Source organism: Xenopus laevis, chromosome 6S (genome assembly GCF_017654675.1).
Source record: "Xenopus laevis strain J_2021 chromosome 6S, Xenopus_laevis_v10.1, whole genome shotgun sequence".
NCBI lineage: Eukaryota > Metazoa > Chordata > Amphibia > Anura > Pipidae > Xenopus > Xenopus laevis.
Window position 1 is genome coordinate 129,799,073 of NC_054382.1, and position 144,179 is coordinate 129,943,251.

General features: G+C 41.3%; 1 protein-coding gene across 3 annotated transcripts; it reads right to left on the reverse strand.

Moving 5' to 3' along the window:
* Positions 1-18,447: 18,447 nt before the first annotated feature.
* st3gal1.S (ST3 beta-galactoside alpha-2,3-sialyltransferase 1 S homeolog) lies at positions 18,448-92,929 on the reverse strand. Of its 3 annotated transcripts, none has more exons than XM_018223980.2 (8): positions 92,786-92,929; positions 61,394-61,498; positions 38,720-39,299; positions 34,440-34,633; positions 31,886-32,065; positions 26,882-26,927; positions 23,076-23,195; positions 18,448-21,896 (listed from the first exon to the last, which is right to left on the reverse strand). In XM_018223980.2, exons 3-8 carry the CDS (start codon positions 39,008-39,010, stop codon positions 21,723-21,725), a joined length of 1,005 nt encoding a protein of 334 aa, XP_018079469.1. In that variant the 5' UTR covers positions 39,011-39,299; positions 61,394-61,498; positions 92,786-92,929; the 3' UTR covers positions 18,448-21,722. The 3 variants fall into 3 exon arrangements, with proteins under 3 accessions (XP_018079469.1, XP_018079470.1, XP_041423964.1); XM_018223981.2 differs by lacking the exon at positions 92,786-92,929 and adding an exon at positions 73,833-73,875; XM_041568030.1 differs by lacking the exon at positions 61,394-61,498 and having other exon boundaries at positions 92,786-92,885.
* Between the last annotated feature and the right edge of the window lie 51,250 nt (positions 92,930-144,179).

Consider the following 144,179-nt stretch of genomic DNA (forward strand, 5'->3'; position numbering starts at 1 on the left):
TGCTGAATAAAGAAATCTAAATATTCTGGGCCCCATGAGGCCCTAATATTGAGCAATTTCAACATATATGGACAAACAGGACAATCTCCGGATATGTTGGGGGCCCTAAAATGAATTTGCTGTGGGTCCCAGTAATATCTAGTTATAAATGACACATATACACTGTGATGAGTTGTGTTAGATGAGTTGATGATGTTTGGGAGCCAAAATAGAAGAAAATTTGCATAAATTCTGGCTGTCGTGCCCCATCTCACACACTCTCACCTATTAATCACGGCTTCTCCTGTTCCACTCTCTTGCACTCCCCTGTACTCTCATTCACTCTCATGCACTCTCCTACACTCTCATGCACTCTCCTGTACTCTCCTGCACTCTCCTACACTCTCCTGCACTCTCCTACACTCTCCTACACTCTCATGCACACTCCTGTACTCTCCTACACTCTCCTGCACTCTCATGCACTCTCCTGCACTCTCCTGCACTCTCCTGCACTCTCCTACACTCTCATGCAATCTCCAGCACTCTCCTACACTCTCATGCACTCTCCTGCACTCTCATGCACTCTCCTGCACAACATGAATGAATGACCCTCCCCCTGTATCTTGTGATTTATCGGCACGTTTCCATCGTACACACGACACTTGCATCAGAGACCTTGGGCCCTACCTTGTAATAAGGACTTACTGGATCTCTCCGGCTCACTCTGTTGTCCCTCCTCACTATAAAATATAATTATTGCCTTCTTTGGAGAGGAGACAGATGTTAAATGTGCCTTTAGGGTTGTGATACAGGAGGAGGTCTGTGCCGGGGGATTAATGACCATTTCTAGGAGCATAATGTTCCTTTCCATATGTGGATGTGGCCGGCACTTGGATCTTGTCTACTGGAGCCATAGCTGAGTATTTGGGCAATATTTTAGGCCAGTGTCCCCTGTAGAGAAGTCTTCTACTGCCCAGGAACCTGTGCCTGCCCATCGTTAGTGAGCACTCATACCTTCTTAAGTCTATAGCAGGACTGGCAATATGTTGATTCTGTAAGATGCCATAGACAGTCAATATCAGTGCCGGACTGGCCCACTGGGATACCAGGAAAACTCCCGGTGGGCCCAGGTGTCAGTGGGCCCTCATGTTTCTTACCATTTGGCCTATTTCACGGTCATTCCCTATTTCAGTGATCCCCAACCAGTAGCTCGTGAGCAACATGTTGCTCCCCAACCCCTTGGATGTTGCTCTCAGTGGCCTCAGAACAATGCTTATTTTTGAATTCCAGGCTTGGAGGAAAGTTTTAGTTGTATAAAATCCATGTGTATTGCCAAACAGAGCCTCTTGTAGGCTTCCAGACCACATAGGGGCTACCACTAGTCAATCACAGTCCTAATTTTACAACAGCCAGGAACAATTGTCATGCTTGTGTTGTGTTGCTCCCCAACTCTTTTTACATCTGAATGTTGCTCACAGGTTAAAAAGGTTGGGGACCCCTGCCCTATTTATTTAAGGGGCTTAATAATGGAAGAATAGAGTATAGCAAGTAGAGATAAAAGACTAGGAGAATAAAGAGGTTGAGTGAAAAGAGTAGGAATAATAGTTTTGAAAGTGGGCCCACGGTCTAAGGTTTTCTGGTGGGCCCTTGACATCCCAGTCAGACACTGGTCACTATTTAAAGGAGAAGGAAAGTCGTTTAGCACTTAGGGGTGCCAAATGTTAGGCACCCCAAGTGAATGTATTTACTTACCTGAAACCCTGGGCGGGTGCTCCTATCAGCCGAAAATTGCACCGGCCTGGGGTTATACCAGTGAGCACCACAGAGAGATCCTCTTCCGTCTTCTTCTTTCTTCTAATTTTCCGGGGCAAACGCATGTGCAGTAGAATGAAAAAGCTGACTTTTTAGTTAAAGTTCAGCATTTTTACTCTAATGCGCAGAAAAAGCTGGAAGAGGGTGTTTTCAGGTGAAAATTCCGAAAAAAATTGCGAAAATCGGATGAAAAAATTCGAAAAAATTATGAAAATCTGATTTTTTTTCCGCAAAGCAAATTTTCAGGAAAATGTAATAATAAATAAGCGTAAAAAACCCAAGTGGATTTGATCGGAGTTTGTAGCAGAAAATATTGAGATAAATTCGGGCTTTGAAAAATAACCCCCATAATATCCTTATATTTTACAATAGGGGGTACTTTATTCACTATGGTATTTATCAAAGTCCGAATTTATCTCAAAATTTTATGCTACAAACTCCAATCAAATCTGCTGGGTTTTTTACGCTTATTTAGTATTACATTTTCCCGAAAATTTGCTTTGTGGGTAAAAATCCGATTTTCACAATTTTTCTGATTTTTTTCACTCGAAAACTTCAGGGGATTGCACGAAACCCAGCGCACATAAAAAATTATTGGGACTTCTCCCATTGACTTATGTGCAACCTCGACAGGTCTGAGATGCCGGATTTTCAGATTCAGACTTTTCCATCCTCAGGTTTAAAAACATTGCGAAAAATTCTTGATTTTTTAAAAGTCTGATTTTATAACAAAAAAATCAGGAATTTTTCGTGATTTTTGCATTCGGCGTGAGGAATGAGGAGTATATGTTATATATATGTTATTATTAAAGCCTTTGCCAGGACAATGCAACTTGCACAACATTAAACATTGTTCCCAGGAACAAATACAGTGGAACTTCCAACCAGATGAAACACTTGGTGCTCACGTCTCTCCCTGTGAATATCGCCCTGAGACAACTGGAAATGTTCCCCTTTACAAAAAGTCCTTAATTCGCAAGAAAGGAAAATGTTTCCATTTGTTTTAATCAACGGGATGGACAACTTCCACTTGTTATTTCCCAACACAGCCCCATTCACATACTGGGCCCCTGCTCACATGAGTCAGCTCTGAGTGGGCCGTGAGTCCCGTCACAAGGTTTTATTTACTGGGTCTTTTGTCTGAGGTTTTTATTTGAATTTTTCAGATTTAACTATGAATTCTAAGGCAGCCGTCAGTTTATACAGGAGACGTGAGGCTTCAGTCAGTGCATGTAGCACGTGAGTATGTCGTATAACCAGTAATTTCTCATGGAAAATAACCTCGTATAATAAATTATGAGCATCTTATTCAGTCTTTGCAACTTCCCTAGCTGCTTCTTCTTCTCCTCCTCCTTCTTCTTCTTCTCCTTTTCCTTCTCTTTCTATTATTTTCTAACAAAAGGGGAGGGGTGTCAATAGTTACTGGATCCTAAATATCTTTTAGACCTTTTTATAAATATCTTATACCCAGGCATCTCTTTCATGAACATTATTAAACATTGCAAACTGACCAGGACTTCCTCGAGCAGGGCAGTCTATTACAGGGAGCCTTTATGGATATAAAGTAGAACTATAAAATTGATGGTCCTTCGGGTGTTTTGCAACTCTTACCACCTACTGACTGCCTTCTGCTACTGGTGGGTGTTTGTACTTTAACAACAACTGAAGGGCTGCTGTTTGGGCAACAATGATATAAACGAATACTATTGCCATCTTGCCCTGCTGTCACATTGTCACCATCTTGCCATACATTCAAGAGACTGCTCTGCTGCCTCCATCATGGCCTCCTGTCACCATCTTTTCCTACTGTCTCCATCTTACTCTTCCGTACCATCTTGACCTGATGTCACCTTCTTGTCCCGCTATCACCATCTTGACCTACTGCTACCATCTTTCATCTTTCTGCCACAACCTTGTCCTACTGTCACCATCTTGTCTGTCCCACTCCCACTATTACCACCTTACCCTACTGTCCTGCTGTCACCATTTTGTCCAACTGTCACAATCTTGTTCTGCTCTCACCATCTTGTCCAACTGTCACCATCTCACCTTATTGTCACAGTCTTGCTCTTCTGGCACTATCTTTTCCAACTGTCACATCTTGCACCACTGTCCTGCAGTCACCATCTTGCCCTGCTGTCACCAGCAAGCCCTATGAGACCCTCAATACCCCTTACTACCCCCACCTTGGTAATTGCTGAGCCTGTTAACTAAAGCTCAAATTTTTAAGGCCTACCTGATTTCCCTCGTCATGCGAATGAAAAATATCCAGTCACGTTTCCCTCTATTATCTTCATTTATCTGCTGAGCACTCACATTTATGCACTGAAATCTCTCTCAGGTACGAGGATATTAACCTTTAATCTCAGTATTGACATTATCAAGTGATACAACTTTGTGTACAGAAACGGTCAACTGTTTGTATTGCGCTGCTTTCTCCATCTCCACATTGATACCCGAAAGACTAATATTTACTTTAGAAATAAAAGCGCAATAACCAGGATAGAGAATAAAGTGCCAGTAACCAGTGCCATGCAGAAATGATACTGTATTGGATCTAGTGGTCTATATCAATGCTAAATGCATTGCGAATAGAAGACCTGGGTAACAGTGCCCATAACATTGTCTCATCATTGCATAACATATGCTTTTAATTAGTTTTGGAAAAAAAACGGTGAAATTCCTCTTTAAGGACTGAATTATTTGGTAGAGTATGTGCAGAAGTTAATAGGATGAGGGAAGACAGCATTTAGAAGGGACAGACATATGATTTAGGACAACCACAACAAATGGCCAAATAGAAAAAGAGGAATCGATTGCTTCAAGTGCAAAGATGAATCTCAAAATGAAAAAAATCGCAGTTGGGTTTATACAGTATAGATTCTGCTATACTGTTTAACTAGTGTTTGTATAGCTTTAATGATTTCTTTTACTCAGTTTATGCAACAGAGGGGACAATGTTGAAGGAGTTTATCCAATTTATTCACCTTTTTCACAACTTAATGAGTTTATGTCACAAGGGGGCTATATTTTCCCCTTAAAAGGTTTTAGGGGATGGGAGGTGCACCCTGTCAGGCAATAACAATATCTTTTAATCATGAAATAAATCCACTCAGATCTGTACAAACAAATATGTTACTGTAAGACATACTGTACTTTTCCTGCAGTGGAAAACTACTGCTTGCCCCAGGGGACCGTCAGGTTTGTCACTTGTATTTTTTACGGCACAGTTAATAATCTGCTTTTGTTTTATTCAAACTGCAGGTGGAGCCAGGTCTGGATTAAGAGGGCAAATTACTTAAAAATAAGGTCACATGCTGAATAAATACCCCAAAATATCTGTTCACTGAAAGACAGAAGCCCAGGTGGATCATTTTCCCGCCTTTTTATTTTTTCAACCTCAGTCTGATGGGCAGGGCCACCATCAGGGGGCACAGGGGGTACAGTTGTACCAGGGCCAGGCCTAAAGGTGGGCCCAACTGTGCTTCACTTTTCAAATTAGCCATGCCCCCCTTAGTGTCGAAGTGATGCTCCACCAAAGTCCCAAAAAACCAAAGTCTCGAAAGAGCCGAAGTCCCGAAAGAGTTGAAGTTCTGAAAGAGGCGAAGTCCCAAAAGAGCCGAAGTTTTGAAAGAGCGAAGTTCCGAAAGAGCTGAAGTCCCAAAAAGAGCTGAAGTTCGGAAAGATCTGAAGTCCTGAAAGAGTTGAAGTTCTGAAAGAGGCGAAGTCCCGAAAGAGCCGAATTCCCAAAAGAGCTGAAGTCCCGAAGCTGCGAATGGAGCTGAAACATCGAAAAGACCCAAAGACCCAAAGTTGAAGTCGCGAAGCTGTAAAAAAACCCAAAGCTGAAGTCCCGAAAGAGCTGAAGTCCCGAAGGAGCTGAAGTCCCAAAAGAGCTGAAGTCCCAAAAGAGCTGAAGTCCCAAAAGAGCTGAAGTCCCTAAAGAGCGAAGTCCCAAAACAGCTGAAGTCCCGAAAGAGCTGAAGTCCCAAAAGAGCTGAATTCCCAAAAGAGCTGAAGTCCCGAAGCTGCGAACGGAGCTGAAGCTTCGAAAAGACCCAAAGTTGAAGTGGTGAAGCTGCAAAAAAAACCCGAAGCTGAAGTCCCGAAAGAGCTGACGTCCCAAAAGACCCAAAGCTGTGAACGGAGCTGAATCTGCGAAAAGACCCGAAGTTGAAGTAGTGACGCTGCAAAAAATCTCGAAGTCACGAAAGGAGCAGAAAATGAAGACCCGAAGCTGCAAAAAGACCCAAAGTCCCGAAAGAAGAAGAAGAACCTAAATTAAGTTCCACTGAACACCAATGTTTTTTTTTTTTTCATTTTATTAAACCCCGGCCACCAATGTTTTTTTAAAATATTCTATGGGGCCCCTGACCATGTTTTTCTTTAAATTATGAGGCCCTGACCACCAAGGTTTTTTATAAAACTTTTATGTGGGGCCTTGGTGACAATGTTTTTCTCACGAGGAGCAAACATCGAGCAACTTTGGAAAACAAAGTGTTCCAAGTGCCATCCCACCGGCAATTTAGATTCTTGCTGCCGGGAAGACTAAATCTCCCCGAATCTCCACGTGTGTCTCTGCCCATCCCAGCATGGATCTGGGGGGAGGAGATGTGTGCCCATTAGGCACCTTTGCCCCCCTGAAACCGGCCCCACTGTGGGTACAAAAGTTGTCAAGTCCCAGGAGGTCTGTTATTGTCTCTCTTATCCTTGGAGACCTTTTGGCTGGAGGGTGTGGGATAAAACGACCTCCCAAGCCTCTGCAAGTTTTTTGTTGGGGGGGGGGGGTTGGTTTCGGCAAATGAGAGACAGAAGACTCTATTTCAATGCAGGCTTTTTGGCTGGGTGATGTGGAGGTTTCCTGCACCTTTGATGCATTTGGTTTGTTTTACTGCACTTTTTGCACTTGGGTGGTTTGGCCTTCTATTAAAAAAACAAATATGCTGAAGGACCCTGTTATATTCCATATTCCAATTGTGTATCCTTCAAGTATCCGGCAGAAGTTGAGGAGGAATTTTTTTTCTGCACCCAAGAGCCACCCCCTAAAGTTTTCCCTAATGGCAGACACACAACTTCTGGAAGCAGGGAGGGGGAAATAATGTCCTGTTTCCAATGTGCATGTTGCAGCACCCCAACACCAAATTCAGGGAATTAAACTGCAATGCAACTAGGCCTACCTTTACCAACGTGGGCAATTATTAGTGTCTGGTGTATTGGTGCAGAGGGAGCAAGTTGCTTTTCTTTATCCGGCACTTTATCATTCAGTCATTTGTTTGTTTACTTAAAAAACTTCAATAACATTATTCAAAAACTAAGAACATGGAGATTTGTTTCCAAATTGTGCACTTTGTGTTGAATTGGGCAGTGAAGCTTTAGGGCAGAGACACACGGGCAGATTCGGGGTGATTTACTCGCCTGGCGACTAATCGCCTCTTCTGCGGGGCGACAATCTCCCCGAACTGCCTTCCCCCTGCTATAATGAGAACGCCAGTGCACTCGTGGCGCTTTGATTTCCGAAGTCACCCGAAGTTGCCTCACGAGGAAACTTTGGAAATCGGCAGTTCGAGGAGATTGTCGCCCCGCAGAAGAGGTGATTAGTCGCCAGACGACTAAATCTCCCCGAATCTGCCAGGGTGCCCCTGCCTTTATGGCAGAGACCCAAGGTCAGATTCGGGGAGATTAGTCACCCGGTGATAAATCTCCTCTTCCTCGGGGCGACTAATCTCCCCAAACTGCCTTCTCCTGCCTTCATGCCAGCTAGAATGTAAATCGCAGACGGGATGGCACTCAGAGCGTTTCGTTTTCTGAAGTCGCCCGAAGTTTCCGCATGAGGCAACTTCAGGCGACTTCGAAAAAAGAAACGCTCCGAGTGCCTTCCCGCCAGTGATTTACATTCTAGCCGGCGGGAAGGCAGTTCGGGGAGATTAGTCGCCCTGAAGAAGAGGAGATTTGTCGCCGGGTGTCTCTGCCCTTGTGTAAGAGGCAATTTATTGGCACGAGGGGGGGCTTTTCTTCAGATGCCATTTCAGGAGGGAGAGAAGTTGCAACAAAATATTCTCAAAAAAAGCTGCCATCCATTTAGTGTCTGACAGGTGTATTTTTCCCTATCGGGCTCTGGTTACTTATTAAGGGCTGATAACGGCGGGGCTATTGGAGGCATGTGAGAATGAATGGACACATTGAGGTTAATGGTTAAACCCGACAACAATGGGGCAGATAAACCTGCGGCTTCCACAGGAGCAAACAAACCTGCTTATAAAATACTCCCGGTGCAACATAAAGACATTTTCCCAGAGCTGATAAGATGCCGTTTTATTGTTTATTTCATGAACAGCGTCTGGAACGTGACCTTGAGGGAGAATTCACAAAGTTACAGTGTGCACGGGGCAGAAGAGCTTACAATCTAGAACAGTGATCCCCAACCAGTAGCTCATGAGAAACATGTTGCTCTCCAACCTCTTGGATGTTGCTCCCAGTGGCCTCAAAGCAGGTGCTTATTTTTGAATTCCAGACTTGGAGGCAAGTTTTAATTGCATAAAAACCAAGTGCACTGCCAAACAGAGTATCAATGTAGGCTGACAATCCACATAGGGGCTAATAAATGGCCAATCACAGCCCTTATTTGGCACCTCAAGAACAGTTTACATGCTAGTGTTGCTCCCCAACTCATTTTACTTCTGAATGTTGCTCCTGGTCTAGAAGGATAAAAAAAGTGGATACAAGAGGGGAAAATGGCACACGAATTTGCGGTGAATTTCTGCGCTTCACCACCGGCTCCCGTGAAAATTCTCTGGTGAAGATTCGCCGGCGTCAATTTCCCATTCTCAAGATTTTTCAGTGAAGATGTTCGAATTGTTTGCTTTTTCATGAAAAGGTTCGAATCACTCGATTTTTTAGTGTAAACATTGGAATTGCTCGATTTTATCGTGAAAACGTTCGAATTGCTCAAATTTTTAGTGAAAACGCTTGAATTGCTCAATTTTTTAGTGAAACGTTCGAATAGCACTATTTTTTCATGAAAACGTTTGAATTTCATGATTTTTTTCGTGAAAATGTTCGAATTTCACAATTTTTTCGTGAAGTTTCCGATTTCACAATTTTTTGCTAATTTTCCGCCGCTTCGTAATTCTTCAGCGAAACGGGAGAAATTCGCCCATCACTAGTTTTAATATAGGAGGGCATCCTCGAGGAGAAGTGGGTACAGGTGTGATACTGTTCTGAGCAACAATAGGAATGGGTGATAACGGGTCCTCGATTGTGGGGAAAATCAAACATGGCTGATCAATATTTGGATGATTTTAGGACAGATATCGATTAGGGAGGCCCATGGGAAGGTCCCATACACAGGCAGATAAACTGCAAATCAGTCTGAAGGACCTAAAGCCATAGACGCAAAGATCCTGACATAACTTTCTGATCGTATGTTGATTCGTACAATCGGATCTTTGCGTCTGTGGCCATCTTAAATTGTCAGCTTAAATCTGCCGGCGTATGGCCACCTTTAGGGCAGACACACACTCAAATTCGGGAAGATTAGTTGCCCGGCGACAAATCTCCTCTTCTTTGGGGCGACTAATCTCCCCGAACTGCCTTCCTGCTGGCTAGAATGTAAATCTCTGGCGGGATGGCACTCGTAGTGATTCGTTATACTTCGGGCGACTTCGGAAAACGAAGCTCTCCAAGTGCCATCTTGCTGGCGATTTTCATTCTAGCCGACAGGAAGGCAGTTCGGGGATATTAGTCGCCCCCCGAAGAAGAGATTTGCCGCTGGCTGACTAATCTCCCCGAAACCGAGCGTGTGTCTCTGCCCTTACTGTTGACTTTAATTCAACTTTGCTCAGCAGGGACAAAGATAAGAAATTGATCAAATAATGGATCAATTTAGTTACAGTTCGGTTACAGACTTGCAAAAAAAAAAAATGATTGTGAGACAATTTGCAGTTGTCTTTCATTTTTCATTATTTGTGGCTTTTGACCTATTTAGCTTTTTATTCAGCAGCTCTCCAGTTTGCTATTTCAGCAACTTGGTTACTAGGGTCCAAATTCCCCTAGCAACCATGCACTGATTTGAATAAGAGATTTGAATATGAATAGGAGAGGCCTGAATAGAAAGACAAACTCTCCCCTACTACATGATCTGTTCCAATTTGGGTCAGAATCTGAGCTGTTTAACCAAAGTTATATGTTTTCACAAACTGTTATCCCTGATTTAACCTCTGAAGTGCACTGGCCCAGCCTGCCAACCCCCCCCCCCCCACAGCAAGCCCCTGGGTCCCACACATAAGACTCACTGGCTCCTGTCGCCTGTAAATCCCAAGCGATTTCTGAGTCACCATGTAATGTGAATTAATTACTAAATGTACTGTGACATTTCTATTCTATGTGTACTGTATATTGTGAGTGGCTCCCTAAGCTCAGTAAGTGACAGCAGCACAGAGCATGTGCAGTGAATCAGCAGAAAAGAAGATGGGGAGCTACTGGGGCATCTTTGGAGACACAGATCTTTACTGCTAAAGGGCTGTGGTTGCCTTGGGCTGGTACAGAAGCACAAAACATCATGTACAACATTTCTACCTACTTCTTTAGTTCGACTTTGGTTCTCCTTTAACTCCTCCATCAGGGCCACATATTCTACATCAGCAATGCCCCCCTGTACCTTTATTTATCTGGTGTCTATGAAAATCCAAATCAGAGTATTAATCTCCCCGACCCACGGACTTCATCGCACAATGGTGCAGGCGTTATGGTTGAATGAATAACATCTCCATTTCTGATGCAGGTCAGACCCAAAATTACACGATGGTCTTTAGATAAAAATAACATCTGTAACTTATTAATGAACTGGCAAGAATAATGCGGCTCATACTGCCTCTCCTCCCCCTGATGGGCTCTGTGTGCGACCAGATGAAGACTTGATCTACTCCAAATATAATAATGATGTTAGTACCAGTCTAGTGCTACCAATCCCTATTTGTGTAGGGAAATGGTAACGTGGCTCCATCTAGTGGCAAAATGACTTTATATAAAGCTCTACAAATGTTTGTGAGTTGCAATGATCCATGTTCCAGGACACACAGTGGATGTTCCCCTCTTACAAGTGATGCAACAGATCCAAACAGACACTAGAACCAGACTCATAAACAGCAGAGGAACCCATAGATCCTGTAATATTCCTATGTCCTATATCTCCAATATACTTTAATTAAAAAATGTGTACTGTTTTTATAAGAAACCTGACTGTATGCAGTGAAATTGTCCCTTCATTTACTGCTGTGGATAGGAATTGTCAGACGGTCCCTAACTGCTGAGCAGGGAAACAATCATACTTATGAACAGCAGGGGGAGCCCACGCCTTACTTCCCAGCCATGCAGAACTCAAATATCTTTGTTTATGACGATCCCTAAGCAGCCCAGACCACACTGAGCATGTGCACAGTCTTAGTCTTGCAAAGATGTATAACAAAGTTACAAGATGGTGACCCCCTGTAGCCAACTTTGAAAGCATAAATTATGTGTTTGATTAGGCTTGTGGTGCAGTAAGTTCAGGTTTATATTTAGTATACAAAATACAGCATTTCTAGCCTTATTCTATTTTAGACTTTACATGCCCTTTATGTCCCTTATGGCTGTGAAGATTTTCATTCATCCAGGTCATGGTATATCTAGTATAGGTCAATCACCTCTCTGAAGAGTTACAATGAGCCATTGTAAATGGATTAGTGGAAGAGTTTATATGCCGAGAACTTCCCACACCAGTCAGTTGTACTGAAGAAGCTGCTCGGATGAGTAGTGAAACGTCTTCATTGATTACTCAGCAAGTCCAGTTGTTTTTAGATTTACCTATACTAGATATAACTCCCCTATGTATGTCCTCTCCTGCCGTTATTAATACACTCAAACCCCAATTTTAAGTCCCCTGATTTTACATTCTCCTGGATTTTACTTTTTTTTTTTTTACAGTGCCTTGAAGTTCATTTCAAGTGGAGCACTTCCGTTATTTTAAGTTGGTTTCCGCACATTTTGTGTGTATTTTCCCCGTATATCAAAGTTTGACTGTATTCCCTTAGATGTTTCCCTGTTGAGCACTAGATGGCGCAGTAATTAAAATATCAGCAAGGAGCAAAGGGCATTCGTTTGTGCTAGAATTTCCAGAGTCTGCGACAAGTGATTTCTCTCTCTGTTCTGATGCACCAGTGAAGGAAGATCCAGGAATAGACATCAAAGTGAAAATGTTGCCTCTGTTGGTGAATGCAGCACCAGTGTCCCATAATGAAAAAACTCTATAGCAGGTGGCATTGATATTCCCCTGTACTAAGCACAATGCAGCAGGAACAGTCCCTAAGTTTGCTCATAGTCTGTACAGAGAGATCCCATAAAACTATGGCAGCATAGGTATTCCCTGTACTAAGCACAATTCAGCAGGAACAGTCCCCTAAGTTTGCTCATAGTCTGTACAGAGAGATCCCATAAAACTATGGCAGCATAGGTATTCCCTGTACTAAGCACAATTCAGCAGGAACAGTCCCTAAGTTTGCTCATAGTCTGTACAAAGAGATCCCATAAAACTATGGAAGCATAGGTATTCCCCTGTACTAAGCACAATTCAGCAGGAACAGTCCCTAAGTTTGCTCATAGTCTGTTCAGAGAGATCTCATAAAACTATGGCAGCATAGGTATTCCCCTGTACTAAGCACAATTCAGCAGGAACAGTTTGCTCATAGTCTGTTCAGAGAGATCTCATAAAACTATGGCAGCATAGGTATTCCCCTGTACTAAGCACAATTCAGCAGGAACAGTCCCTAAGTTTGCTCATAGTCTGTTCAGAGAGATCTCATAAAACTATGGCAGCATAGGTATTCCCCTGTACTAAGCACAATTCAGCAGGAACAGTTTGCTCATAGTCTGTTCAGAGAGATCTCATAAAACTATGGCAGCATAGGTATTCCTCTGTACTAAGCACAATTCAGCAGGAACAGTCCCTAAGTTTGCTCATAGTCTGTTCAGAGAGATCTCATAAAACTATGGCAGCATAGGTATTCCCCTGTACTAAGCACAATTCAGCAGGAACAGTCCCTAAGTTTGCTCATAGTCTGTACAGAGAGATCCCATAAAACTATGGCAGCATAGGTATTCCCCTGTACTAAGCACAATTCAGCAGGAACAGCCCCTAAGTTTGCTCATAGTCTGTACAAAGAGATCCCATAAAACTATGGCAGCATAGGTATTCCCCTGTACTAAGCACAATTCAGCAGGAACAGTCCCTAAATTTGCTCATAGTCTGTACAGAGAGATCTCATAAAACTATGGCAGCATAGGTATTCCCTGTACTAAGCACAATTCAGCAGGAACAGTCCCTAAGTTTGCTCATAGTCTGTACAGAGAGATCCCATAAAACTATGGCAGCATAGGTATTCCCTGTACTAAGCACAATTCAGCAGGAACAGTCCCCTAAGTTTGCTCATAGTCTGTACAGAGAGATCTCATAAAACTATGGCAGCATACAGGGCCGGACTGGGAGTAAAAAGCAGCCCGGGCAAAATAATCAAAGCAGCCCACATGTAAAAACACTATGTTTTGTACTCATCCACACATACAGTATATTGGGGTAAAACTGCAAAAATGGTTATAGGTGATGTGCATAAAGGGCTGCCTTTCTCGCTTAACTGTAATTAATGTCAAATATTACCATAATTAATTATTATTATTACATTATAGTACAGTAAAACATTATTTAACGGCACCACATAAATCTAGTGTGTCTATATTAACCACTTTGTTGATTTGCCATTTATTATAAGCCTTAAACATTTTATTTAAAAATTACAAGGATTCAATAGTTCACCATTATAGTATGGGGTATATTACTTCTTATAATATGCAAGTGATACGTGATATGCAAGTGATACAATCTGGACTGTTGAGGGGGGGGGGTTTGGGGAGTTCTAGTTCAACAAGTGCTTTGTTTTTCAGTTTAACTGTTTATTGCTAATAATGTTTCGTGCAGCGCAGGTACCAGCCACAATCTGGACTGTTGAGGGGGGGGGGTTCGGGAGTTCTAGTTCAACGAGTGCTTTGTTTTTTGGTTTAATGATTATTAAACCAAAAAAGAAAGCACTCGCTGAACTAGAACTCACCAAGTTCCCCCCCCCAACAGTCCAGATTGTGGCTGGTACCTGCGCTGCACGAAACATTATTAGCAATAAACAGTTAAACTGAAAAACAAAGCACTTGTTGAACTAGAGCTCCTCAAACCCCCCCCCCTCAACAGTCAAGATTGTATCAGATTGTGGCTAGTACCTGCGCAGCACAAAATATTTTTAGCAATAAAGTCAGTGATCCCTCTCCCAGGCTCCCTTCCCATGTCTATAGCTTTAACCTCCCCTACTGAACAGTACCTCTTCCCAGGAGCTCACTTGCCGACGGATTACAATGCAGAGAGGCGACGAGTCACATGATGAGCTGTGACGTCTCCTATTCAAGCACACAGTCCAGCCAAGCACACAGTCCAGGGGGAGGGGGGCGTGCTGTCGCAGAGCAGCAGAGTCTCTCTCTCTCCTAATTATACAGGCAACCGAGCGGTTCAAGCTGGGCCGCATTTAACTCTGTCCTGCCCTATTGGTCTGCCGTTTTTTTTACTCTTGACTTCATTCAAGGCAACGGAGGGGGAAAAACACAACTTATCTCTCTGTTCAAGAGCGGCCCACTTGAACAGGAAATAGAGCGGCCCCACGGGCAATTGCCCGAGTTCACAGGTTGCCAGTCCGGGCCTGGCAGCATAGGTATTCCCCTGTACTAAGCACAATTCAGCAGGAACAGTCCCTAAGTTTGCTCATAGTCTGTACAGAGAGATCCCATAAAACTATGACAGCATAGGTATTCCTCTGTACTAAGCACAATTCAGCAGGAACAGACCCCTAAGTTTGCTCATAGTCTGTACAGAGAGATCCCATAAAACTATGGCAGCATAGGTATTCCCTGTACTAAGCACAATTCAGCAGGAACAGTCCCCTAAGTTTGCTCATAGTCTGTACAGAGAGATCCCATAAAACTATGGCAGCATAGGTATTCCCTGTACTAAGCACAATTCAGCAGGAACAGTCCCTAAGTTTGCTCATAGTCTGTACAAAGAGATCCCATAAAACTATGGAAGCATAGGTATTCCCCTGTACTAAGCACAATTCAGCAGGAACAGTCCCTAAGTTTGCTCATAGTCTGTTCAGAGAGATCTCATAAAACTATGGCAGCATAGGTATTCCCCTGTACTAAGCACAATTCAGCAGGAACAGTTTGCTCATAGTCTGTTCAGAGAGATCTCATAAAACTATGGCAGCATAGGTATTCCCCTGTACTAAGCACAATTCAGCAGGAACAGTCCCTAAGTTTGCTCATAGTCTGTACAAAGAGATCCCATAAAACTATGGCAGCATAGGTATTCCCCTGTACTAAGCACAATTCAGCAGGAACAGTCCCTAAATTTGCTCATAGTCTGTACAGAGAGATCTCATAAAACTATGGCAGCATAGGTATTCCCTGTACTAAGCACAATTCAGCAGGAACAGTTCCCTAAGTTTGCTCATAGTCTGTACAAAGAGATCCCATAAAACTATGGAAGCATAGGTATTCCCTGTACTAAGCACAATTCAGCAGGAACAGTCCCTAAGTTTGCTCATAGTCTGTACAGAGAGATCCCATAAAACTATGGCAGCATAGGTATTCCCTGTACTAAGCACAATTCAGCAGGAACAGTCCCCTAAGTTTGCTCATAGTCTGTACAGAGAGATCTCATAAAACTATGGCAGCATAGGTATTCCCCTGTACTAAGCACAATTCAGCAGGAACAGTCCCTAAGTTTGCTCATAGTCTGTACAGAGAGATCCCATAAAACTATGGCAGCATAGGTATTCCCCTGTACTAAGCACAATTCAGCAGGAACAGTCCCTAAGTTTGCTCATAGTCTGTACAAAGAGATCTCATAAAACTATGGCAGCATAGGTATTCCCCTGTACTAAGCACAATTCAGCAGGAACAGTCCCTAAGTTTGCTCATAGTCTGTACAAAGAGATCCCATAAAACTATGGAAGCATAGGTATTCCCCTGTACTAAGCACAATTCAGCAGGAACAGTCCCCTAAGTTTGCTCATAGTCTGTACAAAGAGATCCCATAAAACTATGGAAGCATAGGTATTCCCCTGTACTAAGCACAATTCAGCAGGAACAGTCCCCTAAGTTTGCTCATAGTCTGTACAGAGAGATCCCATAAAACTATGGCAGCATAGGTATTCCCCTGTACTAAGCACAATTCAGCAGGAACAGTCCCTAAGTTTGTTCATAGTCTGTACAGAGAGATCCCATAAAACTATGGCAGCATAGGTATTCCCTGTATTAAGCACAATTCAGCAGGAACAGTCCCTAAGTTTGCTCATAGTCTATACAGAGAGATCCCATAAAACTATGGCAGCATAGGTATTCCCTGTACTAAGCACAATTCAGCAGGAACAGTCCCTAAGTTTGCTCATAGTCTGTACAGAGAGATCCCATAAAACTATGGCAGCATAGGTATTCCCCTGTACTTAGCACAATTGAGCAGGAACAGTCCCCTAAGTTTGCTCATAGTCTGTACAGAGAGATCCCATAAAACTATGGCAGCATAGGTATTCCTCTGTACTAAGCACAATTCAGCAGGAACAGTCCCTAAGTTTGCTCATAGTCTGTACAGAGAGATCCCATAAAACTATGGCAGCATAGGTATTCCCTGTACTAAGCACAATTCAGCAGGAACAGTCCCTAAGTTTGCTCATAGTCTGTACAGAGAGATCCCATAAAACTATGGCAGCATAGGTATTCCCTGTACTAAGCACAATTCAGCAGGAACAGTCCCTAAGTTTGCTCATAGTCTGTACAGAGAGATCCCATAAAACTATGACAGCATAGGTAATTAAGCACAATTTTGCAAGCAATTCTGATGCTTCTTTGCCCTTTAACTGTGATATCTGATGGTATGCCTTTAGTAAAATCCTTCTTTCTTCTTCCAGGATAGAATGATGTAAAATGTGGCTCAGAGGCAGCGCTTCCTAATTACCAGGAATCTGGAGTCTGGACATATCACATTCTCACCAAGGGAAAAAACCCATAAACAAAACAGAGAGGTTGATATTTAATAAGAATGGATTTATTTCAAGTAAAATAAGTTTTTGTACCAATCTGCAATACAAAACAATAGTAAGAAATCTCACCCAGAAATCTCACCCAGAGAAACTTTGGCTTTTTGTACTATATACACAAATTTCAACATTTTCTTTTTGTACAAAATGTATAATATCTGTCACAAATACATAGGCACATGTCAACATCATGCGTCAAAGGAGGAAATAATGAAATAAAAGTAGAATTCTGCTCTATGACAAAGCCAGAGCATTAAAAGTATGATTTTACAATTTTTGGAGGAATATTTTGATGCAGAAAATAATCTGTACAGTTTTTGCAGAATAATTTGCAACAAAATTCTACATTAAAATTCACTTTAAATTAGGGGGATTGGAAAATGTCATCCACAGATACCAACGCACAGAAATGAATGCAAAATTGCTCATCTAAGCACTTTTGTCATTTATATTCATGTCATTTTTTTTCATTTCCGTGATATTAGCACTTTTACACTTCTAATATTATGACTGTGTAGCAGGATCGCCTCCTTGCAATTTTATTTGGGCAACAGCTGGACAGATGAAGTTACTCATGATACTCTAAAAATTTGAGATCTATGAAGTGTAGAAAACAGAAAACGCAAAACAAAATTTCAACTTCAAACAAAACTTCTGCAAGTAAAAGTCGAGGTTCTACAGTAAGTAAAAGGGAGCTGCGCTGTTCCTATTGGACTTTTTAGCTATTCAAAGTTTTAGGGGGGTTATTTATTAAAACTCTTTTATTTTTCATTTTTATTAAAAAAAAAAAAATACCAAATTTACAAGCACAAATTACCTTAATTTGCAAAACAATCTACAGTTGTACCTGCGGGAAAAAGTCTTAACAAAATCAGGCAACAATGCGACTTGTGAACTTTTCCGAATTATTGTCCAAAAAAACTGATTTTCAAACAAAAACTAGCGCCGAACAGCCCAAAACCCTTGAAAAATCATGAAGGCAAAAAATATCGTAGTGTAAAAGGGACCATCTGCCATTGACTTTTACATGACTTTGACAAGTTTTTATACTTGGATTCAGATTTTTTAGCAGCTTTGGAGCATAATAAATCTTTTTTTAACCTCTAAAAATTCAGAATTTTCCCTTAAAAATAAAAATTCAAGGCTTAATAAACAGGACCCTGATTTTTTTCCAGATAGTAATTCCAAGATATTAAGGGATACATGTACTGTTAATATGAATGAATTTTGTTACAACAGTGCCATCTGCTGGTCAGTTTCCCACCAGTCTGACCACCAAGTAGTCAAGGAAGTTGTCAGGAGAAAGAAAGAGGCTGCTCTGATGTTCTTCTGCTTAGGAATACGATTAGAAACCTTTCTCACATCTTTCCTAAGCAGAAGAACATCAGCCTCTTTCTTTCTCCTGACAACTTCCTTGACTACTTGGTGGTCAGACTGGTGGGAAACTGACCAGCAGGTGGCGCAGTTGTAAAAAAATGTATTCATTTTAACAGCACATGTATCCCTTAATATCTTGGAATTAAAGACAAATAAATAATGAAGGTACATTGCAAAAGTGCTAAGTGTAGCATCCTCATCAATTTTACATTCACTACTTTTAAAGGTTTACTTATCCTTAAAGAATAGTTGTCTTTAATTACTTGGCGTTGCCAATATGTTCAGTATTAAATAAAGGCAACGGAAATGCACTTTAGCATCTTCATCCTCTCTAAGCAGGACTCAGTGTTGCATTTTTACAATAGGTTAGAGCGACATCATGCGTTTCACGCACAAGTTTGGCACAAGCACTGGTTCCCTTTGTTTATGTGGTTTTGGGGGGGAAAAAATATCATATGATTTCCTAAATACAAAAGAGGTAGACGTCATATCGTCTTTATGAGATGATGAGTAGATGAGTAAGGTGCATAAATCAACCTGTTCCTCCAGTACTAAGAGCACCAAACCATCATAACCGTTTCATTCTGCCACCAAACTCCATTACTTGATTCAAAAACAGTCGATTTCAGTTCTTCTTTAAATACAAAGTACATTGCTTATAAACTCAAACTCAGGAACCTATAACTTAATGGTATCCACACATCTCAATGGAATGGGATTCAATCACATTGCGTCAGTAACACTTTAACCGTACCAATGTATACAATATAGGACGGTGCTCCACAAAAACCAGCTGGTCATACTTTGGATGATCCTTCTCACTAATTGAGGATAAACAGAAAAGTTAACCAGTGTTATCTAGAACTTTAGGAATTTTTCCCCATCATACAGTACCTCTTCTGATCGAACCCTGATATCTGTCAAAAGGAAGCAAGTAGATACAAGCCAGACATTTTGTAGCCAGAGATAAGGAGCACCTTACATATTGGTATTTTTTGGAAATTGCTATGGTGGAAAGTAGATCCAAAACCTCCCAAACAACCTTGACTTCTAAGAGTTACAAAGCAGATATAGGTACCCCAAAGTGCAGTAGATTGAACTCTAGGGTAGTAACCATTAGTCATAATGAGGTTGACCAGTTACAGCGAATGGGTTGATATGGTTGGATGGTATGGGTTATAACAATGGAGATAATTTACTTGTGAAATGATCTCCAGGGATGGTGATCCCACTATGCTTTCAGGTGACATTCTCAAATAGGCAAGCAATTGTTTTAGTCTCAGATTTAGATGCCACAACCCAAATATGATAAACAATTTTGAAAATTGTAGTCAGTGTAGTGGAACATATGGGATTGTATATGTAGATATGAACCTCCGGAGGTTGATGAAGACCTGCCACCTCTTCTAGAATAATAAACCATTGCTCATACTACTGTTCTGTTTCTTCCCATAAAGCAGCATTTTTATTGGCCAGGTGGCCACCCTATGTCTAGGACATGGTAGACTCTATGAATATGATTGTCAACTTCAACACACAAGCTCTTTGGTGCATCAAACACTTGATATAGCAGAGAAAACAACATTCCACACCCTAGCTCCAACTCCTAGAATGCTCCTACCGGCAATGTTAGAGGGGACATCCTAGGAGTTGTAGTTGGAGAACAATAGATTGCCTATTCCATCTGCACTTATGTGCAATTTTAAAGTGGTAATGGTGGGATTGTCACCAACCCATTTTAGCCCAAGACGTAAAACATACAGTTCTCACAATTAATGGAGACTGTGATTTGACCAGAAAAAGGTCCTTCATAATTCTGCCATATATTGTCATATGACAGGTGTACAGAAATATGTTATTTTCAGTGCACTAACTAAATGGTCATGTTGACTGGCAATTCCTGATTACTTGTTTCTTGGACCAAAATAATTGATCTCATTCATCAGTCCTTTGGAGTTAGTGATAAAATGTGTTGACCTCAATGTGCTACTATAGATATATAAATAAATAACAGCATATTAGCCATGCCAAAATTAGTTTTCACAGCCTGATTTCTGTTAACAGTAACTTCAGCCAAGTTCTACCTTGTCTTGAATAGAAGATACACCAGATGCACCTCCAATGGCCAAATGAGTGGATGGCAGAAAGTAATTGACTACCAACATTAGTGGAACCATGCGGTGCTTTGATGTTTGCAAAGAAATATTCCATGACCTCAAACCTACACTTGAAATATTTAAGCAGCCTTAAAATTCAGGCAAAAAAAGTATAATTAAAATTTTCAGCCCCTTTAGGCTTCGGCCCCTACAATAAATACACAAGGATACAACTTGTAAGAATCTGAAAGGTTTCTTAAAAATAAATAATTACTTGGATAAAAAAATACGGTTCGTAATTAGTTTTTGAGATTGAAACCACCGGGAAACCGTTGGAAAGTATTCAATAATAAAAATGTTTATGACCAGGAAATGTGTATATTGGTTCTGTTGAGAAGGTTCCAACGTTCATTGCAACTAAATGAAGAAATCCATTATGTTGAAAGGGCTTTACACCCCCTAAAATGAAAAAAGGTCTACCATATAAACACCAAGCTCCTCGTCTAAGGCTCTGGCAAAACTTGAAATGGCTGAAGAATGGATGATGATGAAATGTTACCACTGTTTTTCCATTTAGAACATTTTTTTGTAAAAAAAAATACTTTTTTCTATCCATGTTAAAAAAAGAAACTCAACTTAGTGCCACATAGTTAAGAAAGTAGTGGTTCAAGGGTGGTCCACAGTCACTAGAAGACCTCCATTGGACATGACATTATAGGGAGCAGCAAACCCTCTTTTGTCTTTCTCCACATTAACCAGAAGCAGCAAAGTTGGTTGGGTGAATTATTTGGAGAGGGTGCCAATTGAAGACTCCTTATAAATATATGTAGGAGATGATCTCTCTCTTTGTGGAGGCTGAGCCTCCCTAAAACTTCATTATTCTGCACCCATGACTAGAGGAACAGAAAGAACATGACCAGCACTCAACTGCAACCTTGGAAATAAGTACAAAGTTAATGTATAATCCAGTTCTGCATGTCTTCAGCATAGAGTTGAACAATTCCCAACAGGAGGAGGTCCAGTTTCTAGTTGAGGCTGCATTTGAATTGACTGTACGTAATGGTGTGTTGAACATTATTGCTGGTTTCCACATGTCTGTAAGCAGATACTCTGAACCGATACCAGTTGCAGATTTGCTCAGGTCAGAAGCATCTTCCATTGAGAACTTTTTGGGCAGGTATTCCTTTTCATTGACTTTTAGAATGCAGCCAATCACATTCCAACTTTAGCTTTCCATACAGAGGTCCATGGCTGCCTTGTTCATAGATAGCTTCTATAAAACAATATTTATGTAGGGTCATCTGCCTCTGAACATAAGAACTTTGTTGATGGAGGTAAGATTTGCTAAAATGCTCGCTTCAAAATCCCCATCGTGGACTCCGGTCACACGGAAAGCTCCGCCTGATGCATTGTTTTCCCAGTAGTGGTGCCAGTTACCCTTGCTGTCTGCCCCAAATCCGTATAAGTCCACCTAGATAGGGAATAAAAATTAAAATACAGTAAATCTTATGGGGTTCCTCTGAAAGTCTAGAAGACCAATTGTAAAGCTGCTTAGACAAGTCCATCTATAACATCTGTCTTACTGTACCAGTCGAGAGCAGCCCTATTACAGTAATGACATTGTTGTACCCAGCAGCTCCCCATCTTGGGTCTTGTTAGGTAGTATTGTGTTTGTCTGTGGCTCTGCACATGCTCAGTGGGCTCTGTTGGGAAGGTAAGCTTAGGGGTGGTGGGAAATCATGTACAGAGGTGTAACTAAAGAGGAAGCAGACCCTGTGGCTGCAGGGGAGCCCAGGAGGTATAGGGGCCCCCACTGTTGGACTGGGCCAGTCGAGACACTGGGAAAAAACCCGGTGGGTCCGGGTCTGGACTGGGAGTCAAAATACCAGTCCATACCAAGTACTCAGAGGCCCAAATAGTACTCAACCAGCCCACTAATTAGTGATTGTCTATGGGACCTTACAGCAACCCCTCTGGCATTTGCCAGAATCCACAGATTGTCAGTCTGGGCCTAGGTGGGCCCCACTGGCCCAGACCCGGTCCTTGAGCGGAAGTTGGAATCGGCTTCCTACCTACCTCCCTGGCCCCTGCATGGCTGAAAGAAAAAGTAAGTAGGCGCAGGGTGCCATGGGGGGGGGGGGTTGTAGCTTGGGGAGGGGGGCCAGAGGGCACTTTGCCTCTGGGGTGGGGGTTGGCAGTGGGCCCCAAGGCAGCAGCGCCGGTGGGCCCTGGGCCACCAAGTCTGACTCTGGGGGGCCCTATGAGGCCCTAATTATTGAGAAATTTCAACATAAACTAAGAAATGAGATGTTGGGGGCCCTAAAATTTATTGAGCTTGATAAAAGACCAGTTGGTCTGAAACGTTGCTGTAATGCCCTTGGTCCAATAAAGGCCGTTTTATTCATGAAACAGTGGGTGCTGGACTAACTTTCTTCGCCCTAAAATTTATTTGCAGGGGGCCCAGTAACATCTATTTACACCACTAATCATGTTATTAACAACTACTTACAAAAAGCACAGCTTTCACTGAAAACACTAATGTACATGAATATATACAGTGGTATCACTTTAAATTCTTTGTTGTTTCAGTTTTGCTTTAAAGGTGAACTTCCCCTATACTATTGATGAAGAAGAAAAGGTTAGTTTGTACCTTATCACAGACGTGGAGGGCGAATATGACAGCCAGAAGCCCCGTGGAGGGGTATCGGCCGTGATTTAACAGCCACTTGTCGTACACGTACTTCATCAGCTCCGGACTGTAAACCAGAACCTAAACATGGAAACCTCCAGTTAGGGGCACATTGCAAACTGAATACGAGAACTGGGTCACGCACAGAACAGTAGAACATACAAATGGCATGAACATAGAGTTTGCTAGTTACAGAAATTCTCTGTGCTGCAGAGCTTACAATCTAATCTTCAACTGAGAGGAACAGAGATAAAGGGGAGATTTATGAGCTGGCGCAAAGTTTATGGGTGCTCACACCTGGCAAGTGTCAGCTTTATAGAAACTGTTGGCTTCGGGCTTTGACTTTTGGATTTAAAGGGATTCTGTCATGATTTTTGTGATGTAGTTTTTATTTCTAAATGACACTGTTTGCACTGCAAATAATTCACTGTACAATATAAAATGTCATTCCTGAACCAGCAAGTGTATTTAGTTGTAATATTGGTGTGTAGGTGCATCTCAGGTCATTTTGCCTGGTCATGTGATTTCAGAAAGAGCCAGCACTTTAGGATGGAACTGCTTTCTGGCAGGCTGTTGTTTCTCCTACTCAATGTAACTGAATGTGTCTCAGTGGGACCTGGATTTTACTATTGAGTGTTGTTCTTAGATCTACCAGGCAACTGTTATCTTGTGTTAGGGAGCTGCTATCTGGTTACCTTCCCATTGTTCTTTTGTTTGGTTGCTGGGGGGGGGGGGAAGGGAGGGGCTGATATCACTCCAACTTGCAGTACAGCAGTAAAGAGTGATTGAAGTTTGTCAGAGCACAAGTCACATGACCAGGGGCAGCTGGGAAATTGACAATATGTCTAGCCCCATGTCAGATTTCAAAATTGAATATAAAAAAATCTGTTTGCTCTTTTGAGAAATGGATTTCAGTGCAGAATTCTGCTGGAGCAGCACTATTAACTGATGTGTTGTGAATTTTTTTTCCCCATGACAGTATCCCTTTACGGTGTTTGGGAAGCCAGAATTCTAGCAAAATTGGCTTCTAATTGCAAAGCACTAGTGATGGGCGAATAAATTCTCCAGGTGGGAATTTGCGGCAAATCTCCACGTTTCACCGCCGGCGAATACATTTACAAAACTGCGGCAAAATTTTTTTTGACGTGCGTTGGAAAAGCATCAAAAAATTAGCATGTCAACACTATTCGGACGCCCATTGACTTTAACGCCGTTTCACGAATTTCAAGTCGAAACGCAAAGGGACAAATTCACTACAAAGCACCACCAGCTGCCATTGACATACAGTTAAGTGTAATTTCTAGTTGGCCCAGTAGGTGGCAGCAATCCCTAAAATTGGGCCTTTTTTAGGACTCCTAAGAAGTGATGAACGTGATGGACGAATATTGAGAAAACTGAGAAAATTAGCTGAATTTCATTGAAATCTTTGGATGACAATTTTTTTTGACTTGCGAGGAGGTACAACAATTTTTTTTAACCTATTGGAGTCTATGGGCCTCATTTCCTTGGGGAAAAATTTCGTTCATCACTACTCCCCAGAGTTTTTAGAATAGGGGGTGCTCCAAAGGCCATACATGGGTCCAGCTTGCACAGAATACACAGGCTAATCAGGGGGATAATGTGTGTGCGCTAGTGATGGGTGAATCTGACCCTGTTTCACCTCTCCAAAAAATCCACGAAACGGCAAAAAAATCGCCAAAATGCTTGGACCTCTATGGGTGGCAGTGTAACAATATTTTTTGATGTGCGACATTTTTTTTCACCCATTGGAGTCTATGGCTGTCATTTTTGCTGAAACTTGGCAAAAAATTTTGCTCGTCACTAATGTGCACCATTTGTAGCCCTGCATTTACAAAGGAGCCCTTATATCTGCCATTCCCAATTTTATACCTAAGAGCAATACTGGTTATCAGAGAAACAGCAGAACCACGCTAATCATTTGTTAGTTTGATTTATAATTAATACAGCATCTGTTGCTCTTGATACGAGGGAAGTTGTATGGCAGCTCCCACACCTATTTATAAATATATAAAATAAACTATACCCTTGTACTGTTTAAGGGAAGCACTATGGCCACTCCTATAAATAAAGTATATAAGCTACATATTAACCATGACATTATCCTTTATCTTCAGTGAGATGATGCAAAGAATAAAGGACCTCTGTACCCAAGAGCTTACAACCCCCTACATTAAACAGCAGGAGGGCAGTAAATGTTTGTGTATTCAGGGATCTATGGGCAGGTTTATGGCCCCAGTCTAATGGTTGGGCTTTATTTTCTGCTGAGAAAGTTCCGGCTGTTTATGGAGGAGCCCAGAGCCATCTGGTTAGTTTTATAATGGAACACGGATCCACTGGGATATTTGCACAGACAGACTAAGCTGGACGTCCCTGGATGAGGCAGGATTTTGGCAGCTGACTGAGAAGTGCGATGGGTGTATGATCCCTGGTCATTATGCTCAAGGCTCTGCTGTAACGCAGCAACAGTCATTTACAGCCACGGGCCTCACCAGAATCCTTTTGCTTTTCCCGGTGCATTTAAAGGATAAGTCAGCCTTCAACCAAATAAATGAATGTAAAATGGACGAGGGGGCTATTCTAAGCACTTATGCAATGTACATTCATTATTTTTTTTTCTTTAATTCCAAGATATTAAGGGATACATGTGCTGTTAATATGAATGAATTGTGTTACAACAGCGCCACCTGCTGGTCATTTTCCCACCAGTCTGACCACCAAGTAGTCAAGGAAGTTGTCAGGAGAAAGAAAGAGGCTGATGTTCTTCTGCTTAGGGAATGTCAGGGGGTGTATAGACTCCCAGCGGGAGTTGTCCGGACCAAGGAGGAAGCCCAGGGGTCAAAGTCCAAGTTCATGGTACAAATAGGGGTCAAGCAGAATCGTAATCCAAATCCAGGCAAAAGTCCAAATGCAGGCAGAATAGAAGCAAAGTCAAGGTTCAAGCAGGGTCAAAAGTCCAATAAACAATGTGGCATGAAATAATAAGCACCAAGGAACTCACAAATAGAGATGGGCAAATTTTTACACCTTGTTTCGATGCAGAAATGACGCCCATAGACTTTAATGGGCGTCGGCAACATTTCGCCTGCCGCAAATTTTTGGTGAAACGAAACGGGTCAAATTCACCCATCCCTACTCACAAAACGATTCTTACGATTGGGCATTGAACCAGCGTCCTGTGCGTCCTTTTATTTTGAATTTGGCGCCAGTCCGCGTGACGTCATTGCGCTGGCATCCTTATGTGGGGATCATGGGCAATGCCATCTTGGATTTGGCGTCGAAGAGAGGGGACGCGCCATCGGGCGCTCGCAACAGGGAAGATGCGAGAAAGTTTTCGAATTTTATTCCTAAGCAGAAGAACATCAGCCTCTTTCTTTCTCCTGACAACTTCCTTGACTACTTGCTGGTCAGACTGGTGGGAAACTGACCAACAGGTGGCGATGTTGTAACAAAATTCATTCATATTAACAGCACATGTATCCCTTAATATCTTGGAATTAAAGAAAAATAAATAATGAAGGTACATTGCAAAAGTGCTAAGTGTAGCATCCTCATCAATTTTACATTCACTTATTTTAAAGATTTACTTATCCTTTAAGTTCCAGGCAGCAGTGCACAGGGAAACAATAACAGCGGCCTGCTCTCTTCAGCATGGGTTTCCTACAACTTCTCTTCTTCACCCCACAAATATTTACTATAATAACAAGGAAACACCCAGAGAAGAAGGTACTGGAACATTATCTCCTTACCTTGTCCTTGGAGACTCGGACTTTACGCGGGACAGGAACATAAGTTCTGCGGAGACGAAATACAGAAGCTGAGCACAATGACCTGCATTGGCTGATACTCCCACATATTACATCATTCTAACACAAGTGCAAACTGGTCCTGGTCTAGTAACCCACGGCAACTAATCAGCAATGAGTTTATGCTCCGTGTAAAGCAGTTAGACCTGGAGAAATGTTGCTGTGGCTAATTTGCGCTTCTACATGTACAGAGATTATACATCATTTTCGTCAGTCCCTTTGCTAGAGGAGCTTACAATCTAAGGTCTCTACGACATTCACACACTGTGGTCAACATTATCATGGGGCCTTTATGTTTTTGGAATGTAGGAGGAAACCACAGTATAGGATTTGTACCAGTCCAGTTTAAACCCAGACAGTCCAGTTTTCGTACGTGCTGCCTGCCCTGTTATCCAAGTTAGGAATGATTCTCCTAGACCTAGACTGATGCAGCGATCGGCCAATCGGCCAGCACCATAACATAGCCCTGCCCCATGACATCACTGGTCCAGGAAGGGGGGCAGCAGTGAAAAGTTGCAAACCCTACCACAGTACCCCGAGGAAATCCATGGAGCAGCGTCGGACTGGAGGAGTCTGTGCCCACCTGGGCTGCCACATCATGGGTCACACACCCCCTGTCTCCCCTCCTCCACCCCCCATGGGCCCTCAGCCTATTCCCCCAGGGCCTCCTGCCTTGAATACCCTTCTGTCTTCAGGAGGTCAGGAAGAAGCGACGACTCTACCAGCTGCTGGGGGTGGATCTGGGCCGGCAGAGCCCACAAAGGCTGAGGGCCCACCGGGTTTTTCCCGGTGTCCCGCCAGCCCAGTCCAACCCTGTCATGAGAAGAACGTACAAAATCCTTACAAATAGCACCATGGCTGGAAGAGAACCCAGAATCCAAGCGAGATTTCATTCTTTCCAGTAGAAGGTGATTACTGTACTTTACAATCTTCACCTTTCACTGTAAGCCCCTCCACACCCCCAAACTGCTTTCTCTTCACATTGTCTCTACCTCATTCTGATAGGATTTCGTCAGCTTGTTGCAATGACCCTTATTGTCCCCTAGGGGGCGACAGAGAACTACTTGATACTAATTCCATTCATTATGACAAACAATAATATTCAGTCTAGTGCTACAATAGCCATGAAACATTTCCACTACTCTGGGGAGTCGTATCATATGCAATAAAACCCTCTGTTCTAGAAAATGCTGAGGGAATGGTTTAAAAGGAAAGTGCCCCTAAAAAGGCAAACTAACCCCAAATATACAGGATTCTAATTTCATCTAGTGTCGTGTAGTGTAATTTTAACCAAATCCACTCCAATAACAGCCTTTGTAATGCAGCGACACCCAGAGAAAAGCTGAAGATGTCTGGTGTAGTGTGCAAGGCAAGTGATATCACAATATCCAACCACACAAACCATTGTGATATCAACAAGCTATATATATAGCTTCCTGAAGAAGCCTCAGTTGGAGCCCGAAACGTTGAGCAAGAATAAACTTTCACTTGGCTTTTGAGACACAAAGTCCTTGGAGTGCGGTTTGTTTGTTTTCTGCTATACTAATGTGTTGACCGGCACCAAGGCATTTGAGGACAGTTTAGAGTGCACCAGTTGTATGGGATATATATATATATATATATTAGTCGTTTTTGATCCAAATAAACACCTTTTTTGATTTTGATAAGTCCTGTGAGTGCAAGCTTCTTTATTTCACTATATATATATATATATATATATATATATATATATATATATATATATATATATATATATATATATAAGCAATGCAGAAGAACCGCACTCACAGGACTTGCTGAATCAATCTTCCAAAGATTTATTATGCTTAACGCTCCGGTCCACCACAGGGACCTTTGTCAGGAATGAAAGAGTGTATATAAATATACTGAAGGGCACGAGAAGAGGGATCAGAAAGGTTGGGGTGCATAAACGGGGTTGAACAGTATTGGTCATTTGGTTACACAAGACTGCTAGCAAAAAGTAGAGCAGCAGTAATGTACCTTTATAATATTTAAATGATCCATTGGTCATGGTTAAACTTACTTTCCCTTTAAATACCTACAGAATGTAAAACAAGTATAATGCGTGTTCTGCTTCTCAGACGATATATTCCTGCACACGTCACTGCCAAATGAACTAATAGCCTTGGGCGTACCCTGAGAGCCAGAGATGGTATCTCCTAATATGTGCCATCTGTTTATCACCCATTGTGACATCACTCTGATGTTTAATAAGGGCCCAGCCAAACATTCTCTACCTGAAATTACCTCTATCTTATCTCTGTTGTGTGGATTGCTGGAAATGCCTGGTTTTAGCTAAAGCAATAAATGAAAATGATAGTTGGTAGGGAACTGTGAAGACTTATTTATCCTTCTCCCTAGGAACACATGGGCTTATGATTATTAACTGGTAACAAAGTCCAACCCACCTCTCCCCAACAACTCTTTTACTAAGATACTTTCAGCCAAACGACCAGAGTGATTGGGATTCTACTGAGATTTTTCAAACAACACCACACCACAGATTGAGTGGGTATAAGGGCATGCTTTGCACCTCCTCAGATTTTAATGAACTCCAAAATTATTCTATGCACACGGTGAGCTTTGCTTTGCATTCCTTCAGTTAAAAGGTGTGTGTGTACCTTGTTTGGGTACAAGAATACAGAAAATAAATAAATCTCTGCATCTGGAAGGGAGTAAAATGTAACTAATATTTGTTATTTTCATAAGCCAAACACAATGGGGTTTGATGATTCGCCATTGTTACCGCTTTCAGGCACTTCGTAGTTTTATGGGTGCAGGCGTAACTTCGCTAGCGAAAGAGACAGACGATTGCGATCATTCGCACTCTATTGACAAATTTTCGCTCTGGCGAATGGACGTTACTCCGCAAATTCAAGATGCGGATTTTACTGAACGTTGCCTCTTTCGCCAGACTTGCCTTCTCCAGCTCAGACCAGACGAAGTGCACAGATCTTCCTCATTCTTCTGTTACTTACATATTATTTAGTGGAAAAAGTTTCTAAGTTCCAAAAAACGCTGGCGTCTTTTCCTTTTTTCAGAATAATAGGCTGCAAAAGTCCTTTTTTTGGGTAACCCGGTTCCCCCCTACATTTTCTATCATATGAAACATTAACTATACACGGGGCTCATGTGTAGGGCATTATAACAGCTCTTTTTTATTTATTAAGGTTCCCTGGACTTGTGTATTGTAATATATTTGCTGCAACATATACGTCCATTCAACTTTAAATTTCCCGCCATAAGCAAATTAGCATGATCGAAGACCTCTAACGAACTTGTGCTAGGCATAATTGAACGCTTGCGCATCTTCGCTTTAAAGTAACGATAGCGAAAATTAGCCAGTGTTCAGCGCCCTGGACGCAACTTCACATTTTAGTAAATTAGCTTTGTCTGAGCGAATTTTCGCCTGTTGAAGTGTTGCGATGACTGTGAAGCCGTCCCTGGTGAATTTTCGCCGCTTAGTAGATTTACCCCATAGTGCCTCTGTTGGATATCAGCAGGGAAAGTGGTGACTGGGGGAAAGATGATTCAAGAATTGGAATTATAAGTTTCTAATTGGTTTATAAGATCTAAATAAAGTCTATTGTCCTTAGGCTGTGCCCCTGTCTAGTGGAATTTTGAAGAGAAGGATTTTGGGATTACCAGCAAGAAAAGGGAGCACTTATTGTCTGTCCAAAGGGCAGGGTACTGGTACGGTTGCCATACTGAGACCATTTCCGCAGAAAATGACAACCCCTTCACCCCCAATCGGATGCAAAGATTGTGGTTGATTCACAATTGCACGAACCACCGGCAGACCCTGGTGCAGTCGCACCACCTACACCCCTGGTAGTTCTGACACTGATTTCTCACAAAACTTACATTAACAGATCTGCTTTTTCAACTGGATGTCACAACCGAGTAGAAGGGGACACTTCTTGGAGGACATGAGTGAATGACGTATATAAATTGAACCAGCAGCACTTAGAGTCACAATTAGCCATTATTTACTCATAGTTACTCATAAGACACTAATGTGATTCCATAAGGTAAATGTTTGCAATGAACACATCCTTGTTGGCTCCAATCATCTTAAGGGTTTAACCTCATATGATCTTCATACACTTTCTAAAGATCTTAGCATGGTTCTCAGGCCCTGTTTTAAGACACAAAACTTAATCCCACCTAATCAAACAGGGAACTGCCATCAAAAGTGATGTGCCTAGACTTGTTTCTGGTGTCTGGTTCCTTGTCTCTATATCTGTTTCTACCCTGTTGTCTATGGTTCTAGTTCTGTTATGCCCTGGGGTCTACTGCTTCTGGTGACTCAGAGTTGGTTGCTCTCTTTCGTTCCATGCCTGGGACCCAGTTTGATTTACTGGTTACTGACTGTGGCTGATTCTTCTAGTTATCATCTGTCTGTTCATAACACCAGGCTATCTAGGTTGAAAGACAGACGTCCAACAAGTTCAACATTTTTAATGTACATTAAATTTGTCTAGATACTCTAGATGCAGTATCCTACTTTTTTTTGATTTGAGGTAAGAGGGGTTGATTATAGGTGGACAGTCGCTCTGTAGCCAGGTTCTGTACATATCCTCTGGGTTTGGGTCACCTCTTTCTTAATAGTCCAAGTAACCTTGTAGTGGTATAATTAACCTACACAATTGTGCTCATGGCGTACAATAAGAACTATAAGGCTACTTGTGTCACCAGTGAGACCTCAATAAAATGCTAGTCCAAGCTTTCTTCTAGCTTCCTGTAAAGCACACAAGAAATACGTTTGAAATGAGGTTTTGACAAGTCAGTCCGAAAGACGATGGTTCCTTCACAGGTTTCTCCATGGACCCCTGTCTGCCTAAGAACTCTTAGGCAGATTTTATAACTAAATCTCAAAAGAATCCAGCCTGTTAAAACTCAGAGCACAACAGAAATCAGACTTACCGGTTGATGGTCCCATTAGTGAGCGCACTGACGATCCACTGCAGGTCTAGAGTCTTGAAAGGGATAAGGATCATGCTGACATTGACATGCAAGTCCCTGACGCTCTCAGGATAGACAAAGTGATGTGTGGTTTTACTCCCAACGTCTTTTTCAAAACGAGCTGTTGGGGCGTGGTTCATCCTGAAAGCCAGACAGATCATACACATGTTATTTAATTTTCTTCAGTTGCAAGATTGTAATTAAAGTTATTTATACAGACCAACGTGGGGAAATAATGCTTGGACGAAACTTTTATTTTGATTCTGACTAACTGGAATGTCATCACTTCCTATTGGAAAACAAATAACTTCCTTTGGGCAAAAAGAGAGAAAGCACCATTCATAGTCATGATTATTTTTCAAAGCCTGAAATAATGTTTAAATAAGGGGATTTCCGTAACAAATTTCTGTTTCTATATCAACCATAACTAGACATCCCCAGCACTCTGGAAACTTTTTGAAGCTTTGTAAACCATTTCCAACACTTATGAAACTTCATGGAAACAGTAAACTTTAGTCCCGTGTTACATATATATATATATATATTTTTTTTTTTAAAGAGGTGCATATAATCACCCACACAACATTTTGTAAAATTGCTGAGTGTAGTCTTCTGAGCACTTTTGTCAGTTTGTAATAAGGAATGTGGGAATGCTGCTTAGAATTAGGCAACATTTTAGCCTAATTCTAATTCTGGGGTTTTCAATATTAAATAATATTTAATATTATTAGAAGTGGAACCTGCATAATTCATCATGGTTTGAGTTCTGCTGTGAAGGAATTTCACTGGTGGTAAGGTGTTGGCATCTCTACTGCACATCTGGGGGTGAAGGAATTACTCTAAGGAGTTAGGGGTGGTGTTTATTGCGTTTCACATATCAAATATCAACCATGCATTCATGGATACTGGATTTACATTTCAGACATCTGGTGACGCATGTATCAAACCTGAGTTTATTAATTTTTACAAAAGAAACGTCTCTATGTACTGTATGGGGCCTTCTAAGGGGCAGATTTATTAAGGTTCAAATGGTAAATTAGAATTTTCAATTTTTTTTTTTCAAAACTCACAAATTTAAATACTAAATCACCAATTCGAATTTGATTGTGAGATTTATCACACCTCAACCCTGGAAACAGTTCTAATTCGAATATTCACCACCTATGGCAGAGGTCCGTTGAACCATTTGAAGATGTTAAAGGACTAGTAACGTTAAATTTTTGTTTTAAAAACCAAGACATATTTAACTTTAAAATTGCAAAGTCTTTATTAAAAAATAACTTACCGAAACTCGATTGCTCCTCCCTGGCTATCTCCTATAAGGAAGGCAGGGAGGAGAAATCAAGCATCGCACAATGGGTGGTCGCCCTGTCGCCTTTTCTGAAGAGGAGCGCAAGCGGTGTTTCAGTAAGTTATTTTTTAATAAAGACTTTGCAATTTTAAAGTTAAATATGTCTTGGTGTATTTTTTCGTCATATACAAATTAATTTTTTTTTAAATTTTTTGACGTTACTGGTCCTTTAATTGCCTTCCTGATATTCAAGTTTTTTTTCAGAGGAAACTCTAATCGAATTTGATTTGAATTTTTACATTGTTCATATTCGATCGAATATTAAACCAAGTTTTTTCATAAATAACCTCCCAATTGAATTGTGGATACATTCGAATTTATTAAAAAAAATTCACATAACTTTGAAATTTGACCTTTGATAAATCTGGAATTCATCTCAAATGAGACTGAAAACAATATTATAGGCTTTACTGTATATGTACAGCAAATATTGTAGGTGCTTGACGGTGTGCAACGAAAACATGCCTGAGACACTAATTTGCCAACCATTGGAAAGTGCCCTTTAGTCAAATTTAAAGGCTACTAAGCTGCCCAGCAAACTGAGACTGAGAATATTTTTTATTTCAAACCACTGTCAGCTAGTAATTCACCATGTCTAATTAAAATCTAGCTGCCAAACAGCAGGACGTAGCTATTTCCACCAGAAAAAACTGTCTGGCCGAAATAGCACATTAATAGACCAATAACTACATTTTTTATTCTTTGAGTTCTTCCTCTACTTAAAAAAAAAGTTAAACTGATTTATTACATTTTAAAAAATCTTTTAAAAAAAAAAAGATGTGAAAAAACAATGTTACAAAATATTCCAGATTGTTCTTCTTTTTGAAAAATAAAAACGTGAAACTGATTTATTATGTTTTCATTATTACATTGCAAAAAGTCTTCTTTTAAAAGTGAAACATTATAGTCTAATTTTTTTTTCTTCTTACATATGAAAAAGATGTGAAACTGATTAAATGCATTTTGTAGATCATTTTTCCTTTTTTTAAAAAACATTTTCAAAAAAGTACAACGTCACTATTACATTTTCCAGATTGATTTTTCATTTTAAAATAAAAATGATGGATTTCTTTGTTTTTAAAGTTATTAGATTTCTTAGCGCTATGCCAGTTCTCTTTTAAGGAAATACCAGACCTTAAAATGGATTTTATTGACCTTTCTCACCTTAAGACAAAGTCATGTTCATCAATCTCTGGCCCATAATTGGAGCTCTTCAGGTTGCCGGAGTTTCCCACCACGGCGCAGGTTCTACAGCGGTATGGGCTCTGATCCATCAAATCAAAATCTCCAGGAATGACTTCAAATAATTCCTCCATAACTTCATAAATGTCCTTGGGTTTTGTCTCACCCTGCAGAGTCTGTTGGGGAAACAAAATGATGTTGTAGTTCTTTATTCACTATATAATTATTTCTTAATGGTCTATTTAAAGGTAATGACACACGAGTAAACGTTATTCTCTTTCAAACTTTAATGAGCAAAAGTATCAGGACGCTCAATCTAAAATGTGATGCCCTCACTTGGGACACTATCTGCTGAGTTCCAAATTGTCTGTAGAAGCAAAGTCACTAGTGAGGGGAGAATCTGTCGCATTTTGATTTGCCGAATAATTTGCGAATTTATAGAAAAATTTGTGAAACCCGAAAAATTTGGGCATCAAAATAATTTTTGACACGAGGGACAATTTTTATGCACGCAACTATTTTGTCCAAATGCATTAAAGTCAACGGGCATTGGAATCATTTTGATGCGCGTCAATTTTTATGCACGCGACTAATCTGACGCGTGACAATTTTTTTTGTAGAGATGGATTTCGCAGGCAATATTTGCTGCAGTTTCGCGCAAATCCATGTCTGGCGAATTTATTCGCTCATCACTAAGGGCAAATTTATCAAGAGTCGAAGTGAAAATTCCAATTTAAAAATTCAATTTTCGAGCTATTTTTAGTGTACTATTATAATATCAAAATTTTATCATGTACGGTCTCTTTAAAACTTCGACAATTTGCCATCTATGGGGGACCTCCTAGAACCTTTTTGGAGTAATTTGGTGGACTGTGAAAAATCAAAGTTTTTTGGGGCAAATGCTTCGATTTGAATTCGATCGAATGCGGTAAAACTTCGATTCGAAAGAATTTTAATACAGCCTAATCACCTGAAGTTAAAAACTTAAATTTTTTAAAATAAATTTTGATTGTTCTTTTTTATTAGAATTTTGAGTTGATGGATATTTAAAACAACTCCCATGACCTTGAAAATCGACCCTTGATAAATCTGCCCATAAAAGTCACTGCAAAAATTATTTGTAGGGCATTTCAAGGTTTTCATGGGTGATCAGAGACAAACAAACGTAACATCACCCCATGCAATGCCAAGCGTTGGCTGGAGTGGTCTAAAGAACACCGCTATTGGAATTTGGATCAATGGCAATCCAAAAAAAATGTCTATGTAAATGTCAGGTGCCAGGAGAACACTACCTGCCTGAATGCATAATACGAATGGGAAATTTTGGTGGAGGAGGAATAACGGTCTGGGGCAGTTTCTATGGTTAGGGTTAAGGCCCCGTGTTCCACTGAAAGCAAACCTAAAGGCTACAGGATACAATGACCACTGTGATTATTTTGTGTTTCTGACTTAGGCTCAGCACAAACAGGTTTGATGGCCCCAGAGTAGAAGAACATGAAGGATCTGAATTGATTCTGGCCTCAACAAAGCTGAACATTTGTGGGATAAATTAGAACCTTGACTGTGAGACAGGCCTGATCTCCATCATCAGTGCCCAACCTCACTAATTGTGGCTGAAATCCCACCAACAATGTTCCAATATCCAGTGGGAACCTTTCCAAAAGAATAGAGGCTGTTTTAGCAGCAAAGGGAGGAACGACTTTATGATAGTCGCCTTGGTTTGGGAAGGAGATGCTGGACGGGCAGATATTGAGATACTTTTGGCCATACAGTCTATATGTATGTAATACACTTGACAAAGCCTTATAATACAGCTCTATATAAAAATAATAATAGCTGATATTTATATTCACGTTTTCAATTAAATAACTTTGAAATAAAACATCTCATAGAATGGCATCATTATAATTTAGGTCTAAAAGCACTATTCTATAAATTCTATGAACCGAAAAAAGGTCAAGGTGACTTTTCCAATGAAAAAAATTAGAATCTAGAGGTATTTTTTGTGTACTTCGACTAGGGAATAGTCCAAATTCGATTTGAGTTTGAAAAAAATTAGAAAATTCAAATATCGAAATTTATTATGTACTGCTGAATAGCTATTTTAGCTTATGGGGGACCTCCTATTTGGAGTCAATTGGTGGACTTTGAAAAATAGAAGTTTTTGAATCGAATTCGATATTCCTTAGATTCGTACCATTCGAATTCAGCCGAATACGGACCTATTCGATCAAAAACGAACCTATTCCTCCAAAAAAAACTTCGACTTAATTTCGGTTGGTCTTTTTGAATTTGAATTTTGAAGTTTTTTCAATACAACCCTTGATAAATATGCCCCTAAGTATCAATTTGAGTATATATAATTACAAAGGGGGTACATTTTCCCTTTAAATAATTTTATATCCATGGACATTTATAGCCGCTCATAACAGGCAATCTGAAGTACAGTAAACTATGGAATGTTCATGCAATGGTGAAAGGAGAAATCAATTTATATGAGGCCAACAAATTCCATTTTTCAACAATAAATAATTGTTTTCAGACAGTCTAATACGCAGCCCGGGCAATTCATGTGTTTTATGGCAAGGTGCCGGCATTTCATTTGAACTACTCATCCCATTAAATCTTTTTTTTTTTTGCAGGGAATATATTAAATCTCAGCTGTAAATAAATTTCATAGTGAAACTGTTTGCAGTAGGGATGTACAGAATTTCAAGATTGGGGTTAGGATATGGAGACGCTTCCAAGTAATTTAGCTTTGGCCAAATTATAAGTGTTCACCTATACTGAATCTGAACCCTTGGGGACCTATTAAATAACTTTGAATTTTTTTTTTTTTTCACAATTCAACATTTTTTTCTAAGGGGCAGATTTACATAGGGTCGAATATCGAGGGTTAATTAAACCTCGATATTTGACTGCCGAATTGAAATCCTTCGACTTCGAATATCGACACGAACGATTCGAAGGATTTTAATCCATCGATCTAAGGATTTTCCTTCGATCAGAAAATTGTTAGGAAGCCTATGGGGACCTTCCCCATAGGCTAACATTGGCCTCGGTAGGTTTTAGGTGGCGAACTAGGGGGTCGAAGTATTTTTTAAAGAGACAGTACTTCGACTATCGAATGGTCGAATAGTCGAACGATTTTTACTTCGAAACGTTCGATTTGAAGTCATAGTCGAAGTAGCCTATTTGATGGTTGAAGTAGCCATATTCGACCATTTGAAATTCAAAGTATTTTTTCTTCTAATCCTTCACTCGAGCTAAGTAAATGGGCCCCTAAATATTTGTTTTACAAATTTTCTCTAAAACTCTAAAAATGTGAGATTTCGTAAATGTAAAAACCATAGGAAATTTTTAGGGATGCACCGAATCCAGGATTCGGTTCGGGATTTGGCTTTTTTCAGCAGGATTCGGCCGAATCCTTCAGCCAGGCTGAACCGAATACGAATTTGCATATGCCACAAATAAGGAAGTAAAACATGTTTTCCCCTTCCCACCCCTAATTTGCATATGCAAATTGGGATTTGGTTCGGGAATTCGCTCAAATATTTTGCAAAGGATTCGGGGGGTTCAGCCGAATCCAAAATAGTGGATTCGGTGCATCCCTAGAAATTTTAACAGTCAGTGGGAACTGCCCTGACCCTACTGAATTTTTTTTAGCCATTGGGACTCTCAGAGGTTTTCTGATTTCTTTTTTCGTAAGTAATTGTCCTCAAAACTTGAATTTAAAGAGGTTGTTGAGGCTTTTTTTTATTTGTGCTTTTTAAATTTGGATCATTTAATAAATGACATGGCATTTGTGATTTTAGAGAAAATTTGTTTGTGTGTTTCAAAAACCTCAAAAAACACTAAAATGAAAAATGTTGATTAACGGCTTCCCCCATGTCACAGGACAAAAACTCTAGAGAAAGCAGTAAGACAATTCGTTTTATGTCTGGTGCAATTAAAAAAAAATTATTTGAAATCACTTTGGCATTTGTGATTTTTAGACAAAATGAGCTTATCCGCAGGTTTCAAAAAAACTCTCAAACCATTAAAATGAAAATGTTGATAAACGGGCCTCCTCCCATGTCACAAGACGAAAACTCAACAGAAAGCATTAAGACAATTATTTTTTATATGCGGTCCAATTTTAAAAAAAAAAAGTGATTTTGAATCTGAATCTGAAAATTATGGTTTGGATTTGGCTAAATCTAAAAATATGTTGGATTTGATGCAACCCTAGTTTGCAGGTTGAGCCCATGAGGCAAACATACCAACCACCACTTGTACACACTCTCCGATAACACATTATTCTGTTTATTCAGCAACGGCAAGATGGACTGATTGAACCTCTCGTCGAACCAAGTAGAAACTTCGGGCTCTGCAACGCAGGTATCACAGCCGCATTGTCTTCTGGAGCTCATCATAAACCTCCATAGCTGCTCCGGTAACTTGTTGAGTGACTTGGAATTGTCATTATAACTGATGTAAGTCATGATGAAGAACACAACAAAACCTACAAATAAAAATATCTTAACATTCTTCAGGCGCCTTAAAGCCATCATTTAATTGAAATCCTCCACTGGAGACGTAATTCCAAGTCCAATAACCAGTAGGCCAGACTTTTGTCCGTGCTCAACTGAGTTGATGGTTATTTTGCTAAAATTGTGCTTTTCTTAGTCCGATTTCTGCCAGTTGACTTCCGCATATCTGCAGAATCGACAACATTTTTTGGTTTAAATTTGTTTTCCCGATCAGAGCTGGAAATCCGAGATGGAATTCTTGACCTGGTTTGGATATTTTAGCTGGAAAGTTTTCTCTTATAAAGTTTTCTTGAGTAAAATTTCTTGACACCTGGAAAGAAAAAGAGAAAATCGTTAAAAATTCGTATTCTCGCGTAACCAAAGGAAGTTTATCATGGGGGTTACATCTTGAAGGCCATAAAACTTCCAATAAATTTTAGGTTTGCCATTATTATGGTCTTCCTGACCTTGCACAAATAAAGATGTTTCTAAGGGTTCCCAAGCTGCCTTCCATTCTCTGTAGGCTTGCGGTGTGATTCTAAATGAATTTCTAATTAGCGGATCATATATAATGAGTTCATAAGTTCATATCAGGACCCATAGGATTTATTCGTCACCAGTTATTTTTATCTTCCGGAGAAGTGCTTGAATCTGGCCCTGTTGTCGTTTGTATTAATGGAAGCCACCACTGAAATGCTCATTTTCATGGCTGCAATCATGTCATTAGCCTAAAAGCAACAGATATCAGCCCTAAATATAACCTTTATAAATAGGGTTTTGTGTTTACCGTGTATCCAGAATAAAAAGAAGAGAAATATTTCAAAAAGAAAAAGCTGATTAAAAATAAAAAGTTTTTTTTTACTTTTATTGGAACAGAAACATGTTTCAGACGACAGGACATGGACGTTTCTTTTAAAACAGTCCAATGCATTTAGGGGCATATTTATTATGCTGGGCAAAAAACAGCAGGATTATATATATCACACATCGCCAAGCTTCACTGTAAAAAAGATTTTTTGTATTCTCTTTTTCTTAGAGTGACTTCCACCGTAAGCAATGTAAAATAACAGCATCACATCTGGTATTCCCATGGCGCAAAATTACACTCACCTTAATAAAAGCTTTTTCCAGTTTTTTCAGCGAATTTCGTTTTACAAAGCATAATAAATATGCCTCTTATAGTACAGTCTTCCAAGACAAACTGGAAGGATGTCGGAGGTCCCTGCCTTGACATTCCAGTGTTAGTGAATAAGCTCCATAGTGATTTTTTAACCATTCTTAATGAAGAGGTCCCCCCTAGCATAACTTATCTTCTGATGAAATGTCAACTAGTGATGTGAAGGTCAGCCCAAAACCTTTAGGTCCCACGGGTTGGGGCAGGTTCGGGTCAACATTTTTACAGGCTGTGATAGGGTTGGGGCTGAGCTATTCCTTACGCTTGCCTAAAACCTTCCTTTGACCCACTTCTGCTGCCTCCAGCACCCTCTATTTATAGCTGTAAGCTTTCCCCCTTTTTAACATCAGAGATGGAGCTAAGCTGTTGTGGATCTACCGGTAAATTACTGGGCTGTTTGGTGGTGGGCTGGTGAAGATGGCTTAGGGTGAGTTGAATTTTTGTGGTCCGCACATTACTAATAGCATCAATAGGAGAAGATGGTGACAGTAGACCATTGTGGAGACTGTAGGCAAGTGTTTGACAGTAAAATGAGATGACAGCAGTAGGGCTAGATGGTAACAGTAGGACAAGAAGGTGACAGTAGACCACTGTGGAGACTGTAGACAAGATGCTGACAGTAAAATGAGATGACAGCAGTAGGGCTAGATGGTAACAGTAGGACAAGATGGTGACAGTAGACCACTGTGGAGACTGTAGACAAGATGCTGACAGTAAAATGAGATGACAGCAGTAGGGCTAGATGGTAACAGTAGGACAAGAAGGTGACAGTAGACCATTGTGGAGACTGTAGACAAGATGCTGACAGTAAAATGAGATGACAACAGTAGGGCTAGATGGTAACAGTAGGACAAGACTGTGACAGTTGGGCAAGATGGTGACAGGAGAACAAGGTAACAACACTATGATAAAAGGATGGCAGTAGGACAAGGCAGAGACATTAGGACAATAGTATTGCAAGATAAAACCAGCAGGATAAGATGGAAACAAAGAGCAATATGGTGACAGTGACACCCAACTACAACCCTCCAGGATTTTCTGGGCGCTGATGGTTGTAGTTAAGCACAATATGAAGGTAAACAGGCTGGACATTCTTATCATATGTAAATAATGAAGTCCTATGTTGTTTGTTTTGCGTGAGGCCCGGCCCCTAATAAAGACAGCCTTGAATGGAACTGCTAAAAATATTTAAACTGTCACATGAGGCTCAGCCACTGTAAATACTCTCCATTCATCCCCACTTTTGCAAAAGTCTGAAATGTCTAACAATACACATGTCGATAAATGTAAGTTCTATGGGGAGGATTGGTCTTTGCAAGTGTATTTGTTGCCTACTCGATTGCTGCTTTCTGCTACTTAATGGTTGTCAACGTTATAGGTTTTCAGGGGAGTATCGCTACCATTTTATTCATCTTTTTTTGTTAATGCTGCAATAAGGGACTGAATCAGCAAGCAAATAGCAACAGGCACTTGAGATATTTCTTTGGATGCCCGAGAGACCCGCAGCCACAAGGGTTACCTATAACTTCTCCCTGCTATGGACCATAATATTAGTCTTTGATGTGCTGGTGACGAACATTCCCTGGAGCGTTGATAACGTACGGAAAAAAGAATAACAAGCCGACCTTTCACGGTGACATCCAATTTAACTAATTAAACCTCAAGGGGGAAGAATAATGTTCCCGCACTGACTAGTGATTCCAAATGCTGAACGATCGGTGCCAGGGGAACTTGAGTTTCACAGTAGACAAAACCCGTTACACAACAGCAGAGAAGGACGGGCACAACAGCTGGCACATAGAGAAACCAAATATGCCCAAGGACGTGGAATTTTAAGGGTTGTGGTTTGTTTTTTTGTGAGTACCATTTAACCATTTTAGGGAGAGATAAAAAAAAAATAAGGATGGTCACTTTTAAAGGGGAACTTAATCTTTGAATAATTTGAGCTTCATTTCCTCGGGAACAAGTTTTGCTTTAGAAAGTGCCAATGGGTTGCCCTTTAAGGCAGAATATGTTTTATTCTTAAGAGTCTCTGAGAGTGTTACAGATATATGTATATATGAGCAATCCTGAAACAAAATATCTAGAAAAGCATGGAATTCTTCACCTAATTGGCTGGGATTCCAGGAATATCTAAGAGCATTGACCTTAAATAGCAGCCACAAGACTCTCCCGGAATAACTTTGGAAATGTTTATAGATGTAGTTTGGCAACACCTGCAGTGCTGTTATTACAAATAAATCAAATAATAAAAAATTGCATGTTTGTTCAACCCTATTAAATAAAACCATGGTTACTGCAAATGAACAGAGCGCCTAATAGGCAAATGGCACTAGAACAAAAATACAATTAAAAGCACAAATTTTATCTTCTGATCTGCAAACCAGCAATAGTCATATATCAGACCCTCGACACAGCGTGTCAGCCTATCAAAATGCTAATGAGACCTTTACTGAGGAATCGGCACAATAGGGAGAGTTGGCCAAGTGCTAAGGGTAGAGCAGCCAACATACTGGATTTATCAGGTCCCCCCTCCCCCATTATGGTAGGAACTTGGAAGAATGAAGAAGACAGGAATTCCTGCAGATGGGGACAAGCATGTCCTAAATGTTTTTAAAGAAACATCTGCAAAACAGTTTCATACCATGAAAGGGAGAGTTCAACAAAGAGACAATTAGTAACATATGTATCTGCTACTTATGCCTTCCCTGAAGGGTCTCAATTGGTCTGTGTTGCTGTGGGATAGCAGGTATAGTAGGGAGAGATGGTGCCTATAGTAACAGTGGATAATAGTCTCTGGAAAGGGAGTGTGACTGTGGGATAGCAGGTATAGTAGGGATAGATGGTGCCTATAGTAACAGTGGATAATAGTCTCTGGGAAGGGAGTGTGACTGTGGGATAGCAGGTATAGTAGGGAGAGATGGTGTCTATAGTAACAGTGGATAATAGTCTCTGGGAAGGGAGTGTGACTGTGGGATAGCAGGTATAGTAGGGAGAGATGGTGCCTATAGTAACAGTGGATAATAGTCTCTGGGAAGGGAGTGTGACTGTGGGATAGCAGGTATAGTAGGGAGAGATGGTGTCTATAGTAACAGTGGATAATAGTCTCTGGGAAGGGAGTGTGACTGTGGGATAGCAGGTATAGTAGGGAGAGATGGTGTCTATAGTAACAGTGGATAATAGTCTCTGGGAAGGGAGTGTGACTGTGGGATAGCAGGTATAGTAGGGAGAGATGGTGCCTATAGTAACAGTGGATAATAGTCTCTGGGAAGGGAGTGTGACTGTGAGACAGCAGGTATAGTAGGGAGAGATGGTGCCTATAGTAACAGTGGATAATAGTCTCTGGGAAGGGAGTGTGACTGTGGGATAGCAGGTATAGTAGGGAGAGATGGTGTCTATAGTAACAGTGGGATAATAGTCTCTGGGAAGGGAGTGTGACTGTGGGATAGCAGGTATAGTAGGGAGAGATGGTGCCTATAGTAACAGTGGATAATAGTCTCTGGGAAGGGAGTGTGACTGTGGGATAGCAGGTATAGTAGGGAGAGATGGTGCCTATAGTAACAGTGGATAATAGTCTCTGGGAAGGGAGTGTGACTGTGGGATAGCAGATATAGTAGGGAGAGAAGAAGCAGAGATAATGTTTGAATGTTCTACTTTATATAAAGTCTATTCGCTGTGGGAAGCACTACCACAAATGAAAGCACTGCTACTGGCTCCTGAGTATTCCCTGGGCTTCAGAAGGGGTTAAGAGACAAACTGTTTTTATTTCAAGAGGGGATAAAATCACGGCTGCTTGATATCACACCTGACTGGGTTTATGGCAGTTGCTATTGCTACGTTTCTAAACGTTATGCATCAGTAAATATAAGCGGCTAAGAACTCATTAAGGACACAGAACTAAGTGACTTGCTTTAAGGCGGAGAAGCCAGACTCGTGGTCCTACGTCTATTGTGATATACAGTTTCCAGCATGGTCAGAATGATGTGGGAAAAAAATTAAACTCTTACTTATCACATGGTTCTTCCTTGTGACTGTAAACAATGACCTTCTGATCAGAAAACAAGAAACCTTCTGTATGACCATGGCACAAAAACTACAAAATTACAGGTTAATTTGGCAAATAGAATTGTGTTTACTATATAAGTTAATGTAATGTCAAGCTTGCTACTTCCATTTCTGTCAGGTAGGAGACCATGCCTTAACCTGAGAAGAACAATGGAAGAAACAGATACATCAAAAGTAAAATAGAAAGAGAGAATATAATACTAGTAAGTCAAACAACCAACGAGAAGGCGATATTTTCACCAGAATACCAAAGTGGATTCATGAGGAAGCTCCATAAACAAGTTTGGGAAACCTTTCTGGCATCTGAAGTCCCCCATACTTGAAATATACTTCTGTTACCAATTGTACTATATAATCCAATCTGAAATTTACCCCAAAAATGTTTCTACAATTCCTGAAAGCAACCCTAGTTACTTTTCAGGAGCTGAGACTTACATTGGTGTCTGAATGGTAAAGTGACACCATGTGATCACAAATATGTGTAACGATCGCCGCCCGGAGCAGGCCCAGGAGCTCCGGGCGGCGCGTCCATCTTCGCCGGCGTCGCTCCCAAAATGGCGGCGCCCATGGCCGCCACGTGGGTAGCGGCGCCGGGCGATGACGTCAGTGCGCCGACGTCGGCGCAAGAGCGTCAATGACGTCAGAATGGCGCCAAATTTGAAAATAAAAACGCCAACTAGACGCCAGAATGGCGCCCAAGAATAGGATTACTTTCCTGAAGCATATCCTGGGTTCCCTGTGTGCCTTATTGCCTAATATTGTTCCTGCCTTGTATCCTGACCCTTTGCCTGGACTTTGGACTTTGATTGTATTCTGCCTGCCTGTGAACTCTTGCCTGATCCTGACTATTCTCCGTTTAACCCTTTGGATACCGCGACCTTGTTCCCTCAAGAGGGCTTCCTCCTTGATCCAGACAACCTCCCTGGAGGGAGCTCCCGGCTCCCTGATTTTATTCTTGGGCCATGGATCCTTCTGAGGAAGCCACACCTCATGTCGGACGAGCGCTCCGCGGACTGGCATCCCGCATGGAGGACTACGAAAACCAGCAGGTTCGCATTGGGCAAGCACTCGATGTCCTGCTGGCTCAAGTGCCTTCTGCGTCCTCCACTGCTCCACCTACTGGGGATCCCCCCATGGCGGCAGCCCCCACGAACACAAGCTACCCGACAGGTGAGCCTCGCATTCCACCTCCCCCTCGTTTCAGTGGGGACCCACAAGCTTGCAGGGGATTTGCCACGCAATGCCAAATTCAATTTGAGTTCCAACCCACACAGTTTCCAAGCGAGCGTTCCAAGGTGGGGTATGTGATGTCTCGATTGGAAGGCAAACCACTGGAGTGGGCAACGTCTCTTTGGGAGAAGAATTCCCCGCTGACTTTTGATGTTAAAGACTTTCTCCAAGCTTTTCGTATAGTCTTTGATGCTCCAGGTCGGGTTACGAACGCCCCTGCCCGTCTCTTGCAGCTCCGGCAAGGAAGCCGCAGTGTCAATGAGTATGCTATAGACTTCCGAACACTGATGGCGGAGACTTCCTGGTGTGATGACGCTTACAAGGCTGTATACTACCAAGGCCTATCTATCCGCATCAAAGATGATCTCGTCTCCAGAGAGACTCCTGACACCCTGGAAGGGTTGATCGCTCTATCCATTAAGGTGGACACTCGTCTCAGAGAGCACCAGGTGGAGAGAGAGCCCAGTAGACGATTTTCTCCCATGTTGGCCCCTCGCTTTCAAAGGCCGATTCTGCAAACACCCGCTGTTCCTGTGACCCATGTGTCGACGTCTCCCTTGGAGGAACCCATGCAAGTAGGAAAGACTCGCCTCTCCGAGCAGGAAAGACTCCGAAGACGTATGGCAGGTCTCTGTTTATACTGTGGTGGGCATTCCCATTTTGCCAACGCCTGTCCTGCCAAAGCCAAGAGTTTTGTACCCCGAGGTATGTCTCAGGTTTCTCATGTAGGGGGCATCACTCGAGGTTCTCTGGAGAAGTATCAAGAAAATTCACGCAGGCTTCTCCTTCCTTTGCAGATTCACCTGGCAAGTAAGTCTATCTTCGAAAGGGCCTTCCTCGACTCCGGAGCGGATGGCAATTTCATGGATGCCTTTTTTGCCGAACGCATGAAGATTCCTCTGCTTCCATTGTCTTCTCCCCTGCGAATTACTGCCATAGATGACAAACCCCTGGAGTTTGAATTCGTCACAAAGTTCACGGCGGAACTATCTGTACAAGTTGGGGCGCTGCATCAAGAAAAGCTTTCTTTCTTCATCATCCCCTGTCCTTCTACTCCAGTGATATTGGGTCTTCCATGGTTACGTCTGCATAACCCCACCATAGACTGGTCCACTGGGCAGATCTCTCGTTGGAGTTTATTTTGCCTGCAACATTGCCTTCCGCCAAAACCCCTCGAGAAGGTGAATGTCTCCTCTGCGGAATTAAAGACTTTGCCCTCCACTTACAAGGGATTTTCCGATGTGTTTTGTAAAAAGTCTGCAGAGTTCCTTCCCCCACATCGCTCCTACGACTGTCCGGTTGAACTCCTGCCTGGAGCTATGCCCCCCAGAGGGCGCACCTACCCTCTCTCTCCTGCAGAGACTACCGCTATGAAGGAGTACATCCAAGAAAATCTCCAGCGGGGGTTTATCCGCCCTTCTACCTCTCCTGCAGGGGCTGGGTTCTTCTTCGTGGAGAAGAAGGACGGAGGCCTTCGGCCTTGTATAGACTATCGGGGTCTGAATAAGATCACCGTGAAAAACAGATACCCTCTGCCCCTGATTGCCGAGCTCTTTGACCAGCTGAAAGGGGCAAAGATTTTCTCCAAGTTGGATCTCCGGGGGGCCTACAACCTCATTCGCATCCGGGAGGGTGACGAATGGAAGACGGCATTCAACACTCGGGATGGGCACGATGAATATCTCGTTATGCCCTTCGGCCTATGCAATGCCCCTGCCGTCTTCCAGGAGTTTGTGAATGATGTGTTCCGAGATCTCCTAGGAAGGTTCGTAGTCGTATACTTGGACGACATCCTGATCTTTTCCAAGGACCTTGAAAGTCATCGCTCCCAGGTGAAGGAGGTACTCTCTCGTCTGAGGAAGAACTCTCTCTTCGCCAAGTTGGAGAAGTGTGTTTTCGAGGTATCCAAGATCCCCTTCCTAGGATACATTATCTCTCCAGAGGGATTTGAGATGGACCCCGTGAAAGTGTCGGCCATCCAGGAGTGGCCTCTCCCACTGAGTACCAAAGCAATCCAGAGATTCATCGGATTTGCTAATTATTATCGACAGTTCATCCGGGGGTTCTCTTCCCGCATTGCACCTATCCTGGCCCTCATCCGAAAAGGGGGTAAACCCAGCCTGTGGCCTCCATCTGCTATAGAAGCCTTTCAGTCCTTGAAAGAGGCCTTCACGTCCGCTCCTGTTCTTCGACATCCCAATCCTGCACTACCCTTCTGCATCGAAGTTGATGCTTCTGAAGTCGGAGCCGGAGCTATCCTGTCTCAGAGACATTCCTCTGATGGAAAATTGCACCCCTGTGCGTTTTTCTCCAAGAAGTTCTCATCCGCAGAGCAGAACTATGACGTCGGGAATCGAGAACTCTTGGCAGTCAAGCTTGCCCTTGAAGAATGGCGTCACCTCCTGGAGGGTTCTGAAATTCCTGTCCAGATTTTCACTGATCACAAGAATCTGGAGTTCATACAGTCCCTCAAGAGGCTAAATCCCAGACAAGCCAGGTGGGCCCTTTTCTTTTCCCGATTTAACTTTGTTTTGACTTATCGCCCAGGTTCCAAAAATCTGAAGGCCGACGCCTTGTCTCGTAGCTTCACTCCGGTGGACCGTGACCCTGAGAGACAGGAACCAATCATTCCACCAGTCAAGATCATTGCCTCTCTGTATCCCCAATTTGCCGACCAGATTCTGGCTGGGCAGTCCTCGGCTCCTCAAGATACTCCGATTGGCATGGCCTTCGTCCCTCCAGAACTTCGCCTGGCCATCCTGCAACAAACCCACTGCTCCAGGCAAGCTGGACATCCTGGTTCGGCTAAGACCCTTGAACTCTTGAGGCGCCTAGTCTGGTGGCCTGATATCCGCAAGGATGTAAAGGACTTTGTGGCTGCTTGTAATGTCTGCGCCACTTCTAAGCCTAGCCATTCCCGCCCCAGTGGGTTGTTACAGCCTTTGCCGGTACCCTCTCGTCCATGGACGCACCTCTCTATGGACTTTATTGTCGAACTTCCTCCCTCCGGTGGGAATACTGTGATCTGGGTTGTTATTGACCGCTTCTCCAAAATGGCCCATTTCATCCCTCTGAAGAAGTTGCCCTCTGCGGTGGAGTTGTCCCAGCTATTTATCCAGTACATCTTCCGCCTGCATGGTTTCCCGGTGGAGATCGTCTCCGATAGAGGCACCCAGTTTACTGCCAAGTTCTGGCGTTCCTTATGCAAAGACCTGGGAATTGTTCTTCAGTTTTCATCTGCATACCACCCGCAAACGAATGGGGCAGCTGAACGTGTCAACCAAGCCCTGGAGCAGTTCCTGAGGAACCACGTATCCCTCTGCCAGGATGACTGGTCTGATCTCCTCCCATGGGCGGAATTCGCTCATAATAATGCTCGTCATTCCTCTACAGGAAGGTCTCCGTTCATGTCGGTGTATGGTCAGCATCCTCAAGCTTTTCCCCAAGACTTTATGCTATCTGACGTCCCGGCTGCTGACGACTCCGCAGCCCATATGTCTGCTATTTGGGCTGCGACCAAGTTGAACCTAGAGAAGAGTGCTCTTGTTCATAAGACTTTCGCGGATCGTCGTCGAAGATCCTCTCCTCTCTACAAGGTGGGTGATAATGTCTGGCTCTCTTCCAGGAATATCCGGTTGAAGATACCATCTCCCAAGTTGGGTCCAAAATTCGTGGGACCATTTCCCATCTTGGAGATAATCAACCCTGTGGCTGTCAGACTCCAGCTTCCACCAGAGATGAGAATCCCCAACGTGTTCCACGTGTCTCTGGTGAAACCCACCATCACCAACCGGTTCTCTGGCCGTCAGTCTCCTCCTCCTGCCATCTCAGTGGAGGGTCAACTCGAGTACGAGGTGGAGAAAATCCTAGACTCCAGAATCTCCAGAGGGTCCCTTCAGTACCTCATTCAGTGGAAGGGCTTTGGCCCTGAAGAATGCTCCTGGGAAGGACACCGTGATGTTCACGCTCCTCGTCTGGTGAGGGAGTTCCATTCCAAGTTTCCCCAGAAGCCAAGTCCTGGTGGTCCAGAGGCCCCCCGTGAGGGGGGGGGTACTGTAACGATCGCCGCCCGGAGCAGGCCCAGGAGCTCCGGGCGGCGCGTCCATCTTCGCCGGCGTCGCTCCCAAAATGGCGGCGCCCATGGCCGCCACGTGGGTAGCGGCGCCGGGCGATGACGTCAGTGCGCCGACGTCGGCGCAAGAGCGTCAATGACGTCAGAATGGCGCCAAATTTGAAAATAAAAACGCCAATGGCGCCAACCAGAATGGCGCCCAAGAATAGGATTACTTTCCTGAAGCATATCCTGGGTTCCCTGTGTGCCTTATTGCCTAATATTGTTCCTGCCTTGTATCCTGACCCTTTGCCTGGACTTTGGACTTTGATTGTATTCTGCCTGCCTGTGAACTCTTGCCTGATCCTGACTATTCTCCGTTTAACCCTTTGGATACCGCGACCTTGTTCCCTCAAGAGGGCTTCCTCCTTGATCCAGACAACCTCCCTGGAGGGAGCTCCCGGCTCCCTGACAATATGTGATCCAAGATTTCTGAACTAAGACCTTCAGCCTTGGTCCTCACCGAGTAGACTATGTGTAACCATTTAGAAGAACTCATCGGAGGTAGTTGGTTGTTGTTGGACTTCTTGAAATAAGCAGAGGGCTTTTTGTAACAGACTGTTCATAGGTTGAAACCTTATCTCAACACACTATGGAGCGTGTGATCCAAGATAAGTAGGGTATGACCACTCCTTACTGAGTAGAACACATTGGAGATAACTGGTTGGTGCTGGGCATTTAAGCTGTTTTTTAACTTCATGACCATGGGCAGAGGACTGTTCATCTACACAGCGCCGTTCCTGTGTATATTGCCGCCTGAGGCGGCTCCAGTAATGCCGCCTTCCCCCGGCCCGAATCCATTTCCTGGGGGGAGGCAGCAATGTTCTCTCGCCCGAGTAAAGCCGAATTTCCGGTTTAAAAAACCTCTGCTCTGATCAGATCAGCCCGATATCACCCGCTTCAATGTGGGAAAATCGGGGAGAGATCCACTCGTTTGGCGCCAAATGAGTGGATCTCCTTGTGTATGGCCACCTTTACAGGTCATCCAGGTCAATGGATTAAGTCATTCACATGAGCTAGAAACAGAATAAAGTAATTATCCCATAACTGGCCTTCTGAAATGAGGGTGTCAGGATCAGCCTGGGACTTGAACTCTGGTTGTGCTGTTCTGGTCATTTGCAGCATTTACCTCATGAGCCACTGGGGGCTCTCGGGACTGGTTCTGTGTTTAGTGTTTCTGTTATCTGCCTGTTCACAGTATGTTTTCCACCCACCTCGTTTACCCTCATGTGTCTCCCATTCCTAATCACCTTCCCTTTATAAACAAAAATGTATTTTGTTTGTTCCTGACCTGCCGACCTGAACCTTGAAAACCTTGAATGCCTTGTTACCTTATTTCCTGAGTGAGTACCTTTTGTTCCTGTGTTCCCCATTTTTTCCCTCACCATGTGGTTACCTTGATTGGCCCTTTTGCCTGTTCCTGCCTTTTTGTTTTCTATGTTCTGGCTGCCAATAAATCTATTACTTTCATCATCATGTCTTTGCCTCCAATCACCTATGGCTACACCCCTGGGCTCCCACCATATCCACTCCCCATGGAGTGGCTATCCTCGGTTACAGCGGTTCCCCGTTGTAAACCTTACAGAAGGCTGAGAGATGCCGTGATCATATGATAGACTTAGGTTGTCAAGTTCTCTGGTCGGTCCTAGAAGACCAACACTAGATAGATGTTTTTGAGCACCAGTTTCCATAACTTTGACATAAGGAAATGCAATTAACTGTTGTTAATTAGAATGTCAACTTGCCACATTGGTAGACCTGAGCTTTATCTCTAGACAGCTCCAGATAAAAGGAACCTCTATGATAAAAAGTATGATACTATTAAAAATAACCTTTGATGTTGAAGTTCTCCCTGGAGAAAAGGAATAGAAAGTGAATGACCCCAAATGCCCCTGGCTGAAGTCCATCTCAACAGAAAACCCTGTAGTGGCTTTCTCTGTTCTGGCAGGTGACGTTTCTTGAGAACAACAGCCTTGACCTTATGTAGGACCTGTAGATTTCTCAGAAGTATATTTCTCTGCTGTGTGTGTTATGATTCCTGACAGTTTGGACAGCTTTTACAGCGCAGGTGTTTTTTTTTACAGTACAGTATGAATTCAATGTCTGTCATCTGCTAATATAGTAGAGCAGTGATTTCCAGGGTTCAAGAACATGGTCAGGTCATGTCTCATTTATGATGAGGTTATATCAAGGGATAACTTCTCCCCAATTGTAAAAGTCAAGGATATAAGAAATCACAGAGGAGATTCTATTACCCTCAGATAAAGTAGGGGGCATATCAGTTCAAGTTTCAGTGGGTTATACTGTGCATGAGATGACTTTAAGAGCTAACAATCTATCAGTACATGATTATTTTACATATGGTGGCTACAACTCCCATTCATTTTGTATGGGAAATTCAACATTTTGATTTTTAAGATATTTGTTCTTTAGTCATCAGTCAGAACAAGTGAAAAATGAAATCTTGGTTAAAACACCAGAAATAGCGTGGCAGAATGGTAGAAAGATCACGTAACTTTTAGCTTTGGTTATTATGCATTTTATTCCTTAAAAATTGCACTGACACAAAAATTTTTCTTCTAGGACACCTCAATGTTTGATCTATCTCTCATGAATCCCTAGGGAGGCACATGCACAATATATAGCAAACTTGCCAAACCATTCCTGCCCTGGGCTGTGCATGGGACACTTGGAAAATGGATCAAACATGGGTTGCTGCACCGTAAAGAAAGCTCACTGGACATTACTGAAAATGCACCAGCCTGGGCCACAAAGGTCATCAGTTTGTGCCCAACATATTGACACCCCTAGTGTTGTAACTGTAGGTCTACTTTTGGTTTCTGAGGCAACTCTGATGGAAAGTACATCAGTGGTTTCCCAATTATTGGTTTAATTCCCGTGGGGAATGCTTGGAGCAGTAGGGCAAAAGTTGGGAAGAAGCTGTTCTAGATCACCTGTACACCTGGAAGCCCAACAGGAAATTTAATGAGGATGGGATTTTGTGTGTACATGCATTTGCTATCTAAGATATTTTTGGAATTATTTCAGATAAACTTTACTTGACATCAGCTAAGGGGAGCCCTGCCCAAAGGTTGGACCTCCAAGGGGAACTTGAACTGAAAAAGTCCAACAACCACTGCATTCTTCTGCATTTCTTCATTCAAGAAAGGGTTGGGTGCCTTTATAGCAAGAAAACAACTTCCTAATTAATCTGTAAGACACACCGGGAGATTGCTCTCGTAGGCTCTCAGTGCGGAGGCGTGCACTTCCGGGTTGACGCTGGCGTCGTGACGCTGAGCGTCATGACGTCATGATGAGGCGCCAGATTCAAACTTGGCGCCAAATATTCTTTAAAGGGACAGGTCTCCATTTTGAAAATACGCAAGCTAGGTTCCAGTTTACTGTTCCAGCGAAACGTTTACTCTAAGATTGTTTTCCTGGTTTTGACTTTTTGCCTGATTCTCGACCACGTCTCTTCTAATTCCTTGCAGGTACCTTGTTTACGGACTTGTTGTTTTGTTACGCACTTTCCCTTGTGTTTTCCGCAGCAGAAAGCCCGGAGCCTCAAAGGGCGTTGGTGAACACTGGAATCCGCAGGGATCCCCTGTGCATTTGTGGGGTGTACCCATCCCTAAGCAAGGTTCCCGATAATGAGATAGTTACATAATCTTCCAGTTCAGCCGCCTCTCTCGCTCTATGGAGATCATTTTTACATAACATTTTGAAACATTAATTAGCCCTGGTCATTGCCATCAGGAAGTGAAAGGTCAGGTACTTTCTATTCTAATTTGAAAGCAATTCCAGGTGGATCTGATCATTTCTATGCACTAGAGTGACCTGACATTTTAGCGAGGGCATCCCAATAGGGAATTATTTGCAAAAAGAGGAGGATAAATATAGAACGTAACCTTACATTAAAAAATAATGAGGAAACAATGTTTTGCCTAAATGCGAGTACAAGGAGGTGAAATGTGCTGGGATTTAAGAGGCTTCTCGGGCATGTCTCGCAGCGGCTCCGCAGTAAAGCAAATTGTTTATTCTTGTCGTGACCTTTTCATTGAAAATGGCAAGAAAAAAACCCACACTTGTAAACAGAGCAGATGTTATCCATCATTTCCATCCCACGTTGCAGCTAATTAGTAGCTTCTAATTAGTTGTCAGCTGCTAGAATACTTACTCAGAATTTTACAGTACAAAAAAAAGGTCCAAGTTGAATAATCAGGCAATGAAGAGGGTTTTGTTTCATAAAAGGAAACAGCAAGACGTAGAGCCACAAGCCGCGGCTTGATATAGATGAGACGTGTAACTGGCTAAATATAAATTTATTTGCAAACTGGGCCCAATCTTAACTCCATTTGTGTTGAATAGTAACAGCAGCCTGACTGTCACCCCAGGATATAACTGGCAGCTAACTGTAGCTGGCTAAAAATGGCCATACAACAAATGCCACTAAAAAGGGGAATAATGTGCTACATCAGCAGTTTATGTCATGCCAATGCTCATGGGTACATGTACTGAAAAGGCAGCACTATGCAGCATGGTTGGCAGCCGCAGTGTCTGGTCAGTTGGTGGAGATGACCAATGCACTTGAAGCAAAGACCATGTTGGCTTCTACAGTGTATGCTCCTGTCACCAATGTGTCTCGTCTAGTCAAGGCCATTACTACAAATTTACCAGTAATGTATTTGCCATTAAATTTGCAATAACTAGTCCTCTATCCCTGGAACAACTCCAATCCAATCACCTCTGATCTGCCTCAAATCCCCTCTCCAATCTCCCCCCCACTCAACCTTCATTTCCCCCTCTGTTAGAGATCCTGATATGGCCCCACCCATTTTCATCATTGCCTCTAGACCAGCCTCCTCCGCAGCCGGTAATATATTTGCCAAAATGTAGCAACCCTAACTACAGGTATGGTGGCAGTTTTGTTATTTGATCAAATCCAAAAATTATGAATTCAATCCTTTTAGATCTCTCTGCAGCCTTTGACACAGTTGACCACACACTCCTCCTTGACATTCTACACTCCTCCTACATTCGTGACACTGCTCTTTCATGGTTTACATCTTATCTGTCTGACTGTTCCTTTGAAGTTTCCTTCTCTAACTCTACTTCTACTACGTTCCCTCTCTCTATTGGAGTTCCTCAAGGCTCTGTTCTAGGCCCCCTGCTGTTCTCGCTCTATACAACGTCGCTATGAAAACGTATTCAGTTGTTTGGACTTCAGTATCACCTTTATGCTGATGACACCCAACTCTACTTGTCTACTCCTGATCTTTCTAATTCTGTCCTTTCCCAAGTCACAGACTGTCTCTCTGCTGTCTCCTCCTGGATGTCACAGCGCCACCTGAAACTGAACCTTTGTAAAACAGAACTCATTATATTTCCTCCAAGATCTTCCCCTGTCCCTCAGATATCACTCACCGTAAACAACACCACCTTTCATTCCACCACACAGGCACGCTGTCTAGGAGTCATCTTAGACTCTCATCTGTCTTTTTCACCACAAAGTCAAACACTTGCAAAATCTTTTCATATTCACCTGCACAACATATCTCAGTTCAGAATCAACTAAAACACTGATTCAGTCTCTCATCATTTCCCGCTTTGATTACTGCAACTTACTCCTCAAAGGTATTCCAACAAGTCACCTTTCACAACTCCAATCTGTTCTAAACGCGGCCGCTAGACTCATTCATCTATCTCGCCGCTCAACATCAGCTGCTCCCATATGTATGTCCCTTCACTGGCTCCCAATCTCTTCTAGAATCAAATTCAAATTACTTACACTCACATTCAAGGTCCTTAATAATGAAACCCCTCCCTATATTTCATCTCTAATCTCCAAATACTCTCCTTCACGAAACCTACGCTCTGCTTCTGATCTTCCCTCACTTCTCCTCTGGTCACTTCTGCCCATTCTCACCTACAAGACTTCTCTCGGGCTTCTGCTTTTCTCTGGAACTCTCTGCCACAAGCTGTCAGACTTTCTCCTTCTTTCCAAACTTTCAAGCTCTCCTTAAAGACCCATCTGTTTAAAGAAGCTTATTCAATGTACCTTAATTAATCAATCATTGCTGTATCATAAATCACAAAATTGTTTCTAAAATCCTAATGTCTCAATTGTACCCTAACCTTGTAATCTCTAATTTGTAGGGCACTATAATCCTATTGTATCTGTAACCCTTTTTTTTTATCCTCCATTTATTCCCTGTTTGTTATAACTAAGGTAAAGCACTGTGTATCTTGTCTGCGCTATATCAATAAAAGATGATGATGAATTAAATGATGAATATTGCTTTCTTTAAGCCCAATAAACAGTAAACTCCCTCTTGTTTTTTCCCTATGCTTCCATGATACTGATACGGACATTACTTGCAGTTTCAGTCTTGCTTAAGGTACCATTGTATCTTGCTGGCCATAACCATTCCTCTCTACGAGAGGTCACATGGTCTCACTGGGGAGACCATGTGTGACCTCACACAGGTCATTAATGAGCAAAATGCATCCGTTATTATTGTTGTTCCCGCAGACTTCTGTGCTGAAATCGCTTTTTCAGAAGAGCAAATTGATATTTTTATATTTAATTTTGAAATCTGACATGGGGCAAGAAATATTGCCGGTTTTCAGGTGCCCCCAGTCATGTGACTTGTGATCTAATAAACTTCAGTCACTCTTTACTGCTGCACTGCAAGTTGGAGTGATGTCCCCCCCCCCCCAGCAGCCAATCAGCAGAACAATGGGAAGGTAACCAGATAGCAGCTCCCTAACACAAGATAACAGCTGCCTGGTAGATCTAAGAACAGCACTCAGTAGTAAAATCCAGGTCCCACTGAGACACATTCAGTTACATTGAGTAGGAGAAACAACAGCCTGCCAGAAAGCAGTTCCATCCTAAAGTGCTGGCTCTTTCTGAAAGCACATGACCAGGCAAAATGACCTGAGATGCACCTACACACCAATATTACAACGATATTTTAGAGTGAATTATTTGCAGTGCAAACAGTGTCATTTCGAAATAAAAACGACATCATAAAAATCAGGACAGAATCCCTTTCAATCAGCAGCAACCCCAGATGGGGGCCCAGCAATATAAAGTTTATGGTTGGGATCCTGGACAAATGGGCCCAGTACTTTTTGCATCTGGCTTGGCCACGGTCCACTGACACTTTACTCTGCACCTCACATTCATTAGTCTTTGCAAATAATCCCCCATGTTTCACACAGCAAATTCGATATTTCCACACCCTTCTTTATACCTCTATAAATATACCGCAAACTATATAATAACTAACTTAAACTCTTTCTCCTTAAACTATTCTGGCAGCCGGAGAGTTAAGCCCATGGATTCCTCCCTGTTACTGGAGCGTATGGAAGCCAACTCCCATATGTTTCACTCGCTGGGAATTACACTTTTTTGGATGCCTCGAATCCTCGCAACGGAAATGACTGGAATATTCTGGAAAACGTGACCTCATCTGGGAAGCCTAAACCACTCCGCAGCTACGGATCTGCCCAACAGCAACAGAAGGCCCCAATTGTTTGCAGTTAAATCCCCACCAATAAACAGAAATGATTATAGTTATTTACTGGGCAGAGTTCCCCGTTTACAACTAGCCTGGAAAATCAGCAATGCATTTAGATGCACACTGCAAATATGTATGTGTGTGTGTGTGTGGGCTGCTACTGGATCTATTATCCAGAAAGCTCCAAAACACGGAGTGCCACTTAACAGAAGAGGGCGCCCCTAGCTTAGAGAATTTACTACCCAACCCTTGCTTTAACCAGCTCCCCAGATGTTTCCCATTACAACCCTACCCTGAGCCCTGCAACATAAACATTACTAGAGAGTGTTAAATACAACTGGTCTCAGGTCGATACTGGGCCACATGTCTCCCAGGCAGCTGCTGGAAAGAACATTCAATCCTTGCCTGACATTGCTGGGCTACAACTCCCAGCATGCTTTAACCCTTAAAGGATATGTCAACCTTTAAAATAAATGAATGTACAATTGATGAGGGGACTATTCTAAGGAATTTTGCAATGTACATTCATTATTTATTTTTCTTTAATTCCAAGATATTAAGGGATACATGTACTGTTAATATAGATGAATTTTGTTACAACAGCGCCACCTGCTGGTTAGTTTCTGACCAGTCTGACCACCAAGTAGTCAAGGAAGTTGTCAGGAGAAAGAAAGAGGCTGATCTGATGTTCTTCTGCTTAGGAAAGATGTGAGAAAGGTTTGTAATTTTATTCCTAAGCAGAAGAACATCAGCCTCTTTCTTTCTCCTGACAACTTCCTTGACTACTTGGTGGTCAGACTGGTGGGAAGCAAGTAATGCTTCTTCTTATGATGTTCTTCTGCTTAGGAATACAATTAGAAACCTTTCTCACATCTTTCCTAAGCAGAAGAACATCAGCCTCTTTCTTTCTCCTGACAACTTCCTTGACTACTTGGTGGTCAGACTGGTGGGAAACTGACCAGCAGGTGGCGCTGTTGTAACAAAATTCATTCATATTAACAGCACATGTATCCCTTAATATCTTGGAATTAAAGAAAAGTAAATAATGAATGTACATTACAAAAGTGCTTAGAATAGCCCCCTCATCCATTTTACATTCACTCATTTTAAAGGTTTACTTATCCTTTAATAATATGCTGGAGCATGCTGGGAGATGTAACGTGTAGGCAAACACTGTTATTAAAGTAGAGCCCTATCTCAAATTAGAGAATGCCTCATTCCAAGAAATGGGGTCCTGTAGAGGACTTACCCCTTTAAATGGACCCCACGTTGTTTACCATGAAACATCTGACTTGCCCTTAGGTCTGGCACTTTGTTTTTCAGCAACATGTTCATTTGAATTCCTAACAGCAACATGTTTACGGCATGTGCCAGTGATGTCAGACAGGCTGCGTGTGCGTGTGGAATGTGTTGGATTTGGACGTCCAGTTCCTTCTTGGAACGAAGCAAGTTTTGAAAAGTCTCCACCTGATTCCGACCCAAATAAATCCTGTGCCAGAGAAGTCAGCAAATGAAAACTGCGCTGATTGTTACCATAAGGCTCCACTACAGGTTACAGGGATATAAAAGAAACAGACGCTCAGAATGGAGGCGGCAAAGGAGCCACTTAGAGCCCTGGCAGTTTTATACCTCATTAATGTGAAATGTAATGATGGCGGGATAAATCTCACCAATAAACAGGAATTATTTTCATTCAGATAAATACGGCGCATATTATAAGGGTGAGCAGAGCTTGAATTGGCAAAAAAACCAAAACAGGGTCGCTAATTATATAGAATTACTGGAGAGATATAGGGGGTAATATGGCAGTTGAGTTTTAAACAAGGCTGACGACACCAGTTAACATCTTCATTCTATCTTTAGAATAGACAAAAAGAGAATGAAACATAATGTAGTGGCCATTTAAGGTTACTAATAGGGCATCTGCACTGGAGCAGATATTAAAGGGGAAGTTAACCTCTCCTATTACATTAGGTACCCTCTATCCACAAGAAATCCAAGTCACTCTGCAAACTGTCCTTCATTTATACCATGGCCTTTGAATCGTCTTCTCATCCCAGGCCGCCATTCGTAATAATTGCAACCCAGTGTCGAACTGGCCCACCGGGAAACCGGGAAAACTCAGACGGGCCTAGGTGTCTGTTGACCCTCTTGCTTCTAACCGTTTGGCCTATTTCATAGCCTATTTGTTTATGGGAAAAAAGAGGCGTAATAATGGAAGAATAGAGTAAAGTAAGTAGATATAAAAGACTAGGAAAATAAAGAGTTTGAGTGAGGAGAGTAGGGATAACGGTTTGGAAAGTGGGCTCACAGTTTTCTGGTGGGTCCCTGGCATCCCAGTTCGACACTGTTGCACCCTACCAAAGTCTGTGACTCCAGGAGCCAAATACTTGCTTAAATTCCAAGCTACAGAGTTGTAGGATAAAGAGAATTATAAAAAAACGAATGTTTTAAGAAAAAACTGTCATTTTCAAACTGCCGTCTGCATTAAAGGAGAAGGAAAGGTTAAAACTAAGTAAGCCTTATCAGAAAGGTCCACCTAAATATACCAGTAAACCCTCAAAGTAATGCTGCTCTGTCCCCTGTCAAAAGAAACACCACATTTCTTTCCTTCTATTGTGTACTCATGGGCATCTGTTTTAGACTTTCTGCTTTTAACTTAAAGGATAAGTAAACCTGAGGGGGCTCTGATGTTCTTCTGCTTAGGAATAATATTAGAAACCTTTCTCACATCTTTCTTAAGCAGAAGAACATCAGAGCAGCCTCTTTCTTTCTCCTGACAACTTCCTTGACTACTTGGTGGTCAGACTAGTGGGAAACTGACCAGCAGGTGGCGCTGTTGTAACACAATTCATTCATATTAACAGTACATGTATCCCTTAATATTGTGGAATAAAAACAAAATAAATAATGAATGTACATTACAAAAGTGCTTAGAATAGCTCCCTCCTCAATTTTACATTCACTTATTTTAAAGGTTTACTTATCCTTTAAACCTCCTTGACCCAGGCATGAGCATGCTCAGTTTGCTCTTCTCCCTCGCCCCTCCCTTCTCTGCTGTAATCTGAGCCCAGAGCTATGAGTGAGCAGGGAGAGACTCAGGCAGGAAGTGACGTCACACCAAGCTAATATGGCAGCTGCTATCCTAAACAAACAGAGAGCTTCTAGAGCTTTCTACTCAGGTATGGTAAAACATTATACAGAATAAATATAGTCTTATAGCCTGCACTATTGCAGCTAATCAATTGGCAATAAAATGCCTCCGTAGCTTTCCTTCTCCTTTAAAGTCAGTGCTCATTATGCGATCAACTTCCCCGCAGTCGATGAGCTCAACTGAGCAACAATCTGTTCAATTGAGGGCGAGAGTTGTAACCCGACTCCTAAATCAACATTTGTTTAAAAAAAAAAAAGCAAAGCTGTTTTATTCCCCAAAAACATGTGGTTACATGGGTAACATTCTTCCATTCTTACTGGAATACTGACACAGAGCCATCATCTTCCCCATGTCAAGTCAACCATCAAGTTATGGAGACATTTGCCACTGATTGTCTCCGCTTTGGTACCGGTGAGCAGCGAGCTTATTCTTACCCAGAAACCCAGTAAGATGTGGGACTTTTATGCTTTAAGTGAAAAACTGGTCCAGTTCATTGTTGCACTTGGGTCCATATTTGGAACGTTGGGGTTCAAACAATGTTCTTTGACCGGGTTACAGATCACATCCATGGATAGTCAGTCACATGGCTACTTACCTGGACCATACCATCTTATTATAGGTGAGTCTCATTAAACCCTACAGCTTTACTATAATAATGGGCCATGCATTGGGGGTTTTATTTACATGATAACCATTTATTTCATGATCAGCAGCAGAAATAAGACATTCTGCCCTGGTTACAGAGATTTAAAGAGACAAGACAAAGATTTAATTCTCATGTCTGAGCCTCTGTGAATCAGAAATTCAGAAATAACGAGCTCAGTAATCAACCACCACCAATCAGTCAATTGTATACACAGTCCTACAGTAGTACATGGGACAATCTTGATGGCGTTGCCAAAAAGTCAAGTAACTTGTATACAATGCATGGGACAATGTGCAAAATACATTGATTTCTGCTGTTTGCACCTGCATAGAATCCTATGGCCCCAAGTCATGTTCAGCACAAAACCACACTAAGCACTCACCCCAGCACCCCCAAATTCCTTCCATTTACTTGCCAACAATCATTCAGTAACTGCATGACCCTCTATCTGCCCAAAACCTCACCCACTGCCCAGTAAGCCTGACCCTGCTTGTACCTGGGGAATAATTATATTGTTACCTTAACATGCGATGGCTTCCATTAAACTTCTGCCTGAAATTCCAGGGGATCAACAGACTGAGCTGAGGGCTGCTGGGTTTTTCCTATATCTGGTGCCACGTGACTCTAAGAGAAAACACAAGAGGGGCAAGATCAGCATTTCCTTGGGAATCTACTCTTTGCAGCCATATTGTGGGAAAAGGCAAGAATGAGGGTTTCCCATTTAAACTCCAATAAAATGTGACCACACAAAGTAAAAATGCATTAAATAACATAAAGAACCCCCTGCCATCAATAAAGGAACAACAAAGAGCTTGGATAGAACCATTTGAGGAAGACAGAAAAGGACAGGAGGGGTGGGGGTGTATGAGGATATGAGAAAATGAGGACATCTGAGAACATATTTGGGGTAATGGGCATGGAAGCCATGAATTCCAAGGAAAGTATAGGCTAGAGAGAGCAATACATTCTACACGCACCAAGCATGTCTGAGATCACTGGTACATGCCATGAACATGTTGCTGAAAAACAAAGACCTTAGGGGCATAGTAATGGGCATAGGAAGTAAAGGTTATGAGCATGGAAAGCATAAACATACAAACAAGAAAAAATACAAAGAAGAAAATTGAGCATGGAAAGTATAGGCTGGACTCTGAGCAGTTAAAACTAGGGAGGGAATAGGCTGGACTCTGAGAGTTAAAGTCAGGGACGGGATAGGCTGGACAGAGCAGTTAAAACCAGAAAAGGAATAGGCTGGACTGAGTAGTTAAAACCAGAAAAGGAATAGGCTGGACTGAGTAGTTAAAACCAGAGAACGGATAGGCTGGACTGGGCAGTTAAAACCAGGGAAGAGATAGGCTGGACTGGGCAGTTAAAACCAGGGAAGGGATATGCTGGACTGGGCAGTTAAAACCAGGGAAGGGATATGCTGGATTGGGCAGTTAAAACCAGGGAAGGGATATGCTGGATTGGGCAGTTAAAACCAGGGAAGGGATATGCTGGATTGGGCAGTTAAAACCAGGGAAGGGATATGCTGGAGTCTGAGAGTGAAAGTCAGGGGTGGGCAGTGGCGGAACTACCGGGGGAGCAGGGGGTGCGAGCGGGCCAGGGCCCCCCGGCAGCCCGTGCGCCACTGAAAATGCCGGCCGTATGGAGGGGGGGGGGCCCGGCTGCGCCAGCGAACGTGTTGCAGGTTTTGTCCTTTGCCTACAAGTGCCGGGAATGATTGCCGAGCGTCGCAGCCAATGTCAAACGCGGAATTCTTATCTCTAGAAAAACATGTCTGCGGTTGTTAGTGCGGCATTCAAACAGCTCTGGAAGGCGCTTGTATTCCCATTCTGCACATCTCCGACACAAGGCAGCAAACAAGCCACTTGAAATTAAATAAGTACACCCTTTAACCCCTTCAACGCCAAAGTAACGGTTCAAAGCAGGCAAATCTACTTGCGGCAATCTCAAACAATCCGACATATTGTGATAAAAGCCCAGTGATACCAAGAAAGCCAATAATACCCTAAAAACAAACACAGAAACACCGACCAACACAAAAAGTTGACCATGACAACACATATTGACCACGACCATTTTATGGCCACACCCCCTAATTACCCATGTTCATTTTACAAAATTTGGTAGGTTATCGAAAGTTTGATCACATTTCTGGGGGTTTTAGGGTCAGGTTTTATGTGTTATTACAGTTTTGCTAATGAAGGTGAATTGCCCTTTAAGCTGCAAGTCACCGATTCCCCCAAGAGACCTGCTTATCTTATTAGTTACGATTGTATCTCTGCTTATCTTAAATTGTTACAAAAGTATCTAAGTGCACCTGCCAAGTATTCTGGGCTCTCTGCCAAAAGCCAATTAAGTTAGAAACGTTGTTTCTTTTTCTGGCTGTTCAGTGCAGGAGATCAAAGAGAGAGACGGGACATTGCAAACATGTAAAATTGATGAGGGGGCTATTCTAAGGACTTTTGAAATGTACATTCATTATTTATTTTTCTTTAATTCCAAGATATTAAGGGATACATGTGCTGTTAATATGAATGAATTTTGTTACAACAGCGCCACCTGCTGGTCAGTTTCCCACCAGTCTGACCACCAAGTAGTCAAGTAAGTTGTCAGGAGAAAGAAAGAGACTGCTCTGATGTTCTTTTGCTTAGGAATAAAATTAGAAACCTTTCTCACATCTTTCCTAAGCAGAAGAACATAAGCCTCTTTCTTTCTCCTGACAACTTCCTTGACTACTTGGTGGTCAGACTGGTGGGAAACTGACCAGCAGGTGGCGCTGTTGTAACACAATTCATTCATATTAACAGCACATGTATCCCTTAATATCTTGGAGTTAAAGACAAATAAATAATGAAGGTACATTACAAAAGTCTTTAGAATAACACCCTCGTCAATGTAACATTCACTTATTTTAAAGGCTTGCTTATCCTTTAAGGAAGAAATAGACCTTGGGGACTAATGGGTATCCCGCCGGCCCAGTCCAACTCTGTATATAACATTCCATAAAAGTTTAGGGAATGGGTGGGGCTTTGTTTGGGCAACAAAGAGAGAAGAGCCACAGGCAAGTGCACTGCAACAAAAAGCAGGCTTCAGATTCAAATAAAACATATTTACTTATCCTTTAATTAACATGGAAGTGTAATGAGACTGCAACTCCCAGCATTCCCTCTTCAGCACAGCAAGACTTTGAATCAATCGACATTGATACTTACAGCAGGAATAAATGTATCAGTTAGAGAACAGAGGGCTCTTCATATTGCAGTACAACCGGGGCCCTAACCTGATCTACAAGGGTACAATGCTATAAATACTTCCATCTACACTACAACGTCTGGGAGCTGCAGTTTAACAGCAAATTCAGAAACGCTCTACTCACTCTCTGACTTCAGTAACATGACGATTTTTTTTACCCCTGGGACAGATTTGTTTCTTCTGTAGAATGACAACACAGTTAGAGGCTGATCAAGGCTTGGCTGATGATGATGACGGCGATGATGATGATGATGGTGGTTTCTTGTCAGGATCAAATATTGTGGAAGAAACAGTAAATCAAACTTCCCATCATTGTTCTGCCGGGGATGTGAGAGCTGGAAGGGTAAGGAATGTGATCATTTATCCCCAGCGTCTGCCCTCAATGAAAGGCAGAGATGTGAGCTGTCCGCTACAAGGCATGGGAATGAATGAAAACAGACAAAGACACAAAGGAAAAAGTTGGATTTTTGACAGGAGGGAAATGAATGGCCGAGGGACAGGTTGGTTTTCATCATGGCACAACCGATCGCCGCGCAAGTTGAAGCCTAACAAAATAGAAGAGTAAATTCCCTTGTAGTGTCAGACTTGCAGGAGATAAAGATCGGGGGGGCCCTGGCTATGGAAGTGACGTGGGCCCCTCAGTTTTATAAACATGTTAATCTCTCCTATTCATTTTCCAGTTTGTCATTCAGACTACTGTCTTGTTATTGAGGTTACCGACTATCGCAGCTGTGTTTGCAGTTTAAGACCCCCTCCAGTTCCAGTCTGTCATTCAGACTGCTAGATTGTTGCCAGGGTTACTGAACCTGTCAGACAGTTAGCTGCTTCACACCCTCTCCTATGCATCAGTCAGTTTGTCAGTTATCAGTTTCTCATCCTCTTATTCATCTTCCAACCTGTCATTCAGACTGCTACCTTCTTGCTAGGGTCACTGACCCTTACAGCCTGTTATAAATTACTGATTCTCTTATTCATCTTGCATTCTGGTACTCAGACGGGTGCCTTGTAGCTATGGTTTCTAACCCTTACAATCAATAAGCAGTTTCAGTTCCTCCTATTCATCTTCCATTCTGGTATTAAGACTGCTGCCTTGTTGCTAGGGTTTCTGACACTTAGATCCACTAAGCAATTACTGATTCTCTTATACACCTTTCAGTCTGTCATTCAGTTTGCTGCCTTGTTGCTAAGGTCACTGACCCTTACAGTCAGTACACAGTTACTGATTCTCTTATTCATTTTCCATTCTGTCATTCAGACTGCTGCCGTGTTGCTAGGGTCACTGACCCTTATATCCAGTAAACAATTACTGTTTCTCTTATTCATCTTCCATTCTGGTATTAAGACTGCTGCCTTGTTGCTAGGGTCACTGACCTTTACATCCACTAAGCAATTACTGATTCTCTTATACACCTTTCAGTCTGTCATTCAGACTGCTGCCTTGTTGCTAGGGTCACTAACCCTTACAGCCTGTTATAAATTACTGATTTTCTTCCATTCTGGTACTCAGACGGGTGCCTTGTAGCTAGGGTTTCTGACCCTTACAATCAGTAAGCAGTTTCAGTACCTCCTATTCATCTTCCATTCTGGTATTAAGACTGCTGCCTTGTTGCTAGGGTCACTGACCCTTATAGCCAGTAAACTATTACGGATTCTCTTATTCGTCTTCCATTCTGGTATTCAGACTACTGCCTTGTTGCTAGGGTTTCTGATCTTTACAATCAGATAATGTTTTTCGATCCTCTTATTCATCTTCCTGTCTGTCGTTCAGACTGCTGCCTTGTTGCTAGGGTCACTGAATTCATGGCCAGAAATCAGTTTCCGATTCTCTTATTTATTCTCCATTCTGTCATTCAGACGGCTGCCTTGTTGCTAGGGTTACATAAACTTTCATCCAGTAAGTTTAAATGTCTAAGCCTCCACATTGCTGTGTGTGAGGTTAATGTCCCTAAATAAAGTTGGACAGAAATGAGTGGCTTTGTACTAAAATACAGTAGTACATTAGATTGGGGTGACAGCACACAAGCCGCACATACACTGCACACTTTCATAGAAGGACAGTTTTTCATGAGTACATATGAGCATGCGGCTGTACTAAATGAGGGCACTAGGGGATGTGAATATCCAGAAAAAGGGAGATAAAATGAGCAATAGGGTCAGTAATGATGAGAATTCATAGGAAGCAGGTTTCATAGCATTTCCCATGCAAAGAAAGGACCAGTCATTCACATAAGGAGTTGCCTTTAAACTGGGCAGAAGCAGTGACACAACTGGGGAATAAAGGGAACATAGTGTTACACTGAGACATAGAGAATTAGGCCAAAAAGTCACATTTAGTCAGAGCTGGGAGATAAGAGAAGTTTATTTTGACTCCAGTTCAACATCAGAATAAACAAGAGAGAAGCCGGGATCTTAGAAACGTGTGATCAGCAGAATGATTTCCTATGAAATTGCAAACTGGAGAGCTGCCGAATAAAAAGCAAAATATCTCAAGAATAAAAACTGAAGACCAACTGCAAATTGTCTTAGAATATCCCTCTCTTTATCATACTAACAGTTCATTATAGGGGAACAACCCCTTTAAGTCCTTAAAAGAGTGGTTCACCTTTAAGTTAATTTGTACATATAGAATGGCCAATTCTTAGCTACTTTTCAGCTGGTCTTCTTTATTTATTCGGTATAGTTTTTGAATTATTTGCTTTCTTATTCTGACGCTTTCCAGCTTTCAAATGGGGACAGACAAAAAAAACAAGTGTTATTGTTGCTTTGCATTACATTTCCTTCTATTCAGGCCTCTCCCAGTCTCTTATTGAAATCAATACATGGTTGCTAGGGTAATTTGGGCCCTAGCAATCAGATTGTTAAAATTGCAAACTGGAGAGCTTCTGAATAAAAAGATAAATAACGACAAAACCACAAATGATAAAAAATGAAGACCAACTGCAAATTGTCTCAGAATATCCCTCTCTACATCCTACTAACAGTTAATTCAAAAGTTAATAACCCCTTGGTACGACAGCTGGAAGGCAAAACTGACGGCTCACTGAGAATTCTGGGAGTTGCAGTTCACGAGCAATGAAATGCTGCCCGCCATAGACTAAATTAACACTCAGTTCCATGTCCTTTATAAAGAATTGAGTTTGATTGAATTATAAGCCCCTGGGAAGGATTATTATAGACAAAGCACAACTTCCGTCTTAAAGAACATACTTGGGGGCAGAGATTATAGCAGAGAGACAAACGCACACTATTACTAATGTATGACACACACACACACCTACTGATAACTACACACATACACACATACCTCTCCGGCTCATAAACACATTGACTACTAATTCCCTAGAGCCAATACACATTCCATTACACTGGCACATCCCTCACCTCTCACTGGCACTTACACATATACACACCATGTACTACTCATGTATTATAAGGGATAATGTACCCCCTACTGTAAATGTTAAGGATATTAGAAGTCACTGATGGGGTTGTTCTGTGACCATATAAAGGCACAAGGCTGCAGGTTGAGATATACAGGGAACTCTGAGTATCACTCATGTATTATAAGGGATAATGTACCCCCTACTGTAAATGATAAGGATATTAGAAGTCACTGAGGGGTTGTTCTGTGACCATATAAAGGCACAAAGCTGCAGGCTGAGTTATACAGGGAACTCTGAGTATCACTCATGTATTATAAGGGATAACGTACCCCCTACTGTAAATGATAAGGATATTAGAAGTCACTGAGGGGTTGTTCTGTGACCATATAATGGCACAAGGCTGCAGGCTGAGTTATACAGGGAACTCTGAGTATCACTCATGTATTATAAGGGATAATGTACCCCCTACTGTAAATGATAAGGATATTAGAAGTCACTGAGGGGTTCTGTGACCATATAAAGGCACAAGGCTGCAGGCTGAGTTATACAGGGAACTCTGAGTATCACTCATGTATTATAAGGGATAATGTACCCCCTACTGTAAATGATAAGGATATTAGAAGTCACTGAGGGGTTGTTCTGTGACCATATAAAGGCACAAGGCTGCAGGCTGAGTTATACAGGGAACTCTGAGTATCACTCATGTATTATAAGGGATAATGTACCCCCTACTGTAAATGATAAGGATATTAGAAGTCACTGAGGGGTTGTTCTGTGACCATATAAAGACACAAGGCTGCAGGCTGAGTTATACAGGGAACTCTGAGAATCACTCATGTATTATAAGGGATAATGTACCCCCTACTGTAAATGATAAGGATATTAGAAGTGATTGAGGGGTTGTTCTGTGACCATATAAAGGCACAAGGCTGCAGGCTGAGTTATACAGGGAACTCTGAGTATCACTCATGTATTATAAGGGATAATGTACCCCCTACTGTAAATGATAAGGATATTAGAAGTCACTGAGGGGTTGTTCTGTGACCATATAAAGGCACAAGGCTGCAGGCTGAGTTATACAGGGAACTCTGAGTATCACTCATGTATTATAAGGGATAATGTACCCCCTACTGTAAATGATAAGGATATTAGAAGTCACTGAGGGGTTGTTCTGTGACCATATAAAGACACAAGGCTGCAGGCTGAGTTATACAGGGAACTCTGAGAATCACTCATGTATTATAAGGGATAATGTACCCCTACTGTAAATGATAAGGATATTAGAAGTCACTGAGGGGGTTGTTCTGTGACCATATAAAGGCACAAGGCACAAGGCTGAGTTAAACAGGGAACTCTGAGAATCACTCATTTATTATAAGGGATAATGTACCCCCTACTGTAAATGATAAGGATATTAGAAGTCACTGAGGGGTTGTTCTGTGACCATATAAAGGCACAAGACTGCAAACTGAGTTATACAGGGAACTCTGAGTATCACTCATGTATTATAAGGAATAATGTACCCCCTACTGTAAATGATAAGGATATTAGAAGTGATTGAGGGGTTGTTCTGTGACCATATAAAGGCACAAGGCTGCAGGCTGAGTTATACAGGGAACTCTGAGTATCACTCATGTATTATAAGGATAATGTACCCCCTACTGTAAATGATAAGGATATTAGAAGTCACTGAGGGGTTGTTCTGTGACCATATAAAGGCACAAGGCTGCAGGCTGAGTTATACAGGGAACTCTGAGTATCACTCATGTATTATAAGGGATAATGTTCCCCCTACTGTAAATGATAAGGATATTAGTAGTCACTGAGGGGTTGTTCTGTGACCATATAAAGACACAAGGCTGCAGGCTGAGTTATACAGGGAACTCTGAGTATCACTCATGTATTATAAGGGATAATGTACCCCCTACTGTAAATGATAAGGATATTAGAAGTCACTGAGGGGTTGTTCTGTGACCATATAAAGGCACAAGGCTGCAGGCTGAGTTATACAGGGAACTCTGAGTATCACTCATGTATTATAAGGGATAATGTTCCCCCTACTGTAAATGATAAGGATATTAGTAGTCACTGAGGGGTTGTTCTGTGACCATATAAAGACACAAGGCTGCAGGCTGAGTTATACAGGGAACTCTGAGTATCACTCATGTATTATAAGGGATAATGTACCCCCTACTGTAAATGATAAGGATATTAGAAGTCACTGAGGGGTTGTTCTGTGACCATATAAAGGCACAAGGCACAAGGCTGAGTTATACAGGGAACTCTGAGTATCACTCATTTATTATAAGGGATAATGTACCCCCTACTGTAAATGATAAGGATATTAGAAGTCACTGAGGGGTTGTTCTGTGACCATATAAAGGCACAAGACTGCAAACTGAGTTATACAGGGAACTCTGAGTATCACTCATGTATTATAAGGAATAATGTACCCCCTACTGTAAATGATAAGGATATTAGAAGTCACTGAGGGGTTGTTCTGTGACCATATAAAGGCACAAGGCTGCAGGCTGAGTTATACAGGGAACTCTGAGTATCACTCATGTATTATAAGGGATAATGTACCCCCTACTGTAAATGATAAGGATATTAGAAGTCACTGAGGGGTTGTTCTGTGACCATATAAAGACACAAGGCTGCAGGCTGAGTTATACAGGGAACTCTGAGTATCACTCATTTATTATAAGGGATAATGTACCCCCTACTGTAAATGATAAGGATATAAGAAGTCACTGAGGGGTTGTTCCTTATTGGAAGCAAAACCAGCCTATTGGGTTTATTTAATGTTTACATGATTTTCTAGTAGACTTGAGGTATGAAGATCCAAATTACAGAAAGATCCGTTGCCCAGAAAGTCCCAGGCCCCAAGCATTCTGGATAACAGGTCCCATACCTGTACTTGAAATGCTTTTATTCTCTTAATAGCAACAGGATGATAACAGCAATGTTTCGGTGGGATCCTTCATTCTTTGTCACCTTTTGTCAATATTTGGCTTAGGGATTCACGCGAAAACCTTGTTTTTTTTTTTATCCTTTTGCCATTTAAAGAGTATTCTAAGCAAATTGTCATCTGGGGAAGATTCTGAAATGCAATGTAACCTTTGCACAATGACAATATCTCTCTCACGCATTCAAAGCTCTTTTGCAGAATTTTTTTTTCAGAATTCGATGACAAATAAATCCAAGCTGTGGGTTTGTCTGTAATGTCAGTGTGAGTTTGTTTGCTCTGTCACTTCACATACTTTGTGATAATGTCACAATCAGATAAAACACAAACAAATACCCTGGAAAACACAGACTCGTTGACATTGCGGTTGGACCAAATACAACGTAACCGAGAGGAAATGACACGTCCTTTGTATTCCCATAAGAAAGGGCAATTGCGATATTTGCTTTACAATTTATTCAGAAATATACCTGCCCCAGGTACACACCTTATTATAGTCGGTAGTGATGAGCGAATTTTTCAACAGCCATGGATTTGCAGCATAGTTCAATATTTTTTTGCAAAACTGCGGCGAAAGCTCATCGCAGGAAAATTTGCAGAGAAAAATTACGATAATAAAAAACTTCCATTGACTTTAATGCATTGGATCAAAAAGTCGCCATAAGAAAAAAAACGCCCATTGATTTTAATGCCTTAGGACAAAAAAAGTCGCCATAGGAGATAGGAGAAAAAAAAAACATTGACTTTAAAGCATTAGGACCAAAAAAGTCGCCATAAGAAAAAAACTCCCATTGACTTTAATGCATTAGGACAAAAAAAGTCTCCATAAGAAAAAACGCCCATTGACTTTAATGCATTAGAACAAAAAAAGTCTCCATAAGAAAAAACACCCATTGACTTTAATGCATTAGGACAAAAAAGTCACCATAAGAAAAACGCCCATAATGCATTAGGACAAAAAAAGTCTCCATAAGAAAAACGCCCATAATGCATTAGGACAAAAAAAGTCTCCATAAGAAAAAAACACCCATTGACTTTAATGCATTAGGACAAAAAAGTCACCATAAGAAAAACGCCCATAATGCATTAGGACAAAAAAAGTCGCCATAAGAAAAAACGCCTATTGACTTTAATGCATTAGGAAAAAAAAGTCGCCATAAGAAAAACGCCCATAATGCATTAGAACAAAAAAAGTCGCCATAAGAAAAAAACGCCCATTGACTTAAGTGCATTAAAACAAAAAAGTCGCCATAAGAAAAACGCCCATAATGCATTAGGACAAAAAAAGTCGCCATAAGAAAAAAACGCCCATTGACTTAAGTGCATTAAAACAAAAAAGTCGCCATAAGAAAAACGCCCATAATGCATTAGAACAAAAAAAGTCGCCATAAGAAAAAAACGCCCATTGACTTAAGTGCATTAAAACAAAAAAGTCGCCATATGAAAAACGCCCATAATGCATTAGGACAAAAAAAGTCCATATTGAGTTTAATGCAGTAGGACAAAAAGCTATTCGCACATCACTAATAGATGACCTGCTTGATGGCCGAGATTATAGCTCTCTATTGCTATTCATGCATTATAGGGGTTCTTACTGCACCCCAGTTCCTATTTCGTACAGTTCCCTGCAGTCAGTTAATATCCCATTCATTAAAGGGGTGGTTCACCTTCACGTTACCTTTTCGTATGTTATAGAATGGCCAATTCTAAGCAACTTTTCAATTGGTCTTCATTATTTTTTTTTATATATATATATATATATAGTTTTGAGTTAATTTCCTTCTTCTTCTGATTCTTTCCAGATTTCTAATGGGGGTCACTGACCCCATCTATAAAAACAAATACTCTGTAAGGCTACAAGCATATTGTTATTGTTACTTTTTATTCCTCATCTTTCTATTCAGGCCTCTCCTATTCATGTTCCAGTCTCTTAATCAAATCAGTGAAGGGTTGCTAGGGGAATCTGGAACCTAGCAACAAAAAATAGCAAACTGGAAAGCTGGTTAATAAAAAGCTAAATAACTCAAAAAACACAAATAATAAAAAATGAAAACCAACTGCAAATTGTCTCAGAATGTCCCTCTCTACATCATATTAACAGTTAATTTAAAGGTGAACAACCCCATTACGCCGAAAGCTGAAAATAACGACAGCCAGACCTCTGAATCAGTTGCTTCAGTAAATGACCCTCTAATTAGCTTTTAATTACAGCTTGTGTTGCTGCTGACCTGCTGTATTTCTCTAAAGGTTTCACATTTTCCCCTAGGGGTTTTAAATTTACTGATCTGCAAATATGAAGCACAGTTTCCCTTTAAGGGCTAGTCCACACGAGGAGATTCGGGGAGATTTTGTCGCCTGGCGACTAATCACCTCGTCTTTTGAGCGACTATTTCCCCGAACTGCCTCAGCGTTTTTCCCCATAGGCTAGAATGAAAAGTTGCCTGCGCTAATCAATGCACACGCGGCGATGCGTTTTCAATAGTCGCCCAAAGTTGCCTCACCTGTCATATCCTAAACCCAAGCATATTTGGCACGGGCGGGCGAATAATCACAAAGGGGCGTTAGATTCGTCTCCTGACCCCAAACTATGTAACAGACTAACGCTAATTAGTTTTCAGCTGAAGTCACTTCTTCCTCGTAACGTTTTTCTTTCCCCCCGTTGCACAGGCCGCCCTGTATATCGGCACCAAAAATCGGCACCAAAAACGAATTCATTTTGGCCTCACTGATGTCTTTTATCTAAGTGATTTTTTTTCTATTTTTAACAGAAACTGCTATTTAATGGTTCTCTTTACAGATAGTGATGAGCGAATTTGTCCCGTTTCACCTCGTCACCAATTTTACGAAATTCGTTGGCGAAAAATTAGCAAAACATCGATTAACCAAGTTAACGCCAGCGCCCATCAATGAGTGTCCGTTTATTGTCGTTGGCGTCTAAATGGGAGCCGGCGTCGGAACCGTCGAAAACCATTGACGTCAGTGTCTAAACCTGCGTCTGAACCGTCGCCGGCATAGACAAACTTTGACGCCGGCAACGGTTTAGACACCAGCGTCAAAATTTTTCCAAAGCCGGCGAATTTTCAGAAGTGAATTTCCGTGGCAAATTCACAATTTATTAATTCACGCCTGGTGAATAAATTCGCCCATCACTATTTACTGATTATATTAAATGGATACAGACACCTGCACTTAATATCCTGGGAAGGGACTTTATGTTATTAGGCAGTTAAAAGGCCAGTAATATCATTTTTTATTTCTTTCTTTTTAAATCATTTTTACTTAATGAAAAAAAAACCACAAAGTCAGTTTTAACTTTACATTAATTAATCTTTAATAATAAATTACTTACCGATTCTCTGCTTGTGCTCCTCTTCAGAAACGGCGAAGGGAGACGATCCATTGCACGGCACTCGATTTCTCCTCCCTGCCTTCCTTATAAGGAGATAGTCAGGGAGGAGAAATCAAGCGCCGCACGATGGATCTGCGCCCTGTCGCCGTTTCTGAAGAGGAGCGCAAGCAGAGAATCGGTAAGTAATTTGCGAATTTAAGGTTAAAACTGCCTTGGTGTTTTTTTTTTTCATTAAGTAGAATTTTTTTTTTATGTTACTGGTCCGTTACGTATTTTTGGGGCAGTAGTGATTCCTGCGCTGGCTGGAAACCTGCGGGACCCCTGGGTCAGGTTGGATTTGGCTGAACCCTGTTGCTAATAGGGATGCACTGAATCCACTATTTTGGATTCGGCCAAACACCCGTATCCTTCGCGAAAGATTCGGCCGAATACCGAACCGAATCCGGAGTGGGAAGGGGAAAACATGTAACTTCCTTGTTTTGTGACAAAAAGTTACACGCTTTCCCTCTCCACCCCTAATTTGCATATGTAAATTAGGATTCGGATTTGGTTCGGCCAGGCAGAAGGATTCGGCCGAATCCTGCTGAAAAAGGCCGAATCCTGCTGAATCCCAAACTGAATCCTGGATTCGGTGCATCACTAGTTCTTAAGTTCATATTGGGCGATGGCTGACTGGAACAGGTCAGTGCCATATTTCCCAACTGTCCTGTTTTTCGCAGGACAGTCCCGATTTTGACAGCTCAACCCGCAGTTCCGGGTTTGTTACTAAAAAATGTCCCGACTTTCTCTTTGATCTCCTGCACTGAACAGCCAGAAAAAGATACAAAGTTTCTAACTTAATTGGCTTTTGGCAGAGAGCCCAGAATACGTGGCAGGTGCACTTAAGATACATTTGTAACAATTTAAGATAAGCAAAGAAACAATTGTAACAATTTAAGATAAGCAGATCTCTTGGGGAAACTGAGACTTGCAGCTTAAAGGGCAATTCCCCTTTATTGGCAAAACTGTAATAACCTGCAAAATTTTGTATAATGAACATGGTAATTAGGGGGTATGGCCACAAAAATGGGCCTGGTCAAAAAAATTGACCGTGTCCCACACAGCAATTTTTTTTGTCCCTCTTTCTATTTCCAAAATGTTGGCAGGTACGCAGTACATTGTACTAATGTCTTAAATTTGTGGCACCACAGCTTGTGATTCTGACTAACTGCCGATTACTTGCTGGTGCGCTCACGTCGTTTACAGTCTTCAGAGAGGCCACACCTTATTAAAAACATACTGTCCTGGAAAAACGTTTTTTTTTCCAAATCGCAAACAGATTTTTTAATAATCAATTTTGAAATCTGACATGGGACTAGACATATTGTTAGTTTCCCAGGTGCCCCCAATCATGTGACTTGTTATCTGATAAACTTCAGTCACTCTTTACTGCTTTACTGCAAGTTGGGAGTGATATCACCCAATCAGCAGAACAATGGGAAGGTAAATAGATAAGAGCTGCCTGGTAGATCTAAGAACAGCATTCAATAGTAAAATCCAGGTCCCACTGAGACACATTCAGTTACTCTGGGGTAGCCTGGGTTGGGTCTGGGGTTGAGAAGGGGTGGGTGTGGGTCCGGCAATTCCAAATGATTTGCCCCCATGTATAAAAGAGACTATAGGACTGAACCATTAGGGATGCACCGAATCCACTATTTGGGATTCAGCTGCACCCCCGAATCCTTTGCGAAAGATTTGGCCGAATATCGAACCGAATCTGAACCCTAATTTGCATATGCAAATTAGGGGTGGAAAATACAAAAAAATTTACTTCCTTGTTTTGTGACAAAAAAAGTTACGCAATTTCCCTACCCGTCCCTAATTAGCATATGCAAATTAGGATTTGGTTCGGAAAGTAAATTTTTTGTATTTTCCACCCCTAATTTGCATTTGCATATGCAAATTAGGGTTCGGCCGAATCTTTCGCAAAGGCTTCAAGGGTTCGGCCGAATCCAAAATAGTGGATTCGGTGCATCCCTAGTTTTTAAGAATATCTCTACTCTGTGCTTTCGTATACTTTCAGAACGTAACCTTTACTTATCGGTGTTAATAAAGCCTAACGTGCAAAGCAACAGACCCACCAATCCATCTGCTATAGGTCAACAGACCCACAGATAAAGCCTTGGCCAATCAGCAGGCTTCTTCACTTCCTCTTCTGCATCGCTGTAATGATAGTAATTACGCTGTACTAAGGTATTAAAGGTCACTGCATTATCGTGACTCTTTACACATCTCAGTGCTTTGTCCAATCTACTCAACATATCAGACATATGAACCCCCATCAGCACCTGCAGCCAGGGGCGTAACTATAGAGGAAGCAGACCCTGCGGTTGCAGGGGGGCCCAGGAGTGTAGGGGGCCCAGTGAGACCCTAATTAATTAGCAATTTTAATATATCTTGGTAAAATAGGCCAATTTATAAATATTTTGGGGCCCTAAATTGAATTTGCTATGGGGCCCAGTAACAACTAGTTACGCCACTGCCTGCAGCTTCTGGGGAGCAGAAGAAAATGATGATGATGATGATGATTTATATTAACGGAAAAAACATGGAAGACAAATGTCTCCGCGCTGGTTCCCTCGTCTGCATTCCTTTAACTTGAAAGTGAATTCAGACGCACGGCTTTTCTCCAAATACACTGAGAATACGGCACTGGCATCCGTTCTGCTACAACGTTCCTACAGGTTGTCCGGCGAATGAACAGGAGAAACCATTTGTCTGACTCTAAGGGGCAGATTCCATAACTGGCGAAAAGTCGCCAGCGACCGCTTCACACCCATTGCTACACTTCGCCAGGTGAAAATTCGCTCAGAAAACGCAAATTCACTAAAATGCAGTGTTTCGTGGGCGCTGGATGTTGGCGACTATTCGCTAGCGTTACTTCGGCAATGCGAGCAATTCAAAGCGAAGAAGCGCTAGCGTTCATTTCTGCCTATCGCAAATTCGCCGAAAAATCGTGAAAATCAGACATTTTCACGAAAAATTGGAAATTGACGCCCAGGTCCAAGTCAATGGGCGTCCAGAAAAAAAAATTTACGCCACCGAAATTTCGGCTGTGAATTTTCACAGGAGATTCACGAATTTATTCGCCGGTGGCGAAACGCGGAAATTCACCGCAAATTCGTGCCAGGCAAATTAATTTGCCCATCGCTTCAGACTATCACTCTCTAAAAAAGCGTTTTTTGGACTTAGAAGCTTTTTCCACGCACTGTAAGTAACAGAAGATCTATTCACTCCATTGCACTTTGCCTGCGCTGAGCTGAGCTGGCGAAGGCAAGTCTGGCGAAAGAGGTAACGTTCAGTAAAATCCGCATCTTAGTGATTTTGCAGAATAACGTCCATTCGCCAGAGTAAATTGTTGATTGACGATAGAGAGCGAATCACTGCTAGCACCTGTCTCTTTCGCTAGCGAATTGGCGCCTGCGCCCGTTAGTAAATTGGCGATGTCCCTGCGGGCGGTAACGCTGGCAAAAAGTAACTAGCAATAGCCACTTTGCCCTTTAGTAAATCTGCCCCTATATATACAGACTGTAAGCTCTGCACCCCAGAGCCTTCCTTTCTCAAGAACCCAGTCCTGAATTCCCATTGGTCACATTAGGGAACAGCACTAATCTCTGCATTCTCCAGGCACCAATTTGTATAGAAAGGAACATACCTCCCCCAATATTTCAGAAATAGAAAGCGGGACAAAAAGATGTTATTTGGCCATGCCCATTTTTGTGGCCACACCCCCTAATTACCAAGTTAATTTTACCAAATTTAGCAGGTTATGAAAGTTTGAACACATTTCTGTGGTTTTTATGTGTTATTACAGTTTTGCTAATGAAGGTAAATTGCCCTTTAAGCTGCAAGTCACAGTATCCCCAAGAGACCTGCTTATCTTCAATTGTTACAATAGTCTCTTTTCTTATCTTAAATTGCAACAAATGTATCTAAGTGCACCTGCCACGTATTCTAGACAATGTCAAAAGCTAAAGTTAGAAACTTTGTATCTTTTTCTGGTTGTTCAGTGCAGGAGATCAAAGAGAAAAGTCAGGACATTTCAGGAACAATCTGGGACTGCGGGCTGAGCTGTCAAAATCCGGACTGTTGGGAGGTATGAAGAAGTCTCTAAAGCATCAAATGAGTTGATAGAGGGCAATGTTATTGTTATCTGGGACTCTGGAGAGGCAAATACGGAGAGTCACGTAGAAGAACCAAAGGACAGGTCCTCCCAGCTGCTGAATTGGTCACGGCGACTAGCGATGCACAAATTTGTCCCGTGAAATGCGTGAAACGGCTAAAAACCTGAATTTTAACGCCCGCGTCAATTATGACGCCCAAATCAATTCTTAAGTTAAAGTCAATTGGCGTCTGAAAAATGTTGACGTGTGATGGTTTTGACGCGAGCGACTTTTCTGATGCGTGTCCAAAAATTTTTGACGTCGCCAGTTTTGCGAATTTATTCGCCGGCAGCAAAACGTGGAAATTTGCCGCGTATTTGCGCCTGGCGAATGTATTCGCCCATCACTAGTCGTGACATGTTAAAGGTTTAGCGGTTATTGGCGCGTTTATCCGACCGAAGTGTTCCGTGTAGTTCAACACCAGAACAACAGACAGAACAGACAGACGCCCCACCATTAAACCTTCACTGAAAATGGAATCGTTGCCACTTTTTTTTTTTATAAATAACGAGGTGACGAGTGACGCTGCCGGGGATTATGGGAGGCAGATTTGTTTTCTCGTGTCTAACAGACGTCCCTGGATCTTGCAAAGCTTAAGAGATAGAGCGGCCAATTATAGAAAGATTTCTGCTTTCCTAATCCCCCCAGAAATGAACTTAATCCTAAATCCCCAGCGGCTGATTTGCACCGCTTTTAACTGTCCTATTTACATGGAGGGGCAAATTTATTCAGCGGGTGCAAATAAATTTGCGAACTTGGCGTGACAATTCCGATGCCAGCGACAATTCCGCACGCCCATTGACTTTAATGCGCATCAAATTGTCGCCGGCGTCAGAATTGTCGTCTCCGTAGATTTTGATGCCGCGAAATTACACCAGCGTAGAAATTCACGTTCAAATTCTTCAAATTGCAAATAGGACCTCTGCTGTTGACTTCTACAGGACCTCGATAGGTTGAAGATGGAGTATTTTTGAATTTGGACTTTTTCGCAGTTTCGAAATTTTCCGGTTTCTAATTTTTCGGTGCAGCGAAACGGGATAAATTCGCCCATCACTACCTATTTATACTTTTGTACTACAACGGTACCCCCAACACAGATATATATACAGGTATAGGACCTATTGTCCAGAATGTCATCTGGGGTTTTCCTAAAAATCATTTAAACATTAAAAAAAAAACCAAGAGGATTGTTTCGCCACCAAAAAGGGGTTGGTCAACTTTAGTACGATATAGGGGGTTATTTCCTAAAATCTGAATTTTTCTGATTAATTTATTAATGAAAAAAATCAGACCGAACTAGAATCCACGATTTACCATTAATTATCATTATAAAACCACGGAAAAAATAAGATCAACAAAAAACGGATTTTCGCACAAAAAACTCAACTTTTTCGGATTGTCGCACGAAATATCTGAATTTTTCGGATTTGACAACCAAAATTTCTTCTACAGGACCTCAAGAGGTTGAAGATGGAGTATTTTTGGATTTGGGCAGCAAATGACCCACCCATCTGCTATGTATGAAAATTCTGTGTAGAGTGTAAGCTCCACGGTACAAGTACTATTTATAGCTGAATATGCGGAATATAAAGTGGCAATGGAATATGTGTATAGTGTGGTAAAGATTGTAAGCTTTATTGGTACAGGGACAATTTTTTACCAGAATATGCCGAGTATAAAGTGTCAATGGAAAATGTTACGTATTGTGTGGTATAGACTGTAAGCTCCATGGTACAGGGACTATTTATAGCAGAACATGCTGAGCATAAAGTGGCAATGGAACGTGTGTATAGATTGCAAGCTCTGTGGCATTCAGATGTTTTGTCTTTGAAATTTTAAATACACTGAGATATAAAGTGTGAGCTCTGTGGCATTTAGATTTTTGTCAGCGGAATTCTATGTACACTGATATATACATTAGATTGCAAGCTCTATGGACATTTTGCCTTATATATATCTTCTATATTTCTCTTATATTCTATAGATTTAGATTGTGAGCTCTGTAGTGCAAGGTGTTGCACAGATTACAGGGACTTCTTGTGTCTGGAAGATTTAGGATTTTGCACCTGTAAATCACAGGTACCCGGGTGCTTCTGATTAACAGCAGGTAATGATCCCGGATTCCCGGTGGCAACTCTACGAACAGATGTTTGAGTGAGATATTTAAGAGAAAATATTAAAAATAGAGCCGAGTTTTGCTGAGTGGAGGTCAGTGAGTGAGGTTAAATGAAAGAAAGAAGCTCTTGTAAATGAAGACCATCAGGAAGGCTGCAGCCTGGGGGGGTGGGAGTGGTGGAAGATTTCTAAAAAAAAAACAAAAAAAAAACAGCCCTGTGTAACTGGAGTCTGGAAATCCACCGGGAAATTGTTCAACAATTCAACAAACTCTTCTTTGATCTGAGATAAATACGCCGCCAAATTTTTATTTTAGTTTAAATCTGTTTTTGGTTTCAATTGTGTTGGACGAGGAAAACAATAACGTGTAGAGTCCGACCACAGAAAAGAAAACATTCCCGAGTGAAGATTTGTGGAGCAAGGCAAAAAACAAGTGGAGTCCAGAGGATAATAGGACTGGGTTTTTTGGGGTCAACATGTGCTTTTTTGTCTGCCAAGTCATTTCCTGCAGGAAACACACGGGAAACACTTTCATATGCTGAATACACTATTACTGCCCATACACATGTCTGGTCACATTGTATTGTTCTCTTACCTTAAATACAACAGGAACAGGAACTGCTTATTGTTGCCACTGTACCCCCTACTGTAAATGATAAGGATATTAGAAGTCACTGAGGGGTTGTTCTTTGACCATATAAAGGCACAAGGCTGCAGGCTGAGTTATACAGGGAACTCTGAGTATCACTCATGTATTATAAGGGATAATGTACCCCCTACTGTAAATGATAAGGATATTAGAAGTCACTGAGGGGTTGTTCTGTGACCATATAAAGACACAAGGCTGCAGGCGGAGTTATACAGGGAACTCTGAGTATCACTCATGTATTATAAGGGATAATGAACCCCCTACTGTAAATGATAAGGATATTAGAAGTCAGCAGCAGATAAGATACTTTTGTAACAATTTCAAGATAAGCAAATAAGTAATTGTCCCTTGGGAAAAGTTAGACTCTTAAAGGGCAATTCACCTTCAAAACTGTAATAATTGAAAAAAAAAAAAAAAATCTTCAAACTTGAAATCTGACATGGGGCAAGAAATATTGCCGGTTTTCAGGTGCCCCCAGTCATGTGACTTGTGATCTAATAAACTTCAGTCACTCTTTACTGCTGCACTGCAAGTTGGAGTGATGTCCCCCCCCCCCAGCAGCCAAACAACAGAACAATGGGAAGGTAACCAGATAGCAGCTCCCTAACACAAGATAACAGCTGCCTGGTAGCTCTAAGAACAACACTCAATAGTATAATCCATGTCCCACTGAGACACATTCAGTTACATTGAGAAGGAAAAACAGCAGCCTGCCAGAAAGCATTTCTCTCCTAGTGCAGGCACAAGTCACATGACTTATGCAGCTGGGAAATTGACGATATGTCTAGCCCCATGTCAGATTTCAAAATTGAATATAAAAAAATCTGTTTGCTGTTTTGAGAAATGGATTTCAGTGCAGAATTCTGCTGGAGCAGCACTATTAACTGATGTGTTTTGAAAAAAAACAAAACATGTTTTCCGATGACAGGATCCCTTTAATCACCGGCCCCAGGCAGAGTCTTTGCTCAGTATTCTCAGCGGCTGCTCCATACACACAGATATACAATCTAACGTCACTACTCATTCTATTTCTGGGAAGTCCTTATGATCATGTTGAATTTCATCAATAGCCGACAGGCTTCCCTTCCCTGCATAAACAATCACGAGAAGGGTCTCAGACACATCAACAACAGATGTGTTCTGCAAAAAGGTTTCATAAAAGGCAATGTGTCCCTTTAATATCCACCCACTGCAAAGCCAGATCATCTCATACACTGTCCAACGGATATACGGCTCTTTCTCTGGTTTTATGGCTGTATCAACCTTTATGATATAGTAACACAGTAACATAGTAACATAGTAAGTTAGGTAGAAAAAAGACACTAGATCATCAAGTTCAACCTTTTAAGTCTGTATATAACCTGCCTAACTGCCAGTTGAGGCGAAAAACCCAATTTGAAGCCTCTCCAATTTGCCTCAGAGGGGGAAAACATTTTTTCTTAATTCCAAGATGCAATGGGACTAGTGATGGGCAGGTGTGAATTCGCAGCGAAAGTCCACGTTTCGCCGCTGGCGAATATATTCGCGAAAACTGTGACAAAAATTTGTCATCGGAAAAATTGTGGCACGTATAAAAATTGTCGCAGGCGTTGAAATTGTTGCTCAGCAAAATAATTTTAACGCCCATTGACCAATGCATTTCGAAAAATTTTCAGCAATTCAGGGAAATTTTAAAATTTTTCAGCAATTCAGGAAATTCATGAGTTTTTCGGTGACGCAAAACAAGTATTCCATAACCCTGTATTCCCTCACTTGCTAAACACCATCCAACCCCTTCTTATACCTATCTAATGTATCAGCCTGTACCACTGATTCACTTCCCAGCTCTCTCTGTAACACCCCTTTCCCTCCTCTAATCTCATTGGCTCCCTCCTGTCTGCTGGGAGGAGCTACTGGTGAATAAAGCATCCGACCCTTCCTTGTACCTATCTAATGTATCAGCCTGTACCACTGATTCAGGGAGACAATTCCACATCTTCACAGCTCTCACTGTAACAAACCCCTTCCCAATATTTAGCTGGAACCTCTTTTCTAATCGGAATGGGTGACCTTGTGTCAGCTGGAAAGACCTACTTTACTATTCAGTAAATTCACCCATTGTGTTATCACTTATTGTAGCTCCTCCCATTGTGAAATCACCAACTGTATGTTCACCTTCATCATATCACATATTTTAATTTCACCCATTGTCATATCACCTACTGTAACTTCACCATTATCATATCACATATTTAACTTCACCCAACAAAGATATCACTTATTGTAGCCTCGCTGTTATGATATTAAAGTGGTGATTTTGAGGTCACTTTTAGTATGATGTAGAAAGTGATGTTCTGAGACAATTTGCAATTGGTTTTCATTTTTTATTATTTGTGGTATTTAAGTTATTTAGCGTTTTTATTCAGAGGCTCTCCTGTTTGCAGTTTCAGCAATCTGGTTGGTAGGGTCCAAATGACCCTAGCCACCATTGATTTGAATAAGAGACTGGAATATGAATAGGAGAGGCCTGAATAGAATGATGAGTAATAAAGTAAATAAAGTAGCAATAACAACAAATGTGTAGCCTTACAGAGCATGTGTTTTTAGATGGGGTCAGTGACCCCCATTTGAAATCTGGAAAGATTCAGAAGAAAAAGGCACTTAATTAAAAAACTGTAAAAAAATAAATAATGACCAATTTAAAAGTTGCTTTAATTGGCCATCTTTAACATACTAAAAACTAACTTAAAGGTGAACCACCCCTTTAATTATTGTAGCTTCACCCACAGTGATATCACATATTGTAGCTTCAACATTTTCAAGTCTATGGCTTCACCATTATCATTTCACATATTGTATCTTCACCACTGTAATATCACCGGCTGCAGTTTCCCCTACTGTGATAAAATACCTACTGTAACTTCACTAGTGTGAAAATACCAACTGTAGATTCACCATTGTGATGTCACATGTTCTAGCCTCACCACTGTGATATCACATATTGTAGCTTCACCCATTGTGTTATTACCTATTGTAGCCTCAACATTTTTTAAGTCTGATAAAATACCTACTGTAACTTCACTAGAGTGAAAATACCAGCTGTAGCTTCACCATTGTGATATCACATGTTCTAGCTTCCCCACTGTGATATCACCTACGGTAACTTTACCATTATCATATTACATATTGTATCTTCACCGTTGTGATGTCACAGACTAAGAGACATCAAATAAATAGTCAGTAACCCTGTTATCAGATATACATTCATTAGTAGGTGTTGCCAATATAACTAGCTCCACCCTTCATCTGTCAAACCCATAGCATGTTACAGGGGCATTATACCCTGCTATACCACAGACCTGCTTCATAGCAACCGTTTCCCTATTCCTTTGTAGTATTTCACTGGTATGTGAGCTGTCAAGCACTTATTCTTTTATAGTAGTGAAAGTTACAGCATGCTTACTGCTTCTGTATAAGGGCCACTCCTGCTTGAATCCTCTTCATACAGTTCTCTAACACAGAGAAATGTATCCTTACCCCTGGGCAGGCAGAAGAATGAACCAATCAGTTATGTTGTTTTGCCTGTGACCGGCTGTGTGTCCAGACAGTGATTCATTGCTGCTCAGATGTTGTAATATTTCCAGTAACCGACAGTTTATTGACTTCATATTTGCCCATGTCCCTCTCTTCAGTCACCACTGTGCCCAAGGTTGAACATTCTGAGGATAAACACCACTAATTCCCACTTTCCCACCCAATGCCATCCAGTTTTAAACAGGCTGAGCCCTGGAATAAGTGCTGACTACTATGTCCCTCCTGATCCCTTTAAAGGAGAACTAAAGCCCAACTAAAGAAGTAGGTAGAAATGTTGAACAATATGGTTTGTGCTTCTGTACCAGCCCAAGGCAACCACAGCCCTTTAGCAGTAAAGATCTGTGTCTCCAAAGATGCCCCAGTAGCTCCCCATCTTCTTTTCTGCTGATTCACTGCACATGCTCTGTGCTGCTGTCACTTACTGAGCTTAGGGACCCACTCACAATATACAGTACACATAGAATAGAAATGTCACAATATAAGGCTGATTAGTAATTAATACACATAATTACTACATGGCAGCACAGAAACCAGTGCAATTAGCATCAGAATTTAATAATCAGCAAACCTGTAGCATCAGCTTATATTACAGCCAGGGAAGCTCATTTTCTGCTGGATAATTAGTGACGAGCCCTAAGCTTAGCTTCTCAACAGCCAATCAGAGCCCACTGAGCATGTGAGTGTCACAGACACTTTCCAAGATGGTGACCCCCTGTGACAAGTTTGAAGTCCTGGATCATTGCTGCTATTGACAAGCTGAATCTTTAGCCTTGTGCAATAAGTTCACTATATAAAATATGGCATTTTAGTCATATTCATGTTTTGGGTTTAGTTCTCCTTTAATAATATTTTTTTATTGTTGATTGTGCCTCCCCCCTCATCTGCAGTAACAACCCAGTCTCTCACTTCCTATACTTGCACATATGGAACACAGAAAAGGGGTCTCCCGTGTGAAAATCTTTGAAAGTTGATATTTTTTTTGTGCGTGTTTAAATATTTAAAGGGCATATAAAGCCTTTGAATAGAGACAATGGGCACAAAGAAAATTTTTCATCACATTTGTAACATACCTTTATTTTTAATCAGTTGAGAGAGGCTTTAAAGGCTTCTCCTCCAATAAATCCTGCAGAGACTGAAGATTACTGCAGGGCCACAAGTACACAAGAGACTGCCCTAGGTGCTAATATATGTATATATATGTATATTCAGAATTATGTTGTACCAGCATCTCGCTAGAGTTGCCATACTGCTCCAGTAAAGTCAGAAACAAATAGGTATGGGCTGAATTTAACTCCCACGTCAAACTGAGCACTGTACAGCCTGCAGGGGTTATTTTAGCTCTAAATGTTATACCTAGTACATTATCACATGACCCTTTTCATTTCACAGTGTAGGTATGCCTTTAAATACACACACACAGGAGGGGGGTTAACAGCCCCGAACTCAGATGACACAGTGGGGAAGAATTCACCCTTGTTGACTTGTTTTATCCGATACTCAAAGCAACTGACGTAAAAACCTTTTGAGTTCAGCTCTCGCTGTCAATCTGGAGATTCAGCAACTGAAATTCAAAAGTTTTTATTTAAATAAAGAAACCCCAGTGCAAATATTTACACAATGCCTCTGAAAGTTGATCACATTGCTGTGTTTTTGTACGGCTCCACCTAAATGCACCCGTTTCGGGCAAGGGGGGAAATTAATAGTCTTACAAATTTAAAAATAGACAACCCCCCAAAAAACAAAATGTGCCCGAGGAAAGAAAATGTAATTCTAAACAACTTTCCAATATACATTCATTACGAATTTCCAACGGTTTTAAGGTTATGCACCAATGTAATTGCTATTGAAAGCAGTGTCTGTTCCTCCATTTCTCTTACTTGAAACAATGTATCAAAGTCAGGTGACAATGTTTCAAGAGACGACATCTCCAGGCAATGGGGAGACAGACACTGCTTTCAATAGCAATTACATTTGCAGGTAACTTTAAAACCAATGAAAATCCTTAATGCATGTCTATTAGAAAGCTGCTTAGAATTACGTCTTCTTTCATTGGGCAAAATGTAATTTTGGGGGTTATAGACCCTTTAAGTAATTTAAGGAACTTTTTGCTTGAATTGTGTCCATTAATCCTAGACACAAAAACAGGCCAATTGCTGGTAAAATTTCAATTGATATTGTGTATAAAAAGTCAAAGTGTGCAATAAAGAGCGCATTTATACAAAATCTCCATAAAATCTACAAAATAATCACTACTAGAATTGAAGGCCACAGCAAACATTTTTAAAGGAATATCAGCAAATGTCGAAAATGAAATGCCTGTATAAAAGCTTAGGAAAACCCTGAAAAAAATCTGTATCGTGTGTTATGATGTAACAAGTTACACCTGGGAAATTCCTCATAATGTACCCTATGCCCTGTGGGAGGGTTGTGCTCTTATTGACCCTGGGATGTTATAGAAACTCCATAGCCTATAAGAGGGATGGGATCCTGCAGTCCTGTCTCTTTGGACTGAACTCTTTGTGGGAGGATGGATGAAGGGAGCCTGTGGCTGGAGGATCCAGGACCCTAAGGTATGGAGGACCATATAATGCAGTGATTTGAGGGTTTTTTTTGGAGATTCAGCCTCTGGTTGTAGTGCATAGAGATATGAAAGTGGGATACCTATAACAGGGATGGGATTCTACAGTTTTATCTCTTTGGACTCTACAGGGGATGATGGATACATCTATAGAGCCTTTGGCAGGGGGATTCAGGACCCTAAATTATGGAGGCAACACAGTGCAGTGGTTGTTGGACTTTCTTTTCAAGATTCAGCATTTGGTCAAGATTCATAGAGATATAGAAGAAAAATGTCTATAAAAGGGATGGGATCCTACAATTCTGTCTCTTTGAACTCAGCTCTGTAGAGGTGGATGGATACAACCAGGGAGCCCATGGCCAGAGGATTCAGGACCCTAAGGTATGGTGGACCACATAGTGCAATGTTGGACTTGTTTTTTGGAGATTCAGCCTTTGGTTGTGGTGCATTGAGATACAAAAGTGGGATACCTATAACAAGGAAAGGGATCTTACAGTTCTGTCTCTTTGGACTCAACTCTACAGGGGATGATGGATGCATCTGTAGAGCCTTTGGGAGGAGGATTCAGGACCCTAAACTATGGAGGCAACACAGTGCATTGGTCATTGGACTTTCTTTTGGAGATTAAGCATTTAGTCAAGGTTCATAGAGATATAGAAGAATGATGCCTATAAAAGGAATGAAATTCTACAGTTTTGTCTCTTTGAACTCATCTCTGGAGGAGGATGGATGCAACTGGGGAGCCTGTAGCAAGAGGATTCAGGACCTTAAGGTATGGAGGACAACATAGTGCAGTGGTCATTGGACTTTTCTTTAGAGATGCAGCATTTGGTTGAGGCTCATAGAGATACAAGAGATCACTTTTCCTTAAATGTAACCTTCCATGTGCAACTCTTGTAGGCCCCTCCAAGGGAGACAGCTCTAGTATTTTGGAAATGTGGGAAAAGGTACTCTAATTTGTAAAAAGATTGATATTGTCGTAGCACAATCTAAGAGCGTGACATAGGTACAGCGGTTTTGAATAGTACTGTACCATGATATTGGGGTGGGATAGCTCCCCAGGTGACCCCACTTATGGGTAGGACCCAGTGTAGTGAGTAATTCCAGAAAGGAACCTTTGAGACCTTCACATGCCAGGAGATGGTTTTGTGGTCCTGTGTTGTGAGTAATACCCAGGAGAGACTGTTGTGATGTCATAGCCTGTGATTTGTTGCATCAGTTCTGGTGGTTCCTGTTGAAGAACCATTGTCACCCAAACACCATTCTGAAGACTCTGTGGGGTTTACAGTTCAGCTTGGAGAACCTTTACCTCACATACGGTGAAGCTCTACTTGAAGACCAGCATAAGACAACCCTTAGCGCTACATTATATCGTTCAATGTATCATTAAGATAAAGGCTGTTATTATAATGCAATAAATAGTAATTTGGATAAGTCTGCCTCGTTTTCTGCTCTAAAGACAACTGGAACCGTATGACTGCATGGAGAATGAGATATTGATGATGATTATATTGATGATTGTTTTTCTGGTTGAAAAGGATGGTGTCTTTGCGCTTGTCTATGGCAAGCTCTATGGCAGCTCCTGCCGTACACAATTAAAGGACAAAGGAATATTCTCTCCAATGAATAACCCTTTTAGTTAAAACTGGCTTGTAGCAAATATACATTGTTCCCTGTTTCCCTTTTAATATTTCAGGAGAAAGCCGCAGCCGTGCCAATTACGCACAACATATGTATCAGCTCATATGACCAAAGTGACTATTTATGTCTTAAACACAGAAATTCTATGCAGTCTATGTGACTAATGTATCTGTCGGGAACCTCGTGAGAATGAATCTCCGTGCAGTCTTGCTGATGAGACTCCAAGGAGAGTGACGTCACAAGTGAAGTGGCAAAGGAATAAAGGAGTGTCTGACAGGTAACCGCCGTCCCAATGAATCACAGATTCTTTATTTCTCTTGAAAGCATTGTTTGTCTGGCTCTTTATATTCTCTGCACTGCTGCTTCCGACTCCTGCAACAATATAGCAGAAGGCAGCCGATAATCAGAACTGATTTCAGTTTCATGGTTTCAAGAGTCAGAACCAGAGCGAACAAACGCTGCTTTTAATTGCAATTCCATTTCCAAATTATGTTTAACAAACAGTAGAAGAATGGGATCCGTTATCTGGAAACTCATTATCCAGAAAGCTCTGAATTACAGAAAGGACATCTCCAATAGACTCTAATATAATCAAATAATCCTGATTTTTAAAATTGATTTCCTTTTTCTGTGTAATAATAAAACAGCAGCTTGTACTTGATGCCAACTAGTGATGAGCGAATAAATTCACCTGTCACAAATTCACGGCAAATTTCCGCACTTCGCCACCGGCGAATAAATTTGCGAATCTCCAGCGAAAAATTCGACTGCGCCAAAAAATGTTGGACGCTCGTCTGAAAAGTTGCCTGTGTCAAAATCGCCGGGCATCAACACTAATCGGACACCCATTGATTAACGGCAGCGTCAAAATTGACGCAATCGACTTTTCGGACATGTGTCCAAAATTGGACGCGGGTGGTAATTTCGATTTTCACAATTTTTTTGCACATTTTTAGCCATCTCACAAATTTTTTGCCGTTTCACCCATTTTGCTTCACAAATTTGTGATTTTCCCGCAACATTCGCAAATTTGCGAACCGAAACGGGTGAAATTCACCCATCACTCATATAAGATATAATTAATCCATACTGGAAGCAAAACCAGACTATTGGGTTTATTTAATGTTTACATGATTTTTTAATAAACTTAAGGTATCAAAATAATGGAAAGCTCCATTATCCAGAAAACCCTAGATCCCCAGAATTCTGGATAACAGGTGCCCATACTGGTACAAATGATTATAGCTCAGAATGGCATTTCATTGTACAAATAAAAAAAAACTGGTTTGGGGTGGAGTTGCCCTTTAAAGTCCTATTGATGTGCAGCAGATTTTTGCCTTTCACCAGCAATGTAGGTTTTTATTAAGGTTCTGTTTGCACAAGATCAACGCTGCTCATAGAATGAGACACTTTGTATGTCAAACAAAAGTTACAACTCCGGAGGGGACAGGGGTGGGTCCCCCAAAACTCAAGGTTTAGATAGAGAGAGACTAGAAAGGGTGCTGCATTCGCCGTACAGTAAGGACATTGAAGGGTTCATTTTAAAACCAGGAAGATATATAGGAGACAGAATACAAGAAAACCTTTAGTTGTTGTTGAATTATAACACTCAGCACCCACAGACCAGTAAAGGGGAACTCTTCACTATGAAAGAAAAAGTCAATCTCATCAACTTCCCAATACACATTCATTCCACATTTATTTAAAGAAACGTGTACTTGGAAATTGCTACCGAAAGCAGTATCTGTCCATCCCTTTCTGTTGTCTGGTTCTGACTCTTGGAAAAAAAAAAAAAGGAGCAGCAGTCCGTTCTCCAGGTTAAATAGATGGTTTCTCTTACACTGTATCTGGAGTCGGAACCACCAGTGCAGAGAATATAAACAGTCAGGCAGATACTGCTTCCAGTAGCAATAACATTTACATTCACTTTACAACCAGGGCAGATGTAGATTGAATGTATATTTAAAAAAAAAAAAAAAAGGATTTGGGTGAGTTTCCCCTTTAAACAAAATAACAAAATCTGACGGTTGATATGTCAAACAATTCTAGCAGTAAAAAAGTCAATTTTAGCACGGATTAAGAAAAGAAACCACAGAAGATCGAATCCAATATGAACATATGGAATGATGTCTATTATGGAGGGCTGTGGTTGTTGGGGAATGCTGGGAATTGTAGTTCCACAACAGCTAAATGTACATCATATACAGCAATACAGACCAAGGATATTTTGACTGTTTCAACCTCAATGTCAATAAAAATAGTAACCCAGTATAACACACTGCCCTGAGGCTGTTGTTTAGATTGTAAGCTCTATGGGGCAGGGACCAACGTTGCCTAAACTCCTGAGTAATCTGAAGTTTATACAAAAAGGGAAAATCAACAAGTGGCTTCCCAGCAATGTTCAGAACTCCCTGCACCCTTCGTATAATAACAGACACTTGTATTCCAGTGAATCTTATCAGTAGGAAGAATAAAGTGTAAATGAGACAAATCCAGGCCATTGTATCGATTCCCAAGTTGTGAGTGTGAGTAGGTGTCAGTGAGTGTCTGAGTGAGTGAGTGTAAGTGAGTGTGTGTGTGTCAGTGTGTGTGTGTCAGTGTGTGTGTGAGTGTCAGTGTGAGTGAGTGTGTGTGTGAATGAGTGTGTCTGAGTGAGTGAGTGTCAGTGTGAGTGTGTGTGAGTGAGTGTGTGAGTCAGTGTGAGTGTCAGTGTGAGTGTGTGAGTGAGTGTGTGAGTCAGTGTGAGTGAGTGTGTGTGTCAGTGTGAGTGTGTGTGAGTGTGTGTGTGTCAGTGTGAGTGTGTGTGAGTGTGAGTGTCAGTGTGAGTGTGTGTGAGTGAGTGTCAGTGGGAGTGTGTGTGAGTAAGTGTGAGTGAGTGTCAGTGGGAGTGTGTGAGTGGGAGTGAGTGGGGGGGGGCTGTAACTTTCCAGCAGTAAAACAGACTCCCCCCTGTAACCTGACGTTTCCAGACCCCACAGTCAGTTTCATGGTAACTTTACACTGCAGCCCCCAACACTAATTCCATTGTGTAACTGAAGCCTCAGCAATTGCTTCCAACCCCCACCCCCTGCAATAAACAATCCTGCCCCCCTGGAGATTCCAAAAATCCAAGAAAGGGGCCAGAGCTGCAGATAAGGGGGGGGGGGCTGACATGAGAGTTTCCCCCCCCCCCACTACAGACACAGTGTCACTCACACTATAATATATAATAATGTACAGTCCCAACATGAGTATGTGCCCCCCCCAGTATTGCTCAGCCCCCCACAAACTCATATCAGCACTACATTAATATTTATATTCCAACTTGTACCCACCAGTCTGCTCATGTCACAGCCAACTCCTATACCAGTGTGTCCATTCATCAGTCAGTATCTATATCAGCCTATACCAGTCTATATCAGCCTATACCAGTCTATACCAGTCTATATTAGTCTACATCAGTCTATGCCAGCCTATACCAGTCAGTATCAGTCTATATCAGTCTATATCAGCCTATACCAGTCTATATCAGTCTATACCAGTCTATATCAGCCTATACCAGTCTATATCAGTCTATACCAGTCTATATCAGCCTATACCAGTCTATATCAGCCTATACCAGTCTATATCAGCCTATACCAGGCTATATCAGTCTATACCAGTAGCCTTTACCAGTCTATACCAGCCTATATCAGTCTGTACCAGACTATACCAGTATACATCGGTATACACCGGTCCATACCGGCCTATATCAGTCTATACCAGTATATACCAGTCTATATCAGCCTATACCAGTCTATACCAGTCTACACCAGTCTACACCAGTCCATACCAGTCTATACCAGTCTATATCAGCCTATACCAACCTATTCCAGTCTATACCATCCTATACCAGTCTACACCAGGCTACACCAGTCCATACCAGTCTATACCAGCTTATATAAGTCTATACCAGTCTATACCAGTCTATACCAGTCAGTATCAGTCTATACCAGTCTTTACCAGTCTATACACCCACAGCAGTGAATGTGACAGAAGGAGCCCAAGTGTCAGTCAGAGGCCACACAAGTGCTCGCACGTGCCATTATCCCCGGGTCATGTGACAAGTCAGACTGTACAACACTCACATTTATCCCCCGCCCTGTGTCTGATCCAACAGCGACCCCGGGAGCAGCGACCCCCGCAAACCCGTGACAGAGACAAGGGAAGAACTTACCGGGAATACACGCGACAATCCTGCGCCTAAACAGCCGCCACTTCCATCGCAGCTCCCTCCAGTCTCAGCTCCTCTTCCCTCCCCGACCCGCTCCTTCCCCCGCACTCACTTATATACTGACACCGGCCACGTGGATTGGAGAGAAACAAACCCCGCCCCGAGACAGACAGAGAGGAACCCCCGAGACCCCCGCGCTGTTCCCTCCTCCCTCCAGACACACAGACCCCCAGACTTCTCTACACTCCCCCCAGACCCGTATTCTCTCCCCGCAACTCCCCAGTCCGGAGGCTTCTCCTGTAAATGTGCAGCTCCCCGACCCCACCAGCCTCCCGGGACCAGTCACTGCCCTCCGAATCCCTATCCCTCAACTCCCCAGCGCAAGTGTCCCCGACCCCTCCCCCGAGCTCAGCACCAGCTGCTCCTGCACCTTCTCTCCCCGATCTACTGACCTGCAGCTCCCCGACCCCTTCTACTGACCTGCAGCTTCCCGACCCCTTCCACTGACCTGCAGCTCCCCGGCCCCTTCCACTGAACTGCAGCTCCCCGACCCCTTCTATTGACCTGCAGCTCCCCGACCCCTTCTACTGAACTGCAGCTCCCCGACCCCTTCTACTGACCTGCAGCTCCCCGACCCCTTCTACTGTCCTGCAGCTCCCGACCCCTTCTACTGACCTGCAGCTCCCCCACCCCTTCTACTGACCTACAGCTCCCCGACCCCATCACCTCCTCTTTCTGCAGCTCAGTCCCCCCCAGCTCAGCCTTTCTCCCCAGTCCTGACTTCTGACCTCCACGTGTCCCTCCAGCCCCAACATTAGCCCAGACAAACCCCCCAGTATCCTGCCATGGACATGCCCCCATTTCTACTTTCTGTCCATGCCAAACCCCTGCCCACAATTAATCACTTCCCCATTGGCCAACACTTTCCTCCTCTACCCCTGTCCCTCCAGTCTCTGTCTCTATAGAATCCCTGGGTCAGTACCAGCCTGGCATCATCTATTCCTCCTCTACCCCTTTCCCTCCAGTCTTTGTCCCTGGGTCAGTACCAGGCTGGCATTACCCACTATCAGGTTTTCTTCTTACATGGACCCCCATAATATCTCAGGCACAAGCCCAGCAGTAGGCCGGGGGCACAGAGTCAATCACATCTCTTGCCCTTTTTCAGCAGATTCTGTTGGACTTTCAGCACCTGATGCAGAATTACATTTGTTTTTACTAATACACTTCCTACAGGACACATTACTGTTGAGGCCAATTGAAAGCCAAGCTGAGACCCTCCAGCTGTTGTAGAACTGCAACTCTCAAATTCCTTGACAGCCAAAAGCCTAGAGACATCACTGATTCTTATAATTACAATTGTTACACAATAAATATGTATATTTCTTTCTCTCTGTCCTACCTTAAAGCCTTCCCTGCTGCAGACAGTGTAGGGACAGGAGACGAGTTCTCTGGTTTTGAGTTCAGAATATCAGAGAATGAAGAAATCTCTCCTATCTGTACAGGCAAACTACTGACCCCTTCTGGCCAACAGGAGAACTGAGCTGCTGCTGCTGAACATCTTCTCTCTGCTCCCTCCTGCATTGTGCCCAATGTACAATCAGATCTTTGCTAGTCACTGGGAGGGCAGTAGTAACTGACATGTAGTAACTGACAGTTATCCCTGCACCTTGTTACACCTGCTGACAGTTCCCAGGCTGTTGCGCATCCTCACTGCATCCGTTATACACCCGGCACCTGCTTGGGTCTCTCCCCTAAAGGGGTAGCTCACCTTTAATTTAACTTCTAGCATGTTATGGAATGGCTTATTCTAAGCAACTCTTCTATCGGTCTTCATTATTGATTTTTTATAGTTTTTGAATTATTTGCCTTCTAACTCTTTCCAGCTTTCAAATGAGGGTCACTGACCCCATCTAAAAAAAGTGCTCTGTAAGGCTACACATTTATTGTGAGTGCTTCTTTTGATTGCTCATCTTTCTATTCAGGCCTCTTCTATTCATATTCCAGTCTCTTCTTCAGATCACTGCATGGTTGCTAGGGGAATTTGGACCCTAGCAACCATATTGCTGAACTTGCAAACTACTGAATAAAATAACTCAAAAACCACAAACCAATGAAAACCAATTGCAAATTGTCTCAGAATATCACTCTCTACATCATATTAAAAGTTAACGGTGAACAGCCCCTTTAAGACCAGACACCTTTACAGAGCAAATGTTTTGAAGTTAATAATTGTGCAGTCAAATACTAAATCTGGGCTATAATTTGCTGTAGTTATTACAATTCCAACCTTCTGGGCATGAACCTGGTGGGAGTGAGAACATGTAGTACTTCTGTCATGATTTTTATGATGTCGTTTTTATTTCTAAATGACACAGTTTACACTGCAAATAATTCACTCTACAATAGAAAATGTCATTCCTGAACCAGCAAGTGTATTTAGTTGTAATATTGGTGTGTAGCTGCATTTTAGGTGATTTTGCCTGGTCATGTGATTTCAGAAAGAGCCAGCACTTTAGGATGGAACTGCTTTCTGGCAGGATGTTGTTTCTCCTACTCAATGTAACTGAATGTGTCTCGGTGGGACCTGGATTTTACTATTTAGTGTTGTTCTTAGATCTACCAGGCAGCTGTTATCTTGTGTTAGGGAGCTGCTATCTGGTTACCTTCCCGTTGTTCTGTTGTTAGGCTGCTGGGGGGAAAGGGAGGGGGTGATATCACTCAAATTTGCAGGGCAGCAGTAGTAAAGAGTGACTGAAGTTTATCAGAACACAAGTCACATGACTTGGGGCAGCTGTAAAACTGACAATATGTCTAGCCCCATGTCAGATTTCAAAATTGAATATAAAAAATCTGTTTGCTCTTTTGAGAAACAGATTTCAGTGCAGAATTCGGCTAGAGCAGCACTATTAACTGATGTGTTTTGAAAAAAAACACGTTTTTCCATGACATATCTTACAAGCAGGTGCCCGTTCTGGGCAGGTAGACGGGGCATTGGTATATGTGGGTGAGAGACGTTCCCTCTTTCTTCTCCTATTTCATTTATATCTATTTATTCTGTTCATGAAATCAATTGACCGGACCAATGGACAATATGTGATCCGCTGTACCCTCTAAGGTGCCGGCATTTCTCCATTAAGTGAGAAGCCCCCCAAATGGGTGGACCCTTAGAAACACCCAGCCAGTCTTGCACTCTAGAGCTGTATATATTTGTACAAGGACAGGCACAATCTATTCTGTGGTACGTTCCACGTTTTTGACCTCAGTTGACGCCTCCTCAAGGCAGGGCATCATTACCCGGTCAATGTTAGGAAAGAATATCATGCGGAGAGAGTTCATGTGATCACGTCCACAGCCTTAGGCTGCATGTTGTCATGGAAACGGGCTAACAATAGGACATTTCATCTTTCAGCATCTGAAAAAAATAAATGCCATAAATAAAACAATGGATCTCATTTAGCGCAAAAACAGCATGTGCTTAACGGTGGCACTTACTTTTTACCTGGTACCACTGTGCCCATTGCACCTGTTACCTATGCTTTACTCCATAGACCAGCCCTCCCTTTGTTCATGTCTGCTAATTTTCAGCTCTCTGACAGCGTTTACATCAGAAAATGATAAGGCCCCATACTGCTAAGTTAGCACGACCCTCCCAACAAGGAGCCCCAATTATAAATCACTGATCAGCTGGCACCATGAGTGGAGGACTCTTCCAGCACAGCCATGACCTTGATCCACCCTAGTTCCTCAACAGTTGCACCCATGATCCACCCAAACCGACCCAACTCTTGCACAAGCCCCATTCCATTCCCTCCTGTTACCCACAAATCCCACCCTTCTCTCTCATGGCCCCCCTTTGCTACTGGTCATCTGACTGCAGTACCTCCAGTCCTCCCCCATCTCAGAAATTGAACACAAATGATGGGCATGAAAGTATATTCCAATGTCCACTTAGGAAATGCCTACTACAATTGTGTGCCATATACCCACCATAACAAACGTTGCCACTCCAAATTGCCTGGTTTAATAGTCTCAGCAGGCACAGGCAAGGTGGAATTTAGGGTACAGTAGACAAGGGGAGCATCAAAGACCCGTTACTTGGACCCCCAACTGCAATGGGTCAACTCGTTCAAATACCTCACTATAATAATACACAAAGACCCTACAAAATTTGCAGAACTGTACTTGACCCCCTAGTCTCAGATCTTTAGCACTGGCCGAGCCTTCCACTATCCTTGCCAGGCTGCATTAATATCCTAAATTTACATACCACAAATTGTGTTTCATAATGCACCAGCCATTGCAACTAAGAAATGGTTCAATGAACTAGACTCTTGTGCAAGATAATTTATCTGGGCAGGGGAACAAATTCAAATGCCAATGCTCAAAACTCCGCTTAAGAAAGGAGCCGAGTCCAAGTTCTAATAACACCCTCACATAATGTAGGTCTCTGCTGGACACCAGCCATTGGTCTACATTAGGGGTACAACACCTGGGTGACACTGTCAAACCATGTGCCCTTAAACAGTTTGCCCAACTTAAAGATGAGTTTGATCCCCGGAACCATATGCTGTTTTGATTCCTCCAACTAAGACACAGGCTCAGTTCCCTGAGGGAACCCCCACTATCAATAAATTCACTATCACTATCTTTGTAGGCCAGAGCTTTCCAGACCCTGCAGCTGGTTTCATGCTATTTGATTGGAAAGGAACTTTGACTATAAAACATAAATGGGCTCAGGATTTCCCTCAGCTGGATGAGGAAATCAAGAAAGACAAGACTAGAACTAACATATGCACAAGGGATGGGTATGTCCATGTCACATTTGACCCCACACAAGCTGGTACAGATATATCAATGTTATTCAGATGCTTGTATTAAATTAAATTTAGACTGGTATAACTATTTCCATATTTTCTGGGAATGATCCAAAATCCAGCACTTTTGGGCCATGTTACTTGCCTACATGTACACTACTCTATGACTTGCCTACACTGACACTTCTCTAGGACTTGCCTACAAGGACACTTCTCTGGGACTTGCCTACAAGGACACTTCACTGGAACTTGCCTTCACTGACAGTTCTCTGGGACTTGCCTACACGGATACTTCTCTGTGACTTGCCTACAAGGACAATTTTCTGGGACTTGCCTACATGTACACTACTCTATGACTTGCCTACACTGACACTTCTCTGGGACTTGCCTACAAAGAAACTTCTCTGGGACTTGCCTACACTGACACTTCTCTGGAACTTGCCTACATTGACACTTCTCTGGGACTTGCCTACATGTACACTACTCTATGACTTGCCTACACTAACACTTCTCTTGGACTTGCCTACACTGACACTTCTCTGTGACTTGCCTACATGGACACTTCTCTGTGACTTACCTACAAGGACACTTCTCTGTGACTTGCCTACAAGGACACTTGTCTGGGACTTGCCTACATGGACACTTCTCTGGGACTTGCCTACAAGGACACTTGTCTGGGACTTGCCTACAAGGACACTTGTCTGGGACTTGCCTACAAGGACACTTGTCTGGGACTTGCCTACAAGGACACTTGTCTGGGACTTGCCTACATGGACACTTCTCTGTGACTTGCCTACAAGGACACTTATCTGGGACTTGCCTACAAGGACACTTGTCTGGGACTTGCCTACAAGGACACTTGTCTGGGACTTGCCTACAAGGACACTTGTCTGGGACTTGCCTACAAGGACACTTGTCTGGGACTTGCCTACATGGACACTTCTCTGTGACTTGCCTACAAGGACACTTGTCTGGGACTTGCCTACATGGACACTTCTCTGTGACTTGCCTACATGGACACTTCTCTGTGACATGCCTACAAGGACACTTGTCTGGGACTTGCCTACAAGGACACTTGTCTGGGACTTGCCTACAAGGACACTTCTCTGGGACTTGCCTACAGGGACACTTCTCTGGGACTTGCCTACAAGGACACTTGTCTGGGACTTGCCTACAAGGACACTTGTCTGCGACTTGCCTACAAGGACACTTCTCTGTGACATGCCTACAAGGACACTTGTCTGGGACTTGCCTACAAGGACACTTATCTGGGACTTGCCTACAAGGACACTTGTCTGGGACTTGCCTACAAGGACACTTGTCTGGGACTTGCCTACAAGGACACTTGTCTGGGACTTGCCTACAAGGACACTTGTCTGGGACTTGCCTACATGGACACTTCTCTGTGACTTGCCTACAAGGACACTTGTCTGGGACTTGCCTACATGGACACTTCTCTGTGACTTGCCTACATGGACACTTCTCTGTGACATGCCTACAAGGACACTTGTCTGGGACTTGCCTACAAGGACACTTGTCTGGGACTTGCCTACAAGGACACTTCTCTGGGACTTGCCTACAGGGACACTTCTCTGGGACTTGCCTACAAGGACACTTGTCTGGGACTTGCCTACAAGGACATTTTTCTGGGACTTGCCTACAGTGACATTTCTCGGGTAACCCTGTCTGTTGGGACACACTGAAGGTCCAATCCAATCCTCCAGCAACAGGCTATGCCTCCAACTCCTATGTTATGCCAAAAAAGCGTTAGTGAGCAGCATTGGTACCAGATGTGCCTGTACATGCCTCCTGTTTTGAAGCGTCTCCAGCAGGGGTTTTGGTCTTTGGGCAACATTTGTCTCAGTCTAAGAGGAGCGTGGTATCATCTAGATATCAATTTATATATTATTATAATAAGTTAAGACAAATTAAGGAGTGGCATCCACCAAGCCTCATCTTAAAAGAGAATTCAACCCATTGGTAAAAAACCGAGTACCCCCCCACCCCAGGTAGACCTCCCTCCTCCCCCCAGGCTAACTGCCCCCCCAGGGGATATGCCCCATACTTTATACTTACCCCTCGGTGCAGATTCTGGCAGCGGAGTTTCACGCATCCATCTTCCGGGTCCTCGGTAAACTGACTGGGAGATCAGCAATCTCCGTCCAATTCGGCACAGATTGGCAAACTGCTCCAACTATGCATGCGCTGAAATACCGATCTCCCAGTCAGGTTACAGAATATCCGGAACATGAAGGCACTTTTTCTATAACATTACTTACTTCTTAGTGAAACTCCCTTAGTACACTTACGCTTAAGTCAATTAAATATGGCGGCTACATACAAGTCATTTATATGTCTTTATTAGAGATGTTGGTGCAAATGCTTGAAGTGACCACTTATTATTACACGTGTCCAAGGAAGCAAAATAAAGACAAAAGATCCTCTAATGTCCTAGACATGAGCCCACCCTAAAACAAATGTGGCATGCCCCTCAAATGGTTTAAATAGTTACAACTTCTAAACATAATCCCACTTTAAAATATGAAAAAACACCAGTGGTTTGTCTTTTTGTAATGACCTGTATGCTGATATGACATCATTTACTGGATATGATGTCACTGACATGATAATGTTGAGGATGTAGCTTCATCTTATCAGTTCATATTATCAATTTGCGGTTAACTACCGTTCGTCTGAGCGAAAATTCAGCTGGCAAAATTTTTCTAGCTGTGCGATAGCGAATTGACTTCTTTACCTTTTAGTGAATTGGCAAATTCTCTGCGAATTGTCAATTCACAAAAAAACACATTTTGCCCTTAAAGGAGAACTAAAGCTTAACTAAAGAAGTAGCTAGAAATGTTGTACATGATGTTTTGTGCTTCTGTACCAGCCCAAGGCAACCACAGCCCTTTAGCAGTAAAAGATCTGTGTCTCCAAAGATGCCCCAGTAGCTCCCCATCTTCTTTTCTGCTGATTCACTGCACATGCTCTGTGCTGCTGTCACTTACTGAGCTTAGGGACCCACTCACAATATACAGTACACATAGAATAGAAATGTCACAATATAAGGCTGATTAGTAATTAATACACATAATTACTACATGGCAGCACAGAAACCAGTGCAATTAGCACCAGAATTTAATAATCAGCAAACCTGTAGCATCAGCTTATATTACAGCCAGGGAAGCTCATTTTCTGCTGGATAATTAGTGACGAGCCCTAAGCTTAGCTTAAGAAGAATTTCACCGGCACACAGGAATTGTAGTAGCAGGGCAAGCCCTTGCAATTTTATTATTACTAAATTGCAAGGGCTTGCCCTGCTACTACAATTCCTGTGTGCCGGTGAAATTCTTCTTACCCTTGTTGTGAGGCTGCCGATTCCTCTATCACTGGGCACCAGGATAAGAACCTTTGGGAGTGTGTGGTGTGCGGCTTCTCCATATTCTATTGCCCTAAGCTTAGCTTCTCAACAGCTGCTCCAAAAAAACATTTTTTATAAAAATAAATATATTAATATATAATAATATATAAAATTATTCACACAGGGGGCAAAGATTTATCAAAGATCGCATTTTCAATTTATGTGATTTTTTTTTTACCCTAATAAATACTCACAACTGAAAAATCTCACATTCTAATTAACATTGGAATTGGGGGATTCAAATTCGAATGCGCAAATTTTGACACCAAAAAAATAAATTGGAAAATTGGAATTTACTAAATTCCACCCTCAATGTGATCCTATAAGGTAATTACACAGAGCAAGGAAAGAGTGAAATGACCGAGCGCAGACAATCATGTCCTTGTTGACCAAACATTATAAATAATATATGACTTACAATCACAGATAACAAGCTGCTGACAATGCTCTATAGATACCAGTTGAAAGGCTTCAATAGAAACTAAACTGAGAGACTCCGGCCTTTAACTTGTACTGTGCCTGGTCACGATTGGGTTTCAGCTTTGGCCGATCCATAATTTGGATCTTCATACCTTAAGTCAATTAGAAAATCATTTAAAACATTAAAGACACCCAATAGGCTGGTTTTGCTTCCAATAAGGATTAATTATATCTTAGTTGGGATCAAGTACACGCTACCATTTTATTATTATTATTATTATTATTATTATTATTATTATTATTAGGAAATCATTTAAAAAAAATTGGATTATTTGATTATAATGGAGTCTATGGGAGACAGCATTTCCATAATTCTGGATAACGGGTTTACAAATAACAGATCCCATACCTGTACATGGAATGTTGGTTCATCTCTCTCTCTCTCTCTCTCTCTCTCTCTCTCTCTCTCTCTCTCTCTATATATAGTTTGTCCTAAGTTGGTTATTATCTATCATATTTTACCTATAAAGATGATTACTGCTCACCGTATGCATATGGCATTGCTGCCCATCATTGAAGGATCAGTAAACTTTTAAAATAAGTGAATGTAAAATTGATGAGGGGGCTATTCTAAGAACTTTTGCAATGTACATTCATTATTTATTTTTCTTTAATTCCAAGATATTAAGGGATACATGTACTGTTAATATGAATGAATTTTGTTACAACAGCGCCACCTGCTGGTCAGTTTCCCACCAGTCTGACCACCAAGTAACATAGTAAGTAAGGTTGAAAAAAAGACACATGTCCATCAAGTTCAACCTTTTGACTTTTTTTTTTTTTTTTTTTTTAAACTTGCCTAACTGCCTGTTGATCCAGAGAAAGGCACAAAAAACCCCATCTGAAGCCTCTCCAATTTGCCTCAGAGGAAAAATCCTTCCTGACTCCAAGATGCAATGGGACCAGTCCCTGGATCAACTTGTACTATGAGCTATCTCCCATATCCCTGTATTCCCTCACTTGCTAAACACCATCCAACCCCTTCTTATACCTATCTAATGTATCAGCCTGTACCCCTGATTCACTTCTCCCTGTAACACACCTTTCCCTCCTCTAATCTCATTGGCTCCCTCCTGTCTGCTGGGAGGAGCTACTGGTGAATAAAGCATCCGACCCTTCCTTGTACCTATCTAATGTATCAGCCTGTACCACTGATTCAGGGAGACAATTCCACATCTTCACAGCTCTCGCTGTAACAAACCCCTTCCGAATATTTAGGCGGAACCTCTTTTCTTCTAATCGGAATGGGTGACCTTGTGTGAGCTGGAAAGACCTACTGGTAAATAAAGTATTAGAGAGATTATTATATGGTGCCACATCCTGGATGGAATTAATTGGGCTGATAGTTTTGTGTCATCTGCAAACACTGATACATTACTTACAACACCCTCCCCCTAAGTCATTAATGAACAAGTTAAACCCAATACCGAGCCCTGAGGGACCCCACTAAGAACCTGACTCCAAGTAGAGAATGTCCCATTAACAACTACTCTTCATTTCCTTTCTTAGCCTTCCGGATTGCTGATTTACAACATTTATTACAGTGTTTATATTCATTAAATGCAGCTTCTGTCCCTACAGATTTGTAGTTTTTAAATGCCTTTCTCTTCTTCCCTATTAACATCTTTACCTCTGTATTAAGCCACACAGGATGATTCTTAGAGCTTCTACGTTTAGTCCTTAAGGGAATAAATTGAGAACAGTAATGATTTAATATCATTTTAAAGGACAACCATTTCTGTTCTGTGTTTTTAGCTGAAAACTTAATGCCCCAATCAATGCTCTGTAGGGCAGCCCTCAAGGCACTAAAATTAGCTTTTCCAAAATTCATGGTTTTTGTTGCCCCAGTATATATTTGTTTTTTGCACCAGACATTAAAAGATATAACATTATGGTCACTATTACCCAGGGGTTCAATGACTTGCACATTTGCTATAAGTTCTGGGTCATTTGAGATCACTAAATCAAGAATAGCATTTTTTCTGGTTGGCTCCTCAACAACCTGTGCTAAAAAACTGTCGTGCAATAAGTTTATAAACTTGTTCCCATTAACTGATCTAGCAGTACCGTTGCTCCAGTCAATATCTGGGTAATTAAAATCCCCCATTATCATTACTTTACCTAAACTAGCAGCCTTTTCTATTTGCATTAGGAGCTTTGTCTCTTCCTCCTCACTTACATTAGGGGGTCTATAGCGACTCCTACAATTAATTTGCTGGACTCTTTACAATTGGTGAAGAACTTCACCCATACGACTTCTGGCCCCTCATTTTCTAACATAACCTCCTCCTTTATATGAGCTTTTAAATCCTGCCTAACATACAGACATACCCCTCCTCCTTTTCTATTGCCTCTGTCCCTCCGAAACAAAAGTATAGCCACTGATATTTACTGCCCAGTCATGCGACTCATTCAGCCATGTTTCGGCCAATCACATCATATTTTCCCACCAGCAGCTCCAGCTCTCCCATTTTACCAGTCAGACTCGTTGCATTTGGAAACATACATTTAATACTGGTCCCATATTGAACATATGACATGTGGTCCTCCCTATCCTTAACAGTATCCCTAGCCAAATCTCCTCCCCCATTTTTCCTTTCTTTGCCCACTATCTCATCTAACCTGTCTTCCACTGAATCTTTTACTGAACCCTCCCCCCCCCACACCTAGTTTAAAATCTCCTCCAACCCTCTAGCCATTTTCTCTCCCAAAACAGCTGCCCCATCATCATTGAGGTGCCCCCATCCCTAGCAAAGAGCCTGTAGCCGACTGAAAAATCAGCCCAGTTCTCCAAAAACCCAAACCCATCCTCCCTACACCAATCTCACAGCCACAAATTAATCTCCCTACGCTCCCGCTGTCTCCTTAACGTTACTCGTGGCACAGGTAACATCTCTGAGAAATATCTAGTACAGGTATAGGATCCCTTATCCGGAAACCCGATATCCAGAAAGGTCCAAATAACAGAATGGCTGTCTCCCATAGACTCCATTTTATCCAAATAATCCAAATATTTAAAAATGATTTCCTATTTCTCTGTTATAATAAAACGGTAGCTTGTACTTGAGCCAAACTAAGATATAATTAATCCTTATTGGAACCAAAACCAGCCTATTGGGTTTATCTAATGTTTAAATGATTTATAGCAGACTTAAGGCATGAAGATCCAAATTACAGAAAGATCCGTTATCCGGAAAACCCCGGGTCCCGAGCATTCTGGATAACAGGTCCCATACCTGTATAGGTAAATCTAAAAACAACTGGACTTGCTGAGTAATCAATGAAGACGTTTCACTACTCATCCGAGCAGCTTCTTCAGTACAACTGACTGGTGTGGGAAGTTCTCGGCATATAAACTCTTCCACTAATCCAATCACAATGGCACATTCTAACTCTTCAAAGAGGTGACATCTGAAACTCACAGAGGTGTAGATTCTGTGTAGTTACTGTGATAGGATTATCCAATGTGTCATGCAACTCCTAGAAAGAGGTGTTACTTGTGAGAGTTGCATGAATGGACGTGTGAAGTGTTCTGAATCCGCCGGGGTACAGATATTAGAACAGCATTGTATGTAGCAGACAGGTGGTGTCGAAGGCCCCCACCTCTGTTCAGGGATGGTTTCTCCACCTTGACATGAATCGCCTCTTTCACGCCTCGTTCAAACCAGCGTCTTCTTTATCCAAGATTTGGACCTTGCTATCTTCAAAGGAGTGTCCCTTGTCTTTTAGGTGTAGAAAGACAGCTGAGTTTTGCCCTGTAGAGTTCTCCCTCCTGTGCTGAGCCATTTGCTTGGTGAGCAGTTGTTTTGTCTCCCCAATGTATAGATCTGTGCATTCCTCGCTACACTGGACTCCGTATACCACATTACTTTGTTTTTCTTTAGGGGTTGGATCCTTTGGGTGTACCAGTTTTTGTCTCAGTGTGTTGCTAGGTTTGAAAAAAACAGGGATGTGGTGTTTGTTGAAAATCCTCCTGAGTTTCTCTGACACTCCAGCTCATATGGGATGACTATGTTTCGCCTACTATGTGTCTCCGGGCGGTTATTTCTATTGGTGTTCCTGTTGGGCTTGGTTGCTGCTGTTTTGACAAAGGCCCAGTCTGGGGAGCCACACGCTTTCAAAGCTCCTCTGAGATGTTTTTGCTCTTTGTCTTTGGACTCGGTATCAGTTGCCACACATTCCACCCTGTGGTGCAGCGTTCGAATGACTCCCAGTTTGTGTTCCAGCGGATGGTGGGAATCAAACAACAGATATTGATCCGTATGAGTGGGTTTCCTGTATACTTCCGTCTTCAAGTTACCCCCCTCTTGGATCATATCAAACAGTCCAAAAAGGCAAGTTTGTTCTCGTGGACATCTTTTAACCCAAGTGTCATCCATATACCTGAACCAGTGACTCGGTGTAGTTCCCTGGAAAGTAAGTAAGCCCCCTCCTTGTCTTCATTGACAGGCCCCATCGTCTTCATTGATTACTCAGCAAGTCCAGTTGTTTTTAGATTTGCCTATACTAGATATACCATGACCTGGATGAATGAAAATCTTCGTAGTCATCTCTGAGAAAATTACCTTGGAAGTCCTTGCCCTCAACTTTGCACCTAGTGTTCTTGAGGACTTCACCACCTCATCTAACTTTGTTATTGGTACCTATATGTACCCTAACTCCTGGGTCTTCCCCAGCCCCTCCCAATAATCTGTCCACTCGTTCCACCACATGCCGAACCCTAGCACCAGGCAAGCAGCAGACTGTTCGGCATGAAGGGTCCTTACGGCAAATTACCCTATCCACCTTTCTAAATATCCCCTATAACTAAAACCTGCCTTTCCTTCCTTGCACTCCCTCCAAGGAAGTCAAGGAAGTTGTCAGGAGAAAGAAAGAGGCTGCTCTGATGTTCTTCTGCTTAGGAAAGATTTGAGAAACGTTTCTAATTGTTTCTAATTGTATTCCTAAGCAGAAGAACATGAGAGCAGGGCTGGATTTACATGGCGGGCACCCCTAGGCCCGCTGACGTTCATCGCCCCCCCCCATCCCCTCCCTTTTATTCGGGTAAATGGGGATTGGCGCACTGAAAATTTAAAAAATGATTGTATCTCCTGCGCATCCCTAGTGTTTCTGAACCAATGTGGACAGCATGCCGCCCTCTAAAATCCTGCCACCCTAGGCCCGTGCCTTAGTGGCCTTTCCAAAAATCCGGGCCTGCATGAGAGCAGCCTCTTTCTTTCTCCTGGCAACTTCCTTGACTACTTGGTGGTCAGACTGGTGGGAAACTGACCAGCAGGTGGCGCTGTTGTAACACAATTCATTCATATTAACAGTACATGTATCCCTTAATATCTTGGAATTAAAGAAAAATAAATAATGAATGTACGTTGCAAAAGTGCTTAGAATAGCCCCCTCATCAATTTCACATTCACTTATTTTAAAGGTTTACTTATCTTTTTAGTGCAAAGTCAATATCAGGTGGAGAAAACAACAAGTCCATAACAAATCCTCTCATAAAACCCTGTTGTAAAAGATGAAAAATGATAATGATAGAAAAAGAAGAGATTCCTTTTAGCTGATGATGCAGATCACAAATTCTTTCAAGTCAGTATTACACAATGGTAACAAGGCCAACACTGCACTGAAGATATACAGATAACATGTTATATTGACAGCCGACAAGGAGAGGAAAATAAACCCTAAGGTCATAGCCAACACATTAGCAAAACCCTATGCAGTTTTATACTGTTTGAAAGAACATCCCACCTAGAAAAGAAGAGATTAATAACTTACTAACTGCAAAGACATAGGAGGGCTAATGACCAAAACTAGGGATATTTGATGTATAGGTATGAGATCTCTTATCCGGAAACCCTTTATCCAGAATGCTCTGAATTACCGGGCCTTCTTCCATAGACTACATCATACTCAAATAAAATAGTAACTTGTACTTGATCCAACTAAGATATAATTAATCCTTATTGGAAGCAAAACCAGCCTATTGGGTTTATGTAATGTTTTCATGATTTTCTAATAGACTTTAGGTATTGCGATCCAAATTACGGAATAACCTGTTATCTGGAAAACCCCAGGTCCCAAGCATTTTGGATAAAAGGTCCCATACCTGTACTTGATCTAAACTAAGATATAATTAATCTTTATTGGAGGCAACACCACCCTATTGGGCTTGTTTTACGTTTATATGATTTTCTAACAGACTTAAGGTATGGAGATCCAAATTATGGAAAAATCCGTTATCAGAAAAGCCCAGGTCCCGAGCATTCTGGATAAAAGGTCCCATACCTGTACTTGATCCCAACTAAGATATAATTAATCCTTATTGGAAGCAAAACCCGACTCTTGGGTTTATTTAATGTTTATATGATTTTCTAGTAGTCTTAAGGTATGAAGATCCAAATTAAAAAAAGATCCATTATCTGGAAAACCCCAGGCCCGAGCATTCTGCATAGCAGCTCCCATACCTGTACTTGCTCTAATGTAAAATATAATTAATCCTTATTGGATGCAACATCACCCTATTGGGTTTATTTAATGTTTACATGATTTTCTAGTAGACTTAACGTATGAAGATCCAAATTACAATCCAATCCATTATCCGTAAAACCCCCGGTCCCGAGCATTTTGGATAACAGGTTCCATACCTGTACGTGAATAATTAATCCTTATATGAGGCAAAACCAGCCTATTGGGTTTATTTAATGTTTACATGATTTTCTAGTAGACAAGGTATTAAAATCCAAATTATGCAAAGATCTGGTATTCGAAAAACCCCCGGGTCCCGAGCATTGTGGATAACAGGTCCCATACCTGTATTACAAGACTTTAGATGTATCTTTTAACAAGCATAATATAACAAAAACTCAGGCTCGAACCAATGGCCTGAACAACCTCACATTCCAAAGGAAACAGCACAACGCTGGCTTCCAGGGTAAAGCAGGTAAATTAATTACATGTGATCTAATGGCAAATCCAAACCAGATTGTCTTAGAAAATGCTGTGACTCTGCCACAAAGTATCAAGCTAGGCTTTCTTGACTAAATATAAAGATAAAGAGCTACTGTATATTAATACCTCTGTCATAGTCTTACTTTCCTTTCAGACACTGATGAACTCCATATGGGGAGTAAATAGAATTCTAAAGGTTCCTCCCTTCACTTACAGTGGTTTTGACCCTGGGACTATAAGGTCCTACATGGAACAATTGGAAGCACGGCACTTGGGGCAGATTCCCTAAAGGGCGAAGTGACTTATGCTAGCGAAAATTTGCCAGCCTGACGTCATTTAGTAACTACAGACGTAACTTCGCTAGCGAAGGAGATAGACGCTAGCGTTGCTTCGCACTCTAACACAGGCGAATCTGGTTAACGCACGTAAACATGCAAATTCACTAAGATACAGATTTTATTGAACGTTACCTCTTGCTCCAGATTTGCCTTCGCCAGTTCAGACCAGGCGAAGTGCAATGGGGTGCATAGATCTTCCTAAATTTTTTTTTTTTTTACTATAAAATCAGAATTTTTAGTGGAAAAAGTTAAATTTTTCGAGATTTATTATACGACAATGACAGAAAACGCCCCAATCTGAAGGTTGTATATAAGTTAATGGGAGAGGTCTGTATCCTATTTGGTAATGTCTGCGGTCTGTGCTGGAACTAGCCTGAAAATCCAACTATTTCGGACTTTTCGGTCAAAGATCCAAAAAATGTGGGCTTTTTCCCAAAAAGAAATCGAGCTGTTCAGGAAAAAACTGCAGAATTCGGATTTTCAATCAATTTTATCGAGTTTTTTTCCAATCCGATTTAATCATGCTTTTTTTTTTAATAATAAATAAGGTCCAATCGTGGATTCTAGTTTGGTCAGACTTTTTTTCATTTAAATACTCAGAAAATAATCAGATTTTGAAAAAGCCAGAAAAATCTGAGCGGTTCAGAAAAAAACTGAAGAAAATGCACGATTTGGATTTTCAATCGATATTATCGTGTTTGTCCCCGATTAAATCATGCTTTTTAATAATAAACAAGGTCCAATTGTGGATTCTAGTTTGGTCAGACTTTTTCATTTAAATGCTCAATCAGAATTAATCAGATTTTGATAAATATGCCCCTTAAAGTTACAGTATGCTACTAGCAAGGGAATCAATAAGGTCAAACCCAAATCTCTCAATATTTCCTATTCACTACTTATCAGTTGAACCATTGGATATCAGGAATCTTGAGCAAAAAAAAACCCAATACTGGACTATTGGCAATGTACGTTACCAGGCAGGAGTTTTGGGAGTTTGGGAGATCGAAGGTCGAAGTTAAAAAAACTTTGAATCGAAGTAGATCGACGTAGCGCTACTTCGAATCCTACGATTAGAAGTAGACCCACTTTGACCACAAAATTCTTCGACCATCATTTGGTTGGTCTTTTTGAAAGTCGAAGTTTTTTTAACTTCGAACTTCGACCTTTGATAAATCTGCCCCTAAAAGTCGCCAAGGAAGTCTTTAAACCTAAATATAATCACTGATTGCATATTAATATTCATGACTAACTATTAATGTGCTCCAGGCCCTCTCTAGGCCCCACTTCTTCTTCTTTATACTATTTGTGGAAAAAAATATAGACAAAATATATTCAATGGCAGTGGCTATGGGCTAAGGCTATGGTCTCATCTATTCTTAGTGTAGCATAATGTAAAATATAGTTTTTCATAAATAATAATAGAAAATATATTTTCAGAACTTCTAACAGCTTGGAGTATAATGAAAATTGTCATAATTTGCCATGGCAGCTCATCACAGCTAGCTGTATGTATGTATGTATGTATGTATGTATGTATGTATGTATGTATAACTTTATTTGTAAAGCGCTGTTAATGAGCCGCAAGGGTTGTACAGTGCATAAAAGTACAATATATATATATATATATATATATATATAAGTATACACAGGGATGACAAATCACATAATAAATATGTACATATCAGGACAAAGAGCTTAAGTGCTAAGTGGTGAGAGACATAGGGGGAAGGAGGTTGCTGGCCCGTAGAGCTTACAGTCTAAGTGGATGGGAGGCTAACATACAGGTACAAATTGGAGATGAAAAAGTGCACAAGGTAAGGCATAGTCAGTAGGGACAGGACTAGACTAATGTTCTATTGGTCGGAAAGGTAGACTCTTAGTTTTTTCTTGAAGAGATTAAGAGAGGTTCCTTACGGAGGAATTCAGGGATGGAATTCCAGAGGAGCAGCAAGATAGAAGGGTTTGAGACGAGAGGTGGCAGTGTATGTGGATGGTGTGAAGAGAAGGTGAAGAGCAGAGAAGACGATCAGGAACGTATAGTGAGACAAGAGAAGAAATGTAGTAAGGAGGAGAGGAGTGAAGGGCTTTGAATGTTAGTAGAAGGGTTTTATATGCTATCCTTTGCTTAACAGACAGCCACTCTAAGGATTTTAGTTGGGGTTGAGCAGGTTCTCTTTTAGGAGAGAGCAGAATGATCCTGGTTGCAGAGTTTAAGATTGATTGGAGGGGAGAGAGATGTGAGTCAGGAAGACCAGTAAGGAGGAGATTGTAATAGTCTAAACGGGATAAGATAAGGGCTGTTGTTTGTTAAAGAAATGGGCGTATCTTGGCTATATTGCGGAGGAAGAAATGACAGGTTTTGGCAGTATTATTAATATGATTAGAGAAGGAGAGGGTCTGGTCAAAGATGACCCCTAAGCAGCGTGCTGAGTTAACCGGGTTAATAGTCATGTCATCAATAGTAATGGTGAAAGGAAGAGAAGGGCTCGTTTTGGGTGGAAAGACCATGACCTTAGTATTGGTGAAGTTGAGCTTGAGGTGGTGTTGGTTCATCCAGGAAGAGATAGCTACTAAGCAGTCTGATATCTGGGTTTGAACGTCAGCGGTTAGTGAGGGAGAATCTAAATATATCAGAATGTCATCGGCATACAGGTGATAATTAAGGCCAAATAAAGATATAAGGTCTTCTAAAGAGAGAGTGTACAAGGAGAACAACAGTACAGAGTACAGACCAAGTACAGAACCCTGAGACACCACTACATTTAGATGAACAGGAGGAGAGGATTTGTTGGCAAAGAAAGGTAGGAAGAGAACCAGGATGCAGCTTGATCACTGATACCAATTGAATAGAGAACTTGCATTAGAACAGAATGGTTAACAGTATCAAAAGCAGAAGAAAAGTCCAGGAGAATGAGAAATAAATTACTGTAAGTAAATTTCTTCTTATTATAATAACACAATTTCCACTCTGGAGCCTTTGATGGAAATTAACAGTTAATGAACATTTATTCATTTACATCCCCTGCCATATGGCTTTAAATTGTGTTAAGTCATTAACTGAGCAGCACGCGCCGTTGCCATTAGCCTGTCGTGTTTTGGAGCAGTAACTGCGGGGATTCTGTACCGGGATAGAGTTTTAGAAGCAGTAAGTCAACTCTATACAGTTACACTGGGAAAGCAGTAGCAAGTATTTTTGTCTTTTACTGTAGCTTATACCCTTCAACTCTACGTATTTTGGCACAGGTTTGTTATTTACCTCTTCACACTCCCAAATACTCCCAGTGACATATCTCTGTTTAAGAAAGAGAGACAGAGAGGATCTTTTGCTACTAAGAACAGTGTTGGACTGGAGGGTCAGAGACCTACTGGTACTTCTGACACAGGAGCCTTCACCTCCTCTCCAGACCCCCCTGCCCCAGCCGCAACCCCACTCCAGGTCCCCCCTCCACGTATATCTGTTAGTTGCGGCTGCGATTGGGACCTGAAAGAAGGAGATCAGGAGCAGTGTAGGTCAGTGTGGTGCAGCAAATGGGTGTGAGTCAGTGTCGGTACGGCCCACTAGCACCGGGGCCCACCGGGCTTCATTTCATGCATATTTACACTCGACTGCAAGGTTTTAAAAACGCAATGTAAAATGCTCTGTGTGTCCTCGGTTTAATGGATGTACTACACTACTGTCAGCTGACTCCATGGTATTTTAGGAAGGGAATGAGTCCCCTTTTTCTGTTGGAATCATTCAAGGAGAGAAAATGTAATACTTGGGATAGGAGGCTTCAGTGAGAGTCCAAGTTGGGGCAAGGGGACCAGATGAGAGTCAGCTTTTTTATATATATATATATATATATATATATATATATATATATATATATATATATATATATATATATATATATATATATATATATATATGTGTGTGTGTGATCTAGTGTGTTCCTCAGTATGGAGATGCCCTATATCAGGGGTCCCCAACCTTTTTTACCTGTGAGCCACAATTAAATGTAAATAGAGTTGGGGAGCAACACAAGCATAAAAAGTCCCTGGGGATGCGACATAAGGGCTGTAATTGGTAATTTGGTAGCCCATATGTGGACTGGGATCTCATTAATAAAAGAAGTTTTCTTCAAAAGATTGTCTGCAGAAGCATTATGTGGAGTGTGCCCATGTTCTATACTTTTTGGAATATGTGGACTGGCAGCCTACAGGAGGCTCTACTTTGCAATTAAAACTTGTCTCCAAGCCAACAATAATCACCTGCTTTGAGTACACTGGGAGCAACATCCAAGGGGTTGGAGAGCAACATGTTATTCACGAGCTACTGGTTGGGGATCACTGCCCTATATCATCGGTTGTTAGAACCCAAGTTGAATAACTGTAAACAAGGTGCTTTTGTGTGTTGCTATTGATCCTAATAATGATCTACCTGTGTATGTTTGTTTAACTGTTACAAATAATTTCATTGGTCAAGAACCACTGCCGCCCATGAAAGTGATTTTGCACTAAATTAGGCACATACACCAACCTTTCAGATTAGATAAGGCCTCATGCTTCAGTGTAAAATAGATGCACTAATAATATCATACAAAACGAATTTTCGTTCGATATTCAGTGCGTGTATGGTGGGAGACGAGTCGTCTGATATCGACAGGAGACTTGGACATTGCTTGGCTCATTGATCGGGCTGACCAGAAAATTTTGATTTGGTGCCTTTTAAGGCACCCGAACACCGGCCATTGTTAGTGCTGAATCATCAGATACAGGTAGAATTCTATTGTTTCTCTCTGCATAAGTAACAATTCAGCTCTACACGTGTGTTTTGAAACGAACAATCTTTCTTGGAAACATCTTTTCCAGGAAAGATCATAATTGTAGCGTGTATAGCCACCTTAAGGGATAAAGAATATAATCTGTCTTCTATCCTGAATGTGACAAGAAAAGCCTCAAAACAGTCTTTGCACATCCTGCTTCTCACCCAGAACATTTCCTACAAACATCTATAGCCATCCTGGTGCTTTTGTCCTGCAGTCCAAACACACATTCGCACACTCGTTCACTCTCACACACTCAAGTAAGAAAGTTGAGCTTTACTAAGGTTGACAAATAAGGAAGAGATATTCAGACATTCTATTCTTATCTATCTTTTGAAACACAATATGTGTTGCCACATTGAGATTGTGTATTGACTGGTGCTTGGCTCAAAAGTCATAATTAATCTTCTGTCCTTGACAGAGCAAACTAATCTGGGTGTTGCTATTCCTTTTAGCTTTGCTAATGCTCAAACACATATAGATGATATATAATATTATATAGAATATAACAGGACTTGTCAAACATACTGTGTTATTATTAAAGGAAAATTAAACAATAATGAATGGATTTATCATGGGCAGGACTTTTTTCCCTGCTCACCAGGATTTGCCACGTTTCAGCTCTTTTGTAACTAAATTACTTACTTTTTGCTCATGTTAACTAAAGCGCATTCTTCAGCTTGGCGGGCCATTCCGACACAAAGTTGGCCTTCTGCTCTTTATGAAATGCACTGATAGTATAAATACTAATTCTGCATTAATCAGCACTGTATTGGTAAGGGATCGGGGGCAGGCTCGTAAGCCTATAAACGGTAGATCAAGAAAAATCTGGCCTATGACCCCTCATGCTTATTTTTGCACCTAGTACGACTCTATATATATTCAGTTGGGTTCTAGGTGCAGAGAGCAGCATTCCAGTACTTGTTAAGTGAGCACTAAGGGACCCACTCCCTAATATGCATATGCTCATTTGGTTTGGCATTCACTAGAATGAAATAGTGGATTTAGTGCAACCCTACATGAAATGCTTGGATGCAGTATTGCATGGGACCCTGTATGACAACATTTTATGGACCCACCACCACAGGCCCAACCCCAGACCCTATGCACCCCCACACCACAGTAAAAATGCCATACAGACATGGGTGCTAAAACATGATCACTAAAAACCCATTGGTTGACAGAGGCCAATAAATAATTGGTGGCCAGGGCCCTCCCACAGTTAAAAAAAATGGGGGTCAGGGTCTCATAGAAGATTTAATTTAAAATAAACATTGGTGGACAGGGGTTTAATTAAAAAAACTTATAAAAAAAACATTAGTGTTGAGTATGACTTACCTTAAGTTCTTGTGCGATCTTCTTCGGTCTCCTTTGTGATAGCAGCTTCTTTGGCTGCTTTGACTCTTTGGTGGCTTCAGATCTTATGGCACTGTGGATTTGCATTGCGTGGCATCTCACCATATTTTTTCACCCACTTCAACCTCTGTCCAAATATAAGATAACAACAAGATGACTGGCAAGGTTACTGGTAGCAATTTCATTGCTGAATTCTCTTGAATCTACAAGTTTGAGTGACTCAGTGATAAAAAAAAGTTCATCATGGGGAACTACTGTAAGGTCAGAAGCTGAAACACTGAAGAAATGTCCATTATTTACATATGTTACTATAATTGCATTAACTACTTGTTTTGGGAAAGGAGAATTCCTGTAATGCAAAAATGTACATTCAAAGCTTAATATCCATATAAAATCCGTCAGGTGTAAAGATTTTTTGAGGTGACTTGTATAATAGAACTGGATCTGATTTCTTCAGAGTGAATGTGTCTGGTTCCCATAAAATATCAAGACATTCACTTTTGGTTAGTGTTGTGAAAGTCTATGTTTTTTCTGTCCTGTTCTTTTCTAAGTAACCTAAGTCGTTCTACCTAAATGTCATTTAATTTTGTTTTTTTTAATAAATGGTTTGTTACTGAGGATAGGCAAAATATTTGGCCATGTTTTGCAGTGAAAAAACACCCATAGACTCTAATGTATAGTAAAAAGTAGTTGGGTGGTTTGAAACATGTCGTACAGTCTGAAAAATGTTTCTCAAAAAAAATGGCTTCTTGACTTACATGCATTTGATGAATTTTTGTCCGTTTCCCCAATTTTCAGCAAATTTTCGGGTCAGATTCAGTCATTACTGTTTGTTACATTTAAGGAATTCTATAATCACACATTAATGGGTGCCAGCAAGGAATTCTTTAGAAGGTTTATTTGTTTATGTTGCAGATGAAGGGCTGATAGTTGAGTAATACAGCATTGATACAATAAAATAAGCAATAAGGCCAAATGATCCAGCAACAGTGGGAAATAATTTAACATTACTTTTAGCAAAACAGCATAAATGAGAGCAATGCTCTAGGGTCTCACCCACCCATCTCTGAGGGACACCACTTGTGAGATGGGGTTTCACTCTTTAGGGGATTGAAAACTTTCTTATAACTGACTTGTCTGGGCTAGGTTGTAGGTCCTACATGTAAGATGGGGCTCCTCTCTTTAGGTGAAAGAAAACTTCTGTATAACTGAGTTGTCTGGGCCAGGTGGTAAGTCCTATATGTGAGATGGAGTGCCTCTATTTAGGATAGACAACATTCTTATAACTGAGTTCTTTGTGCTAGATTGTAGCTCCTACAGGGGATTCCTCTCTTGGGATAGGTGGAAAGTCCTATAAGTGAAATTGGGTTTCTCTCTTAAGGATAGACAACATCCTTATAACTGAGTTATAGACTATGATGTAGGTCCTACATATGAGATGGGGTTCCTGTTTTTAGGATATAGAAAACCTCCTTAAAACTGAGTTATAGACTAGATTGTAGGTCCTACATGTGAGATGGGGTTCCTGTTTTTAGGATATAGAAAACTTCCTTATAACTGAGTTACAGACTAGGTTGTAGGTTCTTCATGTGAGATGTGGTTTCTTTCTTTAGGATAGACAACATCCTTATAACTGAGTTATGGACTAGGTTGTAGGTCCTATATATGAGATGGGGTTTCTCTCTTTAGAATAGCTAACATCCTTATAACTGAGTTATAGACTAGGCTGTAGGTCCTACATGTGAGATGGGGTTTCTCTCTTTAGGATAAACAATATCCTTATAACTGTGTTATAGACTAGGTTATAGGTCCTACGTGTGAGATAGGGTTCCTGTTTTTAGGATATAGAAAACTTCCTTATAACTGAGTTATAAACTAGGTTGTAGGTCCTACGTGTGAGATGGGGTTCCTGTTTTTAGGATATAGAAAACTACCTTATAACTGAGTTATAGACTAGGTTGTAGGTCCTACATGTGAGATGTGGTTTCTGTTTTTAGGATAGACAACATCCTTATAACTGAGTTATAGACTATGTTGTAGGTCCTACATGTGAGATGGGGTTCCTGTTTTTAGGAGATAGAAAAGTTCCTTATAACTGAGTTCTCTGGGCTAGGTTGTAGGTCCTACATATGAGATGGGGGTTCCTCTCTTTAGGAGGTAGAAACATTTCTTATAACAGAGTTTTCCGGGCTAGGTTGTAGCTCCTACATGAGCTTCTTACTGGGTCAGTCCTCCATGCATCATAGAACAGACCTTCCATAACATCATTTACACTTGCCTGTTTGTGTGCTCGTATTTCTATTTTTTTAAACTACACAATAATAGCATAAAAGATAAGGGCATTGTCTAAAAATGGAAGATAAATAACCCTGGCTAGACATAAGCCACAAGCCTCTAAACAATAACTCAAGAGAGCTACCAACACCCAAATCATATTTGAGTGGATATTAATTGCTCTTTCGGGGTGATGTCATGCAGTAACTTCTTCATTCTAACGATGTCTAAGTATTTGCTTTGCTCTCATTTTCCCACAAAGGATTGTGACATCTCTCGGGTCACATGGCATTTCCATGGTTCTCCTTTGTAACACCGGCACAACGTGAGGCAAGGAAACAAGCTTTAAATTAGATTTAACATTTGCTTTAAAATGTTTAACATGTTGAACAATTGGAACCCAGACTGGTTTACATCATTGTCTGTTAGAAAGAATTATTTTTCCATTTTGGTCTCAACTATTTACAGCTATTAAATTGGCGTGACCAAGCTGATTGATTTTTAAAGAGGCAATATACTTCTTGTCTTGCTACTTGAAACAAATAAGTAAATCTTGTACTCAAATGTCTTCTGCTCTGTTTTATTCAGACCAAATTCATATTTTTCTTTCTTGCACTAATCATTGTTTTGTTTTATCCTTACAAGCAATATGATCAAAGGATTTATTATTATAAAGCTCATTATAAAGAAATCCCTCCCATGCCCAATTTGTTGCTCTATTTGCAGATAAAGAGGAGTTCGTTGTAGAGCGGTACAACTGGAAGGATAAGTTGATAAACTTCCCTCCCACAAATGTTTTTGAAGAACCAGGGAGGTAGAATTTCGGTGCACATCGGATGCACCGAATCTAAATGAAGTAATACAAATGTTGCACATAGAAACTTATTGCATCCGACTGTCGGATGCGAATGCTGCATGTTGTGTTTTCATCCAACAGTTGCGCCGGATGCAATTAGCTTCTACGTGCGACAGTTGTATTACGCCATTAGATTTGTCGCATCCGACGTGATGCCTGCGATTAGTCTCATTGCGTCAGAATGGAAGGTATCGCAGGTAAAATCGCCCGTGGACTTCTACCCTTAGTCTTAAATATGAAGTCGAAAAAATAAAAATGATTTTCATTACGGTTGTGCGTTTAGCTCTTGGTAAACACAGGTGTATATTGTCCTTTTAAAGCACATTAGGTTGCAAATTTATCTTAAATTCTATAACAACTTTTTTCTTATTTATCATCCTTAAGTTTTTAAGGATGAAAGTCATTGGAAGTCAGGTCCTGAGCGCCAATGGTGTATATTCTATAGTCTTAGGGGCCTATTTATATTTGTTCAAGCTTTTTGGCTCGAGCATCAGAAACCTGGCTCTGCAATTTGCGTAATTTTCCCCAAACAGGCTTTTTTAACAAAGAAAAACTTTAACAGCTTTTAAAGGGAATTAATTGCATTAATTTGCAATGTAACATGTTTTCCTGACCCCGTATTTTATTATGAACTCATAAATTGCTAGTCTGGTGACACAACATGCGTTATTTATTGTAAAGCACATTACTCCGGTCTCCACCATAATCGACTCATTATGCGTGTGGTTTCTGTGTAGTTAATTAGGAAAGTGATTTAAATATTTTTTCAAAACGTCATTTCCCCATGATAAATAAAGTGTGTCTGTAACATCTTGCCGGGAGTTGAACCAGGGACCTGGTGTTTTCAAGCTGTTTGCATTGCCTCTGCTTTATATGAGCAGCCAGCTAAAGTGTTGGTTCATTGCTATTGCAATGTTTGGATTTGCAAGTAGGCTCGGCTTGTTTCACCTGTTACTTATCTGGCTACAGATGATTAGTGTAGGTCATTAGTCTGGCTACATAACCCCCGCTCTACACTGACTCTTTTCCCAACGTAGGTCTATTCTGAGATAATTCCTGGAAATGCTCTTGATCTAATTTACTGTTCTTTTTCTGTTCTTTGCTGATTCTCTGCCTAAACCAACCTTGCCTGATTATTGACAATTCTTCTGGATCCTGACTCTACTGTGCTGACTGTTTGGTTATTGATCCTGACCTGTTCCATGACAACACTTACTCTTTCCCTGTTCCTCCTGTCCTGTTCCTTGCCTGAAACCTTGTCTTGTTTTGCTCACTTTAAGACCTGGTGGCATCTGAGTTGCGATGGGTTCCTCCTGACGCGAAAGGCTACTGTTATAAGCAGGAGCGTGAGCCGTGACCAGAACCTTGGAGTCTGTTATGGGTTTTGGGATATCAAACGTCAATCCAATTCTGCAGCAATTTGCATTTCAGAACCCAGAGGATAAGCAATTATTGTTCTGATAATAATAGTACAGCATTGCCTCAGGGGTAGCATCACCATGGCAGTTGAGGACCAACTTTTGTGCATAGGTGCAAACAATGGAAATAGAGGATCTCACCAGTTTACATAAGGGATATTGGTGCACAAGCACTAACAGATCCTACAGACAAACATAGTTAAAGAACAGCAGACTTTATTTTAGGCAAACAAAGGACATAAAAAAGCCTCACGCATTTTGTGCACTTAAGGTAAATCATAGGAAAGGTTGCAAAATATGTCTTGTTGTAAAGGGTTCTGCAATGGGGGCAATATTCAATTCACATTGTTCAAGTCTGTCTTAGAGCCAACATCAATGATATCTCTAAATGATAAAGTTGGATTTAGGGAGCAGTGGGTTACAGGAAAAGGGTGAAACACAGGGACAATGCACGGGGTTGCTGAAAACAACTTACAAAATGACATTGAGGACATTTTCCATAGTTTGGTCATGGTGTAACATGGTTTTGCAACTGGAATATTGAGCAGTTGGACTCCATATTGAGTGACCCTGTTGTGGCGATGAGCCTTGAAAAAGTCCCCGGCTGCGGGTAGGAACGGGAGTCACGGTATATTGATTTAAACAGGCAGTCATGGAAATGAAATGAAATGGTGGAAATGGTGACGGTTTGGCTGTGAACTTGAATATCACCGTGATGATTCGCCAGCACTCCAAGCGGATGATGCAGCCTTGCCAGGAGTGGTGAGATGGAATGTTTATGCTAGTACTGTACACAGTTACCAGGGTGAGTGCACGCTTCTGAAGAAGAGAAGGTAGGGGAGAGCAATGAAGGGAAAGGGAAGGGCAGAGGAGTCTCAGGCTCTGCTGGGATTCAAGACAGATATCTTTGGGTTACTGGCTTGATGTCTTAACCACTGGGCCAGGGCCTGCAGGGTTTCTCACTATACATTACCTGGCCTTTGAAGCCCCAGCCTAGTAGCATCCTAACCATGATCTTTCCTTGCTTTAACCTTGCCTTGACCTTGCCCTGCCAGCTTTCCTTGCTATTCTGAATCTTGCTCTGCTCCTCACTCCAAACCTGACCTTGCCTTAACCTTATTTTGCCTTGACCTGACCTTGCCTTTCTGGTTCCTGCTTCCTGTTCTGACTTGTACCCTGTCTATATCTTCCCTCATCTTGCTCTGCATCTTGCTCAGCCATTTGCTCCCTTTCCGTCTATCCAGTCCCCACTCTGGCTATCCCTTCCTTTCCCACTATCCAGTCCTCCTGCTATCTGCTCCAGTCTCCTCCCTCTATCCAGTCCTCCCGCTCCCGATCTCAAGTCTGCTCCCGATCTACGCCCGCACTGTCCTGTCCTATACTTCTAGTCTACTCCTGTGTCCTGATCTGATCTATGCCCGCACCATCCAGTCCGTTCCTGTGCTGACCGTAGCCCTCTTCTTCCTGTCTAGTCCAATCCTGATCCAGTCTGTTCCTGTCCTGAACGTAGCCCTCTTCTTCCTGTCTAGTCCAATCCTGATCCAGTCTGTTCCTGTCCTGACCGTAGCCCTCTTCTTCCTGTCTAGTCCAATCCTGATCCAGTCTGTTCCTGTCCTGACCGTAGCCCTCTTCTTCCTGTCTAGTCCAGTCCTGATCCAATCTGTTCCTGTCCTGACCTTTGCACTCTTCATCGTGTCTAGTCCAGTCCAGATCTTCGCTCTCTCTGTCCTGTTCCGTTCTGCACCTGTTCCTGTCTTACTCATTGCCCTGGTCACCCTGTTCCTGCCCTTTTCCTGTCTGTGTCCCGGGGGTTCAGCCACCTCTTGCCTGAAAGACTTGCTTTCCTCCTGCTGCCTCCACAGCGCCCCCTAGCTAATCCTTGACAGGGATTGACAGACAGAGGAGGGAGGTGAGAGCTGCAGGGGAATGAACCACCCAGGTACCTGCCCAGTGACCCCATATTGTTGTGCCCTAGGCAGGTGTCTTTTCTGCCTACCCCTAGTATATGCTTTCTATATTGAAGGAGAATTATTATAATATGCTCCTGACTTCATGGACATGCGGGCTCCCCATATACCAAGAAAATCCTTGCAGCATGGATTTATGGAGCAAGACCCATGATAATAATGTAAAAACTATGTCTAATACTGTATGTATTTCCTTGTACTACAGCGAACTATCGTCATTTCAAGGAATGGGCTGAAGTTGGTTACCTTTAAAGGAACAGTAACACAAGTAATGAAAATATAATGTACTGTTGCTTTGCACTGGTACAACTGATGTAATTGCTTCAGAAACTCTACCCTAGTTTATATAAATCGCAGCGTGTCAACACTATTGACTTTACCGCCAGCGTCAAAATTGACTTTTTGCAGATTTTCACGATTTTTCCGAGAAACTTTTGCATTTTCAAGATTTTCACGATTTTTTTTAGAATTTCGTGGGAAATTGCGGGAAATTCTCGAATTTTTCAGCGAATCGAAACGGGAGAAATTCGCCCATCACTAATTATATTTAATTCGCAAGATGAAGCTTATATTAAATTTAAATTTTGGCGATAGATCGCCTTTAAGCATTTATTTCTGTTATCCAGTGTACCAAACTCTGTTCACTTACCAAGTGACCCTCCCCGCATGTTTATCCTTTGACATAAAGGGATATGTGCTTTTTTTTTTATCTTACTCATTTTTTTCTCTATATCAAAAGATTAGAGCATATGGAACATATGGAAAAACAATCATGAGCAGACAGATGAATCCATTAATTTGTTTCCACTTGGGGAAAATGACTAATTACCATGATATGTAGACGCTTCCTCTTGAGCCTGATGAACATTGTCAACATTGTCGGATGTTGCAGGGATGAGAATGAGAATGAGCTGTACTTTACACAAGTGGGATAGGCCATTTCTCAAGCATTTAATTGAAGTTCCTTGTTTGATGAACTTGAGACGGGCTACTTTGTACTCAATGCATAGATCAGATTATAGGTAATTGCGTAGCACTTTGCAAATACAGCCGGAGACACCAGATAAATTTAACACCAACCTGGAAAACATCAACATTCTCAAGCTGCAACATTCCCGCAACTCTATAGATCATTTCTTAATGAGCAGTAGTGCAATAATCACCCACTGTGTAAAGTATGGAACGATCTCCTCCCACGGCTGTAATGAAGGAGGTGAAATTAAAGGGCATGTAAAGTCTAAAATAGACTAAGGCTAGAAATGCTGTATTTTGTATACTAAATATAGACATGAACTTACTGCACCACAAGCCTAATCAAACAAATAATTTATGCTTTCAAAGTTGGCCACAGGGGGTCACCATCTTGTAACTTTGTTAAACATCTTTGCAAGACTAAGACTGTGCACATGCTCAGTGTGGTCTGGGCTGCTTAGGGATCGTCATAAACAAAGCTGCTTGAGTTCTGCATGGCTGGGAAGTAAGGCGGGGGCTCCCCCTGCTGTACATAAGTATGATTGTTTCCCTGCTCAGCAGTTAGGGACCGTCTGACAATTCCTATCCACAGCAGTAAATGAAGTGAGAATTTCACTGCATACAGTCAGGTTTCTTATAAAAATTTTACACATTTTTTAATTAAAGTATATTGGAGATAGATTTCTTTTTCATTAAAGAAAGTAAAACATGGGATTTTATGTTTTTTTGCCTTTACATGCCCTTTAAATCCAAACAAGAAACTGTTCAATGGCCGGTGCCCTTTCACGGCTAAATACAACTACGAATTCCCCTTTGCAGATACAGACAAGTTTGCATTGTCCCTTTAAGAGCAGACTTTTTGGCTGGACACAATAATGAGATCACTGTATCATAATTAAAGGAAACAGATAACAAAATCTCATTCAGTCCCATTTCCACAATCAATCCACTCGTAGTCTATTAAACAACTCATTCATTAGTTAGAAAATGACAGTTTTCCCCAAATCCATTTGTTAATGGTGCGGACACATTATGCCTGGCCACTAGGAAGCAGTCTGCTAAACTGGCTAATAAAATAATGACATTTATTGAGTTTATCTCATTGCCTAATATACAGTATTTCCAGTGCATCTTCATTGCCCCAGAGCGTCTGGTTCAGCTTATTTTGGAAGGGCGGATATTCTCCCTGCATTGACGTTAAGGAGAATTAAAGTTGTATGGGTCAAACACAAAGGATTGTCTATTCCATGGAACATAAGTGAGTCAATTCTTCCTCCTGAGCTATGAAGCATAACTGAGCAATCCCAAATGCTTTATCTCCTCTTTATTAAACCACGTCGCAACAAACGGGCCATTGTCTGCTTTAAATCGTCTGTGGTTTCAGTATGAGGGAAACCTAAAGCTCTGCAAGCTGAGAAAATCTTGTTTTTTCTGGGAATGGTACAAAGTATTGGGGCACCTGCCTGTCCAACATCTCATCCTAAAACCAAGGGGATTAATATTAGCCTTCAGCTCCCTTTGCTGCCATAACAGCCCCTTCTCTTCTGGGAAGGTTCCCACTTGATGTTGGAACAATGTTGCAGGGATTTGGGCACAAATTTGGGCAGTGATGTTGGGATTCAGGCCTGGCTTGTACTCATGATCCCAAGTCGTCCCACGGGAGTTCATTTGGGTTGAGATCAGGGATCTGTGTAGGTCATTCAAGTTCTTCCAATCCCATTTCAAAAAAACAATTCTATATGGATCTGACTTTGTACATGAAGCAGGAAGGGGTCTTCCCCAAATCGTGGTCCCAAAATAAGAAGGGCAGAATTGTCAAGGGTGTCTATATATAATAGGGCACAATTAGGGGCATCTGCTCTGGTCCCCTATTGGAAATGTCATTTAAGGAAGGAAGCAGTGGCATAACTTGGTTTGTGGGGCCCGGCTCCATACCTACCAGCAGGGGCTGGGAACTTGGGACTATATTGCAGCAGACCCAACAATCTGGGTACCCTGCAGGGTCTACTGTGTAGTTAATTACACCACTGGAAGGAAAATAGGGGTAGCAGCCCAAGCCATTAATATGTAAGTAGTTCTGTGGATGTTTTGACTATTAGATTAGATACATTTTGTAATCCATAAACGCTGCTGTGCAGCCATTCAAGCACAGGATATACAGTAGATAACAGATAAGTACTACTATAGTTTATATAAAAAAGCCGCTGTGTAGCCATGGGGGCAGCCATTCAAGCACAGGATACACAGTAGATAACAGATAAGTACTACTATAGTTTATATAAACAAGCTGCTGTGTAGCCATGGGGGCAGCCATTCAAGCACAGGATACACAGAAGATAACAGATAAGTACTACTATAGTTTATATAAACAAGCTGCTGTGTAGCCATGGGGGCAGCCATTCAAGCACAGGATACACAGTAGATAACAGATAAGTACTATTATAGTTTATATAAACAAGCTGCTGTGTAGCCATGGGGACAGCTGTTCAAGCACAGGATACACAGTAGATAACAGATAAGTACTACTATAGTTTATATAAACAAGCTGCTGTGTAGCCATGGGGGCAGCCATTCAAGCACAGGATACACAGTAGATAACAGATAAGTACTACTATAGTTTATATAAACAAGCTGCTGTGTAGCCATGGGGGCAGCCATTCAAGCACAGGATACACAGTAGGTAACAGATAAGTACTACTATAGTATTCCTAAACAAGCTGCTGTGTAGCCATGGGGACAGCCATTCAAGCACAGGATACACAGTAGATAACCGATAAGTACTACTATAGTTTATGTAAACAAGCTGCTGTGTAGCCATGGGGGCAGACATTCAAGCACAGGATACACAGTAGATAACAAATAAGTACTACTATAGTTGATATAAACAAGCTGCTGTGTAGCCATGGGGACAGCCATTCAAGCACAGGATACATAGTAGATAACAGATAAGTACTACTATAGTTTAGATAAACAAGCTGCTGTGTAGCCATGGGGGCAGCCATTCAAGCACAGGATACACAGTAGGTAACAGATAAGTACTACTATAGTATTCCTAAACAAGCTGCTGTGTAGCCATGAGGGCAGCCATTCAAGCACAGGAGACACAGTAGATAACAGATAAGTACTACTATAGTTTATATAAACAAGCTGCTGTGTAGCCATGGGGGCAGCCATTCAAGCACAGGATACACAGTAGATAACAAATAAGTACTACTATAGTTTATATAAACAAGCTGCTGTGTAGCCATGGGGGCAGCCATTCAAGCACAGGATACACAGTAGATAACAGATAAGTACTACTATAGTTTATATAAACAAGCTGCTGTGTAGCCATGGGGGCAGCCATTCAAGCACAGGATACACAGTAGATAACAGATAAGTACTACTATAGTTTATATAAACAAGCTGCTGTGTAGCCATGGGGGCAGCCATTCAAGCACAGGATACACAGTAGGTAACAGATAAGTACTACTATAGTATTCCTAAACAAGCTGCTGTGTAGCCATGGGGACAGCCATTCAAGCACAGGATACACAGTAGATAACCGATAAGTACTACTATAGTTTATGTAAACAAGCTGCTGTGTAGCCATGGGGGCAGACATTCAAGCACAGGATACACAGTAGATAACAAATAAGTACTACTATAGTTGATATAAACAAGCTGCTGTGTAGCCATGGGGACAGCCATTCAAGCACAGGATACATAGTAGATAACAGATAAGTACTACTATAGTTTAGATAAACAAGCTGCTGTGTAGCCATGGGGGCAGCCATTCAAGCACAGGATACACAGTAGGTAACAGATAAGTACTACTATAGTATTCCTAAACAAGCTGCTGTGTAGCCATGAGGGCAGCCATTCAAGCACAGGAGACACAGTAGATAACAGATAAGTACTACTATAGTTTATATAAACAAGCTGCTGTGTAGCCATGGGGGCAGCCATTCAAGCACAGGATACACAGTAGATAACAAATAAGTACTACTATAGTTTATATAAACAAGCTGCTGTGTAGCCATGGGGGCAGCCATTCAAGCACAGGATACACAGTAGATAACAGATAAGTACTACTATAGTTTATATAAACAAGCTGCTGTGTAGCCATGGGGGCAGTCATTCAAGCACAGGATACACAATAGATAACATATTGTTTATATAAACTATAGTAGAGTTTCTGAAGCAAACACACCAGTTTTCCCAATGCAGGGCAACAGTACATTATCTATATATTCTATAAGCATTTTTGATGTTACTGTTCCTTTAAGACTTCCATTGCCTTTTATTTATAAGGAACAATTTGTTAATTCATGATTTCTTAAAACCAAATGTTGTATACCGCAACATGAAAACCAAATTCTTCTCCACAGTATCTTTATCCAAAAATGCTCCTTGTCTCTCCTTGACCCCGGAGATCAGTGTTACCATTAGCGATGAGTGAATTTGTCCCTTTTCAAGCAAAAAATTCAAAGCGAAAAATTTGCGAAACGCATCGGAGTCAATGGGTGTCCAATAAATTTGACGCGCAAATTTTTTTTACGTGCGCCTATTTTGTCCAAATGCATTAAAATCAATGGGTGTTCAAATCATTTTGACGTGTGTCAATTTTTATGCACGCGACTATTCTGACGCGCGCTCAAATTTTTTTGACAGTCTTGCTAATTTATTTGCCGACTGCAATATGTGGAAATTCGCTGCAAATTCACGCCTGCCAAGTTTATTCGCCCATCACCAATTACAATTAGAAAGAGGAGTAAAGTTGATAGTAAGGCTGAACTGCAGGGGAACTTATGAATACAGTGGTGTCCTCTATATTTATATTGTCAACCTGAGGAGTAGAAAGATGGAGAAAGAAATCTTCAGGCAAAGAGGATGCCCTTCAGCTAATGGGATGATGGAGCCATCAATCTAGATTTGCCATTCAAAGGGAAGGGTGACCCCCGAGCTGTCCATTCATCTGGATTAGAGTGTCAGGCTGATATTATGGCTTCATTGTGTTTAAGTAATACTGGGAGGCAACTACTTTGTCTGAATAAGATCAGCCTATAAGGGACAAAGGCTACAACACATGCAATAGGTGTAAAGAGATGCGCTTCAGTGAATTAAAAGGAATATAAACACTGTTTCACAACTACAGTTTATTCAGTTGTTCCAGAACCACACATTTCAACATATTTATTATCCAGGGTGAAAGCATGCTGAGAGCTATAGTCCCCCAACATTAGGGATGTATCCTTTAAAGGGATACTGTCGCACATGTTTTTTTTCCCAAAACACATCAGTTAATAGTGCTGCTTCAGCAGAATGCTACGCTTAAATCCGTTTTTTGAAAGAGAGTGTTTTTATATTTAATTTTAAAATCTGACATGGGGCTAGACATATTGTTAGTTTCCCAGCTGCCCCCAATCATGTGACTTGTGCTCTGATAAACTTCAGTTACTGTTGTAACAGGGTGTTTGGGAAACGCCACTGTCTTAGAGCAAAAGGCACATAAAAGAGTGCATTTAAACTGCATTGTATGTGCTGCAAAGGAATATTTGGCTCAGGTAGGGTTAATATTCCCTCTCAGCCAGGTAATTAAGTGGCAGCTGAGAGAGGATCTACCTGGCAATGTAAAAGGACTGAGTGAGCACAGTTCAGGTCTCTCCAAACACCTCCTAGAGTGGAGGGAAGTGAGGGGCTGTGAGAGACAGAGCTGGGCAGAAGGAGCTTTTCTGCCAGCAAGAGAGTTCCAGAGTTTGGAGCCTAAATCCCTTGTGGGGAAAGAAAGAGGAAAGGACTGGCAGAGGCTGGTGAGTCTGAGTCCCAGGAGGGTAATCCAGCAGGGCTGAGTGTGAAGCCCAAATACTTCAAAGTGCAAGAGGGTGAGAGTTTCCCTTGATGGTGAGCGACCAGAGGGAGGAAAACCCTGGAATGTATTTGCTGAACTGTACCCTGCATGTTCTACAGTGAAGTTGTTGAACTGTAACCTGAACATTTTTTCTGTTGCCTTTTCGTTGGGAATGCCCAGTGCATAATAAACCTGTGTTTTTGTCTGAAGCCTTGGTGTCCCTGTCTCGAAGCTCAAAAATCCTACGCTTACCTGCCTACCAAACGCTAATTCCCCCATAAAAGTGCATGTGCAGGCCAGTGGCATGTCACAATGTTTACTGCTGTACTGCAAGTTGGAGTGATGTCACCCCCCCCTCCTTTTTCCCCAGGAATTTATGCTTTTAGCCGCCGGCAAATAAATAAGTGAAACAGACGAAAATTTGTCTATGTCAAAAGTTTTTTGACGCGGGCGACAATTTAATGCACTCCTATTCTACTTTAATGCAATTGGACAAAATAGGTGCGCGGCAAATTGTCGCCGGTGTAGGAATTGTCGTTTGGCAAATTTCACGGGGTTTTTGCCGAAATGGGACAAATTTGACCATCACTATTCACCACCCATTCGAGTGGCTTCTTCATTTCAACTGAACTGAAAAAGCCACTCGGACGAGTGGTGAAACATTTAAAAAAAAAATAAAACTCTTAAGAGGCACATTTATCAAGGGTCCAATTTCGAACTCATGTGAGTATTCAAGACAAATTTATGCATTTTGTCATCTTTTTTCGCAAAACTGCGGTTATAGTCTGCTGTGAAATATGTTGCAGTGTCAAAAAAGTTGCAGGGAAAAAATTTCGCAGAGACCAAAAAAGTCGCCATAAGAAAAAAAACTTCCATTGACTTTAATGCATTTGGAGAGAAAAAAATTAGTCTCATGCAAAAAAATATTTTAATGTCAATTGACTTTAATGCCTTTCACAAATTTTTTACAGTTTCGGTAATTTTTCGACAAAGAGAAACGGGACAGATTTGCTCATCACTATTAACAGCTGAACTTGCGTAAAGCGCAAGAAAATGCAGCATAATGCGACTAATCAAACGCAAGTGGAGTAAAACGCAAACTTTCAGAATATAATGGAATAAATTAGCGAATGCATTTTTTTTCACACTGAAACCTACATTTTAACACATGTCAAATGCATTAAAAAAGCAGGAAAAACACCAGTGTTTTAAAGAACAAAGCCTGACCAGGAAATCACAACATCATAGCTCCGCCCACCAACATCAGTGGCCCGCCTCCACAGTGTCATTAGTCTACCCTCGAAATTCGAGAAACGGCGAAAAATTTGTGAAACTCAAAAATTGACTCCCGCGTCAACTTTGGATGTGCGTCCGAAAAGTCGCTTGTGTCAATTTTGACGCCGGCGTTAAAGTCAATAGGCGTCCGAATAATGCACAGCGATTGTGATGCAATTGACTTTTCGGACGCACGTGCAAAATTTATTAACGTTGGCAAATTTTCACTAAAGTTTTGTGAATTTATTTGCCAGCGGCAAAACAAGGAAATTCGCAGCAAATTCGCGCCAGGCAAATTTATTTGCCCATCACTACTGCTGACCTATTTGAAGAAGTTAATAGCCTTCCTGACATTTGGGGGTTTTTTTCGAAGAAAAACTCGATTCAAATTGCATTTGAATTTCGTTCGGGTTCGATTCGAGTTTTCGGGTCAGTAACATTCAATCGAATTTTAGACATTCGAGATTTTCCGTTTGAGTAAGATACCGTTACCGTTTGAGTTTTGAGGTCATTCAAAGTAAAAAAAAAAAAACTCTATCACTCGACCTTTGATAAATATGCCCCAAAGTCACAGAAAGTGTTTATTTCTCCTTATTTCTGTATAAGAGGAAAGAGTGTGATCCCCTCAGGTTTTTCTTCCCGTCACAAATGTGCCGGAATGAGTGAGTGTATCAGTGGGAATGTTATTATTCCTGCCAGACATATACATTTATTCTTGATGATAATAAAATACTCATTCGTTACAGCCTCGTCTTAGTCTAATAAGGATTGATGACATGTGGGATACTATTCCTCGGAGCAGTTGTATTATATAGTGGTGCCAAGCACGGAGCTGGGGATGGAATAATTGATCAATAATAATAATTGCCTTTGGGTTCCATTTAACCCATAACAGTCCTGTACCTGCGATAGATTCGAATAGTTCCAGTAAGAACGACAATGTTTCCTGGAACCCTTACACTTGCTTCCAATATAGGTATGAGACCTGTTATCCAGAATGCTCACATATTTTCTTTGATTTATGTTTAAACTCTCTACTGAAACTGCAAATGTTTTGATTTCAGAAGAAGATATTGATGGAAAAATCTGCTCCATAAAAAAATCTCCTGCTTGCAGCAGATGAACAAATTCAGGCATGGGACCTGTTATCTAGAATGCTTGGCACCTGGGGTTTTCCAGATAACGGATCATTGTGTATTCTGCATCTTCAGACCGTAAGGGGCATATATATCAAGGGTCGAATTTCCAATTTGAAAAACTTTCGACATTAGAATTCAAAAAGACCAACAAAAATTTAGTCGAAGGTTTTTTTTGGCCAAATAGGTCCATTTTCGATCGAATAGGTCCGAATTTGAATCGTACGAATAGAAGTAATAGATCATTCGATCAAATTCGAATCAACGTTTTTCCCAAAAAAAAACTTTTCAGAGTCCACCAATTGCCTCCAAACAGGTTCTAGGAGGCTAAAACAGGAATTTGGCAGGTTTTAGATGGCCAATGGTCGAAGTCGAATTTTTAAAGAGACAGTACATGATAAATTTCGATATTCGAATCTTCGAATTTTTTGAGAATTCTAAACTAAGTTGGACTATTCCCTAGTCTAGGTACACAAAAAAATAGCTCAAAATTTGAATTATTTGAATTCAAAAATTCACCTTGACCTTTGATAAATCTGGCCGAAAGTCTAATAGAAAATCATGCAAACATTACATAAAGCCAATAGGCTGGTTTTAAGGATTAATTGTATCTAAGTTGGGATCAAATACAGGTATGGAAACTATTATCCCTAATGCTCAGCACCGGTGGTTTTTCGGATAACGGATCTTTTCATTTTTTGGATCTTCATACCTTAAGTCTACTAGAAAATCATGTAAACATTAAATAAACCCAATAGGGTGATGTTGCATCCAATAAGGATTAATTATATTTTACATTAGAGCAAGTACAGGTATGGGAGCTGCTATGCAGAATGCTCGGGCCTGGGGTTTTCCAGATAATGGATCTTTTTTTAATTTGGATCTTCATACCTTAAGACTACTAGAAAATCATATAAACATTAAATAAACCCAATAGTCTGGTTTTGCTTCCAATAAGGATTATTATATCTTAGTTTAGCTCAAGTACAGGTATGGGACCTGTTATCCAGAATGCTCAGGACCTGGGGTTTTCCAGATAACAGATATTTCTATAGTTTGGATCTTCAGACCTTAAGTCTACTAGAAAATCATATAAACATTAAATAAACCCAATAGGCTGGTTTTGCCTCCAATAAGGATTAATTATATCTTAGTTGGGATCAAATACAGGTATGGGACCTGTTATCCCTAATGCTCGGGACCTGGGGTTTTCCGGATAACGGATCTTTCCGTATTTTAGATCTTCTGACCTTAAGTCTACTAGAAAATCATGAAATAAACCCAATAGGCTGGTTTTGCTTCCAATAAGGATTAATTATATCTTAGTTGAGATCAAGTACAAGCTACTGTTTTATTATTACACAGAAAAAAAGGAAATCATTTTAAAAAATGTTGATTATTTGGATAAAAGAGTCAATGAGAGACGGCCTTTCCATAATTTGGAGCTTTCTGAATAACAGGTTTCCGGATAACAGATCTCATACCTGTATCTTTACTTACTTGCAAGGGAAATTAAATAAGTCAACAAAATCAATTACACAATGGCTTGTTTGTTTCATTTAAATAATTATTTATACAGTCTTAGGGGTTATGAAATTTTCAAAAGAAATCTGTGATGTCTGACCTTCAGAAACCCAGAAAAACTACATGACTAAGTCAGGGCACCCATGGGTGCTTAGGTTTGCGTTCATTGTCCCGTGTGTTTCAAGGGACAGTCATGTGATGATGGGGTGATCCAGATTCAAAGAGTATTTTGGAGCAGAATCAGATATACAGTCATATGAAAAAGTTTGGGAACCCCTCTTAATTCTTTGCAGTTTTGTTTGGGGCACCCCAACAGAGATATTACTTCAATACTTAGTTGAGCTCCTTTTGCAAATGTAACAAAACTAAACTTTCATAATCTGCCAAATTCTGGAAACTGGACGTGGTGATTAGGGGTGTGGCCATAAGTGGGCGTGGTCAAACATTTTCACCGCCTGTAGACCCGGTAGATCGTTTTGCCCCTCTTTCCATTTGAGGTATGTTATACAGACAAGATAACAGGTAACACAATGACCAATGTTTGTAGCAATTAATAATTGTCTATTTATTTCCCTTCCCCTACTAATGATTCTTTATAGTATTTTAAAACAAGTATAGGAAGTAGTCGTTTGAATGGCTTTCTTTCTTGTTTTCTTACTGAATCCTCATAAGGGGGCACTATTTTGAAATATTTAAATTCTAGTTACTAAAAGTTAAAGGGATACTGTCATGGGAAAAAATTTTTTTTTCAAAATGAATCAGTTAATAGTGCTGCTCCAGCAGAATTCTGCACTGAAATCCATTTCTCAAAAGAGCAAACAGATTTTTTTATATTCAATTTTGAAATCTGACCTGGGGCTAGACATATTGTCAATTTCCCAGCTGCCCCAAGTCATGTGACTTGTGCTCTGATAAACTTCAATCACTCTTTACTGCTGTACTGCAAGTTGGAGTGATATCACCCCCTCCCTTTCCCCCCAGCAGCCAAACAAAAGAACAATGGGAAGGTAACCAGATAGCAGCTCCCTAACACAAGATGACAGCTGCCTGGTAGATCTAAGAACAACACTCAATAGTAAAATCCAGGTCCCACTGAGACACATTCAGTTACATTGAAAAAGAAAAATAGCAGCCTGCCAGAAAGCATTTCTCTCCTAAAGTGCAGGCACAAGTCACATGACCAGGGACAGCTGGGAAATTGACAAAATGTCTAGCCCCATGTCAGATTTCAAAATTGAATATAAAAAAATCTGTTTGCTCTTTTGAGAAATGGATTTCAGTGCAGAAATCTGCTGGAGCAGCGCTATTTACTGATTCATTTTGAAAAAAAAAATTTTTTCCCATGACAGTATCCCTTTAATGCAAGTATCCAAAAACCCATTATCCAGAAAGCTCTGCATTATGGAAAGGCCGTCTCAGAGACTCAATTTTATCCAAATATTGCAAATTTTCAAAAAAAAATACCTTTTTGTGTGTAATAATAAAACAGTCGCTTGTACTTGATCCCAACTAAGATATAATTAATCCTTACAGGAAGCAAAACCAGACTATTGGGTTTATGTAAAATTTAAACAATGTTTTTTTAGTAGATGGTATGACGATCGAAATTACAGAAAGACCCCTTATTTGGAAACTCCCAGGCCATGAGTATTCTGCATATATATACCCTGTAAGTGTCATTTGCAGTTAATCCTGCAGTGGTCAAAACAACGGGATTTCATTTCTTGGTTGGGTTGGCCTCACACCAATGTTGATTGATCACCTCTTCAGTAAGTCAACACAGTGCCCTGTATCACTCAGTTATGGTTGTGCCAACTTCTTGCCAGGGGATTGTATTATTACTGGAGAGCTATGGCATTTGATAGGGAAGGGGCTTGTTATAAGCGAGACTAAAGGGCTTCTCTGCGACCTGCTCTGCGTAGTGCCGGTTGTGCAAAGATAGCGGCAGTCACTGTGCAAATAAATCAACGACACTCCTTATACTTCCACATATTTACACTCAGCACCTCTCAGTTAGTCCAGCTGGGGTACCCAGAGCCTTCAAACTTGCCCTTTTGGAATCAGGGTTGGATTGGGCCAGTTGGACACAGGGACCCTTTTAACCCAGGCCTGATCCCCACTGGGAAATGTTGGTGCTCCCTTCACTCCTTTAATTGCGGCTGCAAAAGGTATAAAGGTACATGGTGGTGGGTGGGTGGATGAGATTGCAAATTGGGCAGGGGGCACGATTAGAATGAGGTGGGCTATGACTGGGGCTGGGGGTCTGAGGAGGACCCCTGAGTTGTCAGCCCCCCTAGGCCTTCACCTCAGTCCAACACTATACATATTCAGAAATAGATGACAGAGCAAGGAACGTCTGGAAAAATCTATTTATCATTTTCTAATTTGTCTTTTTGCTTCCAGTTGGTAAGATAATACTGCTAGCAGGACGAAGCGCAAAGCAAATAAATGTAACCTTCTAAAGAGGAATCCCCCGTTTTTTTCCCAGCCTGCGTCCGCACTGCATCAGCCAACCAACTTTCGGGATGATTCTAATTAGGACACTCTTAAAATTCCCCTTGTATTTTCACATCTCTGATAAACTGATTCCCAGAGGTTGGCAAATAAATACCAATGTCCAATGACAAGCTGAAGGTGTTGAGTTGGAATTGTTGAGTTCCTGTAGAACATAAGGGTTGGTAGTTGGGTTTTAGATCCAGTTTCTAAAGCTTAAAAGGAATTTTGAAGCAACTGAAAACATATGGTAAAATCCGGCACAGTTTATTGTCACATCCTCTTTTGTGCCTCAAGACCTTGAGAATACAATGAGTAGGATATCAATGAGTAGGATTTCATCTTGTACATTCTATTGTATGTTGAGTACATCCCATGCATTACTGTATGTATTCATAACCAGACCAAGGATTCTGGTGTCAAGGACAGTGAAGTGGTCAGATACTCTAACATCATATTCCTTAGGAGGATTTCATCCAGAGATGCTTCAAATTCTTGATGCCTTTGTAGACCAAGATAAAATAAAAAACCATAAAAGCTATTGTATCCCCCACTGTAATCTATAAGGATAAGTCACATAGACATTCTGAGATCATATTTTGGACTTTGGCAATGGATAATGGCATATAAAGTCATGAATGAATCTCATTGATAAGGAACATGGGGCTTTTATAAAGGTCAACTTCAACGCGGATTCCTATGTTTACTTAAGCATGGGTACATTATTTTTTTACACTTGTTTCCATTAATTGCCTTGTTAATAATTGCTGTAACTAAAATACTGCTGTGTATAGTGTTGAGGTCATTATCATATATATATATATATATATATATATAATACACAAAAGCCATGAATATCCTGTAAATTATATCCTTATAAACGGTGAGTTCTGATGTCATTTCTGACTCACTGAAATTTGTGTATTATAATAAATAAAGTACCCCCAGTTGCAAAATATGTCCTTCGGCCTCGTACTTTTATATGGTCATGAAACTCCTTGGTAACTTATAATATCCTTATATTTTACAAGAGGGGGTACTTTATTCACTATATATATATATATATATATATATATATATATATATATATATATATTGTACCTGTTATACCCATTACCCAGAAAGTTCTCTCATAGATGCAATTTTATCCAAATTTTTAAAAATAATTTCCCTTTTCTCTGTACAGGTATGGGACCTGTTATCCAGAATGCGCAGGGCTTGGCACTACAGCCATGCTGATGATTACCCCTTTAAGACAGGGGTATTTAAAGAATAAATAGAAGTAGGTCTAAATCAGCATTCAAACCTCATCATCTATCTATCATCTATCTATTATCCATCTATCTATCTATCCATCATCTATCTATTATCTATCTATCTATCTATCATCTATCTATCTATCTATCTATCTATCTATCTATCTATCTATCTATCTATCTATTATCTATCTATCTATCTATCTATCTATCTATCTATCTATCTATCTATCTATCTATCTATCTATCTATCATCTATCTATCTATCTATCTAGCTATTATCTATCTATTATCTATCTATCTATTATCTATCTATCTATCTATCTATCTATCATCTATCTATCTATCTATCTATCTATCTATCTATCTATCTATTATCTATCTATCTATCTATCTATCTATCTATCTATCTATCTATCTATCTATCTATCTATCATCTATCTATCATCTATCTATCATCTATCTATCTATTATCTATCTATCTATCTATCTATCTGTCTGTCTGTCTGTCTGTCTATCTATATCTATCTATCTCTATCAATTACTTATCTATCATCTCTCTCTCTATTAGTTATCTATGTTTCTTTCTCTCTCTGTCTCTTTTTCCATCAATCATTTATCTATCTGTATCAATTATTTATCTATCCATCTTTCTCTCTCTCTCTCGCTCTCTCTCTCTCTCTCTCTCTCTCTATATATATATATATTTTTTATCAATCATCTATCATCTCTCTCTCTCTGTCTATCTCTATCTATTTCTATCACTCATCTATCTACCTTTCTCTATGTATCAATTCTCTCTCTCTCTCTCTCTCTCTCTCTCTCTCTCTCTCTCTCTCTCTCTCTCTCTCTCTCTCTCTCTCTCTCTATACCAATTATCTATCTATGAAAAAACATGACAGAGGACAGCACATTGCTCTTTGATGTTTGCCATCTGTACTTTGTATATGGAAATGTACATTATTTTCTTGGCACCAGAGTATATGATTAAAGCACCACATTCTCTTCCAACATTTATTAAGGATCTGGCCTTTGAACTCAAACAGAATCTTTTTTTAGCAGTGCTGTTACTTTTTTAAGCAGCTCCATGTCAAAGAGAAGAAGAACCAACTGCCTAGTAATCAATAATGTGGAAAATCGTGTAATCAATGTGTGCAAAAGGGGTAACATTTGTCCAGTAGACCCATAGCAGAATTTGCAACTTTGTACCTTTAATTACATTCCCCACACTCTAATAATGAATGGCAATATATAATATAATATTATATACATTTCTATTACTCCAGGTATAGGGTCTATGAAACATAATGACACAAGTTTCAATAACTAATGGAATCTTGATGGGGAAGAAATTGATGGGGCACCATTAGTAATCTGACCATCCTCCCAGCTTGAGATGGACAATTTTTCTTCCATATGTCAGAGCAACTGCGCCTTGGGCATTGTATGAAGGTCTGAACAGTTCTGTTAAGCAAAGAAGATAACATTGAATTCTACATCTGTTTCAAGGGTGTTAGCTAAGGAGTAAATATAGTTATATATATATATATTTAAATTACACAAGAACTGTAGCTGACAATGATCTAGGTTTTTTTTTTTATGAATAGCAAGTTGTCTAATTCTGGGCAGTATCATTCTGTGGCTACTAAAGCAAATAAAGTTCTGGTTTGCATAAAAAGTGGCATTAACTCAAGGGATGAAAACATAATTCTGCCTCTTTATAGGTCCCTGGTGAGGCCTCATCTGGAGTATGGGGGCAGTTTTGGACTCCAGTCCTTAAGAGGGATATAAATGAGCTGGAGAGAGTGCAGAGACTAAGTGCAACTAAACTGGTTAGAGGGAGGGAAGAGTTAAATTATGAGGGGAGACTGTTATGTTTGGAGTTGGACACTTGGCATTACAGCTAGTGTGAGATCTATTCTTCCATGAAATGAATCAATGAACCAGAGCACCCCTTCAGACTAGAAGAAAAGAAGTTTCATTTAAAGGAACAGAGTAGGGGGTTCATCACAGTCAGGACAGTGAGGTTGTGGAATGCACTGCCGGGTGATGTTGTGATGCTGATTCAGTTAATGACTATAAGAGGGGCTTGGATGATTTCTTGGACAGACATAATACAAAGGCTATTGTGATACTAAACTCTATAGTCAGTATAGATATGGGTATATAGAATTTATGTGAAAGTATGGAGGTGTGTGTATGGGGCTGGGTTTCTTTTAGAGGGGTTACATTTGATGGGCTTTGTCTTTTTTCAACCCAATTGAACCATGTAACTATATAGCTATGTAAGAGCTTCACACCAGTCAATTACATTTAATAACTGTTTGATCTATATTATTGTGCTGTTGTAGGAGCTGTGAAAGAAAGCCGTAACATGATTTGTTAAGATGAACTTGGAGACGTCTTCTCTTTTGTCTTGTAGAGTTTGTAGACCTTGGAGGAATGTTATGCACAAGCTGATGAGTTTCTGAAGCAGATAATTAATTTGCACATTTGGACGAGGCCGAAAAGCCGCCTCCAATGTTAAAACTTGCAATTACTTCATACGATTCTTACAAGGTTCTTCCACACGTCCGGCACATACAGCTTTGCTTTGCTGGAAAAAATAGGAAAGTTCTTAGGTTATGTGCTCGGAATGTCGTTTCACGGTATTTGCATATAAAAGCTAATTTTGCAGAGATCATAGTTCCATTATGCATGATCTTCCCCACTCTTGTCTTAATTTGTCTTGAAATTTTAATAGCGAGTGTAGCAAAATCTGAATTTCAAAAATAGAACAGCGTTATTTCATTATAATTAAATCCAGCAAATAAGTGCAGCCCATGATGATTATACAATGGTTTTAGAAGGATATATACAGTAGATCTGTGTGTGTGTGTATGTAGGTTATTTATCTTAGCTGGATATCAGTCTTAGCTGGGTCAGTGTTTGAAGCTAGAGGATGATGAATTTTAGATCAGTGGGTAAAAAGACCACCTATGGCTGATGGATTCCTGTCATAGGAAATGTGCTGATGGGGGTCTTTGATGTAGAAAACACACAGTGTATAACAGAATGCATAGAGCAAACATATTGCTTTTATTATACAGGTACTGTTCATCAACACACATTGACAGTGGAACAGTCTCCCAATCCCAATGGTCTTAAACAATAGTTTCATGACTATCTTCTCTTTCTTCTATTATATTCTCTCTTATCATGAAGTTCTCAGTGCCCAACTTTAACCTGCATAGGGCAATTCACAATGTGTTATTAACAATGTGTTATTATGGACTACTAAATTAGAGCTAATACCCTACTCTTCCCTCTCTGTTGTGTCCAGCACTAGATGAGTCCAACTGCTATTGAGAGCAGTTTTACATTATTCCGAGCACATAACCTAGGAACTAGTAAAGCTGTATGTGCCGGACGCGTGGAAGAACCTTATAAGAATCATGAGAAGTAATTGCAAATTTCAACATTGTAGGTGGCTTTTGGGCATCATCCAAATGTGCAAATTAATTATCTGCTTCACAAACTCATTAGCTTGTGCGGAACGTTCCTCCAAGGTTTACAAACTCTACAAGACAAAAAAGAAGACGTCTCCGAGTTCATCTTAAAGTGGACCCGTCACCCAAAAAGCTTTATAATAAAAGTCCTTTTCTAATTAAACATGAAATCCAAATTCTTTTTTTTTATTAAAGCATTCATAGCTGTTGTAAACTAATTTAAAAATCTCAGCTGTCAATCAAATATTGTCTGCCCCTCCTCTATGCCTTAGGCAATTACTTTCACTTTCCATTCAGCACTTCCTACATGTCACTGCTCTCCCCACATTCCCCTGTTCTCTTCACCATTTAATTGTGTAGCCAGGACATGGGGATGGACATCAGGTCCCCCATTCTGGTGCACAAACAAGATTCTGAGATGATGCAAGTCTTGTCTTAAAGGATAAGTAAACGTTTAAAATAAGTGAATATAAAATGGATGAGGGAGCTATTCTAAGCACTTTTGTAATGTACATTCATTATTTATTTTTCTTTATTTCCAAGATATTAAGGGATACATGTGCTGTTAATATGAATGAATTTTGTTACAACAGCACCACCTGCTGGTCAGTTTCCCACCAGTCTGACCAGCAAGTAGTCAAGGAAGTTGTCAGGAGAAAGAAAGAGGCTGCTCTGATGTTCTTCTGCTTAGGAATAAAATTAGAAACCTTTCTCACATTTTTCCTAATCAGAAGAACATAAGCCTCTTTCTTTCTCCTGACAATCTTTCCATTCCTACTCTTAGGGTTCACAGGTACTTACGGTACATCTATGGATAGTTCCTTGTGGATCCTAGGGACTTCCTTGTATTCTTTCTAACTACCCATCTCTCTAACTACTAGTGTGCATGTAGATGATAGGTCAGATGCAAAGAGCAAACAACAGGCAGACTTTTTTTTACCATATTGATTATTGGAGGGACTCACAACTATTTTTGGTTTTCCTATGGATTAACACCTATTGACTAGGGTGAACTATGAGTATCCCCCTTCACTTAATAATTGTTTTGCTTCATTGTGACTTTTAACTATTAACTTTTGGTAGTGCCTAAATTGGCTTTTGGCAACTATTTTTACTTGTTTTTATGCTGAGATCCAGACACAAAAGCACAGCCCTTGTTTTCATTTTAAAAACATTGGTGTCCTGGGTCTGACGGTGCACTTCAATCCATGTTGGATACAAAATCTGCTGCAAGGTGCCATAGGCAAAGAATGCAGGGGAGGAGGAAACACCTAGGTGCCATCTTTTCTTCTTTTCAAAATCCACCATACTGTATCCATCCTCCCTTATTGTACTTTTGTGCTACTTTTTCCATGTGTCTTCTTGTGATTATCTTGCCCTGTTTTCTTACATCTTGCCTTTCTATCACCATTTTGCCTTACTGTCTCCATTGTTTCTTCTTGTCACCATCCACCAAAATGTATCCATATTGTCTTCTTGTCACCCTTGCACCACCATCTCCGTTTTACCTGAACTTCTTGGCCTGCTTTCTTGCCTTTCTGTCACCATCTTGTCTTACTGTGTCCATTTCTTTCATTCTTGTCATCATATCCATATTGCCTTCTTGAAACACTTGCCCTACCATCTCTGTTTTGCCTCCTTGTGAATTTCTTGCCCTGCTTCCATCCTGCCACCAGTAAACCATACTGTATCCACCGGGATATCCTGCTTTACCATCATACCTACCATCTTGCCTTTATGTCAGCATCTAGCCTTACCGTAGCCATCTTCTTGATACCATCTGCCATACTCTATCCTTCTTCCCGTCTTGTCAGTCTTGCCTTCGGGTCATCATCTTGCCATGCTGTATCCATCTTCCTTTCCTGGAATCATTTGGTCTTATGAACAGTATCTTGTTATCCCTACAATGTCTGTGATCTGACTCTGTTCCTATCAACAGCTGTTCTTTGGGAGGGGCACAGTATGTACAGGACCCAGGGCAGTCACCCCTGTTTGGAGCCTGCTAACAGCTTTATATAAGTAGATAAATAATGCAAAATAACTAATGTCCACTTTACCATATGTTTATAAAATATGCCAAATATTATTCTCAAATATAAATAATTTGTGTCTTCCCCTTTAACCTGTCGGTCTTCACGCTTATTGGCATTTTTGAAGTTTATATGATTTGCACTCTGTATTTGTTATTTACACTGTATCTGTATTTCCGGAGGCCATGTACGTCACTGGGTCAGCTTATTAAAGCTTTCATGTACAGAGAGGCTTATTAAGTGCAGATTTTTAAGCCTTGGCAGAAGGGATTTCTCTTTATGGAAAATGATTTGATGACCCAGTGCATCTAAGCATTGACTTCTGGCCTCTGCTTCCCAGTGACTGAAAATATTCCCAAGTTTTCTTTTGGCCTTGAATATATTTGTAAATAGTTATCACTCAGAATCACCTCTTCTCCTGGGAGAAAAAGTCTAACGGGCACAGCTCTTAATAATATGTGGAATTCTCTGGGTGCTTGATTGAATTGTTGATTCTGTTTCATATTTGGTTTTACATATGGATGTTGCTTTAATAAACATCAGTAAGAATTCTGTATCTCATTGAAGATGTACTACTAGTAATGTCTTCATCTTCATCTAGATGTATGGTGGCCTGTCAAACCTGACTGATATCTATGTACAATGGATATCGGTTATTTTGGGAATCTGGTTGGTTTGAAAATGTCATCTGCACCATGTAGGCCAGTTAATGGTTCTTTGGCAGATGAAAAAGTTAAGAGGAGCCACATTCTCCATCAATTTGGCCAGTGGCCAGTGTTCATGATCAGCCTATGTATGGCCATTGGCCAACCTAAAGGTCGACGCTATCCTTTTCTACTGACACTGCTCTACTAGGTAATGTTTTAAAAAAGTCTTACGTTTGGCCACATATAGTAATGCATAACTACTAACTAGTTTTCCAGCTGCTGAATGGATGCTATGGGTTAAGTAGCCAGTTATTAATTTACCTCCTAGCTACCTAAAGCAGTGATCCCCAACCAGTAGCTCATGGACAACATGTTGCTCACTAACCCCTTGGCTGATGCTCCCAGTGGCCTCAAATTCTTGGCTTGGAGGCAAATTTTGGTTGTATAAAAAACAGATGTATGGCCAAACAGAGCTGCCAGTTCACATGGGGCTACCAAATTCATCAATCACAGCACTTATTCCTTACCACCCAGGAACCTTTATCATGCTTGTGTTGCTCACCAACCCATTTTACAATTTTATGTGACTCAAGGGTAAAAAGTTGGGGACCCCTGACCTAGCAGGTATTAGGTTTCCAGGTTATCCTACGTAGGGCACTTCTCCTTGGAGACACTTTCTTTTTTGGAAGGTCACTTCCAACACAAGCCTAGAGATATAATACATCTTTGTAAACTTAATTTTCTCTATGAAATGCACATAAATGCTGCCCTTTTTAGACCTGTAAATATCTTAGCCGTATTCCCACTGAGACTGAGCACCGCCTGTTAGAATGCTGGTTCCTAAATGTGTTATTAAATTAGCTCAGCAGGCAGCAAGTCCACTAAAGCACCTTCTGAATGGCACTGATGAAATATAATCTCCATTAGGCACGCCTGAGAGCTGAGACAGAACTAAACATACGAGGGAGAGAGAAATATGGAATTAATAGCAGATAAAGTCATATAGCAATAATTATTTTAGAAAAACCTTAGCCGTAATCACTTGCAAAAAAAAAGAATCAGTGTGAAGGGTATTGTCTTGGCTTTTGTTCAGCGATGCCCATCGTTCAGCGAATATTCACAAGGCAAGGGCAATAACGAAGGAAGAAATGAGATTAATTATGATTTTTCCTGAAGGTGTTACTGCACATTCAGTGGCTCTAATTAAACTGAAAATAGATCAGTTTTATAAAGAGTGTTCATGGCTTGAGGCCATCACTGTATCATGAAAAATAACTCTACTTTTAGAGGCAATAAGACACGTTTCCAGGTACCTTTAATCAGCCAGGGAACTGATGGACGTGATCTAACGTTTGTTCATTTTGCACTGGAAGAACAAGAATAAACAGTAGCTCATGTGAGATCCAGCAAGTTGTGGCACGTTGATGTTGGCTTTATTAGGGTCCATAGATATTAACTGAGGAGGAAGCAGGTACTGGGAAAAATGGGACTGGAATTGGAAAAACAGGCCAACCAAGACAGGAGACATGCAAAGCAGGCAAAAGTGAGGAAGGCAGGCCCGGACTGGCAATCTGTGGGTTCTGGCAAATGCCAGAGGGGCTGCTGTAAGATGCCATAGAAAGTGACTATTCAGTGGGTTGGTGGAGGCTGTTTGGGCCTCTGTGTACTTGGAATGCCAGGGTCTATTTTGAATCCAGTCCAGGCCTGCAGGCAGAGCAGGAATGGTGGAAACTGTACCGGGTAAAAAGTTCAAGACAGAAACGAGAACTAAAGCCTAACTAAAGAAGTAGGTAGAAATGTTGTACATGATGTTTTGTGCTTCTGTACCAGCCCAAGGCAACCACAGCCCTTTAGCAGTAAAGATCTGTGTCTCCAAAGATGCCCCAGTAGCTCCCCATCTTCTTTTCTGCTGATTCACTACACATGCTCTGTGCTGCTGTCACTTACTGAGCTTAGGGACCCAGTCACAATATACAGTACACATAGAATAGAAATGTCACAATATAAGGCTGATTAGTAATTAATACACATAATTACTACATGGCAGCACAGAAACCAGTGCAATTAGCATC

Bases quoted from the DNA above. Each gene is read 5' to 3' on its own strand.
- st3gal1.S (XM_018223980.2), bottom strand. From the start codon at position 39,010: ATGATGGCTTTAAGGCGCCTGAAGAATGTTAAGATATTTTTATTTGTA. The intron at 32,066-34,439 runs GTGAGAAAGGTC...TCTGGCTTTCAG, and splicing joins GAACATGACTTTGTCTTAAG to GATGAACCACGCCCCAACAG. The intron at 26,928-31,885 runs GTAAGTCTGATT...TCGTCTCCGCAG, and splicing joins ACTAATGGGACCATCAACCG to AACTTATGTTCCTGTCCCGC.